This window comes from Gavia stellata, chromosome 8 (genome assembly GCF_030936135.1).
Source record: "Gavia stellata isolate bGavSte3 chromosome 8, bGavSte3.hap2, whole genome shotgun sequence".
NCBI classification, from domain to species: Eukaryota; Metazoa; Chordata; class Aves; order Gaviiformes; family Gaviidae; genus Gavia; species Gavia stellata.
The window spans coordinates 27,789,456-27,933,634 of NC_082601.1; the positions used below are offsets into that span (position 1 = coordinate 27,789,456).

Consider the following 144,179-nt stretch of genomic DNA (forward strand, 5'->3'; position numbering starts at 1 on the left):
TTGACAGCAACCATAATTGTATCTAACATCAACTCTGACACAACCTCTGAACACACCAGAAAAAATATTATATACCAGATATCCTGAACTTCTTACTCTACCCCATTCTCCCACCCATTTTTTATTGTGTCCTTCAGAAATCGGCCTGCTTTACCAGTTACATACCATAGTCTCTATGTTCTTCACTGACTTCATATAGAACTGTCATTTATAAGCATTTTCTCTGCTCAGTATTATCTGAAGGATTTTAAGCCTTCTTTTCTCCTAGTCAGCAGGGAATAAATTTGGTACTGATTAAGAAATATTCTCAGTATTTTTATGTTCTTATCCAAGACCAGTAAATAGCATATTGGTTACATTTTCTTTTCTTTCTCTGTGATAAGAGAAAAAACCTTCAGATATGCTTGGTAAAACTTTCAAAAACTGTATGTTTGCATGCTATAAAAAAGTTTTGCTAGCAAATACGTTACAATAGAGACATAGAAAAGAGTATATTAAGTTAACCACAAGATTTTCAAAAGCACTCAAGAGATATTAGGCTGTATCTCTAAAAAGCTCACAGGAGATAAAGATGTGGTCCAAAACAAGTTAGAAAATTTCACTTTAAATATTTAACTAGAAAGTAATTGTTCTTATGAGTTGGAATATAAGATAGTAGAATTTTTCCAGCCATATGAAATAAAATAAACATTAGTAATAAACCATAACTGTTTTTCTGAAATGCCCTAACCCTTTCCAAAAGCCTTCCTTTGCTGTCAGGATCCAACCATGCATGTAAATGGAGTCCTCACAAAGCTTTTTCCCGTTTGGGCTTTGTTTACATCAAGCTTCCAGTTACCAGAATCTCTACGGAAAGGTCTTGTGCAAAGCATTGCTGCTAGATTGTGAAAGAGAGCTCTGCAACTGCATTAAACTGATACTGAAAACAAATATGAGGGGAAACACGTAAAGAAGAAAGAAGTATATCTTGAGTTTATCTACTTACATGAACTAGATTTTATAATGAAAATATTCTTGTGATTTCAATAAAAGAAGTCAACTAAAATAAGATATGCAATTAGATTGTGTACATTTTTCAGCTCCTAGTCTCATTTGAGCTTATGTTGCTGACAGTATCAAATTAAAACTAAAATCTAGTGGAACTATTTATGCTCTAACAAACCATCCAGATTTATTGTTGTTTCATAGAATTAAAGCCTCTCAGTTATATCCACGCTCCTTCAGGAAATTTTATCCCACCCCCAAGGTGTATAGGAATGAAAATGCTAGCAATCTCAGCACTCCAAATCTCCCAGGCCTTGTGGAAAAGTGAAATGACATCTTTTCCCTGGATCTTTTCAAGAAGTACTCAGCTGTGCACACTATAGGGCGGCACAGTTTACATTCTCTCAGGGCATTGCTTAAGGTAAGTCAGAAGGCAGTAGGAACAAAGAATTGCTAATAAGAAAGGAGAAGCATTGGTAAAACTAATCTGACAAAGGACATTCCATCCCTTCTACTCCTTTCCCTTAGAAAATGTCACCAAAACTGGAAATAGAATTCTCTTAATTTTTTTTTTCAATTAAAACTTTCTAAAGCAGATGGACAATTATGTTGTACAGTTTGAAAACAGCAATTCCTGTTGCATAAATGTTGCTATACTCAAGTGAGAGTTTTAAGTTCAGGTGCTTCACAATTTCCCCTGCTTTGTACAGTCTGAACTGCTGATTTGCCTGCACCTTCCTTAGTGCCTTTTATATTTTTCAGTATCCTCTTACCTTGAAAGAAGGTGCTTGCAAGACAGGAGCCTTTGTTCTAGCACATCACGGGAAACATAAGCTCATTTGAGCATGAGGAGCTTGAGGAAGTCAAACCACAGCTTTTGAAGAGGCCAGAAAGATCTATCCAAATAGAAATAGTTCATTTCAGCTGCTGTGAATGCATTTGTCCTCTCATTCCCCCTGAGATGGCTTAAGTATTGGCAAATTCATTTTACAAAAAGTCTAGTTAAGAAGAAATTAGCTCCAGAATCTAAAACCCTAACAGTGAGCAAGCTTTATTTTTCCACAAGTCCCACAGGAAAATTACTCTTGCTTTAAACATTTTCAAGACCAAAAGAAGCATCACTATTTGGGCATTATATCCTCCAGATGGATCTGGTTTTGCTGAAGTTTACAAATCAAACTTAATTCACTAAGTGCCTAGCTTTGGTTCTGTTGCTTTAAATATACTCTGCATAATAACAGATGAGAAAAGTATTGTAACGTACCGAATGGAAGATACAAGTTCATCTTCCCTTCTTCTGAGCCATCAAACTGCTTCTGCAGTTTGATGGCTCAGAAGCTAAGATGCTGAGCTTAGACACAGAGATAAGATACAGAGCTAAGATACTAAGTCCTCTCATATTTCCCATATGCATAAATTATTTATTGTTGTAGTTGACAAAAAAATCCAAAATGCCGTACCTTCCTGGTGTTGCTGTATTATGCTATATAGTATGAGCATATAATATACTTCAGTTAGTAGGGAAAAACATACATTTGCAGTGAAGTGAAAAATATGCATCATAGCGTATAATAAAGATGAAACCTGATTTGTTTTCTATTTTATGCTATACTTTCAGATCAAGGACTTCCTAACCTGCATTAAAAGAAGATTGCAAAACTGAGCACTGTTTTAGTATAGATGAATGACTTGACAAAAACAACTTACTAGCAGAAGTGGTGCTTTTTCTTTCAGAGGGATTTTCCTAAATTAATTTGGCTTAAAATTTGTATCTGGGTAAAATTTGCACTAAGGTATAAAAATCAGTAAAAAACCCACCATATTCTATCCTGATAACTGAGATACCACAGTGTATAGCACCCCTCCTTCACTGGAAAGTAGGAGAAATCCCATTTCTATGGGGCTGCTGTTGACACTTCTAGAGCTGAAAACTGTGCCTATATGTGAAGAAAAACTGATTCTGCATGGGTCTCAGAGCATGCTTAACCTTGGCAGGTCATCCAGGAACAGGTTCCAAAAAAGATAAATACCCCTACCGTCTGCTCTTTCTCTAATACAAGATGATAAAAAGGATTAAGCAAAAGTTCGTCATGCAACCAACCTTCAAGTCAAGGATGGCTGAAGAAGAGCTGTGTGCTATTCAAAACATGAAAGGGCAGACTTGTGTAATATGGAACAAAAGACAGACAATGTTACTAGCTATTGGCTGAATGTTGTATTTAGTACCCATGATAATTAAACAATGTCAACAAATAGGACAAGAGAAAATGGCCTCAAGTTGCACCACGGGAGGTTTAGGCTGGATATTAGGAAAAATTTCTTTATTGAGAGAGTGGTCAAGCATTGGAACAGGCTGCCCAGGGAGGTGGTGGAGTCACCATCACTGGAGGTGTTCAAAAAACATGTAGACATGGCACTGTGGGACATGGTTTAGTGGGCATGGTGGTGTTGGATTGATGGTTGGACTTGATGATCTTACAGGTCTTTTCCCACCTTAATGATTCTGTGATTCTGTGAAATAATTTATGCTACTATACACCTCTCAGATTCTAGGATTTTCATACTAAATTTCTGAAATGTCAGAAAAACACTACTATGTCAGATAATTTGGAGTGCTCTCCACTATATCTTGCTCGTGCAAACAAAAACATTTAGGAGATGAAAACTGGAACCATGTGAAACTGACAAGAAAAACAAACATGAAAATATTATACATCTGGCTTTTTTGGATTAATGCTGTCACCGAAGAATGTTTTATTGCACACACAACTACAGTTGCTCATGTTGTAAGGGAGAACATTCCTGATTTGCTATCTATGAGTTATTTGCAATACATAAATGAATTGCTGAAAATGAGACTAGAAACCTTGTCATCTTTTCCCAAAGAAGCCTTTTAGTAGAATTGGATGAACCATTCAAAATTAACACTCTGTTTACTACATGTCATTTTCCCTGGTAGAACTGAACCAAAAACCAATAATGAACTTGCAGAATTTGCTTATTATTCATCATTGTTCTCCAACACTTGTCCAAACAAATTACTGCCTATGGATTATCTAAAATGTAAGACTATTATTTGCACATAATTATATGTGATAGATCACTCAAGTCACATGTTATGTAGATGTTAATTAGATGATCTCTGTTTCATAAAATTGAGCATACCTGACAATCATTTACCTTTAGAACATCGAAGTGATTACACAGAGATCTAATTCCGGAAATATTTTTTTTTGTTGCAGGGGAAATCTCAATAACTAGAGACATCTTTGCTGGTAATACGTGGAGACCTCATATTTCAAAGCTCGTTCTTGTTTGAGTGAGCTGCCTAACAAAATTCTAATTTCCTTTTTCCTTGACATACAAGTCTCAAGTAATCGGGGAGACATGTGTTTGATGCTGTTCATATACACTGTCCACAGAGCCTGGTCTCACTTTGATTCCTTATATATGTATGCAGGAATTACTATATCCTTTCTCAATAGCACACTATTTCAGACACCTTTTTCATGCTTGGCCTGAAGCCACTGGCCTTTGTATTAACTTAAAGAGTCATACCTAATGCTCTTAATTTTGCTAGTTTTCCATCTCACTACACATGCCCTGCATATAAAAACTACACGTAGTGGTTACTAGTCCCAATGGCTGTAGCCCAGAGTCCTGCTGGAGCCCTGGAAATCGCACAAAACAGCCATACTCCTCTCTTCCTGCCAGTCAAAACTTCAGGACAGAAGAAAGGGAAAACCTAGACAAATGTTAGCTTTAAGATTCTCTCTACAACAAAATAATATCCCAAAACATGGTTTTACTGATGAATGGCTGAAGTCTTTTCAGTGCCTCTTTATTTCTCCTTTTCAGCACCTAGTTACTTCTTATTTTCAGCAATCACCTTGAGGATGGGATTTAACTTTGGATCTGCTGCATGGATCTGAAAGGGTTACACATGATTTGTACTTCGAGTTCCTTACAGTTGTGGGGCATTATATTTATTCTAAAGTTACTGTAAGCAGTCTGTTTCATTAGGCATTTCATCCTGCTCTCTCTGACTTTCATCTATTCAGGAAAACCACTCCCTTCAGTCAATGACACTTTTGTGGAAGAACTAAAAGTATGAGATCAACATGTGGCTTGATGAAGTTAGACTTCCTTCCAGTATGTTACAATGGTGTATCTATACTGCAGACGTAAAAGAAACACAGTTTTCTTTCTTCTTAATACGAAGAAAATAGAAGCGATTTTGTACATTCCATAACATAAAATCATGCAGGCCAAATCCTAGGACTCGTTTAAGTTAATATGTCATTTACATCTTTTATATGGAGGGTTGATTTGATATTCAAAATCTTTCCAACATGATTTAAGTTAAAACTATTCTGACACAAAGATTTTAATACATTTCTTTAAGTATTCTCTACCTTTAATATTTCTTCTTTGTTAAATAAAAGATTCAGTGGCTACATGCTGTGGGCATTTCCTCTGATTTTTCAGAGTCATTTCCAATGCTATTTGATTATTATATTTGTATGGGACAGTGATTATAGCATAAGAGATTACTGAAATACAATTATTTTTAGACTTCAGGGAGTTGTACATTGTTCCTGACTGCATCTGTTAAGATCCTGTAAAAACTGAGCCAGATGCTGCGTGGTATGCAAACACTCTGAGTTGCAGAGATCATATGTGCAAAGACTACAAAAATACTCTCTAAAAAGTAACTGTGATTATGATCAACGTGACAGGCAGCTAAGATTGAATTCTGCACATTTAAATTGCATAATCCACACAAGTTTATGGGAAAACTTCATCTGTCACTGAAACTGGCCCTACTTGTGGCAAAATTGCTCTCAAATATTTAATGTCAGCAACCACTGCTGAACAGAGGCAAGTGGAGGGGAAAACATTTTAGAAAGATAAAAATGTGTATCTAGTGCTCAGGGAGTGATTGGAAATAATTCACCATACCAGATTCTCATCTAGCGTAGATCAGTCTAACTCCACTGGCGTCTCATCCCCCACCGTCCCTCAGGCATATACTATTTAGCTTTGAGACATGGAATAAAAGTCTGCAGTCTGCCTAACAAACTGTATTGCTGCATCTTAAAGTTTTTAATATATGATCTGCATGATTTACTATGGTGTATTTCTCTACAAGTCACAGCTCATTATAAGCTCTGCTGGCTGTTACAGCCTAAGATGGCAAACAGTTGCTTACTCCTACACATGCATCTATTGAAGTCAGACCCTGTGCTCAACTGATTAGATCCAGAGCTGCAATTTTGATCCAAATACCGGAACTATGCATGACACTTCCTTTGTGCTTATGAATCTGTCCTTCAGATATCATCCCAGACTTAAACAGGCCTTTCCCCACTCGTAAGTAGCACAGTGCTTGCTGCATTGTCTTTCAGGGACTATAGCTCTTGTTGAAACACAGAGTTTGCCATGGTGTAGATTTTAAAAGATGCATAGGCACCAGTTTAAACCCTTTTAAAGGACAGTATTTTCACTTTCGGGGTGGTGGTGAGGGGGGTGTATACATCCATATCTACAGCTACATCTATATCTACATTCTACATCCATCTTCCTGTACTTAAGGGACTCACTACAGTAACGGACCTCAAACAATTAATAATTTTAAGTGAAATGTTTTTGTTTCCAGGTGACTTTTTTTTTTGCTCTGATATTTTAATGACAATACTTCTTTTTGCTTTATCTTTTGTACAAATGAATATGAAAATGAACGAAAAGCAACATCCCTTGTGAATAATTACCTATTGCTTATACTTCACAGTTAGCAGGCATAAACAATGATTAATAGAAAAAAAATGAAAAGTTCATTTCAGAAAGCAGTTTCTAGAAGAGCAAAACAATAAAACAACCTTCAGGGAACACTAACATTTGCACTGAGGTTTCTATCAGCCAACTTGTTCCTTTAAACATGGAGACATTTGAAAAGCTGTAATTCTTTTCCCTTGTGGAAAGCAGCCCTCTACTACCATTAGCTTTTGGGATTGTTCTGTTCTTCTCTATTCAGCTACCATAAGCCTGAAGTCCAACAGTCATTGCAGTCACCTAATGATTTCAGGAGCACTGGATTGCCCTTTCTATGGAAAAGTTTCACAGAGATTTCTTTTAAAATATTTAGCATTTTATGGGCATATCAAACTGAGTGACCATGAACACTGGACCCAAGTATCTTGGAGCAGAATTGTACTACTGGACTGACACATGTGGCTTCCTTAATTTCAAAACACAAGGCCCTCTGTAAATAGATAAAACCAGAGCTGTTTGATTTCACAGTCTTCATAAACTGCATCTAATGTTATTTTCAAGATCTAAACCATGAAATATGAACAAGCAGCCAGCACAATGTGAATATTCAAAAAGCTTCTGAAAAAGGAGATGACACAAGTCTAAGTTTTGGATTTTTAATTTCAAAATGGGAGACATTACTGGTCTTGAAAACTAGAAGTAAATAAAAGACTGGATCTAGACAAGAAGAAAGATGGAAAAGCAGTGCAGGCATCTCTTCACATGATCCAGTTGGGTTCAGAAGGCTATAACGGTATTCATGCAGAGATATAACCAACTCATAAGCTTTCCAATATAAAAAAAATCGGTTGAGTGTCAGGTTTGCTTATGTAAGCCTTATTTACCGTTTCAGACAAGCTATAACTTTGAAAATGACTGTGGCAAAATGGTCAAAATGATGTGGAACAGATAAAATTACCACAAGTAAATTCATCCTTTAATTTATCTTTTTAAAACTGATGACTGCCTTTTAAACTCTATATTTTCATACATTTTATGTTTGTAAAGACCTTTACTCTTGACTTTGAAAGTTTTACTGTCAACTCATGAATCACTGGGACATGAGGGGGGATGTTTAGTGACTTGTTCCTCATAGTAATTGCTATACATTTATAGCAGAAGCAAAGTTTGTTCAGAAAGAGATGTACAATATTAGACTTCATTCCACTTAACAAGAAGAAAAAATGTAACTTCTTTTTACAAAACAGAATGTTGGTGATACTGATATGATATAGTAAAGACATTATAACACACTATCATTTCAAAATAGAAAGATCTTGGGAAAACTCATTTAAATAGATAACCTATTTTTCATACATTGTGCCAAGTATTTATTTAATCATATTTTAAGTAAATATGCCAGAATTTTGTGGGGGTTTTAATCAGAAGATCAATTTTCATTATCCAGCACCCCCCCCCCCCCAAAAAAAAAATATCACACTGCAAAGCACATTAATCTGACTCTATCTAATGATTATGCTTCAGTCTTCACACAGTCCCAGACAAATACACAGATGGGCAACATTGTGGCCTAGTTGAAAACAATGGGAAAACTCCATTAGCTATTAAAAGACCTAGAATTTCAAACCGAGTCTAACCTTAAATAATGAATAGTATGGGCAAATCTCTGCTTTATTAAGTGAAATGCCAAACAGCCTTTATGGCTACTGAGGGTTACAGAGACATGGTCCATTACTGAAGATGTTTGGCATTTGTTAGCTCTAGATCTGAATTTGTTTTTCTGAGAAACATAAAATTTTGTTTTAGCTACACAAAATACATATTCAACATCTTATTTTTACCCATCTGTGATGACACTTAAATTCTGTTTTACTTTTCTCTGAACTGTCTTCTGTGATCTCAGTAAGCAGAAGAAAGATTTTTTAGATAAGCAACACTCATTACTCAAAACAGATATTATGTCTTATTATCCCACAGGCATGTCTATGATGCAAAATGCATGCTCATTTATGGTCAGTTTGTGTACATGAAATAATCTTGATTGTGAGAATAAAGATAAAACTGTGGTTCAGATATGTCACAAGAAAGAAGATGGCTCAGTTATTTTTGTTCTTTTCTTATGTGGTAGGTTAACACCCATATCACCTTTTATATAAAATCTTAAGTGCTATCACATATGGCTTATAATGATGCTTGAATATAGGTGTGTTACTTTTATTAGTATATCTTTGCATTTGCTCTAAAATTATGACAGATCATAGAAAGATAAGTGTATTCTGCCTAAAATAAGAAAATAATTTGTTCTTGAAATTATGATGCATTTTCGTATCTCTAATCGTTATGTAATAAATACTATGCTGTAGATTCTTCACTCACCTTATCTAAAACTGATACAAATTCACATATTTAGAACAAGATCCTCAGCCCTTTTTGAACTCTTCAACCCTCTGTACAGCCCAGGGAGGATTCTTATGCAGAAGACATGGTAGGGAAACGTTATCGGAGGCGAGATCACAAGGTATATACTGAGCCTGTAATAGCCGTAGACCCCAGGGAGATATTTGTGTAACCAAGAGTTGGATCCTTTGCTTATCTATCATATGAAAAATTCCACATCACTTTAAAGTCTGGGAAAATCAAATAATGTGTGATTTCTTACCGCTTAGTTATGAAGAACTAGCTTGACTCTTCTGCAGGTACTAGACCTTGATTAAGCCTTCTTTTATCATGACTCTCATGGTAAGCTGCACCAAAAAAGTAAAAATAAAAAAAAAAAAAAGCCAAATCAAGTTTTAGGAAAGAGAGTTAAATAGAGAACATTTAGATGATACTATAGAAATCCATTCACTTATACTTTGAATATTGCCTTGAATATTGAATATACCTTGAATTTTACAGCCCTAGTTCCTTTACACTGAAAGTAGTATTGTGAATTGGAAAAGGTCTGGAACTTTATTGGGGGTTGACCTTGTCAAGCTGCCAGACACCCACCCAGCTGCTCTCTCACTCCCCCTCCTCAAACAGGACAAGGGGAGAAAGTATGATGAAAAAGGTCATGGGTCAAGATAAAGACAGGGAGATCACTTACAAGTTGCTGTCGTCAGGAAAAGAAGAATTGACTTGGGGAAAAATAATTTAATGCCAGTTAAAATAGATTTGCAGAGTGAGAAACACAGACAAATTAAAACACCACCTTCCCCACCATCACAACTTTTTTCCCCAGCTCAATTTCACTCCTTAATTCCCAGGTCCTCTACATCCCACACCCAAGAGGTGCAAGGGGGATGGGGAATGCAGGGTTACTGTGAGTACAAAGCAGTCCCTCTCTGACTCTCCTTCCTTCTTACACTTTTCCCTGGCTCCAGTGAGGGTCCTCTCCATCGGCTGCAGTTCCTCTCCCTGGGCCCCAGTTCTTGTCAGGAGAATCTGCTCCAGTGTGGTCTCTCCAGGGCCACAGTTCCTGTCAGGAGAACATGCTACAGCACGGGTGTAATTCCTGTCAGGACCACTTGCTACAGTGTGGGTTCTCCATGGGCCACAGTTTCTGTCAGAAAAATCTGCTCCAGTGTGGGCTCTCCAGGGCCAGAATTCCTGCCAAGATAAGGAACTCCACAGTGGGCTCTCCATTGGCCATAGTTCCTGTCAGGAAATATCAGCTCCAGTGTGGGCTCTCTAAGGCCACAGTTCCTGCCCGGAGAACCAGCTCCAGCATGGGCTCTCCAGGGCCAGAGTTCCTGTCAGGAAAATATGCTACAGTATGGGGTCTCCATGGGCCACAGTTCTTGTCAGAAGAACCTGCTCCAGTGTGGGCTCTCTAAGGCCAAAGCTCCTGTCAGGAGAACCTGTTCTAGCATGGGCTCTCCACAGGCCACCATTCCTGTCAGGAGAACCAGCTCCAGCATGGGTGCAGCTCCTGTAAGAACATGCTCCAGCATGGGATCTCCGTGGCCCACAGTTCCTGTCAGGAAAATATGCCCCAGTCTGAGCTGTCCACAGTCTGTGGTTACTTCAGGGCATATGCACCACGCCAGGGTGGGGTCCTCCATGAGCTGCAGTCTGGATATCTGTTACAGCATTTTCCTCTCCACGGGCTGCAGGGAGTCTCCGATCCATGTCCTGGGGCACCTCCTTCCCCTCCTCCTTCCCTAACCCTGGTGTTCGCAGGGCTTTTTCCCACTCTTTTCCCCCTCACTCCTCACTGCCTGTGCAGCATTTCGCCCGTTGTTAGCTATTCTCAGAGGCACCACCAGCTTCGCTGATTGGCCCAGCCCGCAGGGACTCCCTGGAGGAGCTGGCTGGAACCAGCTGGAACCAGCTGTGTCCAGCACAGGGCAGCCCCGGGCCTCCTCCCACGGAGGCCACCCTGCAGCCGCCCTGCTGCTAGCACCTTGCCAGGGACACCCAAAATGGCCTTTCAGCAAGCACTCGTTAAAGGCGTACAGCTTCCATGCAAGAAGTTACAAAAATCAGGCCAAGCCTCTTCCGCCTGGGATGGTCACGGGGAAGCAGAGCGTGGGGAACACGTGCAGGCCCTGGTTACCCCTTGAGTCTTCTGGTACAAGGGCTCAGGGAGAACAAATACAGTGGGGGGAACCAGCTTCAAAACAGACGTTAGGAGCTCGTTCTTCATGCATAATCAGGAAAACCCTCAGTGGAAAATTGTTTTGGTACTGAGATCAGGAAAGCGTCCATGGGGGAGTATCATACCAGTTTTTCCTGCCCTTGCCATGGTCTGCCCTGGCAGCCCCTGCAGACAGGAGCGCTGGCTTGGGCAGACCCTTTCTCTGAACCAGAACAACCATTCTGAAGCATTTAAATGACTAGCAGATTTCACCATCTATTAAACGTAACAGTGCTCCCAGGTGTACCAAAAGCCAGTGAAGCTAGGATTCTCCCTAAAATTGCACAACTCAGTTTACGTTTCAATCATTTATTAACTCAGCTGGTTTTCTGCACTTAACAGAAGGTAGGAAAACTATAGAAATCAGTCATCTAGTTTCCACACATGCAAAGCTGATTTGAAAGAACTAGCTAACATGTTTTATTGCAACTCTCTAGAATGTAAAAATCTCTGTAGGATTTTTTAGAAATTAAAAAGGAATACATTTCAGCTCATAAATTACGCAATATTCTCAGTATTTCCTGTGAAATTCTCTAAACTATACAAATTCAGTCAATGACTCTCTAATCAGGATATTCACATCTGAGCTGAACTTTAAGTTCACTAAAATTCAGGGCTGTGCTACAGCTGAACACATGCTTACATGGTCTTCCAGGACATGAGTGATTTTCTGAATAATTTGTGTTATTGGAGTTATTAAATAATCAGTTTCACTGTTCATTCTCTTCCTATATAAACATTTATGCATTTGGCATAAAATAACTGACACAAGTGTCTTTACAGTTTTCTCCCACAAAGAAAAATATTATCATGCTTAGTTGGAGGCAAACCACAACTATGTGGAAGACAGACATACGGCCTTTCCTTGACTTTTGGAAGTACTGTCTCATTAAAAGGAAAAAACATGATAGATCTTAATCCTTCCTTAGGAAATCACTGATGTCTCAGAATAATAATATAATATTGTTTTTATAAGAAGGCCCTTTTGCCAAAGCTTTTCTTTGTTAAAGCATCTTGCTTATTGTCTTGCTGTAACACACAATTATTTTGGGAGTGATGTATTTTAGCAACAAAGAGCTGAATATCGATATTCTTCGATAACAGGAGGAGCAATGCAGTCAGGGTATTCTCTTCTCAGTACAGGCTATACTGTGGGGCATCTGCTCAGGTATGATAAGCACTTGCTAAAAAAGGAGAATAACTTTTTTCAGACCTGATCCCTATGTATATAGGGTATATAAATTTTTAGAATAAGTTAATGAAAGAGTATAAGTGTACGCTGTGAATGCTCCAGATCCATATTGCAACAGAAGACATACCTATGGGAATATGAGATTAAAATACCTATGTACATAGCTCATACATGTATTTTGGGTGTTGAGTTGGTAGAGTTTGCAAGTGCACAAAAGGCTACATACATTTCAAATACATCCAGCTAAGATTACAATTCAGAAAGAAATTGAGAATTAGGATATGTCAAAATCAAAGCCTAAAAAAGAAAATATTAAAGCTACTACACGTACTACTCTAAAACAGAGCCAAGACAACTCAGAGAAACTTCTCTAAGCAGAACAGCAGCTGATTGTTTCATTTCATTACAGGTTTTATAGCAACAACTTGTAATTAATCGTTTATGGTGCCTATTATGTACATCACTATACAGAAAAAAACACCAGTAAACAGACACAGCCTACTTCAGCAAAAAGCAGGAATGGGGACAACTAAGTTTACCTGTAAGTGGATGAACTCTCAATAGAATATCCTTTATATACTTTGTTTTCCGCCTAGTCTCAATATTCCTGCATTTTTCTTGAACATGAGGCTGCAACTTTAAAAAAAACTCTCTTGCAGACTACACGACAATGATACTCAGATTGGTCTTGTTCCTGCAAGCCAACAAAAATTCTTTACATTTAAAATGTGAGGGTCTAAACTTTTATTGGACCTGATTACTATGAAATCATAGACACACAGCTAGCAAATAACTACTTATGAAGGCAATGCCAGTACCAAGGACATTTTAAGTCAACATTCTAACAACTAGAGCTCTGAGAACTTGCCAGAAAGTTTTTGTTTTCCCTAATTTTTAAAGAGGTTAATAAATCCATGAAGACGCATTATGGGGAATCGATGTTTTTGGTAGTCATACTAAAAGCATCCATGGAAGGAGTGCTAGAACAATATTAATATACATACATAACGCACATAACAGGCTAGAACAATCTCTTTTTTTTCATCTCCTCTGAAAAATTCCAGAAGTCTCACATCGCATATGGCTATACAAAATCACTGAATTTTCACTGCCTTCTACCATAATTCCTTCATATCAGAATTTTATCCTGGATTTAGCTGTGGCTTGTCTTAGGCTTTTCTCTGCAACTCTGTTAACATCTCAGGGCTTGCTCCTGGTTAGAGATGCCCGCTTCCATCCTCACATAGATTCGGAGTTTGTGAAGTAGCTATTTTTGTGCATATCTAGGATACCATGCTAGCATCAAAGAAATGACCAATGGATGAGAAATATTTCTAATATACTCTCTCAGGAAGCAGAATCAGACATAATGATTACCATGCTTCATAAAGGTGGCCTGGAGTCCATATTCAGAGGTATGATCTCATTGTGATGTTGTCTGATGAAGCACAGTATCACATCCTGGAAAATGTAAGTTATGGTATCCTGAAGACAAGATTGAAATTGCACTGGCATTTCCTCCAGATGTTTCCTTTCAACAGTTCTCTTCCAACAACTGTTTTGGTTTGTTTTTCGGGTTTTTTTTTCACGAAATAAGGGGGTCTTATGAGTTTGTTTCCTATCTGAAACATAGCCGTTGTCACTGCTGAAAGTACATGCTCTGCACACAACCAAAACCTTTATAATTTGGGGGCTGTTTTCATAGTGCTCACTTCTTTTATGGAGCCAAAGGCTTTCAGCCTCAGCACCATTTGACCCACAGATTCTAAACTATTAATCGTCCAAATTTCACCAATCATTTGCAATGCCTATTTTTTGTTAGAAATTATTAAAAATTAAAAAAAAATAAAAATAAAAGAGAGAGCAAAGAACACCCCCACTCCTCTCAAAATATTCAGTCATTCAAGTATCCCTGAATGGACATCTTTGGAAAACAACAACTATTAAGGCAGTCCTGTGTAACATAACGGTCTCATTGTATTGACATATGCATATACTCAAAGGCTGGTACAAATTGAAAATATCATATGTCCAAGCGATTTTTGTCTAGTGATGATAAGTGCTGCATGAATTCATACCTACTCACAGAACTGACACTTCTTGTCAGCAAAACTAATATCTGCTGTGGTCTACTTTGGTTAAATAATCAAAGCTTGTGCTTTTAGATTGTCCTCTGGTTTATCATGCCTAGAAGAGGCAACAGACCAATGTTTGACTTAAAGTTGCTTTGCAGCTAAGAAATAAATCTAGGCAAAGTTCTTGTGGATTCTGTTCCATTCCCATTGCACCCAATCTCTTCAGCAGACATGTGGAACCTATGGAAGAATAGAAATATGAAAAAACTAGAAACTCGTAGTATCAAGAGATGGTCAGGAATTTTTCTGTGGCAAGATTAATATGTTGAAATGGAAATTAATTGCAGGAAAGAGTCAATTTAAAGAAATTATTCGTTTTGAAAAAATGAAAACTAAATATTTTTTTATGTTGAAATTCTCTGAACATACATACTTGCTTTTCATGTCAAAATAACTGTATCAAACCTAAAATATTTCTTTTAAAAGGTGAAAATAATGAAAAATGCTACAACTGTGCTGATACAAACTTTTGCAATGGAAGACACAGACATGGCACATGAGAACACTCTGTTTGAATTTGAGATGGGAAAGTTTCAAAAGCTCAGCAATTCCTTTGGGATAGGAAAGGAGATTACTGCCCAGCTCCACTCCAAACTGTTTGTGGTTGGATCTGATCTTGCAACTCAAAAGTTTTAGACAAAATTCTGAGGAAGAAAAAGGATATGCAATGCATTTATCACACATACACATATAATGATTAATTTCCAGTCTTACCTATCTATAAATCAGAATGCAGTCATTAGTTAAGCTGTTGTTAACTATAATGATCTGTTGTTTGCTTCTCATAGTCAGGTTGCCATAGTCATTGTCCGTATGACACCATTACAAGCTTAAATAATAGAAAGCTTTTTTGAAAAGCCTGTCTTTACTTCACCAACACAAGTGTTCAAGGGAAGAAAAACTTCTTTAAACTATTTCCTAAAAAGACATCACATGAGCGTGAAGACATTATTTGTCGATTAAATGAAAAGCTTCTTCCTCTTTAACTGATTTTAAATGAAATTCAGATCTCTAAAGAGAACATAAGCAAAACAATAAAAATAAAGACCCTTGCTAATATTAGCTGCTTTTTGGTGCCTCAGACATCTGTGCTTAATTATACTTGTCAGTGGACAATATATCCTCTTCATACAAACTCACATATATCTTACAGCAGAGGGAAGATGTAGTTTCTTGAAGAGAATCTTAGGGGTAAGTGTAACAGTATATTTGCCTTTTATAATTTCTCAGATGACAACGTATAAATAATAGACTTTTTGGCCCACTGCCGTTGTTGGGGGGTGGGAGGGAAAGCTTACAGAAAAACAAGACATAGTTCTGGTCTAACCAAAACCCTAGATATTCCATGTTTCAGTGAATTACAAAGGTTTAGAAAATTTCAATTTGAAATACCAATCTTTAAGTACTGAGACAATTTCAAAATGAAACTTTCAACTCTTTCTAATTAGGAACAGGAAAACAACTGCTGATCATTTTTATTTCTAATTGAGAGTAGATTTGGAGACACTCTTCCATAAGCAGTGGTAAGCTTACATGACACAAAGGAGAACAAGGACAGACACAGCTGGAAGCAGGCATATGCATGAAGATTTTTAGGAACATGTGCTTTCCCTTGTATTAGCCACACTTGTGATCAGCACTCATGTGATCAGTCACCCAATGTCAGCCCATACACTGGGTTTTATCTAATACAAATGCCTTCCAAGTTAGGGAATCAAAAATGGAATAGTACCGGTTATGCAGAAGAAAGCTAATGACAGACATTCAGAATGAATATGTTCTTCCTACAGTGATTTTCTTTCCTTTCTTCTCACCATCAGTGGGATGTATTACAGGTAAGCAATGTTGACAGAGTGATTAAAGACCCAAACCAGTGTTTTTCCCAAACTGAACAGCTATGGGGAAAGCAAGATTGTTTTTTTCCCAGCAACTTCCTTTCATACCCCTTCCAAATGCGAAAACTAACACATGAAAATCTCAGCAGTGGTTACTACTTCATAATTGCATTTGAAATATTAAATCTTGAAGGACCATATTTGATTCTGTACAGAACTGTATGGTCACCTTCTTCACATGATGTTGTATGTTGACATTTATGGCACCATTAAATCAGGTTTACTCTAATATAGCTCTTTTTAAGCTGGACCCCTCAGGACATAGGCAGAAGAGTATTTGGACCAAGATCCCCAAAGTCTAGCAGGAGATCAATGCTGGGGAAATGGATTTCTGCTTCCCTTTTTAAGGTAGGCGTGTAGGCTTTAACTTTGCAGGCTCTTGCCACTTCTGAAGTTAAGGCTGTTGCCTGAGAAACCTCCTAAAGCTGCAGCACCAGCTTAAACCACCCTACTAATACAACCAACACAACTGGCCAGCCACACAACATATGCACCGCAAATCTGACCTAGGTTTGGGCGTTTTGCTGGGTTATTTTTAACCCAGAGCACTTCTCTGATCTGGTTCACTGCTCAGACGCAGAACAGTATCAGTGTAACAGAGGCAGCAGTATGATTCAAGAATGAGCAGCAAGAGATGAGGACAGTCAGATGAAGTGCACGCATCTGCTATTAAAAATGCTTGCCAAACTGTGGACTAATATACTTTCTCACTTAACAAACCATCCCAACAGCTTCTCTGAAATTGCCTTAGATGGTGAACCAATGATGTCAAGCAGAAGAGCAAGTCACTGTGATATTTTGCTTCTAGTGTTATTAACTCACAGAGGACTATGGGAGATGTGCTGTCCAGAATGGCAAGATGTTTTGGGAAGAATTTCTTTTTATTATTTCAGGATAACTTTATATATAAAAATATATATTTTCTTTGTAAATACAAGTACTTGGCTTCCAGTGTTGGTTCCACCTTTTCCGCAAGTTCTCGTAATCCCTAATAAAACTCAAGTTCTCTATTACATCGTTTTGTCAGTTTTGCATTGATTTTGCTCTCTGCCTGGTCCCACACCTGATCGGTACTAAAAACCTCAAATATTTCTCAAAATATGGATTTCTCACACTCCAGTAGATTTATGTTCTGCTAATTTCATTGAAGCCTGGTGGATCATGATCACATCTACTCTAGCATAGCCTAGGAGACAACAGACACGTTTCCTCCTGACAGGTGAGGTACAATACAGTTCTCATCTGCATCACATAAGCAGCTATTTATGTGCCAGTAACTGAATCCCACAGCTTTACGATCTACCTTTTCCTGTCAGCTAGGATCCCTGCCACCAGCTCAATACCCTCTTTACCAGCCCAGGGGCCACTAGACTGGAGGTTCTACAAAGTCCCTATAACTTTCAGCAGTGTCTCTCTTTCCCCAAACTCTCCTAGCAAGACTGGTCTCAAGAGAGTGTAATTTGTCTCTGAGCACCATAAACAGCTTGCACACATTTACCCCTTGCCTATATGACACTCATTGATAAGCTACAACGCCAAGTGTGAGGAACAAGTCATCTAATCAAGGGTTAGGGTGGGGTTCTCCCAAATGGTTAGAAATGCAGCTGCAAAGAGATTGCTCAGATGCAGTCACATGGTTCCTGCATCATATATTTGCAAAATGATAGACTTAAGGTTGGTCTTGAGAGAGAGCAGAAAGAACAGAGATGTTTAGGACATAAAGTTACAAGGGAAAAGGACTCTGGAAAACTGTTCCCTTCTCCATCATTCAAGGGGTAGAGCTTTGTGTCCATTTCTGTGAATAAGAAATGAACCCAGGAATTGTAATGATCTCTTGCAGAAACGCCTGAAAGTTCCCCAAAAGTGGCTAAGCAATCAGGGTGGTGGCGGAACAATGTTATGATTTCCCACCACCTAAAGCACCATTTAGCATTTCAGGTTTCAATCATGCTTGTTTTGCTGCTTTCGGAATGAGGGTGAAAATTTCTTGACTGGTAGAAATGCAGATTCACAGCTGCTGTTGATTGGTGCAACTCCTTTGATGTCAGTAGTTGGAAGGAGCATGAATAGCAGCTGAGGAGCTGTTTAACTCCTTTACACGAAACAGTTGCTGCTCCACATCAGTGTGATCCAGGGAAGCCCTCTGATGGTTCTAGAGATGAGGACTTAAAAAAAGATACACTGCTGACTGACTGAAAAACTGTCAGATCTTGCAACGTGCTGATCTCATTCCAAGAGCTACACATCTGCATGTGCTTCGGATGACAAGATGTATCACTCCCGCATTGCCTCAGTGTCCTGCTCTGGTAGTTGCTCAGCATTTTGCAGAAGTGTTGAACTTTCCACATTTCCACCAACTGAATGGAAATGAAATGGCTTTTTATTCCAAGAAGCTTAAAATGCTGTGTTGTGAATTTCCATTAGCAGATGGTACTCTACCATCTTGCAGTTATTTCTAATGTGTATAGTATTTGATAGTTGAAATGATACTGGGTTTGTCTTCCAGATACAATAAGTAATCTTTGTAACGAAACTTTTCATTTTGAAGACGTGCTTAAGTTCTTGTTTCTGTGGCTCAAAATACCACTTTACACAGGTTGTCTGTATACATGGATTATTACAGCAGCAGGGAAGTCCTTCAAGGGACTCCAGCAAGGCAAGGTTTGTAGGTAGAAAGAACAGCCTTGATTTCAGTATGCACACAACTGAGCTAAATCAAGAGTTAGTGACTGACTTCTGAAAACACACACAGTAAAGCTCCTCACTAAGATCAAGGGAGCCTTTTCAAGGCCTGCTAAATATCAGATCTCATGCACGATGCTCAGGTTTTTCTTTGTTCCCATGCTGTCTGGAGGAATGGCTGGTAACTGTCCGCAACTGAAGAACTGAACAGGAATGTGAAAAAGTTACTCTAAAATGTAAAAAAAGTGGTGAGGGGCTTGTTTTGATTTCATCCCACGCAGAAGAAAGTCATCAGCAGTGAGCAGTGTCTTGTGCAGCACAGGCCGGGCTCAGGACTGTCCTCTGCTGCTAAGGCACTAGTTTCGGGACTCAAATACCCACCCCACGCGGAGGGGGTGGCAGGGAAGACGCCCTCAGCGCAGTGGCGGTGTGGCAAGGCTACAGCACAGGGGTACCAGCGTTTTTTCTGTATCTGAAAGGAAAACGCGAGCCTTGCCACATAGCTTCCCTCCCAGAAGACGGGCCTGCGCTTGGCTGGAGCTCGCCGGCTGGTGGGCAGGGGAGGTGGGCTCCGGCAGCAGAAAACTGAACTGGGCCTGGGCGCTCCGAGGGCAGCTGGGGCGGGAAAGTCGGCGGGGCGTTTGTAGGAAAAGGCTGCCGGCTCTCCCTTCCCCCTCTGCCGCCAAAACGCTCGCCACCGCCTGCAGGCCGCCCGCCGGCCCCGCGCACAGGCAGCTCTCTCGCGCCGCCCTCCGGGCAGGTGTACCGGGTGAGGTGAGGTGAGGGGGCCCGAGCCCCTCGCTGTCCCGCTGCGGGCAGGGGCCGGGACGGCCGCGTCCCACGGGGCCGTGCCCTGCCCAGAGACACGAGGTCGCGGGTGCCGTGGCCCCTTCCGCAGCACCCCCGTGGGCGCGGACGGGGCGGGGAGAAACCCGACCCCGGTCGCCTGGGAAGGGAGAGGGGCTGCCGCTGCGCGGGAGGAGGTGGCGCGGCCGAGCTACTCCCCCATCCGGAGGGGACACCCCCACCCCGGGCTGCTGGGGGGGCCCCGGCCCGGCCCGGCCCGGCGGTAGCAGAGGCGGCGCAGGGCGCGGGCTGCTGCCGTCCCGGGGCAGGGGAGGGCAGGGGAGGGCAGGGGCGCGGCGCTGCCCTCTCGCCGAGCGGGGGAGAGCGGAGCGAGGCGGGAAGCCGGCGCCGGGCGCCCGTCTGCCTCCGGCCGGCCGGAGCCATGCGGAGCTGCGGGAGGGCGAGGGGGGCTGCGGGCTGGGCCGCCCCGCTGCTCCTGCTGTGGCAGTGCTTGCCGACGGCGCGGCTCTACAACCTGGACACCCAGCACCCGCTACTCTTCCGGGGGGGCAACGGGACCCTCTTTGGGTACTCGGTTCTCCTGCACCGCCACGGCGAGGAGAGGTGGTGAGTCCCCGGCCGGGCCGCCCCCGCGGGGGCCCCTTCCACCCGTCGCGCCTTCTTCCCGGCTCCGCCGGCCGCGGCCCCTCACGCTGCCGTCTCTGCCCCGCAGGCTCGTGGCAGGCGCCCCCCGGGCCAGCTGGCCCGCCAACAGCTCGGTGGCCAACCCCGGGGCCATCTTCCGGTGCCGGATCGGGAGGAACCCCCGCGGGCGGTGCGAGCAGCTCCAGCTGGGTGAGTCGGCGGCGGGGCGCGGGCGGGGAGACCCCGGCGCTGGGCCGCGCAGGGGCCGGGGTGGGAGGCGGCGGGGCGTCCCTGCCGGCCCCTCCGCGGTGGCAGCGGGACGGGACGGGACGGTCTGGTCCGGTCCGTGCCCGCCCGCACTGCACGCACCGCGGCTCCTCTGCCGCTGCCTTCAAGGCTACGGGCGGTTTCTCCTGGGTCCTTTCCAGGTTAAACTGGCGTTCACCTCTCGCTAAAGGACGAGGTCAACGCTGTTGCCCAAGAGCAGCAATTTAGAGATTTAGAGAAGCCGCATGTGGCAGCTCCCGTTCCCACAGTTTTCTTTCGCACCTTTCAGCACTCGGTTCAAAAGCCTCGTGAGTGTTTCGGTCTGCCTCTCGTGCTTCTCAGCAGAAAGGTAGTTCAGCTTTAGGAGCAGAGGGCAAATGTAGTTAGCTCAGAGTTGTGGGGGTGGAAGTATGTGCCTGAATCGTCTTTTCTTCTGCAAAGCCATCCTTTCGTAGAAGCCACCCTAAAGTAACTCTGAACCACAGTCGTCTTGCAGATGGGTTCTTCTTGCTTGCACATTTGTTGAAAAATTGACTTTCAGGGGAACAAAGCTATTTCTGACTGAATCGGTTTTTCCAGCTCCTGCATTTAACCTAACTCTGCTCTACCTCCCGAGTCCCCATGCTCGGGAGATGTAACTGGCTGGACTTACCAAACTTCCAAATGTTTGATACTTGTTAAAAAGAAGAACACTTTGCAATGGGTTACCGTGACTATGCGCGAACTGCTTTGGGCTCTGTTCTTGTCCCCCTTGCATACAGTGCCGTTCATTCTGTCCCTATGCTGCGCATAGAAAGCTTCCTGAACTTTCTGTCCTGCTGTGACGGAGACCATCCGATCCGTTAAAACTATGAACTTGCCGCCCAGTAGGATAAGAAGCGCGGGAAAGGGTTTTCAAAATATTTGAAACCAATGAAAGCGATAGCACACCATGAACTGATGGGCTTTCAGGGCAAAACGCAGCATTCCATGACAAAAACGTTCGAACAATTATTTCTCTACACATCTATGCATAGTGCTTAGAACTGATGGATTCTATCCATTTTTTTCCTACAGATAGAAATAAGAATTATTTTTTGTAACTAAGCTACAAAAACCTAAGGTACTTCAGTGGTGCTTTACTTGCAGCCGCATAAGGAAAAGACAAGCGGTTGCTCATAGAAGGAACTGCAATTAAACTTATTCCAGCCCAAGTAGTTCTTTATATTTTTCTTCTTTTTTAAGTAATTTCATTCCAATATTAGATTTATTGAAAAATTATATAGAACAAAGAGCTTTTTTCTCCAACGGCTTTTTTGCAAAAGTCAAAGGAGTCAACTAAAGTGGTGAAATAGCATATGCTAAGAGGCAATAAACCCCCGCTCCTGGATAGTCCTTCACTGCAAGGGGGAAGGAAAGGAGGGGAAGGGTGGAAAGTTTCAGGTTCTTTGAAAGCTGCATACATCTGCAGTACTTCTCGACTTGCTCATTTAGTCAGTGGAGAAACAAAAGCTCTAATGAAGTAACTTGACGGGCTTTTCCTCAGTAGCTTAGGGGATTCTAAATGAAATGATGCAACAGGTGAATGAAAATGTTTATGTGGTTCCAAAGGCTTAATTTAACACAGCTTCTATTCCTGGGTTTAGAGGCTGCAGTTTACACAATGGTGTTTACTGTCTTGTCCTGCATTTTTAAAAACAGTGATACCACAAGAGATTTTTGCAAAATGTTTGTTTCCCTTAGTGCCGGATGACATCTTTACATCACTAAGGTACATCAACAGTATTTCTGAAGTTAAATACATACTGAAAAGAAGTGCTCTATTGTAAAACAGGTCAGTGAGGTCAATGAAGAAGCCAAAGGCGGCTGTGGTGCATGGGATGTAAATGAAGTAGGATAGTATCTGAGGTTTGATAAGCCCCTGCCATCCTGCCAAGCGGTCACAGAAATACACAAGAGAACTTGCAATTGCAAAGCTGAACTTAATTATCTCTTGTCTAACTCATTCAGGCTGTCAGCAACTTTTGGACATAATGGTTTTATCGACGCTGTGTCTTTCAGTCAGTGACCTCCTTGTTCTTCTGCTTGGATTCTTGCCAGTGACAAGTTTGGTTTCTGATATCATAGAATAGGGTAATTTCCTTTGAAAAATGTGCAGGGATGTATTACATTGCTAGTACAGGCAAATTGAGAAATAGCTATTTCCATCTTTCTCTTAAATACTTGAATTCACATTTCTTTCAGTAAAAGAATTGTTGAGGTAATAAGTGTCTAATTATGAGTCATAGAAATGTAGAGGTGACAACAGGCACTAGAAGTGTATTTTTCCAAATGTTGGGCCTCTGTAATAAATAGATGTGAATTACTTAGAGACATAAATATGTTAAAACACTTTGTTGCTATTTTTCACTAAAGTACCCTTGAAACTGGCATAACTAATTAATGAAGGGTTCATGCACAATTAGGAAGCCTCTGATCACACAAAACTGCTGTTGTATTTTTTATGTCACACATTCCTATCTGCTTCCTCAGTAGAGAAAGAGTTGCTGGGAATTGTCCTGTGCTGCAGTCATCCCAACATCTGGAAAAAACTCATCCCAGGCATACTTCAGAGAATTTTAATGTTGTTCAAGGTGTTGCAGGGGCCTGGGCTGGTTTGAGTCGAGAGGAGCCACGAGATACACTGTCATGAGTTACACTAGCAAATCTTCGTCTTCCCAGCCTCTCACTGGTATTTCTAGATCTCTCTCCGATTGCTGAATAGAGGACTAATGTTATTTTAGAGTTTCTTTTCTAGTTCTAGTACTTCTGCCAATGATGTCAAGTATTCTAGACTGCTGATTTACTTGTATTTGGAGTATTTTTAAATGATGACTTATGTTACATGCAGAGGCTTGTAATCAAGCTCTAGGCACAAATACAAAATATTCCAATATTATTTGGAGCACTAAGTGTCTGTCTTCTACCAGTCTTCTAGTCTTTTGACTTGCAAGACCTTGCCCACATCAGTTTGGGGTAGTCATAGGTTATTGCAGAGGGAGTTGCACAAAGTTCCTTAGATGTTTTGACCTATTACATTTTGGACTTGCAAAACATTACAGAAATTCTTCAACAAAATTGCTCTCAGATTTGCAACAGAATGATTCATTGGCTAAAAATAAAGGAAACAATTCATAAAATTTGCCATCCGGTCTAAAAAAAAAGTTTTAACTATGAATGTACACAGTAAATTCAGTGCATGTTGTTTAACATAATGCCAGAAAGCTTTGCCTGCAGTTTCAGCTTTCTACCCTTCCTTTAAGTCCCTGCTACAATTAACCTATGAACAAATTGCCCTCTAGCTCCCCCAGCTGAATCATTACAATGGAAAAGTGAACAGTTAAATGGCTTTCCCCAAAAGGCTGACCTGTGTTTGTTCAACTTTGATTTCAGTAAGTTTTGCCTTTGGTAGTTTGGCTTTTTGATCTCACTTGCATTGCTCATACTTTGCCAGTGATCTCCTTTGAAATAGCCATACTATTCCAAGGAAGACAGGACCTTCTGGACCTTGGTCTTCTGTTACAGAGTTATGGGAACAGCTGGCACTTAACTAAAATGTTTTGGGTAGAAGTGGTTTGAGGGACGTAAGAGGGATAAGACCTATGAAATCTGTGAAAAGAGAAAAGATTGCCCTGGATGAATGAAAAAAAATAGTCTGATGAGGCCCTGACATCTAGAAGCAGGATATCAGAAGGCTTGTCATCTTTGCAGTAGGCTTCATAGTTTTAATCAATTAGCAATAGGACCAGCAGAGTTCTGGGAGGATAAGAAGGATCATGGGAGGCTGCTGGGCATGGAAAGCACTGGAGCAAGTTACATAAAACTCGTTTCTCAGATGACGTTGCAAACATCTGTATTAGAGTCCTTGAGGCCAAAACTAGAAGTGGCTTTATAAGTTGTGACCTTATTTATATGCGATTGTGCTGTTTCTGTGGATGTGTGCAGTGGGGATTATAGCAGAAGTGTATCTTCCAGCTGCGTAATGTACACAGGCTGGGCAATTACTTATCTCTTGGTGACTTTATGACAGCGCGTGCTCCTTTTCCCTGAGGCAACCAAGCTGCCACATCCTCTTGAGCTTATGCAGTGCTCTTCTGTTGCTTGTGCAGAATACAACATTTTCTCTTCTCATTTGATAAAATTTTATAATGTCATACCCTGAGCAGGGGCTCATCACGGTGTCTGGGATATCAAGCTCACGCTTCTTACACCCACAAAGACCTATCTTTTCCAAGATGGCTGAATACTTGCCAGTCGGAGAGGAGACATAAGATAGCAGGTCAGCAGAGGGCCAAAGTGAACCTGAATCAAGAATGTATGCTGGAATCGAGGAAAAGGGGAATACAATCCAACGAGCATGAAGGAATGGTGGTGCTTTTTCTTGTTACGGACCTCTGAAATAGGCACAGGAATGAAGCACTGAGACCAGCAAAACTTCCTTTTATCTCTTGCGTCATCATTATGTGGTTTTGTTTGACTTATAGAAAGTCTTAGAAAGCCTCTTGAGATCTAAATTGATGACACTGGTAGCCTCCACTTCTTCCATTTCCTGCAAATCCACATACACTATAAAGCAAGTCCCAGGTAAGTCATTGTCATAAGAGGACAGAAAGCATTGCCAGAATGGAGTTACCAGAAGTGCCTTTTCTGGTTTAAAGGAGGATTAGTTCTTATACGTGGGAGTGTAATGGAACTTTGTTTTCTGAGGAGATTTCAATCAGATTAACGTGCTCTATAATTCACGCAAACCATGGAAATGTCTCCTTGGGAAGTGAGGAGTTCTATGTGACATAACTCCAAAATTAAATTCCAAAACTAACTTCCAAACTTGTGTCTGAAAATGGTAAATATTCGCTGACTAATGTCACTGACATTAGCCAAGTAGGACAATTCAGAAGCTTATAATTTAAACTTCAGTAACTGACAACCTGCAGAAAAATCAGCTTCTTTTTAGTAGATTTTTAAAGTAAGGTATTTTACTTCGTGCTTGTCTTGGAGTAAGAGCCCACATGTTGTTAATTACCGTTCCTCAGGTGACCTACAGGAATTATTAAATTACAGTAACATAAAATCTCTTGGCCCAAAGACAATTGAATGTGATGTTATTGTGAGTGCTCAGGTCGGTTCCTGTTTACTTGGATTTTGCATACTATTTTCTTCATGTTCTTAGGGGAAGGCACATGCGGGAGGAAGTGGTAAGGAAGAGATGAAGGAGGGTCAGATGCCTTTTGACCCTGTGAAGGGTGTTGTTTGTGGAAGAAGATAGAGTACAGTTGCGATGCGCAGTGTACATCATCCTCTCTGCAGTATGGCGAGGGGCTCCTGACTGCACTACTCTGGTCTTTCTGTCGGAGCAGGGAGAAAGCATCATGTTTGGAAAAAGTGGAGAGGTAGTATGGAAGTAGAAGAAATCAAGGCTCCAGAAGTTTCTTCAGACAAATGTCAATTGCTAAGCCTCTCACAAAACAGTAGAGAACAAGCTCCGAAATAAGCATGGTGGTTGGGTTTTATTCCTACAAATGCTTCTCCTGACATTTTCTTACCATGAAATAAAAAATTATCTTGATTCCATTAGTCTGCTATTTTATCTCAAAAAGTCCATGACATCCTAGGTATAAAATCATTTAAGTCAGTGTTGGTTGTGAGAATGTATGTAGCAAAGCCCACAGTCATTCGTCTTTCTCCTGGCTACTAGACAAGGTGTATCGCTTTATTCTGTTTCCATACTTAATCAATATTGTGCAGTTTTATGTCCTATAAAAGGAATTCAGCAAGTCTGCTAAATTAGGAATGTATTTATTTAAACTCTCTAATGCACTGGGCAGTAATAAATCTCAGCTCTGGTGCGAGCATAGTTTTGGGGGGTGTTGATTTATGTGTTTTCCTCTCAGACCATGTCCCTGTCAGCGCTGATACTCTGCGGTCTGTACTGGCGCCCTCTTCTGGGTAACTGAACCCCTTAAACCTCAAAAGTTTTGGGTTCAGCCAGGTTCAATGCAGTAACTGCATTGAATCTGGGAAAGTCTTAAAAATTCTGCAAAAGAGCTTGTTCAAATGACATGTTTCCTTATTTTATAAGCATTTTTTTCACAAACTGTGTCATGCTGATGCATAGAAAATACTGGTTCAATAATTTGATTAATGCTTATTCAGACAACCATCTTACAGATGAAAAGCTTTCTTTATGTAACTTAGAATACTTTTAAATGTGTAGCTTCTTCTTACCATGGGTACCACTACTGCATTCTAGAAGGAAGCAAATATTTGCTGACTTGGCAATATTGTAGCCTTTTGCAGGAGTTAGAAGAAATTTCACTATGTTCTCTAAGGTTTTAAAAATTAACTGTCCTTAAGAACAAAAAACAAAGAGCTACTGCTAAATAATTGCAACAGTGCAAGGAGTGCACAGGACATGCATACATAATGATCTGACATCCCCAGTAGAGATTGCAGTTATACGCCCTTTATTTGATAGCCATTTGTGGTAGAGATCATTTTAAGGTCTGCTACCAGTAGATACGTAGTTGGAGAGATGCTTGCTTTAGGCTAGAGTTTAGGTAGCACTCACAGATATTACTTGTTTCTTATGAAGTTTTAGGCTGAAGAACACTTGCAAAGCCAGCCCTTCATCAGATTGAGCGTAACGTCACTTTCTATCTTAATTTCAATAATGATGCAGAAGCCAATCCTCACTGCCAACCTATTGTGTTCAGAACCAGTACGTTCCCTTTGGCTATGTGCAATTGTACCTTTGTTCAAGAAGAAAGTGAAAAGTCTACGTGGCCTACGTGAGACAGAGGTCAGGTCCACCAAACCTGAGTTACTGCAGTCTCCCCGTAGAGTTCTTGGGTGCTCCTGTTACTCACCACGTGGCCCTTCAGCCTGTCCCCCTGTTCAGAGCATCGCTGTTTGTGTCCTAGGCAACCCCAATGGAGAGCGCTGTGGGAAGACTTGTTTGGAAGAGCGTGATAATCAGTGGCTGGGTGTCAGCTTATCAAGGCAGCCAAAAGAAAATGGATCTATCGTTGTATGTATTAACAGCTGGAGCTGCGTGTCTGTTTGTCAGACTGCCTTCGCCTTTCTTACGCTTCTGTGCCAAACATCATGTTTGTTTTTTTCCATAGGCTTGTGGACATAGATGGAAAAATATCTTTTACATAAAAAATGAACACAAACTCCCATACGGTATTTGTTTTGCCATCTCTTCTGATTTTCGAACTGAACTGAGCAGAAGAATATGCCCATGCTATATAGGTAAGCGGAATGCTTGCGTCCTTTGTAGGGAAGGGTAAGATACATAACTGCATGGTGCGGAGTTTATGAAGAGCCTGTGTTGCTCTGAGCAGGCTTTCTGCAGCCAAACGTTTGAAGATTGAGTGCTGATGATACGAGCCCAACTTATGTTGTAAATTCATTAGCAAGATGTTTGTCACTTCAAAGAAAAGCTGCTTTCAAGAGGCAAAAAATTAGTTTAAATAGGGCATCAGAATACTTGCTCCTTGGACTGGATCACTGAAGGATGTGTGCTTCTCAAAAACAGGCCAGCAGAGGACATCCATCCTTCCTTTACTCTGTCATTTGCTTGCTTTGCTCAGGAGAGTGCCTCACATTACAGCAGCAGTAATACCTGCAAGTGATGGTTGCCATCTGCTCCTTAAGCCTTTGATACAAAGCTGCTGCGGTTCCTCGACACAGTGTGTATCCCTGTTCCTTACTTGCCTCCTGCCAAGGCTGCTGCTGTGGTGTAAGACCTTCAGTGGTCCTTCCTCAGAGGACTGCAGGAGCAGAATAAGAGTCAAGACTTGAAGCTGTCAAACAAGTCCATCCCTGCTTTCCCTTCCATACCTCCATCACGATCTCGTGACCCTGCCCCCTGCCAATGCAAGGAAGAGCTGACAATCTGGCCTTTCCATGCAGACCAATAGCGTAAGGCCATCAAACATCCTGCTGCTGGCTTCAGAGACTGTTACGAGCATTGGTGAAATCATGCTTTTATCTTCAGTGACTTTTTAAGTGAACAAATCGATGGATGAGATGAAGAGAACCCTGATGGGAGGCAGTTAGCAAGGAAAAGCAGGAAAACAGAGCTGGGAGAGTTGGATGTAAAGACAACTGCTAAGGGTGATAGATACCAGTATGTCTAAGATAGCCATAACACAAGCTCTTCAGACCACTAGTGGAGCATCAGGGCAACTCCTATCAAGATACATGAGCCTGTCAGTCAGATTATGCCTGAATTATACAGAGTGGAAGAGAAGAGTTAGCCTTATCTAGCTGTGCTGTTCAAACTGTGCTATTTAATTCATGGAACAATTTAAAAAGAAAAGAATAGCCTTTAAAGTCACAAGATTTCAAAGGCAGCTGTGATCAAGTGATACATAGTGCTTTGAGTTTGTTACAATAATATATTGAAGCTAATTTTTATATTTATATTATACTATATTATATTGCAGTGGAAACCAGTGCTTCTAGTTTTATTACAGACCTGAAAACCAATGTTGTTTTATTTTGGGGGGTTTTTTAACTTCTCTCAACTTCTGTTGAAGACCTGGTAACAAATTCTGAAACTACATGCATCTCATCCTCTTTAATATTTCTTGCCCATTCCCAGATCATGTGCGCAAGTTTGGAGAAAACCATGGGTCATGCCAGGCTGGAATGTCTAGTTTTTACGTTGAGGTGTGTATTAAAGATACCAAACTTCTCTCTATATGTATATACTTACATACATGTAGACATACATGAAAGTGTATATGTAAATGCAAACATTAACACTGTCTTTTTTTGTGGGAGTGAAAAAAGACTTTTGTCATGTCTTTTTAATTGAATCTTGGTAAGACTTGTGTGATAATTCCCAACTAATACTTTTACTTTTTATTCCCAAAAATACTTTTATGCCTTAATAAATCCAAAATTACTTTTCATCTGGAAAAAGAGCATGAGTATAACAGAGTATGAAGTTTTATTATTCTCTTTAATCTGTTTGATGTAACGTTAACAACAATAACACTTACCTTCTTACTTTAGAGAGTAATATTCTGTATTATTTAATCTCCATTTCACCCTAAGATTATGATTTCTAAAAAAATCTTTTGAGAAGAGAAAATCCTGTTTGTTTCTCTCTTTTAAGTTGCTCACAGCTCAAAGTTTTTAATAACCATATTTTTAGAAAGTCTGAAAAATGTTGTCTGTGATCTAGTGGTAATCCCCCAGTACTGACCCAGATGCATGTCCAGTAGCGTTTTACTGAGTTCACAAGAGGTCTAAAGAAAAGCATTTGACTTGTTTTGCCTATCTTCATGAATATTTAAATATTAATAACATGACTTTGTTTTATTTTTCTTTTAGGACTTAATTATAATGGGAGCCCCTGGATCATTTTATTGGACTGGTTCTGTTTTTGTATATAACACAACTGCAAATACAATCCATGCTTATACAGATTCAAATAATCAAGTGAAATTTGGCAGTTATCTAGGTACTTAAAAATATTTAATACTTTACAAAAATATAAATCAAAGAATTAGCTGATCTTGAAGTGAGGGCACACTGTTTATCAGTGCTTTCTTTATTAATCCCAGAAGCAACAGTTCTAAAGATGTGTTCTGATTTTGTTAAATATTATTTAATTATAAGGCTTCCTCTCTGTTCTTTTTACATGGAAACTTCTCAAACATTGGGTTTCTGGTTTTGTCATCTCTCCACTGAGTTTCTATCATCTCTTTATTTAGAAGGTAGAGGATATGCTTCTGATTAGCAATAGTTTGCACTTCACTGTTAAGTCTGAAATGCTGCCAAGGGCTTTCATAGCAAAAGACATAATGATTTCACATATAACAAATACAAAAAGTTTGTTACAGTGAACCTGCAAGGAAACAAGTCTTAATTGTATTGTCAATAAGGGGAAGTATGCTATGATCTTAAGAGGCAGACTTGTCTCCAATAGTGATGATTTTTTCTTTTTTTTTTTTCTTTTTTTTTTTTAAATTCCAACCATATCTTGGTCTGGATACGTGGAAAGGCAAACCTTATCTATGAATGTCTACAAAGCAAGCCATTAAGTTGCTATTCATGTACCTGTATCCAAGTAATTAGCTGAATTTAGTGCTAGAATTTGTAGGAGTTTATGCCAAGAACCATGAGCAGCTTCAGTTTTCTCACTACACCCTAAGAAAAGCTCGTCTGTCCTTCCTGAACTCCTGAGCAAGAATATTTTTGCCTGTGACCATTCGTTTTTGCATTTTCCCATTTATAGATCCGGTTCACGTGGATAAACATTTCCTGTTTCTGATTTCACTCTTTTGACAATAGGAAGTAGGCATACATTATGAAATAACTATTGTGAAATACAAAGTGGCTAACACTTCAGAATTGCAAAGGCTGCAGTTGGGCCCTGAGGAAAAGTCAAGCAAAAGAGATGTTGGATGGTGAAAGGTGATCAGATACCCAGATCACTATGGTTAACCAGTAGTGTTTCTAACCTTTCATAGGACACCTGAAAAACTTCAGAGAATGCTTGCTGCAGCTTTTCAGTAACAATCAGCAGAAAAAATATAGCACTGGTCTGAGAAAAAGCTCATTACAGGTTTCTGCTCCTACAAGTATAAGAGTGAGAATTTCTGTAATGAATGAGTCAAGTCATTGATAGCCAAAAGCCAGATATAGCAAGCAGGTAAAAGCTTGCATAAGGACTGTGCTGGGGAGGGTGCAGGGAAAGCGTTCCCACATGTGTGGCCTCTCCTAGTTCCCTTGGCCATCCAGGACCTGAGATCAGCTGGAGTTTGCTTCACAAATACTTCTCCAGTGACCTGGTGCAACCATAGCAGCCAGCATGCTAGGTTGGCAGAGCCATGTGCCTTCTAAACTTGCCATTTCTACAGGAAAGTGAAGAGAGGGAACATTGGCTCATCTGTGTGTCTCTACAGTAGCAGCTGTGATAAACCTTACATTTTGCACTGTTCCATGCTGCGTAAACCTCCACTTTGTTTCCTCATAATAACACATAATGTGGTTGAAAGAATGTAAAGGTACCTTCTTTCCGTTTCTTCAGCTTCTGTTCTGTCCCATCCTCAGCATTGTCTAAGGCCAAAATCTATTTAGGGTTAATTCTGCTACCAAAGATTTTTTTTTTTTTTTTTTTTTTTTTTTTTTTGAAGACTGAGTTTGCTTCTCCCTTGAATAATGAACAAAAACATCCTTGCCAAGTGGTGGAAGTATATTGTGACCGGAGTGTAATTCAAGCACATTACTAGACACAATTATCTATTTACACTACCCTTCTTCTGGCAGGGACTGAAAAGTTGGTGGCTTTATTTACATTTTTCATTAAACTGTCAAAGAGTAATAATAAATTAGAGTTTGCAGGAAGAGTGTGTAAAAGTATCATAACATTTTCCATAAGTTGGAAGAAACAGCTGTTCAAGTACCAGCCAATTAAAAGAAAGAAGTTAGAAAGAGAAGGTGGTAAAATGTAACTTTTGGTAGTATTTCCTTGGCTGCTTCAGAGTATCTTGGAGATTAATAACTGACTTTTTTAAAAGGAATTAGATAAGTAAGTCAGTCTTTCAAATCAGCTGGGCCTGATGAAAGAGTAACCTTAGGCACTTAACAAACTGCTTTAAAGAAATCACAAAGTAAGAGACAGTGTCTTTTATGAATCTGAGAATGGCAAATGACATTTCAGAAAACTGAAAAACTGTAGTAAGGGTAAAGAGAAGAGAATTCTGGGGTTGGAAATATAATTTCATGTGACTATGCCTTTAAATTTAAAGGGTCAATTTTGTGATCACCCCCCCCAACATTTTAATACCACAATAAGGTATTATTATGAGGACTGTCTGATTACTATACTTCCTTTTGGTGTGTTTGGCTTTTGGTGTTTTTGTTGTTTTAAAAGAAAAAAAAATTCATTAGAATTACCAATGTTTATACTTCAGCAAAACCAAAATAACTAGAAAATAAAGGTCAGAGGAGGTAAATTAAGGTTCAGCCACTTAAGCTTAATTTTTTTTTTGTTGAGTAAGTAAAAACTAGGTGTTGACATTTAAATGATAAATTGTCTTGTTCATCTCTTTTAGCTTAAAATATGAAAAGAAAAAGCTGGCTTAATGAGAACTTGAATTCTAGACAGTTGTCTTCACAGATAAAAGATTTAAGGCTTGTTCTCATCTGATCCAAGATGATTTTCCCATTTTCTCTGCCTACTATGAAAATCAACAGTCATTCAGTAAATGCAAGAGTAGCAGAATATGTTAACTGTCTTCCCTGTTTCAACTTAGCCATAATGTGTTTTGGAAAGAGTAAGGATGACTTGTGTAGCTACAGATTAAGGCATTAGCCTTCAGTTTGCAGTTCTGTAGCTGGACATCTGCACCAAAATATGGTCCTGTTTGTTAAGAGCTGTCTCCACATACAGAAATACTTTGTAATGTAGATTAATTTACAAAAGCTGATGCAATGTTTTCTTATTGCATCATCAAGCTTTTTTGCGCCAGTTTGTTCCTGACGTTTTCATATGTGTATATCCACAATGCTGTATGTGTGTGTGTATATGCGCATGCACATATAAGTAGCACTACATTTCATTTTTCTGCAGTCCAGTTACAATAGTCAAAGAGTAACAATTGAATCAAGTGTTTCCACATTGCACAGTATGGACATTTGATCGTTTTTATTTGTATTACAAAATGGGCTCACTGAACAACTGCAGAATATGCATTAATGGAAGGTGTTTGCATTTTATTTTATTGGCTTTTAAAGTATGGCAGATAATTGAGATCCTGGGAAGAAATGAGTGTTTCTGACACTTGTTTCTGCTTGCTGGAACTTACTGTTTGTATTGATTGACCTTTTGCTTATATTTCAAAAACTTTCTTTTCTGTTTTCATTGCTAACTTGCATGAGGTCTGAATATCAGACTCACAATAATTTGTGATGTTAATAGCTTTTATACATCATGCTCCCATATTTTTTTCTTTATATAGCATTTCCACTGTTGAATAGTGCATTTCTAATTTACAGGATACTCTGTTGGAGCTGGACATTTTCTGACATCAGCCAGTATAGAAGTAATTGGAGGGGCTCCCCAACAGGAGCAGACTGGTAAAGTAAGAGATTGTCTATACTATTGGTTTGAAGAATATACCCCCACATACCCACCCATGATCTTCCAATTTAGATTGGAATTTAGATTAGATATGTTAATCTAAATTAACATATTAAAGACAAGTATCAGATAGACCAGATTTCTCACAGGGAGAAAAGCCAAAGAAGGAATGAGGGAAGATACTCTAGATAACGTTGCTGTGGACTATGGTGTTAAAGAAAGGTACAGAGAGGAAATAGTAAATAGCTGTACTTTGTGATACTGTGTGTTGCTTTGCTGATTCTCTAACTTATGTTGTAGAGAAAGCACAGGAAAGTATTTCAGATTACTGTTTGCTGAACTCCACTTATATTTTCTTTTCATTTTAGGCATACATTTTTAGCATTGAGAAGCAACTAAATATTCTATTTGAACTAAGGGGTAAAAAGGTAAATCTTTCATACTACTTTTCTGCACCTTAGAACTTCTAGCATGTCTTGATCAAAATTTGAAGATAATGTGATTTCTTGTTTGCACACAGCTTGGTTCTTACTTTGGAGCTGCAGTTTGTGCTGTGGACCTGAATTCAGATGGCCTTTCAGACTTGCTAGTTGGTGCTCCAATGCAAAGTACCATCAGAGAAGAGGGAAGAGTTTATGTCTATATCAATTCAGGTTCTGTAAGTATTTTCTCTTAAAAACACATTGTAACACAGTCATTCTAGTATAACAAGCTAAGAAGAAGAGATTTCCTCTCTCTAATCATAAAATACTTCATGATATAGGAAAAACAACTCTAGAACCCTAGTGACAAACCCAGCGGGACTGTGTAGCACACCTGCAAAGGCTAACTGTATAAACTGTAACACATTGTTACTAACATTGTGTTAGAACTGAGGACAGGCTGGTTTTGTCTCCTAGAAATTTCAGGTGGTAACAGCCTGCCACTACAGCCTCTTTGGAAGCTCTCCTCCATTACCATGCTTAGCACTGAACTAGCAGGTGAAGAGCAACTTGCTTAGCAGTTCAGAAACAATCAAGGAATGAAAGATTTGCATGCAGTTAGTGGTACAAGTCAGGAAAGAGACTGGTAGTCCTCAGTTTGGCAAATAAAGTAACTGGACAGATCATGCATTAGAATTAGCTTCCTTTTATTCTTTTTAAGGATCAGAAGTGAAAGTACAATCACTATTTTTTGTGTGCTTTTGAATTTGTCTGGCTTTGTAAATTCTATCTTCATTTATCTTTATTCCCCTTCCTTCCTCTCCACACTAAGACATATTTATTCTCTTATGCTTGCAATTAACATTTCCTTAACATGTTTTCCTCCCAGAGAACTAAGTCACTCCAGGATACCTACAACTAAGGCACACACAATACCTCTGAAGCAGCTACTGTTTACTACCTTTTTAGCAGTCACAATTTTTACAGAGCAGTAAGCCCCTGTATTCTGATATAAGCTTGCTGCTGTTTATAGGTGTTTGCTGTGGGAACACATTGCTGTTCTCTTTCTTAAAGAACAACTTTCTCATTCTTTATTACTCTTAGACTAAATACTGTTAAATACCTTTGATAATGCTTGCTTCTGCACCAAGGGGTTCAATAGGATTATATACTGGCATCCAAGGCAGTTTTAACATTTTGAGTAATACTCCAGGTCTCCTCAAGACTCTGTTAATGTGCCATTGACTCTGTTTTCCTTCAGGAGGCAAAGATGGTAGAACTGAACACAGAGCTCAGCGGCAGTGACTCATATGCAGCCAGGTTTGGAGAGTCCATAGCCAATCTAGGAGACATTGATAATGATGGTTTTGAAGGTAAGTAGGTAAAGAAAACCCCTTGGGTTTAATTCTCTCTGAGCAGTGGACTGTCACGATAAACAGGAGGAATATGGAAGTCTGAGAAGACTTTCAGTTAGTGACTTGACCTTTCTTTTCTAGGCCACTGATTTGAGATATAGCTGTTTCATGGTCATTGGTGTATAATACCAAGAGATTAGGTTCTGCCTCTTTAATAAAGAGCATGAGCATAAGGTGATAACATAGTCTGTAACTTTGGGTGCTGGACCTCAAGTGGAATCCCTAATCCTGTTTTAGACATCTGAGACAATGGTTGGGGAACAATTTGGCAATTCTGTAACATCATAAATAAAAATTACACATTGAGTCAAGATCTGCTTCTGTGTCACCTATAGGAAGTACTAAACACATGGGGATATCGAAAACAACCTGCAAGTTGGGAGACTATTGTGGGACTACTTCCCAGTCAGGCCCTCGGGTGACTCGTGAATTGCCTAGCGTGGGCTCCCAGTGGATGCAGAACACAGGGAAGGACTTCGATGGCCATGCCCCAATAGTGAATTCAAAATGTTAGTGGGGCTCTGAGGGGACTTCTTCTTCTGTTGTCTATACAGGAGGATCTATTTCAGGCACATAAAGTTAGATGCCTAAACAGAAACTAAGAATATCCTCTCTTCCTTCCCCACCACCCAGGCTGAAACACCCTCTCTAAATATGATGAGATATGTGCTGAAATTTCCATTGATGTTGTTCAGGTGGAACCTGCTCAGAGGGCAGAGAGATTCAGTCTCCAGACTTGTGTCTAACTTCTTTAATAAGCAGAAAAGTAATAGACATTGAAAAGAGAATGTAATTTGAAAGTTATAGATGAAAGGGTTTTTAGTTATAGAAAACAGATGAAAGGATGTAAAATGAGTTATAATATCTAGAATGACTCTCATGGCCTTCTACTTCCCTTCCACTTCCAGTCAGGCTGCCTAAAATGTATTTGCTACAGAAAGCCCCATGGTCTACTGCTCTCAGGTTCTTTCCTTCCAAGACCATTCACTACCTGTTTAGGTAGCCTGGAAAAACACAGCTGACTAGCTAGACTGAAGACAAGCAGAGGGGACCTGGCCCAGTGGCTTCATTCATCTTGTCATGGTTTCAAACAAATAGGAATGGCCAGTATTCCTGTCTGAAAAACTGGCATGTGCTCCCCTCCAGCAGAAGGGCAGGCACAATAAGCTGTCTAGGGACAGGATAAAAATACAACAGGCATTTTCTATGGTTCAAAAATTCATAAACGGTTTCAGTTTTTCCATCATCAAAACTTGGACTGTATGCAGAGCTCATATCCTTTGTGCAAAAACTGTCAGCTTTTTCTGGCTGTATCTTTACCAAGTCCACGTCTTTCTTCGCACTTCTGAATTACTCTTTTTTTATTTGCAGTTACGATCCAGGCTTCTCCTTTCACTCTTCCCTTTGTCTTGTGTTCTTGGACCTGTTCTGTAACCTGCAAAGCTTGGAACAGTCATTCTCTTCTTAGCCAGTTTCCTTTTCCTTAAAGTAGTCTTTTTTTTTTTCCCCTCCTTTGGTACCTGTTCCTTGAACTCTTGTTAAATTTCGCTTCTCCTGTTTTGCATCACCTTCACAATTTTATACACAAGTTTCAGGTTTTGCCCCAAAACATTCGCAAACTGCAAAGGTGAACTGTATCCAGATGTAGAGCTGGGGAACAGAGGCATAAAATGAAATTAACATCAGCATCGCAAAGCAGATGTATGACACAGAATGTAATGCAAAACGGGCATCCTAAAAATGCAGGGGGAGGCGGAGCGAACAAGTGGATTAGCTTCTGAAGGGAGCAAAAACATTGAAAAGAAAAAGTGGAGGCAATATTGAGAGTGGCAGTAGGAAAAGAAATTTTTGTAAGAAAAACAGCTGGAAGCAAAATATAAAGAGAAATTGGGTGTTAGAAACCATTTGTCTGTAATAAGTAATAAAAAATCACAGCAGAGCCAACTTCTTCAATGATCTAAACCATCAGTATCAGCCCTGTGAAGATAATGGCGCGCGTGTTGGTGTAGAATCTGACCTCCTCGAGAACATATGTGTAATTTTAATTAGCACAGCTTGGCTGTCCTATTTTCATCTCGCCACTAGAGAGACATATTTTGTGTGTTTTAGTCACTTAAGTATGGATTCAATCAATATGGATTCAGTCAGAGAATTGTTCAGTAAAACCAAATCGTCAGAGCTTTGCTTTTCTTGTGATTTTTGGTTTGGTGCAGCATACAGTATTCTGATTTGCAGATAGTTCAATTTTGCTTATTTGTGAATGAAAGTTCACAATTATTAATTTATATTAGTGACTTTCAAGATGATGTAATTCATCTCCCCCTCCCTCTCTCCACTTTTTGGTTAACAACCTCTGGCTACTTGAACCATGGGGCTTTTTGGTAAAGGCTGTTGAGGATGGGTGAGTGGGTTGGTTGGTTGGTTTGTTATGTGTCGCCACACCCCTCTGGGATTAAATCATCTGGGCATAAAACATACCCCTTTGTACAAACCAGCTACCTTCATTTCCTTGTTAAATGCCTGTTCAAGCCTGTTATCAACTATTAAGGACATTTCATAGAAAAATAAATGGTTCATTTCAGGCAGTGTAATAAGAGTACTTCTTGTGTTTCAGTGATTTAAAACATGTGGGAATAACAGAGTGCAGGAAAATCATCGTAGTTCCATGAATACAAGGCTTTTTTATTTTGCTTTTTTTTTTCCTTTTTTTTAAGAACACGATAATTTTGGTTACTCTCCACGATAATCTCTTAACCTCTTAAGGGTCAAATTTAGTATTGGTAGGAACAGACTTTGTCTTGAACAAAATGGCTGTATTTGGCCCTTGTCTTCCAGAAACAATAGTACTTAAGGCAGAGTGAGATTACTGTCCTGGTCTGTATTGTTTCCGTTTGCTTTATGTCTGTCTTCAGCACTACTTTTGAATTCAGTCAAATAAATTTGGTCTGGTATTGCATGCATCGTGATTTGGATTTCTTTAACTCCTCTTTGTTCATGTTTCCTAGTCAACTGATTATTGTTAAATTGTTTTTCCACAGATGTAGCAATTGGGGCTCCACAAGAAGATAATCTAAAAGGGGTTATTTATATATACAATGGCAGGGAAGATGGAATAACACCATCATTTTCACAGGTACGCTTTTTCAATGAAAAATAATCAATCCAGAAAAACCTTAAGTTTAAATTTGAGAGGGTTTTCCCTTCATTTAACACTCAGACCATCTGAGGTACTTTAAAATACTTCAGAAATTTTTTACATAGTCTGTGATAACCTGTAACAGAAAAAAAAAAATAGTTTTGGTGGCCTCAGACAGGGTTTATGGGATAGAACATTTGCAATAATTGAGGAATATTACTTTCAGGGGTATACTTTCACAGGTAAGCATGTAACTTCAGCAGCAGGATGGTTGTGCTAATATTTTTAATTGGAAATTGTAACTCAAAGATTAGCTTTCCAAGAATAATTTTCTCTGTTTTTTTCCTCCTCAGAGAATACAAGGACATCAAGTCAGTAATTCTTTAAGCATGTTTGGACAATCCATAGCAAGTGGCATTGATGCAGATAACAATGGTTATCAAGGTGAATTAAACAATTGTGTTTATTTTTCATTTTTAAGAGAGTGGAGATTCATTGGAAACAACCCTACCGTGCTACTTACTCCTTTTAACAGAAGCAAAATCTGTTAAGATGACATGTCACATTTTGCATATTGCGAAGGAAGAAAAAAAAAAAGAGGTAAAGCTGAGGCCAAGCAGTCAGTTTTCACGGTCATCTAACTATTATTTAAGGACTGAGAACCATGTAATAGTAAGATCATAGTGCACAAGAGGAAGAAAAATTTAATTTTTATTTCTACAGAAGCCATCTCATCTGTTAATGTCACAATGAGCTAATCTGGGTACTGGAAGTACCTTTGTTGTCCAGACTAGTGTGCTAACCTAAAAATCTTACTGGTCTTCACATAGACTGGATTTTGCCAGGAGTTAATGAGCTCCTTGACACTCTCAGTCTGTGTGAACAATACATTAACCTGGCTTGGGACTCACAGCATTGGATTAAGACTGTTGTGGAGTTCTTGTGGGCATGACACAGAAGTGCTAATTTGGTGTAAAACAACTTAACTGGTTCCAAGTATATACTCATTGTTTTATACATGTTGTCAAAATATTTTGACATTTTGCAGATAAGCGTTATGTCAGGTCAGGCCTGTCCTGACCCTGTGGGTGTAAAAGCATAAAGTTATCATGAACTGCGTGCTGTATTCTCTGGCTATGTCAACAGAAAAGTTATCCAGGTTAATTTGTAATGCGGGGCTAAGAGGTAGTGCACAAGTAGTCTGCTGTTAGGTCACCTGTTGTTTACTGATTTGGGAGTCACATCTTCAGACCCTTATATCATTTAGACTCATCTAACAGATGCACTTTTGCTACCTCATTTGAGAGGTATATATACTATGTGTATTTATTTCATTCCTTATTGCATGAATACTTTTCAGTTAGTTTGGAATACATTAAATATTTTTTTCTATTGATCTCTATGTATAATTTCATACATATATATAGTTAGATATGTAACTGAATTGGTTTTATATATATGTGTGTGTGTATAGCAATATTGAATATTTGGATTAAAAAGAAGGCAAGTACCTCCTATTTAGCTGAATTGTCCTTCAGTATCAGCCACTTAAACATGGAATCGAAATCAAATCATCACATTACCAGTATCTGCAAGCCCAGCAAATTAGCATGCAGAGTTAATGGACAGGGGACAAGTATTTGAGGGATCATCTTCTAGACGGAGAACACCTTTGAATATTAGCATATGCCTTCTGATAACTAAAGGGCAAATGGTGTTTTAATGCTGATCAAAAGGTGAATGTGCTACAAAATGCTCGTACCTGAGAAGTAACTGCAGTTGACAAATTATGCTTATTGATCTATTCTTTTTTGGACAGATGTAGCAGTTGGTGCCTTTCTCTCTGATTCTGCTGTGGTGTTGAGGTGAGATTGCTACATTTCAGTGCTTTTAAAGACCATCTAATTTAACTGTATTTTTTAATGCAGTTTAATAAAACTCAGTAGTATATTTTAAGCTCGTGATATTCTTCTTGGTGTCTTGAACTTTAGTCATTAGGCTCTACAGTGCTCTACAACTGAAACATATAAGTAAACACCCTGAAGAAAAAGAAAATATTCTGAATCTTCTTGAGGCACCAAATAATGTGTATCACCTATTTGGATTCTGAAAAATGCAGATAGCTTAAAAAATTATAAAATATAAAAATAGATTCTGTCAGAGATTGTTAAATTCTGCAGAGATTCTGTAAGCTATTTCTGAAGTGTTTTGTGAACATTAACTCTTTTCTATTCTTAGAACAAAACCAGTTATAATTGTTGAAGCTTCTTTAAAACATCCTAATTCATTAAATCGAACTAATTTAAACTGCATGGAAAATGACCAGCCTGCCATCTGTATGAATTTGAAGATATGCTTTACCTATACAGGACGAGAGGTACCTGGTTATATTGGTAAGATACTTGGAAAAAATTCCGGTATATGTATTAATTTTCAATACACCTATTTACAGAATAATGTTATTGGTATTTAGTGGACCATTAATCTGAGGTCAGTATAAAATGAAAAATTAAAAACATAGATACCTTTTTTAGCTCATAATTACCCTATAACATTGAGACATTACACTTTTATTAAATTTAGAATAACAGTACATTCCTACTAGGACTACTGCAGTTACATGGTCTAGAAGAGATAGTGATGTTAAAAGGGTGAGAGATTGTGAGGATGAAGATAGAACTCCAAGTTGTCTATTGCATCAACGATGTAACCTAAAGTTTTGATGGCAACTTATTTAGACAAACAAAGGCTAATTTTTAGCTAGCTAGCTGGATTGTGACGCTAAAGAGCTCAGCTGGGGCTGTGCACAACCGTTTAGTAATATTTTCACATGGGTTTTGCAGTAGTACTAAAACAGTACCATCATAGATAGGCTAATTCCAGTCCTGAATTAACTTACCTCATAGTGGTGTGATTAAATTCACACTCATGCTTTTGCACTACATTGTAATGATGCCATTTCATGTGGTCCCTTTGATAGCATCATAATAACTAGATCCGTCATTTTGATAGGTTTTTAAATGAGATAGTATGCCGTTAAGATTCACAAAAAAATAGAGCACACTTACTCTGTGAATGCTTTCTTTTACATAGTTGCCCAGGGGCCATATTCTGTTTTGCACAGGGCCCAACAGGAGTGAGTGTCTGTCAAGGCTGTCTGAACTTTCCACATGCAAATGTCTGGGCTGTTGCTTTGTGATTAGGTAGGGAATTAATGGTGGGTGAATGTCTTGTCTTAATACAGAATCAAATGGATTATTCAGCGTGATATTCAGATGTCCTTTGAAAGCAGTCCTCCCAAACATGGACCAAACCATATAGGACTGCTGTAGGATGCAGTCTTCCACTTAGCAATAGAGAAAAGACATTCCCTTCATAAAGCAGCTCAAGCACCTGAGCGTACCATTATGGAGCATTATGTGAAAGAGAGGGAGTCCCATCAAAATTAATGAAAAATATGTCTTGTATTATATTTTATATAATATATATTTTGCTTTTGGCGAAAACTGATACTGCTTGAAGCAATATCTATTGGAGAGAATATTCATGGTGAACTTATTTAAAATCATTTACTGTCTAAATTTGACTGTATTGCCTGGTTGCTTTTAACCTACTTGTCACGTGCTATTTGTAAACTCCAACAGCCCTGCAAACACGTAATATGTAAAATTAAATTGCTTAAATCTTCTGTATGAGGATATACATCCTTTAGGAATACATTACAGAGAACACATCCAACGATGAACTGTAAAGTTTCAAGTTCAGATCTTTTGAAATTCGTATTTGTTGTGAAAGATGAGCAGTCAGACTGGATTACCCTTGCTGGATTTGGACATAAGACTTTTCAACTTAAATAGAAAAGACTAGAGGAAATTCTAGATATCCTAACTTCTGGCAGAGATTAAGAAGTAATAGATCAGTAATGCTCTGAAACTTATTTGCAATTTGTTATCACAGCAATTCATGCTAACTTAAATACAAAAAACTGTGAAGTTAAACACTATTTGTCAGTGTCTGTTGACTTATCTGTTTGTTGAAATTTAATGTCAGCCCTGTAAATAACTGAAGCAGGTTTTCTTTTAAATAGATTCTGGTAGAAAACTATAAATATAACTTGACAAAACTATCCCTGATGTAAAAGCATGTATCAGGGATCAGTCATGATGCAATCCATTTTCAGAGGGCTAGAAGCTTTCGTTAGGTATGGATTTATGTCAGAGAATTTTTACGCAGAGCATTTCAAAATGGATATTATGGAACATACTTAAGGAAGTGAGTCAGAAGATGTGATTTCTATCATAAATTAAAGAAAATTATAACACTTGGAAGTTTTTATTACTTTTATTTTCCCTGGGCTTTATTTTGCAGTACTGCTTTATAATCTGAGTGTTGATGTGAACAGAAAAGTGGATACACAAGCAAGATTTTATTTTTCCTCCAATGGAACATCTGATACAATCTCAGGAAATGTAAAGATTTACAGCAACAATATTGCCTGCAGAGATCATCCAGCATTTATGAAGGTAATCTATTTTTCAGTATGTAGTGCCCTGTAAATCCTTTGTTCTTCTTTGAAAAGCACACTTGCTGCGAAAGAACCTATTTTATTTACAATTGCATCACATAATTTTGGAAGTAAAATATTTGTGTTCCTAACTTCCACAATTAATATATTTTAATTCTGATGCTTTCTTAGCTTTCTGTGGGGAAGTCAGTGGGTCTGCCATCTCTTATGTTGGTGAGAATGTGCATAATTATCACAGTGATTAAGTAGGACATGAGCATTCTTGACATTTTTTCACCCTCTTTTATGGATGAAAGATCATAGATTGAGGCTGATTTGGAGCAACCAAGAAGATACGGTATAACGTACATTTTCTGCTGAACATTTCTGATGGAACTTTCCTATGTACTCCTTAATGCAAAAATCTTTAAACTTGTAATTACACAGAGAAAATGTTTATTATGTTTTGTCATTTGTAACTGTTTCAAAGAACACATGTATGGTCTTGCTCCCCTTTTTACTGTGAGTAGATGAGGTAGACTCACCTGATAAGAAAAGAACCCATTCCCAATCCATAGGAAGTTAGATGAAGTTGATTGCTAGAAGAGAGTCCGTAGTTCAAGGTTTATGGTGTGGTCTGTTTTGTGAATTGGTTGCAAGGAACCAAAGGCTAGCGGGGCACGAAGAAGAACACTTGCTTGGAATTGTTTGATTTTTTTCCTTGCAAGGGATGCAGCACTCACCAAGGGAAATGCTCAGAGAATCAAGAGGTGGAAATGGGGTAGGAATAGCACTCACAGGAGTTTCATGAATTAATTTAGAGCTGAACAATATGAAGGAAGTGCACTGTGCTGACAAAGTGGTCTCTCTACTCTGCTCACAAAAGTGAAGCCTGCACAGATGTGTCTTTCTCCTGGACATACCAGCCTGAATCCTGGACCAGATTAGTAGTGAACGTGGTTACAATTCCCTGTCTGTGAAGGTGTAGATACAACTTTGTTGTAGAAGGAATCTGCTGGTAGAAGCACTTCAGAGGAGAAGCCACAGAGGTAGAAGTGCTGCCAGGGCAAGTGGGTAAGAGGGGCAACAGCAGGAGGCTGTTGGAGACCTGCAAGGTGTCAGCTAGCCAGGGAGGCCTGGTACCAACACCAATAATAGAGATAGTACCAGCTACTCAGCAGGAAGAAGTTGGCTGTTGGTTCCTCCAGAAGTAGAGTTTGATCCAACAGCAGCCATCCTTTGAAATTGAGGATGGTACTGACTTGGAAATAAGTTAATAAGAATCTGGTTAGTAAGATCCTAACTCCAGTTGTAGTTTCAAAGTCATTGTTGCCCTGGAGGAAATGAAATTTTGTATTCCTGCTTGTATCCCTCTAAAGGATGAATGAGGGACCTGTCTTGAAAGTAAAAACAACTGCAATCAGGATAAGGATATAATATTTTTAAGGTCATTCAATGGACAAGAAAGAATAAAAGTGATTCAGTCTGTCAAACATCTCAGAAGCTTGCCTGTTCCAACAGAAATTTTGGATAATAAATGGGAAGCACTTGAAGTCCTAAAACACAATGAAACAACAAAAACTAGCAGACACAGAGGAACGACGTTTTATTAAACGCAGAAAAAATAGACTTATCTCCTGTAAGACTTTATCTAATGGGGAAAAGAATTCTTTAAAGAAATATTAAGGAGAGGGAATATTTAGATGTAAGGAGAAACAAGAGTAATAAAATCATGGACTAGTTTGCCTAGCCTTTTCTTTAAAATCCTCAAGGTAGCAATTCTGTGACCTTTTGAAACAAACATCTATTAGGATGACTGGTGCAGTTGATCCTGCACAGAGGCTGGGAAATAGATTTAATTTTCTACAGCTACAAAAAACCTGCAGGGAAAAAGTCTTCCATGTATTTTTCTTTTTCTTTCCTTTTACTTATGTTTTGTTTATGACACCAATTAGAAGCCAATTCTTCACGATAAAGCTTTGGAGTAGAAAGGAAAGCTTATATTACCCACTGGAAAATTGCCCAGATGCATCTCAACTGCTAGTTGCACCTAAGTGAATGTTACGTACAGGAGCAGTGGCAAATTGCCCACTTACTTGTGAGTTTTGTAAGCTAAAAGAGATGTTACTGACAGCCGACCTTGTACAGATTGCTGTACCAGCATCAGCAGGTATTTGTGTAGGAGGGAGGATATGATTTGGCTCATCACTTCCTATAGTCTATCATTAGTATTTTTTCCTCCATATAATTAAATTTTCTTTTTAAGTCTTAATTAATAGCATTATAAGCATCTCCTTCCACCCACTGAGGTTTCTGTACTCATATGAAGCTCCTAAAGTTAAGTAAGTGTGAATGTCTGTCAAGTACAGTCCTTGCACGAGACGATGTACGTTTTACGTATTTTGAGTAAAGACTAATTAATAGCTAATTAGTATAATGGCAGTAATATAAAGCAGATGCAGAGAAGACCTTGTGGAAAATTATTTGTAGTTAGATAATATGTGATTTGGCCAAAGTAAGCTTGCAGATAAGAATTAAAGTAGTGGCCATGTGGAGGGACAATCAGTGTCTGTCTATCTCCTACATTTAGGGAATAATTTAATCAGGTTTGCTATTATTAGTACTCGGTGCTTCAAGCTGTTCAGTTTTCACAAGTAGGTAGTCTGGGGTCAGATATGCAACATTCCTACACAGTCAAGGCTTCATGTACAAAATGGTCATTTATCGAAGAGTTTAGTAATTTTTTATATAGAATAGGAAATAAAGAGGCAGAAAAATAAAATGGAGTCATGACCTGATTTAGTGGTACTGTGGGAGAACTCCTTTTGATTTCATACAGAAATATCCATGGGTTTTGTCTGGCATTATCACACTTGTTAACTTTCTCCATTTTAGCCAACTTTTGCCTATTTTTCTATTTGGGCATACAGCATTTCGCAGGTGTGTAAGGCAGTATTATTGGCAGAAGTGGCTTCACGATTCAGTAAGACTTCTTTTAATAAAAGACACTTCTGTTCTGAAATGCCTGATGCTGTCATTGAATGTATTACGCTTTTCTGCGTTTCTGATTCCCTCTTTCAGCGACAAAGACATTTGAACAAGTGTATGAGCCATATGGCATATGAAATTATTTTACATGTGAAAAATAAGTGTTCCTCTTCAAGTTAGTTCTAGGAAACCTTATAATTTTTAAAACATAAGCATACATGTTTTGTCTTATATGATTAACTCATTAGGTTTCCAATTTTCATAGAAAGATGTAAGGGATATCTTGACTCCTGTACATGTTGAAGCAAGTTATCATCTGGGGCATCATATCCTACAGAAAAGAAATGCTCAAGAATTTTCACCACTTCAACCTGTTCTTCAAAGGAGGAAGGAAAAAGATGTTATAAAAAGCAAGGTTAGTGTATGAGTTCTCTTTTTCAAATGCAGTAAGTAATATTCACGTTTTAATCTTTAGTTTAAAAAAGCTTCACACATCCATAGCATGTGAAGAAATGCATTTTCCAGACCAGCACCTAGTGCCTTGATCTTAATTAATAAACCAGCATGCATAATAAACCAATGCTTAATTTTTTGTTAAAAAAATCTTTACAGAACTAGCATTTAATTTGTTTTTGTTTTTTTAAAGAAAAGAGGTATGTGCAGAGAACTCACAAGAATATATAATATTATATACCTCAGAACACACAGATATGAAATTCACTCTTTGAAATATTCATTCTTTTTCAACCACACAGGATGAGTCACTTTCCAGTATAAAATTGTTCTTTAAAGTTAATTCTGTGTTAAATACACGATATCATGTTGGTATTAATCTTGAAGTGTTTCAGCGATGTTGCTGAAATATTAGTTCTGTGAGGGTATTGCAGGTTTTCAAACACAAAGTCTGTGGGGAAAAAACAGTGTATTCTGTATCCTTAAATTACTATGAAATTAACTTTTTTCCCCAAATAAACATTAAGAGTTAATAGACTTTTACTCTGACTTAAGCAAAAGTCAGGATGCTCTGAATTTTTAACTACCAAATGGTCATAAACAAACTATGACTTTTCACAAACAGTAAGCTTCATGTAATTCAGATATAGTTGACTGTCAGAACTCTGAGATCTATAAAAGCTCCTTTTAAATGGCATGCTTTTCATCTTCATTCAAAATTTTGTTTTAGAAACCACAGAGTGAGAGAGAGAGAGGGTGTTGTTGAATATAGTGACAATAAATGTGCTCTGTAGCATACTGATAACCAAGGCACGGATGCGTGCAACTCATGGTGTCTCTAGCCTTATCAAACCTTACTAATAGTATGGTAAGTAAAGTTTGTGTAATGAAACTCTTTTGCAAAAGTTAATGTGCTGTATGATAGGAGAGACCACAGAGACCTCACTTCTGGGTCGTCTAAAACACTCTGTCCTTTTTCTGTGCTACTTTTAAAAAATCAGCTGAACATACACCTACTGGTTTAACTGTAAGAGACTGAGTCTGGAAAGCCTATCTGTTATTCTGGGTGGACAGATTGCTTTTGGAAAATGGCAAATCATAGCCTTTTTTTTCTTCCTTTTATAGTTTGTTTTTGCAAGATTTTGCTCCCAAGAAAATTGTTCTGCTGACTTGAGAGTTTCTGGAAAAGTTGCTTTTCCAAAGTAAGTATAATGTGGCTTTCATTTTTTTAAGAGGTTCAGTAAGATTTTATCTAAATTATTCCTTAATCTTTTGTATGTAAAGAACATTAATTTGCCAAAGTAGGCTCTGGAGTCCCTGAGAAAATATGAGGAGTAAGGCTGTGTTTAGTTGAAGAATATTTTTAAATCGTAAATCTTCCAGGAAATGTAACAGAAATTTATATAATTGAAGAACTGTTCTTGCATAATTGGAAGACTTTACAGCTCATAAAATAGATTTTCTTCACAAAAAGGTAAACTTGTATTCTACACTTCATATATAACTGGGCTAAGATACAGCACACAATGCATACTGAATATGTAGACATCATAACTATGGTTAAATTGACAAGCTATCAATTATTTCTGCTGCTCTTACAAAAATACTGTACTTGCGCTGTACGAAGAAGATACTTAGTTTTGTACTAAGACATTGTTATATTTATTATTTCAATTATAAAATAATTGTCTCTTTTTCCTTATTTACTTAAGAATATTACATCTTCAGTTTTATACTGCTGATTGAGACACCAGATGGTTGAGTATTGTGTGAGGTTTAGACTTTTTCCCTACATGAATTAGGTTGCATTTTCCAAAAGTAATTTTGTTTTATTATTTTTTCATTTACATCCCTGATTTTTTTGAGATACCCTTTAGTATGTTTCAGTTTTTCCCATTTCTTCCAATTAGGTATCATGTTTAAATCCTGTTACTATGCAAGATAATTAATGCACTTTCAAAGTATTTAAATACAATTATTATTGTCTTGCAGAATCTGGATTACACCAAGCAATACTTTGTGTAATATACTTCTATTTTGCATCATCTTTGGAAAGTTTTAAGCCATGTACCGTTGTTTCTGTTCAGAATGGATTTTAATGATTTGATTTTAAATTTTATTTTATCATCACAAGCTTTTTCTTTATTGACTATTATACTTCAAAGCAAGAAATATGGGTTGTTGGTGTGCAAAAAGAGAAATTGTACCTGTTGTGAATCTCAGCGAGTTGGGTATTTTGTGTGTGACCTGGATTTTCTTGTGTAATTTATCACCTTTAAAGTTGATTCTGCTTTAATTGAGATACTAGGTTTATCTCATTGAACAACCTACAATGACACCGAAAGACGATGACAGTCAGGTAATGCTGATTAATCACACTTGTGTGATCCTGAGCACAAACTTTTTCATCTTCCTAGATTTCAGAGTAAGATTAGTATCTTTCGGCCTACTTTAACGCGTGGCCTGTAGCATGAGTCCTGAGCCCTTTCATTTGCTTAGGCTTGAAGGTTATTTCATTTGAACAATCATAAAATTTTCAGAAAGAAATATTGTGCAACATTTCCATTCGTGACATTAGCAATGCAGTTTTGTAAGTACTTCAAAGCTCTAAGAAAGGAAAACAGATTACAACATACCTGCTTGGCATTAGATACTAGTAGCAGATTTTCAGTGTAAATAAATACGCCAAATATCTTGATAAAGTGTGAAGTATCACCTTAAATTACATTGTGCCCCGAGAATCTCGATTAAAAACTAGTTAGCTGTGAAGCATTGATTTATTTTGTCTAGACACAGAATGCATTCATTACCCTTGAACAGGAAAGCAAACACTTCTAGTCTTAAAAGAATGAAATCAAATAGGGGTGTCAATGTAATACTTCACTTACTGACTTAGGAGTCTTCATGTGTACACTATCATGTTTTATTTAAATTGCTTAGACTTTGGCCTGCTCTGTCAATTTCTAGTCCGCATCATGCATTTTTTTAATGAAGAATGAAATATGATTACCAGGGAAAAGCTCTAGTTCAGCTTTATTGTAGTCCCAGATGTGCACCTGGTGCTTTTGTGTGCTTGTGTGTTAAGCTGGGAGGCATCTTTGTGACAGCATCTTGTTAATGAGCTTGGCTTTAATGCATATAAGAGGACTGAACGGTAAGCATATAACTAGTAAAACAACTTTAAAATTTAACCTAATCAAGCTACTGAAATGTTAACATTGTGTTTTTCTTTAACTCACTTTTTGTCTTGGAACCTGCCTGCTTACGCAGTGCTTTTACCTTCTGTTGCTTTTCTAAGTGCCAGCTTCTTTCCCAAAGGTGTTCAGTGACTAATGCTTTGGTTTCAAGCCAGAATATCTGATAAATGTCTATTTCTAGGCAGCCTTTCTACAAGTCTTAATTAAACGCTAATGTCAAGCTGAAGTTTACTTTCAGCCCTGCATAGGGTGTCTGTACTTGTAACATGATTATAGAACATTACATAGATCATAAGATAGGCATGTTCACTTGCCCTTTTTGTGACCTGTTTCATATTAACTCAATCCTATACTTTGAGTACAAAGAGTGAATTTTGAAATAATGTCTGAAAACACAGTAGCAGTAGCACATTGCTGTTCTCGTCTGTAAAGGAGGGGACCTATCTTGTAAAAGCCAGAAGCCTGACTGGTCTGATAACAGTTTTCTTGCTCTCACATTAATAACCTCAGGCCTTAAAAAGTATAATGCTGGAGTTGACCATCATATAACTGGTGTAGTACCTTCAGTTACAGGACTGAGTGAAAACTTGCCTGATGATCTCCAGCTGAGCTTTGTCAGAACCAAATGCAATTAACTAAAAGAACACTGGCGGAAAATTTTTGCATACAAGCTGTATATAGAATTACTTTTCACTTATATTATAACAATTATTTTTACAGGCCTCATGATAAGAAAACATATCTTGCTGTTGGAAGTATGAAGACTTTATTGTTGAACATTTCTCTGCTTAATGTCGGAGATGATGCATATGAAACTGTCCTCCACATTCAAATCCCTAAAGGTCTTTATTTCATCCGAGTTTTAGAATTGGTAAGAACAAAAAAAAAAAATCTGTCAAACAGTAATCCTTTGATATTTTTCTTTTTCTTCCAGACATTTTTCAAATTATGTTAGTGGATTGTTGAGTTTCTTTAGATACTGACAACCTACACACCCCACTCCCCCCCAAAAAAAAGGTGACAAAATGCCAGTTTTTAAGTTCTCAGACTTCTAGCTACCTAAACCACATGCAATTTAATCAATACAGGTGACGTAAATAATTTCAATAACAGGATGTGATGGTAACACACAGAATTTAAAAAATTGGTTTCTAAATGTATTTCAGGATGTTACTGTTACTTTTTGTCTGATGATGATGTTTTCAGTGATCACAAAGATCTCACTGAATCTGCTCTTTTTCACAGATACATAGTCTTATGAAGAAGTCATACATCTAATTGTTCTCTCTTTCTGCCTTTTTAAAATAACTGCTCTCTGTGTAGAATCCCCTGACAGCTTTCAGAGGTTGGCTTTAAACTTGAGTGGGTCTGGGTCTGATGCATACGCCTTAGCTTCACTATTAGCAAACAGAAGATGAAGTAGCGGGCTACAGTAATCAATATAAGGATATGTTAAAGTAGTTGTGACTAATATGAATGTTTTGTATATTTGCGTCAGTGAAATAACAAACACCTAGTTCAGGGAAATAAAAACCACACAGTTTCAGTGTGTGCATGGAATTTGAAATGTCTGAAAAAAGCAGTTTTATTTTTATCATTAATAATTTGTCCTTTATTGTAGGAAGAAAAGCAGATACATTGTGACGTATTAGATAAAGAAATTAATGCAGTGAAACTTGAATGCAGCGTTGGTTATTTATATGTAGATCAAAAATCAAAGGTAAGCTATGTGTGAAGTTCCTAGCTTTAAAAACACCCTAAAGATGTTATGAGGATTTTCAGGGGGGAAAAACTCTTGTTTTTCAGAATCTCTCCTTCATTCCCAACTAATGTCTTTTATCATGTTGGTATCTGAATCTCTCTGCTACTTTTAAAACTAGTTGCTTAAACACTCTCTGGAATAATTCATTAAGGGTCAACATCGTTTGTATTATGCATCAACTGATCGTGCTTGGCTTCCTAGACAGGTGAGCTGACTAAGGCTATGAACAAATGTGTTAGATCAGTAGAAAGGGAGTAGAAGACACAAAAAGCAATTATTTTCTTAGTTCTGAATTTTTTTAGACCAGGAAATGCTAAATTAGTTTAGTAAAATATTTTTATTTAAACTGTGTTAAGACACTATCATTTGATATAAAGATAATTTTCTTTGTTCTACAGCTGGATTTTAGTTTCCTCTTGGATGCAAGCTCGTTTAGCAGAGCAGAAGATGACCTCAACATCATCGTTAATGCTACCTGGTAAAGTCTAATAAAAATTGCTCAATGAAAAATACTACTAGCTTTGGAAAACAGACTAGGAAACACTGGAAAGACTTAGCAAAGCACAACTGCAAGAAAGCACATGGGTTGCAAATCTGTAGAGAAAGGGAAATTACAAAAAAACCCCAGATAATAGATATTTAAATAATGAGCAGGTTTCTGCCTGTATAAAATGTTCTTTTTTTTACTGCCTGACCTGTTCTTACCAATAAAATATTTTTGTTTTAATAAGCCAAAAGGTCTGTTTAATATTTGTTTATAGAAATAATGCATAGTGTATGATGATGCATTTGATACTCATTTTTCTCTCATTGCATTTTTATAGTAAAAATGAAGATGGGAACATGTTGCTGGATAACACACTAACTTTAGCTCTACCTCTAAAATACGAGATTGAGTTAAATGCTCATGGGTAAGTCAGCTATTGCTGTACCTGCACATCCATAGAACTGTTGTCTTGTTGCTGTTCTAAATTCCCAAAGCTTTTAAGACGCTTGATGTAGCTGAAAAATCTTGGGAATGAGATGGCACAGCTATCCTGGGGTCTGACCCATAGACTTCTAAAATTATGTTTCCACTACTGTGAGGCGAGACCAATGATGTCTATGGTGCTTTGAACTTGTCTCTTAACAAACTAATATTTTTTAAGAACGGAAATATTTTTTATAGAAAGAGGCATTTAATAAGAGCACAGCAGATCCTCAGATTCCTTGCTTAACATGGATCATATTCTGCGTTTGTTGTGGGGCATTCATGGAGCATAGTTTTGAGTGACAATTTATGATGTTTTCTGATTCATCTGCCTTTTTAAGAGGAAAGAGTACAAAGGTAGAGGACTTCTACTCAGTGTTCCTAGATTTACTTAAACGCAAACTCGGGTGTTTTCTTAGAACCAGTCTTACCGGAGATAGCATGGAACAAAAAGTTATGCTAATGATATATAGCAATTCTATTAATTAACAACTTCTGAACCATTGTAGATTTGTATCACCAGCTTCATTTGTTTATGGAACAAATGAGAAAGATTCACCAGTTACGTGTATGAAGGAGACTATCAACTTCACTTTCCATGTAAGAGTTTTTCTTTGTAAACCCTATTATCCTTGTTTTGAAGGTTAATGCTTAGATTTCCAGTCTATCTAATGACAGTCTGCACAGTCAATAAGGGAACTTTAAGAGTACAAGGGCATGGTGAACAACTTTTGTTCATTAGTGATCGGAAGTGGCTGTTAATCCCTCTTTGAACACTTTTTTTGCCCTGCACAATCTTCCACTGAACGGTCAGAGAAAAAAAATACTTAGCACAAGCAGGATTGAAAGTGGTAGAGCATTTCTGACTTGCCACTTCTTCCATTAAGAAACACTTGAAAAGGAATTATCTTAGGGTAAGCAAAAGGAACTAGGAGCTCCTTATAAGAGGATCTATAGGTATCAGATTTGTCTCCAGTGGATTAAAAGCAGGAGTTAGACATTAATCTCTCCTAGTTCCTTTTGCATATTCTTCCAGAAGGCAGTCTGTGTGACCTCAGGGTAGTCATCATGTATTAGCACTACTTACTCGTAGGGTTCGGAGAAGTGAAGGGTTCAGTAAGCAAAATGTTACAACTCCTAGCAGAATCCACTTTCATGACAGCGTAACAATGCAGGTGCTACACCTTCTGTGAAGTTTTATGTATTTATACTTTATATATAGATATATATTTGTTACTTGAATAGCTATCGTGAATTAAAGCTTTATATGTCCAACATTCTTCCCCACAAGGTTATCAGTGCAGGACCGAGCATGGCTCCAAACACGAACTTAGAGATAATGATACCTAATGCTTTTCCACCCAATGACTTCAAATTATTCAACACATTGGATATCAAGGTAAGCACAGGTTACTTAATATAATTTTATTAGCTATGTGAATGATATGAAAAAGAGAAGCAGAGCATAGCAGAACCTAGGTACTAAGTATGTGTTCAATTTGTTAGCTATGGTGAAGCAGAGTGAACAATAGGATGATCTTCAGCCCCATGTGTTCTAGCTCCTTTTGAGCTTCTTGCCTTTCAGAAATCTGTATTCTGATGATTATCTGATGTTTAAATTCTAACAGTGATGATGTTACTTTTATTTCAGACAACAGTTGGACAGTGCTCCTATAATAAATATCCCAGAAACTGTAGTGCAGCAGAAAAAAATGAAAACATATTAAAGGATGTTGTCACTTTCTTTTCAAAGCCTGCTAAGAGACAAATGGTAAGGTCTGTCTTTTGGCATCAGTGGGAAATAAATGACTGTATGCATGACCCTCAAGGCAACGGTGTATCTTATATAATGAGGTCACCAGAGCAGTCTTCCAAGGGTTTGTGGTGGGACCTGTGATAAGTTCAGCATAGTCATAAGTGAGTTTAGTGAAAGAGGTGAGAACTGAGATGAGAAAGTTGATTAATGACACATCACTGAAGTCAGTATGGATGACAGTCACCTATGAAGAACTGCTGAAGGGTTATGTAACTGAATGAGTGGGCAAACAGAATGGCAGATGAAATTCAGTAACAAATCAAAAATTATGCATGTGGGAAAAACAGTCTTAATTAAAATTACATGAAGTATGCAGATCAAATATTCATTGACTTTTCCACATCAAATGTAACTAATAGGAGCCAGGTTCAAAAAAACCAAAAGCAGTACTGATGGTGGAACTTCTTACTGAAGGGTGTTATGAATGCTAAAAATAAGTGAATTCCAAGGGAGGCTATACAAGTTAATAGGACTGAAAGTCATTAAGAATTACAAAATATATGGAAATATTTTTTGGCTTGGGAAGTTCTTATTAAAAATACTTGGGAGGCTGGGAGAATATAGTACATCCCTGGCCTGTACCTGCTTATGGACCCTGCTGGAGATCTGATACTTGACTGTAGTTGTGCTGGTTTTGGCTGGGATAGAGTTAATTTTCTTCATAGTGGCTAGTATGGGGCTGTATTTTGGATTTGTGCTGGAAACAGTGTTGACTGATAATAAAGGGATGTTTTAGTTATAGCTGAGCAGTGCTCACACAGAGCAAGGCCTTTTCTGTTCCTCACACCACCCTGCCAGCGAGTAGGCTGGGGGTGCACAAAGGCTTGGGAGGGGACACAGCCAGAACAGCTGACCCCAACTGACCAAAGGGATATCCCGTACCATATGATATCATGCTGTAGCAATAAAACTAGGGGAAGGGTGGCAGGGGGCTCGCTGCTCAGGGACTGACTGGGCATCAGTCGGTTGGTGGCAAGCAATTGTTTTCATTTGCATCACTTTTCTTTCTTGGGTTTTATTTCTCTCTGTTATTTTCCTTTTCATTACAATTTTATTTTTATTATTATTATTATTACTACTACTACTACTATTACTATTATCATTATTACTATTATCATTATTTTATTTTATTTCAATTATTAAACTGTTCTTATCTCAACCCATAAGTTTTCTGACTTTTACCCTTCCAATTCCCTTGCCCCTTCCCATGGGGGGAGTGAGCGAGTGGCTGCATGGTGGTTAGTTGCCGGCTGGGGTTAAACCACAGCAGTAGTCCAAACCAGAATTGCTATTCTAGTGTTATGTTTTTGAGGGTTTGTTCTCATAGAAATCTCTGTGTCCTGCAACTTGTGTTTGATAAAGTACTATTTTGTTTAATACTTTAGTCTTCAAATAAGCTGGACTTGTTAAATATGTTAATTTGGGACTTTAAGCATGTTATAAGGAACAGCAACCAATAATTGAGAATATCAAATCACAACTTAAGCATTGCAGTCTTGGACAAAGAACATAATCATGTACAGGCTTGCTTTTCTGTCTTTTCCAAAGTTGAGGGAAATGGTGCTAGCTGCCGGTGTACAAGTGTAAGGATCAATCAATTATACTGTTTATACTGGATGTCATATTGTCATTGTCATTTATCATTCTTCATAAAAGCTAATTTGAAATAACAGTGTAAAAAAAACCCATATAACAAAATTATGACAATTGTTACTTTTCAGTCTAAAAAAATTTGAGTTTTTAAGAAAAATTACTTCTTGTCTTCTATAACAATTAGGTTGGTCCCTTGTACTGTTCCTTTAGCACCTATGGATTGACAGTGATGGATGACAACCTCGAGTTACAACCTGCCTTTTCAAGCACAAATATGGATCTTTCTGTTTTACTCGGTTCCTGAGTGTCTTTAATATTAAAGATGGTAAAGTTGATAAACTTAAGATTTAATCTTTCCCTCCCTTCTACAGTACTGCATGAAAAATGACAGCCTTTGCTTACAAATATATTGCAAGCTTGGAAACATGGAAAGTGGAAAAGAAGCAACCATTCAATTGCATCTGGAGGCTACTCCTTCACTTTTAGGAATGGTAACACATGAATTTTTCATACTTGAGGGGAATATTTCAAGGCATATTTGCAGTATTCTCTGCATATAAATTCTAGGTATTAGTATACTTTTGCAAACAGTAGGATTAAATCCAAATCTTTTAGATGTTGCCTATTTTTTGTTTTCAGTGCTAAGTCTCAAGGTGATATATGAAAACCACTGAAAAATATGTATTTTTGATTATCACTTTATAGTATGTATTACTTTGTCTATTCTGGCTGGGTTATGTAGGATTGGGATTTAATTTCAACTCATAATTCTACTTTTCTAAGAAAAGCAGCATGGATGGACTGAATTAAAATCCAACTGGGCTTCATTCCAGCTTTGGTACTAATTTGTTTTGTGATCAGAAAAAGGCACCATTGTGTGTTTGTGTGAGATTCTGTTTCTGTGAGCAGCTGTGTTACCATTTTTGCTGGGTAGGAATTAATGTCTTGAAGTTATTTTTTAAAAGATAGGATTTTTTTTTTTAATCAGGATGATGCATCAGCATTGAAGTTTGAAGTAAGAGCAACAGCCTCACCAGAAAAAAATGCAAAAGTTATTGAACTACACAAGGACAAGCAAGTTGCATATGTAAGAATTCTCTTAGTGAATTTGTGATAAAGTAGAAAAACTAGCAGCAATTAAAATTGTGGAATTCTATTCACAGGCAATGAATATAGTGTTAATTACTTAAGAATGTAATTAATTTTCCTAGTTTGTTTTAGTATCTTTTAGGGGGGAAAAAAATCAGTTAGCAGTAAACGTATTTTCTGCTTTCCAGGTCTATTTGGAAGGAGTGCACCACCAAAAGCCAAAATACCGTGTTACTGTGCTAATTATTGGAATAAGCTTAATAGTTGGTGTTACCTTGTTTTTGCTTCTTTCATTTATGCTATGGAAGGTAGGTTCTCAGTATTTCTCAGTTGTTCTCAAGTCAGGAATTCACACTGTTGGTGGATATTTAGATCTATTAATGCACGTTAAAGGATAAATAATATTTTATTATGGTCTGTCCTTTCTAAAGAAACAGAATTCCTCCTGTAACTTGTGTTTTTTCAAAGTACTTCTCCATTTTCCTTCATTTTATCTTCTGAGTATTCTATACCTTTTGTTATTCAACACCACAAACCCTTCCCATGTTTTATATGGCATCTCATGTTTGCAAATGGTTTATATAATGATATCAAATGGATCATTTTTGTGGGATGGTGCTCCACATTTAATGTCACTTGACACATGATGAATAATAGTCTACAACATCATTTCATGCCAGAATAAAATATTTAAGACTTTAAACTGCAACATAAGTGCTAAAAAAATCCTGTGCATAAGTAAAAAAGAAAACTATGAAAGATGCAGCTTCTCTGACAAGCGATTAAGAGATTGTTAACTTCTTAACCTACATGCAGACTTTCTCCATCCATTGTCTTTCCCAGGGAAGTATAGAAATGAAACAAATTTAACAGGAAAGTTTTATTACCAATTCACATTTAAAAAAACCCTAGATTCTGTGGACTGTTACAGTTCACAAGCTCACACGTCCTTACTCCTTGCAGGAGAGTATTAGCCTCCCAAAAAGTAAAAGAAAAAGCAAACCCACTTTTTTGATTGATGAGTAACACTTGATTACTTGGTATGACAAAGCAATGGCAAATACCATCGTTCATAAACACCATATATATGCATTTTATTTTAGTTCATCTTTTATGGTTTAGATTTCATAACAAAGATTTGCTGACAACAGATTCCAAAATTATGTATTTCAGATTGGCTTTTTCAAAAGGCAATACAAACCAGTGCCTCAAGACAAGGACAGAAGAAACAGCTGGAGTTTTACAAGTGGGAACAAAGATGACTAAGATGGCAAATAAATGTTTGATTTTTAAAATGAAGAATTTAAGATTCAGGTCAATTCACATGAGAAACATCAGTGACAAGAAAACTGGTCTTGACCTCATTTGGTCTTACAAAATACACTTTATTTCCTTGAACTGTATGGAGGACTACATGTTAGAGTACTGTTGTTTTTCTAATATGAAAATGGTAAAACAGTTTGTTTTGAAGTCTCACATAATATTTGAAATGCCATATACATACCTGGTTTCAAACAGACAAAAGAACACTACAGATAAAGAGAAGAATAATTACTTACTGAAAAGAAGAATTTCTAGAAAGTAGTAATGTTTGGCCAGTCCTGGAAAATAACATCTCAAACACCTTAGCATGAGTTATTCTATTCAAGTTTCGATAATCTTTTGATTAGACGTTCAAGAAGAAATCCTGCCTTGGCAGTTTTACAAGGGTAAATTAGCTTAAACCAATAGAAGGACTGTAAGTAGAGTGCACGGATGTAGAAAACAGCTCTCAGAAGGTCTCTTGGGCTTCCGAAGGTAACCTCGTAAGCTTTGGCTTGACAGGCACAGCCACAACACTGCCCAGACACCCAGGCAAGCCAGAACCAGGAAGGTCGAAGGTGGATTCAGAGCAGGGAATTCTGTGGTGTAGCCTGGAGATGCAGCACAGAATCTTCTCTCAGCTGTAGAAAGAGTAATGTATTGGAGGTCATAATTTGTTGCCATCTTTAACATGGTATTTGCAAGCATGATAGAATTAGTTGTTTCATCCTTTCTTCAGATATTGCTGCCATGATGTTTCAGACTTCTCCAGTGGAATATTCCTATGTGGGGTTTTTTAAAGCAAGTATTTATTTTTATTTATTTGAAGATTTTTCTATAGTATGTAGCATAGTAGTATTTAGTGCTGGTATTCTTCCAGGAAAAGAAAAAAAAGACTTCACATGATGAGAAAACAGAGAAACACATCGCCAAAAGACTCTAAATGCCAACCTTACTGGGCCAAATTTTATCTTTAGATGTCCCACCCCTTACCTGAAAGTACTTAGTAAGGAAGTCATTTGGAGAGCTAGCTTAGGGTCTTGTGAAGTTTTCAGACAAATACCATCCAAACAGGTATCCTCAGAAGCCACTCAGCAGAAAGGCAAATGACTGAATGGAAACATGGTTCAAACCACTGCTCTGCTACTACAGGAAGTTTCTTCAGCTAGGTAAGTTTGCACTGCCACCTAGCTTTGGTGAAATAGTACAATCCAGGGAAAAAAAACACATTACTTTCCTCCCCAGTACAACTGGAGAACGTACAGCTTCTTCAATAACTGAATTTATTGCAACAGCAGGATGCAACATGGCCTTTCTTGCCGTGCCTTTGATGTCCTTCTGAACTGCAAGGAGAAATGAATGTAATATGTACATACACTTTGAAGCTGCACCATCATATGGGAATTAGCCTGAGACTCAAAAGCAATAAATACAGAGTGCCTTTAACGAGCACTTTTACTAATAGCATGTTTGGTGCCATAAAAGCCACACTGTCCACAGATTCTAAAGGTATGGGGGACCATTTTGTAATTTCCTTTCACTTCATTTGATGCCAAAGATGTGGATCACTCTAAATTTTCTTCCCAAAATCTTCTGCAGTGTAAGGACAAATGAATGTGCATATATTTTTTAAAAAATCAAAATAAAGTATGTGAAGAATGAAATATTTTCTTGCAAGTCTATGAAAATATACACAAAATGCTTATCTTCCAAATGGCTTTAGTGAATTTTTGCACTTTAACCAAAATATCCTTGAACAGAAATTAGTTTGGTATTACAGCATATTGTGAAAAATATACCTCAAATACTGGAAGAAGCATTAACATTCTTTTTAGTACAAACAATGCAAAGAAGTGAAACTAAAGCATTTTATTTATCTTTGCCATAGTTTGCATAAGTCAGTACATGTGATAGTGGTGCCTTGGAAATCGTATACTTCCTATTCAGATTTTCCTATTAACATATAAATATTGTCTGCCTGTTCTTAGGATATGAAGCAAAATTCAATTAGCTTTTATAAACCAGGTTGACAAAAAATGAATGTACAATGTCCTGATGGTGGCAAAGTTATAAAGTATCACTCAATTTCATTTTATTAAAAAGAACCCCAACAAGTTAAGTACATGAATGCTGTTTCTTCTGCAAGTTCAATTATTTTGTTAATTTTCAGTTATGTAATAAAAACAGTTAAATCTACTAAATGTAGCTGGAATCTCCTTCTCAGACAACTTTAGGAAGTTTAGTTTGAATTGTCTTAACATGTTAAAAATATTTGATGTGATATAGTACCAATTATAGTAGTTTAACTGGAGACTACTCACTGTGACTCAGACAATGGGTATAAACTGAAATGAGAGGTTCCAATCGGACATGAGGACAAACATTTTCCTCATGAGGACAGCCAGGCATTGGAAGAGGGGTGCAGAGAGGTTGTGTCGTCTCCGTCCTTGGAGGTTTCAAGGCCGGACTGGATAAAGCCCTGAGCAACCAGATCCGATCTCATAGCTGGACCCGCTCTGAGCAGGAGGTTGGGCTAGAGCCCTGCTGGGGCCCCGTCCAGCCCAAAGGGTGCTGTGACTCTGAGCCTACTCTGCAGACACTAACCCCAGTGCAAAGAGCAGAACTAGCTCTAAGATTCCTATAATAATTAATTAACTATGAAGCAGGCATTTGATTGTCTATGAATTTGGCCTTTACTACTGGCCAGGTTTATCCGCAGAAACTGCATGAGATTTCCAACAAGTAACAGCTTGTTCTTGGGAGACAAATAATCATGCAGTACTTCTTTGTCTTGTTTAGTTATCACAGGTAAGAATTTTTCACAAGTAGTATTTAAAATCAAATAGAATATAGTAGCTATATATCCCACGCAAAGGGCTTAAGCCCTTAATTTAACAAAATATTACAGGACTGGGTTTCACATGATACTCAACTGCCTACTGAAGCAAGAACTTAAAGCAACTCATTCCAGCCACGAGACAATGCAGCTTTCATACCGTTATTTGTCAGCTGCCTTCTGAACAATTCATAGACAAGTGGCCAAGACAATATTCATTATCCCTGTGGTCCTGCAGACCAACAAACTTGTCAGTCTGCTACTTTTCATCATCTCAGAGAAAGCCAGTTCCCAGAAAGAATATAGTCTTAATTTGCTGTCATCTCAAATAATTGTATTAAATATTTAATAAGTTACAAAAAAACCACTCAAAAAATTATGTTTATGTCCTGTAAGTTATAAAAATTTAAGTCAACTCTAAGTTGTTTATCATAACTTTATTCTCAGCAACAACAAAAACTATGCTGAATATCATTTCAGTTCTATGATAGATAAAATATTTTTAAATATTTATTTTGTACAAAGAGTAGTCTTTAAAATACATTTCAACAAAGAAAAGCCATATGAGACATCAGCGTATTCTTTTGTATTACTGTTTGACTAGAAACGACGAAAGCAAATACATTAAGGCAACATTAAAAATGGTAACTAGAAATGGAAGTACTTGATTAAAAAAAATACATAAATGAATCTATATTTTGCCACCATTCTTCAGCATGAGATGGTACCATACCTCCACTCACCAGCCCTATTTGAACTGAGTTACCTGACAACATGGATAGCAGCAGCACACTTAAAAGTATTTCACACTATATTTATTGCAAAATTTTAAAGAAAAAAAAATATTTTCTTCTATTCGATGGTCACTTCTCGAACCCCAAATTTATAAGAGACCAATATAATCAGTTTTCATTTTTTTCTTGTTAAGCCTAACAGTTTCTTTACAGTTAAATACAACCTGATAAAAATGTATAACTTGATAAAAATTTAAAACCAGAAATATTACAAACATCTCAGTTAAGCTTCCACTACAACAACTGAATTCAGTGAGTGAAAGACTGGAACCTTGGAAAACTGTGCACAGAGGTGAGAAAAGGATTCTTTAACACAGAACTTGCAGTGTGTCCCTTCTATATGCAATTGCATGTTGCTTGGGAAATCTCCAGGTCATCAGTGTTCACTCCATAGAGATTAATAAGTTGAGGATGCACCCTGTGAAATGAAGAAGTCAAACTTTATCAATTTCATTAACTCTTGCAAGGGTGTGCCACTTTTTGGGGTTGCAGGGGGAGAACAAATATGTATGAACTGCTAGACAGAATAAAATCTGTTACAGGTATACAGTCCATAAACGTAACAGCCTTACCGAACATGAACTGCTGATGCTTCTTTCATTAAGTCTCCATCTATATTCCAAGGGTAATTTCCTTCTGCAGAAGCAGCATTCAAATATGTATTTTCTTTGGCATCAAGCCCACTTTTAAGCCTCGGTTGTACTTTTACTTCTTGAACTGTGTAGGTCTCAACAAAGGGAAAATTGAACTAAACCAAACACAGATATATATTAAATGAAGATGAAAGATATAGGTGGTAGCTTAGCAACAAGCTGGATTACTTGAAATTAAAAAGCTTGCTTCTTTTTTTTTCGTCTTAAGTAAATGGGAACACTTAACTCAAGCTTTGACCACATTATATATTCCAGCTAGCATTTACAGATTAACATGCTATTTTTATCCTAAATAGTGCCTCAGAAAAAATGCTAGTGTTCCATTTGCATTCCCATATCGAACTTGCTCAATCTACAGGTGAGGTGGTATATTCTGCACACACCAAAATGGCACATGCTTTCAGAATATGTGAAAGTCCAGCAGATTTTTTTTCCTGTGCTCAGTTCTTCATTACCAGTAATCCTGTCCTAAACGGGGCTAGTTAGAATTCTAGTAAATGGTCATCGTAAGTTTAAAGGAGGGTCCGCATCTCCTTGTCTGATTTTGAACTACAAAGGCAGAGAGAAGAGCAAAGCCTTCCTCCAAAAGCATAACTGGAAAGCGTACACTATTTCCTAAATGCAGATGTTAGTGCTGTCACATGGAATTGTCATCCACCTCTCCCCCAAACTCTGACTGTTGGCAAATTCAAACCTAAACCTTCTTGTAAAAGTGATTTCACATAATCCTGAAACATCTGAATGAGTACCAGTGTGCTTAGGCTATGCATCGGGTATTTAGGACAGCAATAAGGCACTGTGTTCGGATGCTTCATTTTTCTCTTCAAAGACAGAATAATGACCACAATTTTGAAATGCAGTTCTGCAAACATTCATAATTACATGGAAATGCATACCTGCTAAAAATCAACGGTCATAATCCACTGCTACCAGCACAGCATGCAGTGATCTGCTGGAATTACGGACTTTACCTATTTCTGACAAAGACCTGCAAGATGCTCCCCGAGTCTGCATTCTTGATCTCAGTACTACACAAAATTTAAACACAGCACGTGTTTCCTTTATTGTGGTGAAAGGGCTTTACACCCATAAAACTATGGTACAACACAAATACAATTTAAACCACAACAGATGGGCTGAAATAGGCTAATCGGTATTAGTCTAGTGGTTTTAAAAAAAAAATCAGATAAAAAGGGGGCTAATGTATTCTGACAGGAAGCTAAGTCTCCTTATGAGGATGCTAACATTAACTCTTACAGCACATCTACCTTCACGATTAACTGTCCTTTTTATAATCACCAGGAAGAAATTAACAGTACCTGATTTTTTACACTGGCATATCTTTTCAGGTGTTTTATAAACTCTGTCCGAGAAGTATTTTGGACAACAATAAGAGCCATGCTTCCATTATTCAACCTGAAAAATACATCAATTTAGTTCCCAAAAGAAAATTCATTCATTTGGAAGCTTAGCAGACTCTTCAATAATCTAAGTTAAAAAAAAAAAAAGCCAGCAAGAGTAAATTAATAGAACAGTCTCAAAGTTTTTTAAAATCTTTTTGCCACACCCCTCCCCCCATAGATCAATCTAAACTATGCAGTTGAGGTCATTTAGCAGATATATTTATAACATACACTGTAATAATAAAATTATACTCCCTTATCAATGTCCTTAATTTTTGGAACACAATACATATAATTTAAAGAAAACCTGCTTTTCTACTTAACAGATGGCTTTTAAATGTTGGGGATCACAAATTTATCTTTTCGCTTTTCTCTCCAGCAAAGTATAATGATTACCATAAATGCTGTGAGGCAGAGCTTTACCAAGAAACCATTCCCATGATGTGTGCAAGCACATCCCTACTTATAACCCAGTGCAGATGGGTTCCTTCACCTCCTCCATTAACACTCATGCTGCCCTAACATAGATCCTGTTCTTCAACTATGCCGCTGTTCAAACTCTCTTAGCAGTTCTCAGTACATTTCTACTTACACACTTCACAAAGCACATAAAAGTTAAAAACTAGGGGAATTTTGTACAAGATAAAACAGTCATATACTAGAGATTAGTCAAGAAAAGACCCTACAGTGCAGACACTCAATGGTCCTAGGTATCCAGTCGCCATTGATACTTTAGCACCTTTGAGAATTTGGGTCAGACAATGAGCTAGTATCAATTCAGAGAATCCTTAATGCAACTGTACCTTGTCACAGAAGCTAACAACCTGAATCTCAATGCTGTCATGCCTAAGTCCCGTTTAAGTTATAGAGACAAATCAATGTTCAACAAGAGTATCTGATGAACATGACAATCACTGCTGAGATTGTATTCTATATAGAGATGGTGTATTTTATATCTTCTAAATATATATGCATACATATATACATTTATTTATTCAGCATGTATGCTTGGAAACTATGTTAAGAATGTTTAAAAAAAATACTTCCAACCTACCACCAACAGATCCCTCCCCACTCATAGTTCTGTGGCTACTGAACAACTGCATCAGGAATGTTCTGACTACAATACAGCACAATCTAGGAAGATAATTTTTACATAAGCATTAAACAAGTCAGCTGGCATAGTATTACTTTGCTGATTTAGAAAACAGCGATGGTGAAACTGAAAAAGTTGCCTCCTTATCATATTTGCTGCAATAAAAGGGCACAGCAGGATATTGGGCAATGCATTCTGCACTATGGCCTTTTATCTTCAGAGATGACTAAGAATTCTCATTAATTCTCTTGAAAGTCCAATCTGCAGTGAAGCACAACACCTATGCTGTGAGAAACAAATGTCCCACATGGCTCACGTAGCACAGACAGTTAAATGTATCTTGACATGTTTCTGCAAATTTAGACTAGTATAACTAGAGTTACAGGCAGCAGTCAAAGCTTTCGTTCCATGTCTTCACATGGCAAGAACCTCTTAGGGAAAATAGAACAGAGTGAAGAAACCTATCTGAGTTTAGCTGATGGGTCTTGAGTCTCTAACCATTAGCGCAACATTTATGTTGAAAAGCCTTACAGTTAAGATGCTATTCACTATGAGAAATGAAGCACCTGTCTGAAGAGTTTACTCTTCCTACCTACCCTACTAGCTGACTGCACTCCTAAGATTATTTATAAAAAGAGAGGAAAAAAAAGGATGTCCTTATATGAAAGGATAGGGGGATCCACTGAGCAGCTGCACTGTGAGAGAAACCGGCTCATTCAAAACTGCAATAATTGCATGGAGCTATCACAAAATTCCCTGTCACTGAGAAACAGCTGCCAGAACAGAAGGAAAGAGAAAGCAAAGCTAATAAAGAATAATTTCTTCAATTCTGGTCAGAATTTTTCTACTGACTGGTATATAACACACTGAATGCTGAAGAAAGTTCCTAAGAGGAGACAGCATCAGGGCACTATCTTGAGGTATATGAGGCTTAGCAGGACCCCTGTAGCAAAGAAAACTTCTCAATAAGACTTTAATCAAAAACATTTGTTTCTACATTGTTTCCAAGAAATCAAATTCTACCAATCAGCTAGTAATTTTGAAGAAAAATACCTGATCAATTCTACGGCACATCTATTTTCACCTAACGATAATCAAATGAAACAAAACGGACTCATTCCATAAACTTCCCGGAGTGTTGGGGTTTTTTTAAATAGATATACACACACAGACACACACACACATATATATGAGTTTCTGCATTCTTTTTTGAGGGAGCATGTTGTATTTCATGTACAATTACAAAGTTTGTACTTGCTATTCTGCTTAATTGTCAACTAGATACATCAAGTACAAATATTTATCACCTGATAACTGTTTTGATCACCACAAAGCATCCTCTCGACAACCAGCTAAAGGCAAAATGAGTCAATGTCAACAACCAGATTCCATACTCATTTGTTTCCCAAAACCCTACATGTAGAAGCTGCATTTCCCAAGTTCAGGGGAGGAAAAAAAAAAAAAAGACATAAGACAAGTGTGAATTTCAGTTCTTCATAACAGGAGAAAGGTTCATACTTCATTTTGCTGGCTGTAATACCTTTATATTTGAAAAAGTAAAATAAAATCCAAGAATGAAGTTTCTACATATAGACAAATCCTATGACAGATGACTGTTCGATGAGTACTACTACTTAAGTCAGACTTGCCAACTAATTTAATCACAGCAATTATCCACTCATTATTCTAGTTAGACTGCTTGACCTTCTTTGCCTGATCCAAAAACTGATTACAATTCCTGGGATTATCGAGTCTGCTGCAGTCCATGCTCCCTCCCCCATTCCAGAGGGTCTAGACTACCTAAATACAGGCTCGTATTCTCGGAAAAGCCAAGGTCTTAAGGTAAGATGTCAGAATTTATAGACATGACTAATTCTCTAAACCCCTACTGACCTCGTATTAGGTGCCAAGCCTCTTGGTGCCATTGAACACAGACAAGGGATTGCCATAATGCTCACATTCAGGAAGTGACCCTGAATTTTGTGCCATTGATCCTTGCTACCTAAATATAACAGAGTAATTTTATATGACTCCAGTTCAACCAGCCACAGCTCACTTTTAAATAATCATAAAAGCAAAAACTCACCCTTTTTTTTAATTTTCTCTTTCTGCTTTCTAAAAGAGTGGAAACATATAGGTAAAACAATTTAAAGTCATTTTAGCACATTTAAACAACATCTACTTTAGAAAAAAAGTAAGATCTCAATGGAAGAAAGAAATAACGGAACTGAACAAACCAGTAATACTGCGGTGGAAGACTGCTTTGTAACAAATCCACTGTAGTCTATAGGGAATGATTTACTAAGTGTACAAGTTTGTAGTTGTCAAAATAAATGTTTTTTAAAGATTGTTTTACCGGATGATCAAATTTGAACAAAATTGAGAATTTGTATAATTTTATCTTCAAAGACACATTTTTGTAACTTTGGAATTGTTTGACACAGTTTTACTTACCTGTCATTCTCACGAGAGTCTTCCTGTGGAATTTGTAGAGGTAGAAATGATAATTCACATTCCTCTGGCCTAGAAAGGTATTGATATTTACTATCAATATTCTGTAAACCAATATTCTGACTGCTAGACAGATTCTTATCCAAGTTAAGATGATTTTAAGGAGATGCTGAATATACAGAATTTATCTCCTCTCTAACTTGTAAGAGGGATATTCATCACATCTGAGTTAAATCTGTCTGCAACTAAGAAATCAAGATAGCTGAACTACTGTTGTCTATATTTTTACCACATTAACTATTGCATTTTCCTCAAGAGAATAAGAAATACTAGAAAAATATAACAGCCCATGGCATACTTGAGGTCTGCCAGTGTTTTGATAAAAGCAAAATCCTTCCGCTGATTGGAGGGCATCCAACGGTGTTTTTCAGCCAAAGCTAGAGTCCTTGCACCAAAACCAAACATAGCTGAGAACCCAAACCGCAAAAGCTTGTTTGGAGTACTGAAAGTACAGACATCTACTGGTTGAATATGTCCTAAAATTTCAAAGACAAAGATCAGAAATTACAAATAACATCTGTATTTGAAACAGAATAGAACTTACCATTTCTTTTTCATCTAATTTAGCTGCAGGGAAAAACTCTAGACTCTTCTCTCTTTAGGAGGTCAAGTTTTACTAATGGAAACCAGAATCAATCTAGATAGAATTAAGACTCTATAAAAGTAGTCATTTCAGAGAACAATGTTCAAATGCTTCAAAATGTTAAAAAAGTTATGGCGAAAATTCAGCTACTTCATCAGGCTGCAAAGGGTCTGACTCTTAATTCTATTCAAATTTTCAACAATTAGTATCAGACAAAATATAATATTGCTACATAAATATTTGCAACCTGTTCACCAAATATTTGTAATGACTGAACATTGTACTGGAGGTTTTAAATGTATTTATATTTACAGTTATAGAATTTAGATATCTAATTCTGTTCAAGATAGGGTATATACATTTTTTCTGTAATAGAACCTGGGTGGTTTCCATTAGATTGAGTGTCTCTGATTAAAAAACGACAGTTTTAGATTTTGCCTCTAAATGCTTGTGTATTGCCATCTAAGAAACAGAGCAAATGCTCTTCCACTGCTGACTGCAAGGTCTAGAATATAGATACTCAGGATGGACCTTCCCCATTGTTCTCTTTTTTTTATTTGGAAAAAAAAAAGGTATACTAAAGAAAAATTGCTTTGACAGAAATATTGCCATTGCTCAACTAAGTATTTGCTATTTCCTAAGACCTGAAAATAAGGTTTGCACTAGCAACCTAGTTTTTCCTTTTAGCATAATTACATTTTCACATTCAAAAACCTATTTATTGTGCAGACCAAACGGCAAGTGATAAGAGTTTTTTCTACTAATAAAGCTTTCTTATGGAAACTGTCAGTATTTAAAAGACACGCACATGGAGCTAAAAAGATAAATGATACTTTCTCAGAAATATGACAATACATTCCTGAAAAGTCCAATACTAACCACTTCTCAAGGTGAAAGTATTATACATTTTCCTATAGTCTTTCAGCAGATACATTAAATTAAAATCATCAAGTGATTATGCAGCCAGCCATTACATAACAACACACATAGAGTAACATTATTCACACAATCAAGTCTGGAAAAGGTAACTTTTTGCATTAAAAGCACATCAGTAATAAGGCATGAATACCAAAATCAGATATTATTCCATGGCAGATTTTAGTTACCAGAAGATGAGGTCCACAACCTTTGCTACTAAACTATACTCAAAGAATCATAACCTTTCCAAGTACACTATAAATCAGGATAGAATCATTTGGGTTTAAAAGCCTTACAATATAGTTTACAGTGACACAGCATAATGGTATGCCTTTATTAAACCACTGGTTATGGCAAACTTCTAAATGCTGCTTCATTATTTAAAATCTGATAATGTATGTAAAAATATTTACCCATTACAATGTGCAACGTTGCAGTCACTGCATGCTTAATACCATAGAGAGTGTGGGCCAAAATATTAGTAGTACCTGTAAAAGCAAACACAAACTATTGTAAAAATGAGAGAAACAGAATAGCAAGAAAAAATATATACAACATTTTTTGAATTAAGAAACTGAGACATTTACTGCATTTTCAAAAAAAGAAAGCCCCCCCAAATTACTTAGTCTTGGTAACAGCAGAAATGCTGAATTGTACAAATTAAAACCACTAAAACTTCCAGAGGTCTATAAAATCCTCTCTGCAAATTCATTCATAAAAACCAATGGGGGGGAGGGGGAAGCTTTGCAAAATTGCCTATTTTTTTAAAACATCTCCCTAAAAATCACTTCTTCTATAACTAAAGTGCTGTACTGAGGAAGTGTACTAGAAGGCAGATTATCTAATAAGATATATTTGGGGAATATTTTTAAGTTGGAAAAATAATATAATACCCAGCCAGTGTAAAACTGTGTATTTCCCAGACAAAATTCTACAAGATCTAGTCTAAGACAGCTGCTGTGCCTCTTGCAGATTACATTTTAGATTCTTAGAAGCAATAGTGAATAAAATTAATTACTGCACATCAGCTTTCCATATAAGAACACATTAATGACTGAAAAACAGAGAGAATGTAGAATTTGACGTGTATCTGACAAATTGTTGACTTGCGTTCAGTGCATTAAAACTGACCCATCTAACCTGTCTTTGTCATTACCTGGACATTGGCAGACCAGTTGTACTACTAGCCACTGGACAGAAGAGATTAATTTATTTTGAAACAAGGGAATGAGTAGTAAATCAGCTGGTAAATAGAAAAAAAGTCAAAAACTAGCAATGTGAGCATTGAGTTGGAAAAGAGAGAAAACTAGCTATCAGTTTGTAAAAGAAAGAAGCATGGTTCTGGAGACCAATGTTTGGTGGCAATTGATATGACAAGTCACTTTACCTGTGTAAGAAACATGGATATACACATAAATTTTGCTCTTCTGCTTTAATGTATAGGACATTGTCTATCTGTATATCAGCTGACTTTTAAACAGCAATTTATTTTAAAAATCCTGAACAAGGAATGGTTGCATCTTTCCTGAATGGGTGTAGTTTTAACATAATTTCAAGTTGATTTTTCTCATTGATCACATCTCTGGCATTTCTTAGCCAAGCAGCAGGGTCATAGGATTAACTTCTGCAAAAATAAAGAACCAGGGCCTGCCACCAAGCAGGCAGAATATTGAGCTTCTTCACATCACTGATTAAGGGATGAATATTTCAATAACAGATTAATTAACAAAACAAAATGTAACAAAAACTACAAAAGAACAATTTAGAACCTAACATTCCATAAAGGAATGAATTCAATTAGATTTTCAAATCATTTACTTGTTGCTTGAATTAGTTAATATGTTACAGCAGCAATAGACAATTCTGGATGCTAAATTTGCCTTAAGTTTTACGGAAGTGTTTTAACCTGGTTTTCAAAAGTGAGGAAGAAAAGAGAGGAAATGGGAAGACTATCACATTCCAAACAAGAGGCACTCATTATTTAAATAAGCACTTTAAAAGCATCTTGTACCTGAGTGAAAAATTATGCACATCCCAGAACCCTGCAATCTTTGATGTCACATTAGTGGTAGAAAAAAAATACTAAATTTGCAAAGACTGATGTGCATAGTTACAAAGTTCCAAAGGCATCTTGTCATTCTTATTCAGGAGTATATGCTTTGATTTTTTTCAATAATTTCTCTGAACAGAATTTGTAAAATAACTAGGAATTTTATCTCAGTATCTCACAGAGCACCTGTTATGTCCTTAAGAACACCTTAGACTCTGAAAGTAATTCAGAATACTTAGAACCTCATGGAAAGCCTTCAGAACATCAGAGAGAGGAGCTCTGAGTAAGGCTTTCAGGGTTCCTACTATGTGAAGGAAATAAGTAAGGCACATGTATTAAGATAAAAGATACAAAACATTCTTTGAAGTTTACATCTCCAGTGGTACATGGAAGAAAGCAGGTTCGGTACAGTTTTGTTCCTTGAGCAATTAAAAAAAATTAATTTCATTCACATATTCCTCAGAATTTTATAGGTGACTATACTATTGATTTCTTTCTTCTTTTCCTAAAAAAAGGAATGTTAAAATAAACCCAGCACATTGGGATTATGAAGTACTTTGAAAGAAGAATAAACTGACAACTTCAAAAGCTAAATGCAAGTTTTCGCTTTTTTCTCCCAAAAGAGTCTCTCTAAATACACTAACAGGAAGTCCATTTTATTAAGAATATTACAATTTCAATCATTTATATCCAATAATTTATATCCAACAACTCGAAGTAATTGGAACTTTCCTTTCTGCACAATACACATAAAGAAAAGGCAAAAATGTGGCTCTAGATACCATTTACTATGCAAAATAGTGAGTTCTTCAATTCAGTGAACATAAAATACAGTTCTATAGGGAAAATTCAGGAATAAAAAAAATAGGTTTGACCTAAAAAGCAGTTCTTCACAGAATAATACAAGTATATGCCCAACACCATTTCATGTTTGAATGACTTATGCCATTTAACCTCTAGATTCAACTAATTCTGCTTAGACAGTGAAGCTTGCAAAAGAAGTAGCTAAAAAATACTCAAATATTTCCTTCAATCAGATTTTTCCAGCTCTTATCATATTTTATGGGAACCTCTCCAAAACAAAGGAAACCACACACACAAAGAGCAGATCATTACAAATCATGCAAATCATGTTTATTTCCTGTAAATTGACAACAGGGAAGTTGTTATTCTGAAAAAATACTTTTCTTTGTCACTGAATATCAAACTAATAAAAGAGCACAAGGCGGAATATACTTCTGAAGATCAGGCTTGGTATGCCTTAAAACTGGGATTCCTCATTTAAGTAAGAGTAATTTATCAATACAGATGGCAGTAAGATAACAAATGACCACAGCTGAAGTCAATACCAATCTTCATACTGACTTTAATGAGAGTTAAATCTCATTTTTACTAAACAGGATAGACACAAGTAATTGCATCCTTCTCTTAAATCTGTGGAGCTCATTAACATTTGCAGAAGTAAATAAGGCAAAACCCCACCCTTTCATGACTCCTGGGAAAACAAAACAAGTTCTGCCTATGTTCAGAAACATAAGTAATGCATCTACCTTTCCACAAGTTGAAGATCTAGAACATGCACAGTTTTGCAGCAGCAAGTACCATCACCTTCTCTAAGAAATTCTTAATACATGCCTAACAGCATTTTGATCTCAATAATGACTGAATAATGTGTCTCATGACCTAGGTCCTATACAAGCAGGATGCCACACACACACACAAAAAAGCTTATAAACAGAACCAAAACAATGAAAATTATCATACAAAAAACATTCTAATTATCAGCTTTGCTGATCAAAGGGGTGATTCAATAACAGTGGTTTTAATGCCATTATTCACCTTCCCAAGTCATCTAAACCTTTTTCTCCCCTATGTAAGCTCAGAATATTATTTACCAATAACAAGATGGTTCCCCTGAACACTATCATGTTACTTCAGAGACTAATAACCTTCTTTGATGCTCATGAATAGGCTTGCACCCCTCACAGATTACTAAGTCACGTTTTTAGATCTCACTCCAACTACTCAGTTTACTGTAAAAAGGTTTCATCCATACAATTCCAGCATCTCTGTCACGAACATTTTTTTAAACAGAAATAAAGAAGATGTTATTATTCAAAAAATATAATTCTGTTCAAAATATTAACCCATTTTCCTGACATTACGAACTTCCTACAACCTCCTTCCTATGAAACGTGCAAAAGCATCACAGTAAGGACAAAGTATCTGCAGGTCATGTAAAGCATGACTGATGAAGGTACCAAACAGAAATTGTAGAGAAAAAATTGTCCTTGGAAGTGCAAGCACTTCTGCAGTACAATTAACTTAATTAACCAGACAACATGAATATTCATAAGGCTGTTAATGTCTTCCCCATCCAAACAGATAAATGTGATGTAATGACTTCCTAGTCAAGCATAGCTAAAATTCTGATGAAAACTGCACCAACATTTTGGTTCTTTGCCTGAAATATCACAGAAATTAACAGTCCCTCAGTAATATTTTTTTTTCTGAATTAATTGGAAATCATGAATTTATTTAAATGAACCATTTAGAACCAAAAGGTTCCCAGTCATCAGATATAGATTGTCTCTTGTTCTGTAACAACTGGATAGCTTTAATGTCCTTCCAGTTCCCCCTCCCCTTTCTCCCATTCCCCCTCTGCACAGTTTCTTAGCAGTAGTTCCCATAGCAACAACCACTCTTGCTAATGGCCAGCAGTACAACTGCAGGCTTCCCCACATCTCATCCATTTGATCTGGACCAGAATAAGGCAGCTCAGTAGAGTATTTCAGTAAAAACACACACCCCTCTGGACCTTTCTCTTTAAGAGGTAAACTGTTTCAAGAGCAGCTCGTTCCCATCAAGTTGGCTGAAACTTCAAAATGCTGTCTTAACTACTTATAATAGAGGCTAAAACCAGATTTTAAGCCACTCAAATAATGCTATCCTGTAATACAGTTTCTATTTTTACTCAGCTGGAGACTCCTAATAATTTAGTACAATGGATTTCAGAGGGGGGGAGGGAAATAATTGACCACTGAGTTCCATCTTCTTCATGTACACAAGTATGAATCCATTTCCTAACTGACTACTTTTTGGAATATCAATAATATGGAAATAAAATAAGCAATAGATTATTTTTAAGAACCTATTAAGGAGTTACTCACACTATCATTCTATAAATTGTTCTCACCCTCTTTTAACAAACTCTACGTCATTCTGTGTAACAAGCTATACAGCATTCTTTTGGGTTTACAAATCCTTTTTGATCATGACATATTTGTCTTAAACTGAAGAGAGTAAGCACTAATGATGAGGCACAGTGACCTAAGTGTGCCCAAAGAAGCATGGAGTCAAGTGCTGGAGAGATTCCATCTCAACACTGTCAAGATATTTACAGCAACTGAACTGATGAGTGATGGTCCAAGTGCTGTGCTAAAATTCACTTGCTTCATGTCTTTGAAGTTATTGTATCTCTTAACAATACATTTCCAAGGGGTTTTTAAACTTGAAAAAAGCTAGTGTAATCTTGCATTTTTACAAGCAACTAGTCCGTGTCTTAATGCTGCTTTTAGAAGTGCAAAGCAAGTCAGACCACTTAAAACCTGCTTGCTCAGTTCAGAAGCAACTTGCTCCCTTTTGTTGCAGAAAACCAAAAACTACAATTTGCTGTTCACCTGGCTGCAGGAATTTTTTCCTTGCTAGTTAAAAACATCTGAGAAATTACATCAGGTAGTCACACCAACATCCACACCAGACGGTAGCATCCATGCAAAAATACCCCTCCTCTTTTCAAGAGAAGTGATTCAGATACCAGTCTAGAATCAACCCTGCCTGTACTAATTCTAGCTAAGCCTCCCTGACTGGCCTAAGTTATACTCCAAGAAGGGCAAATACAAAAATTGGGAGGAGAAGGGGGACATACACCTCAAAACAAACAAACAAAAACACACCACAAGATGCAAGTACAAGTCAACAAAGGAGCAAGAGGATTTTTCAAGAGAGATGCATACATTTTCAGGTCTGTAGAAGTAAAGGAGAGAGAAAGCAGTTTTGTGTGCACAGTATTTTTTTTAATATAACCCACAAAATGTATTCCTGGGACACCATTTAAAAATAGACCCTAAGCATGAATACAACTGAGAATCCTGCCAAGAAAACTGGAGAGAGAAGTCAAACAGCATGGCTTATATTAAGGAAATTCTAGAAAACAACATTTTCATTTGGTATCATTTCTGGCAGCAAATAAGGGCAAAACTTGATCTTTGCATAGATCAACTGAAAATTATTCTAGTTTTCTTCTTCCTGAGCGTCTTCCTTTAGGCAAAGAGCTCATCTGTGCCATTACTATAAATTATCATAATGATTTAAAATCTAGTCATTTGTAATCAATCTAAATCACTAATTTAGGACATTTATTCAATAGCTCCCATAAGTAACTGAAGCTTTAGCACCAACAACTGCCTTTAGTAGCCAAAACTGTAAAACATGCTAGAGGGACTTAAAACAGATGACTTACAAAATGTGACAGTACCTTTCAGTCTCACCTGCTGGTATTACTCCAAGAGGAACCGGTGCTCTGACAGGCGTTAGTATATAGTCTGTGTCTTTTCCAGCATCTATCTGGGCTTTAAGTAGTAGACCATGAGCAACTTCGCTGACAGAGCCATCTCCACCGACACAAACTACCCTATTAAAAAAACAAAAATGCTAAACAGTTCAAAATAAACTCTTCCATAACTGAGCAAACAAGTGGAAGGCAGCTATCACACACCATCTATGTAATGGTATTTCAAATAGCTAAAAAACATTCTTTCTTTAACAACAAGCTAGGGCTTCACTGTCAGATCAGGGAATGTTAACTAACAAGATATAAGCATCTTTATTTCTGCTTTCTTCTGAGTAGCAGTAAATATATTTAACACATTACAAAGTATTTCTTACCTTATCACACGTTATACACGTGAACTGATCAGAAGGAAAAGCTAAGCATATGCTCAAGTGCCTCAGTGGAAAAGTTCTCTCAATCTTTCAATATTGACCCACACAAGCATTCCAGTGCTTTTTAATTGCCCTTATCATTAACAACTCACTAAATATTACAATAAAATTTAAAATACTTGAAAACAGCTAATTCCACACACTATGCAGACGGTTGAGGGATTCAGGAAGGTATAAAACCCTAGTGCCAGCAATCCTTTGCATGAAGGTACTTAATCACTGCTTCTGGAGCATGTAATTAAACTCCCACCTGCTGTTGCTATAGAGAGGAATGCATTTGTCTGTAAAGGCTCTGTTACAGCAAACATTTTTTTTTCTTTCCTGATTTTGTTTATTTAAGTAACTATTAAAGTGATTCTCCAAATTAGTAATTTTTGAAAGTTAAATGTTTTTAAGGTAAACGCATTTTAATGATAAATATAGTAGTAGTACACTCCAAGCATTTACAATATACACGTCAGATTTACTTTAGGAGGCACTTAAATACCTTTTTTTCATATATCTATATGAATGCAGTTGTGAAACTATGTCCAATAATTCAACCAAATAAAACTGGTAAGCTCTTTATAAGAAAATACTCATTATGTTATTAAATGTTTAAATTAAATTATCTCAGCTCATTTAACATTTTTCTTCAGTTCCTATTATTATTTCCTAGCTATTTTTTAATTTCTAAATTTTTAGGAATGTTTCCTCTACCTAGCTAAACACTGCCCACATTAAAAAAAAAAAAAAAGGAAAGAAAAAAAAAGTATATAGCAAAAGTTTAGAGCACACTTTCTTCCTGCTCATAATCAGGAGTCACCTCCTGTCTTTTGTCTCATTTTTGGTTTAGATTGGTTTATTCCTAGGTGTAAAAGTTTCTGCCACAGCAGAAAAACCAGTTAATCTTTGTAGTCTGATAAATTCTACACGTGGAATGACTTATGGGGATTGTCTTCTGGCTATTGAAACTTTTGAAAACAGATATATTTTCTACTGATTTTGGGGGGCTTTGTTTGTTGTTATTGGAAATAGATGAAGAGTCCAAGGAATAACATAAAAATGCTGCTAACTTTAATTTTTATTAATTTAGCATTAATCATCAAGAGTTGCCTTTTTGGCTGGAAATAGAGATACCGTCAGGGACCAGGGATTCCAAAGCTAATCAGTGAGAACCTGCTACGCATAAGGAGTAGAAAGTCTTGAGCAAACAGATTTGACTAAGACCTTGAAGAAGGTTTCTAAGAGAAAGAAACATCTGTCTAACCATCAGACACAAGTTTCTTAATCAACAATTCACTAAAGTCTGACTAACCTGGGCTACTCTAAACAATATCCGTAATACCTTAGGCTCCTGATTAGGGAAGAAATACATGCATGTATATTGTGTACTTCTGTCACTGTACAAACAAGAAAATGCAGCTGAGATAGCAGCATCACAAATGCACTCTGTCACCAAGGCTTGGCCCCAAGGCGGGAAAAAAAAAAAGCACACTGCCAAGTTGGCAAAGTACTTCAATTTCCAGTGTTGGTAAGAAAAAAAATAAGTGGATGGGAAAAAAGGTGGAGTATATGAGATACATGACATATGCCTATGATCTTGCAGAACAGAGCGGGAACTGGAGAAATCAGAGAAAAGAAATTATATATAGAAACAAACAGCTTTGACAAAGAATTAAAACACAGCAGTATTGCTTACAGAAAGCACTGAGATACAAACTTCCAATTTACTACTGCAAATCATAAGCTTCAACTTACTTCATATGCTGTTTAACATGTAAGGAACCATAACTCTTAGAGAGAAATTCAAGATCAGAAATTGTATGTTGCTATACTGCTTACCTACTGTAATGAATAAAAAACTGTTGTGTCTTGCCCTTTATACATTTTTACTTGAATCAGCCTTCAGTCAATCTGAAATAGGCAACACTTGAAAAGCACGAGCTGAGTTACAGCAGCAGACTAAGGCATGCAGGCATGGCCTTCAGTCCACACCTGACTCACCTCCAGTCGCTTCCAAGCTTGGACAAGGGAGATCAGGTCTACATGAACTCTGCCATGTAGAAATAGCACAAAAACTACCTTACCTCTTGCCACCACATACAGTGCCTTCCAAATCTAAAAGGTGGTACAGAAGTGCTATTCTATTTTCTAAACAGGTAACTGACAGATACAGTACCTGACTTGAACAAAACTGGACAGGAAGCCAGGGCAAAATAGGAAAGAACTGAAGCCTGCCAAGTCACAAGCAATGCTGCTTAAGAGAGAAGTAAAACTTCTCAAGACTTAATGGAAATAGTGAAAAGACATTACATCAGGTGGCTGCTACAATTACCAAAAGCATAATTTTTCATCAGCAGGACAATTTCATTGTTCTGGAGTTAATTTTCAATTCAAACCAGATTCCATACATTTTCTGGCTTAATATTCAATAAATCAAAATTGTCATTAAAATTTTACTTGGGAAAGACTGAGGTGGTTTCAAGGGCCTATAAGGTTTTTTTATATCTACAGCAAAAATTCTTAGGCTAGACAGCAACAGGGAAGTCACAAAGGACTTCACAGGAACATAATCAAAAGTACGCCATAAGCCTTTGAACAATTTGAAAAAGAAAATCCCAATTTCTAATATTTTCTTCCTGTTCCTTTTTCATCCTGTTAGTGATGGTTTGTAGCTTTCTTTTTCAAAGTATCAGCATAATATGAATGCTGACCTCAGCCTATCAGTCTCTGTAGAAAACATCCCAAGTTAGCTATTTAATAGAATATTTTTCTGTATTGTGCTTTATTGAATGAGTACATAGATGGAGGCCAGGCTATTTGAGAAGTTACAAAACTTCAGAAATTTCTTTGTTGCTCATAAACTCCGATAATAAAAGCTACTTAATTTCCACATGAGAAAAAAACCCAAACACTTAAAACAGCTAACTTAGAAAGGACAGGGATCTTTTCACCTCAGAAATCCTACCATCATATGGACTTCAGGGTTATTTTCTTCCAGCCTCTGCTGCTCCTATTTCCCCTTAGTTCTCGCTACTGGAGAGAAGTTTTACAGGAGAAGTACTCCAGCGACTCTATCCAATGATCAAAAATGAAACAATCCAAATATGACTCAGAGTAGAAGGGGTTTGTGCACGAAGATACAACTCAGGCTTTTTCTTCTCTGTCTTCATATCTGCTTCCCAGGACAAACTGGTTCCCCAGCTAGCACCCCAAAAGGCATGTCTTAATAGGAAAGAAATTACCCTCAGAATCTGGAATACATATATACATTTTCAGATATATTTTCTTACCTAACTCTCTGAGTTTCTAGAACTAATAGAAATTGATTAGACTATAAAACGCTGTTTAAGCCTTCTTGTATGGCTCACTGCATATTCCAATAAAAGTTTTAAGAATGCTGTAAGATTTCCACAGTATGCAAAACTATTCTTATATATTATTGAATCTTATTATTGAAAGATTAATGTAAAAATACCAAAGATTGCAGGATTAATCCACATAGCAAGGTCTTTAAAAATAATTGAATAAGCATTTTCACTCTTGACCTCAAGTAAGTTTGAATTTATTTTTTTTTTAAAAGGAAAATACATTCAAGTTACTTTTAGATAAAATGTTCTCCTTAAGAACCATTTGAATGGCTAGAGTGAAATGCAAGGCACTTGTCTCTTTCTTGCAAATACAGAGACTGAAGCTTTCATGAAGCATATCTAAGAAAGCTTTATGTTTATTTGCTATTATTTATGAATCTAAAATATATACCTGTTGTAAGTAATAAAAAACAAAGCATCTAATGAGAAATTATTTTCTCAGGCTTAATACGTACATAAAACAGTGTAACTCATGAAATACCTACTACTAGCATAGTTTTGGATGGAATACAAATAGAAACTAATGTAATGAGGTTTACTAACATTCACTGTCACTAACCAACTTACCCATCAAATGCCTGGAGTTCACATTCTTTAAGTACTGAGAGAGCATGTCCTTCATATTCAGTTACTGTGGAAAATGACATTTAATTATCAGAAGATTAGATAATTTAAAAGGGTTTTATAAATTTTTACTCTTCTAACATAAGGAACACACAATAATTCAGTTTAGATTTTTTTTTAATCATTAAATGTATGAGAAGGTATGTTCTACAGTTACACTAGCTAAAAGGCAAGATACATTAAAACTCAGCTGCCATCAGACACACAGCTATTTAGTGCATTTAAATTCAGAGAATTAGAGGAGATGTTTGTTTAATCAAAATGCAAGTTTTAGCATTGACATAGTTGGTAAACTTCAGGAAAATGTAAGCATACCCTCAGTTAAGACTGAATTATTTCAGTATCAATCAAATTTAATTGCCTTTGTGTTAGGATATGCAAATTGCTATAGCAAAAATATGAGGAGTTAAACACAGAAGTATGAAATCAAGCCAAATACCAGTGACAACAGAATATAACACACAGAGGAAGGTGGCACAAGTATACACCAGAGTTCATAGCCTCTGGAGGAAATGAATCTGTCACTCTACATTGATGTCTCTGTGTTTGCTGATACCCCATATAGTACTGTAAATGCCAGTGAAGACAGGATAAACTGGCATACTACAGATGGCACAAAGCATCATAACTACCTTTAGCATTTTCTAGGCCAGCTTTGCCAGAAGAGACAGCCCAGCTGCAGCCACCCATCAAAGATTTTTGCTGACTGACATGACACTTGCAGATGGATTTTTTGTGTAAGAATGTGCATCATTATATGCAAAATTACATTAATCTTTCATGCTTGTCTGTCCCTGGTGCTAGCATAGTTCAAGGCTTTTCTCCAGTGTTTCTAAACACTGTTAAAATTATTAGTTTTGGTGTCTAAAACAATCATTCCGTATCTGTACCTGTTGTAACAGTATTTCTACAGACTATTCAAATGCTGCTTACAAGAACTGAAAACACCTCTCTCTCTCCCTATATATATATACACACGCACACAAGAATGTGTGTATATATAGTGAGTGTATATACAACTTTTTCTTTTTTTTAAAGAAAATTAAATAAAAATAAAAGTAATAAAATTTTTTACACTTCACACTAAACAATTGTATATCAGCATATAATTTCAAAATCTCCCAACCAGTATTAGCAAAGTTCTAGTGCTTGATGTTTTGGAAATTCTTAACTAAAAACTAGAGTTACTCCGATTATATCAAAGAAAGGGAATTATCATTTTGCTACAGAAATACCTATCACTATAATAGTTTTCAGGAATTATTTACAGAATTTACTTTCATGCAGGACCTCTTCTGGAAGATCAAAGCACAATATTTAAGCAATCATACTCAGTTTTGATTTTAGATAGGAACTATCCTTTTATCATTATCTGTAGATTGTGAAAAAAGTGACCAATGAAAGTGTGCATCATGCAAAAATGCAGAAAGGTTCAGATGTCTCACCATTGCTTAACTATGAAAGAAACTCTTCCCATGAAAACATACAGTTGGTTACCACGTTACATGCCTTTTTTCAGGAACATGATGACATTTAGAAAGTTATGAGTATAGTCTAATTAAAATGGTACAGTAAATAAGATTTAATTTTGTAAAAGAAACCATGCTCAGTGGTTTCCTAATGTAATGTATGTAAGTTACGTTTACTATTACAAAATTAATTCACTCAAAGAACAAGGACATGAAAACAAAGAGGACTCATGTCTACAGAGAAATTAATAAAGACAGTAAAAATTACTACTGTTAGCCAGATTGATGGGGAGTCCATCCTCTTTGCATCTAATAGCTTAAGTTTGGAAATTATGTAGGATGACTACTGCAAGGCTTAACACTGGGGATAATTCCAAGAAATTTAAAATTTGATGAGAGAATGACAGAGGTACATACAGCACCTATTTTGAAACATTGTGACAAAAAGGTAATGAAAAAACGAAGTTTCCAGGAAAAACTTCAGGAGAACATATAGAAAATTGATCAAGTAGGAAAAAATTCTAAAAATCCAACACAGACAGAAAAAGACCATGTCTAAAAAGTTTTCTGCAGGCTTGACAACCTCCAGAGGGACACATAAAAGTCATTCTGATAGCTGAAAAAAAGCTAAATGTTTGAATATTTGGTCCTATTCCAATTCGGGAAAAAAACAAAACAAAAACCAAACACAAAACAAAAAAACCCACACAATAAAGCTCGGTAAGAGGAAGAATGAGCTTCTTTCACTGTTTGAGAAGGATTCAGATTACATATTCAACAAAAATGTTATCACAGAAATATTATTTAATGCTTTTTTCAACCATTGCTAATGCACAATTGAAGAGGTTTTCCTTTTTCAAGGACATTTTGTTCCCAACTTGTAAATTTCAGTATGCATTAAGTTTCAAGGAATAGCATTCTGAAAGAAGAGCACTGACAGTGTACCTCATTTGAACAATCTCACACATACTCCAAAACATTGTAACACCCTATCTCACATAGCCAACAAGAAACGAAGGGTTCAGCCCCTACATTTAGAAAAAGCAACATATAATTAGTTCAACACTTCAAATCATGGGACACTTCCATATGACACATAGAAATAGTGGCACTCATGTCACAGATTAATGTAAATAGGATTAAAACTGCTAATGATAACAACAGATTAACTGGTGTTGATACGGGGTGAAAAAAAAATTAGTATTATTTACTGTATAGTAAGCTTAAACTGATGTTATTTGCCCAATTCTCAATCACTCTCTTTTCCTTTGTGATTCTGCCCTAAAAATGGGGGTGTGGGGAAGGCTGTTGTTTTTGCCTAAACATCCAGCTTGTGCATAAACAGAAGCAGAAAAGTCAAAACTAGGAATGGAATCGAGACAAGCTAGGAGTCTGTTGGGTTTACCTTTATTTATTTTTCTTTAGTATGTGTAAGATTTTGCAAGATACCAATATATTTCTAAAATACTATCTCCAATTATCACTATTTGCCAGTTCTTGTAGGTATCCCAAATGTGGAGCGAGCTTTTGTTGAACTAGATTTTTTAGAAGAGTCACCGTTCTTCTCCTAACAGTCATATCCCAGCTGCAGCCCTCAAGATTACCAAACTCATAAAAGACTGTATAAAGATCAGTTTTTAAGAACTGCTTAGCCTTAGCTACAGTTAAAGTACTGGTTCAGTTTAAATTTGCTAATTCCTACTTTCTACTGCAGTAAGCACTTCAGAGATTTGTTTATTTCATGTAACAAAAATAATCAAAAAAACCAAGAACACACAAACCTTCGGTTAATTTCACTAAAATTAATACATCTGTAGTGTTCAAGGTAATTTGGCAAAAAAGAGAAAACCCTACCAATTTTAAGGACAATTGGAGAAAACAAATGCTATCTCAGAACTCACTTATTTACATTGGTGCCTTTCGACTGCTGTATATCCTTGGGTAGGAGAGAATACCTCCACTCCAAATTTCTAAATAAAAAAAAAGTTTATTCCAACAGAAGTTACAATGAAGAGTAAGATCTGGCAAGCTTGATCATGTAGGAAGCAGCAGCCAGCTACCAAAATACAAGATTGGATGAGGAGAGCTCTGTCTTTCAGCACTCCACTGTCAAAGTTTGTTGGGCTTTTTTTTTTTTTTGTAAACTGCAAGTCTTGTATTGTGTATGTGCTGGAAGTCACTTCAGAGGTTCAAGTTTGCTTTACAATTTTTGTGTACAATGAATTTTAAGCGTTAAATATGTGCATGTGAAAAGACTAAAAGTAACCTATCTTCAGTGTAAAAATTGTACAAAAGCTTTCAACTTTTACTACCTAATACACCTTTGTACACCACTATGTATGTAAATACGGGCCATGCTTCAAAAAAAGCAGTAACAGCGAGATGCATACTCTAACTTCACAAAATCCAAAACAATGACGGGAGGAAAAAAGCCTGCTCAATTTACTTGAAATTAAGCACTTAGTTTTATTAGAAGATGGTACCAGTAGACAGAACTTTCACTCAGCACCCACCACCACCACTCCTTTTTTTTTTTAAATGCATAGTTCTTAATTATTTAGTTCTGTATTAGCATTTAAAACTGTAATGTAGTTTTCTCATTTTGCCTGTAGGAGGAGTGTTAGGCAGCTAATAAGCAAAATAGTATTTGGACATTGCCAAAACAACCTTATTTTAAGGATAAGCCATTAAACATTTATCTGGCTAAAAACAGAACTTTCTTTTCAAAATGTAAAAAGAAAAATAATTAAAAAAATAAACTTTAAACTGTTCTTATTCCATTAGGAAAAATATTTTTAAAGCCACTACAAATTATATGCATAGCTGATATTAAATTGAGCTCATATTAAATTAAATATTAATTAGTCTAAAAACCTATTGAAACAGATTTGGCTTATTAGTTCAGCTTTAGGATTCCAGGTGACATTACATTGCTAAAAATGTAATCACATACACAGGTTAATGATAATGCTGCCTTTAACAGAGTCTAACAAACAAGGTTATGTTCACAAGTAACGATAAAAGAAACACTAACCAGTAGTAAGGAATAAAAATTTTAAAAGGTAATGGTCTTTAAATAGTTGCTTTAAAAAGTAAAGTAATAACTAATTTAACAATATGACATAGTCATCTTTAATTAAGGTTTGCATGACAAAACTTTTTTTAAAAAAATTGTGATCATACAAGGCTAAGTTCAACTTCTAAGATGACAGTATTATTATTAATCTGTTTACACTATCATCTATGCCTTACATGTGAAAAATACATCTGTGAGAATCAAAACTTACATAAAGCTGCTGGCATTCCCTTATCAATTAATGGAAGTTAAATTATCAGTACAGAATTCTAACACAGAATCTTTTTTATACATTCTCATGTGTCTTTAATCTTCAATTGATTTTACTTTAAATTGTGGGCTAAGTAATTTAAAAATACATAGATACAGGTAATAAAATTAGCAAGATAAATCTCATATACAAACACTTATTGCATTATTATATCCTCATGCCTAAATCATATTTGCTCAGAATGATTTTTGGCCTGCAACCTGAACAAGTCATGATTTCACAACAAGTTTAAGGGACACCCATAGGATGAGCCCTCTGTCTTAGAATTTATTTAAGCTGGATCTGATTATTTTGCAAGCCAATTACAACAGACATAGGAAAAACATTTTCTGGTGTTAAAATGTCTTGCACCAGAGTTTACACTTCACGTGGACGTGAAATGCATTATCAAAAATTAGCAGTGTATTAAAGGGAATTGTAATACCATGGAAAAAAAATATTTGGAATGGGAAATACTAATATCATTTCTCTGTAAACTTAGGTGTTTTTTGGGACCAAGTTTGCAGCGTAAGTTTCGGTCTCTTCACAGAAGGGGGAAGAAGTAATGATCAGATCATTAATATTCTACTGCTTTAAGAAAATTCATTGTTTCCCTGTTCAATTTCTTGTTCTTCTTTCAAAGTCAATCAAATGAAACAGCCGAAGGGCAAATTCAGGACATAAAGCAGAACTCTGGCAGAAATGGGAGCCTTAAACCCAAACCTGCTATCGGGAACCCATTGTTGAGCAGAAGGCAGCATCACTACAACATTAAAGTTGTACCTTTGCATTCTCCAGACACCATGTCATGCCCATGTGCCTCGTCACAACTGCCCTTGTCATCACAGAACTTAATCACTTAGGCTTCCAGGTCATCCCTGAAACTGAGTCAGAATCCTGAAATAATGTGTCCTTCAGATAAGCCCCTCTTATGATGTCAGGCCAATAGATGTTCTCAGAAGAGAAGTAATATTTAAGGACATGTGTTTGCCAGAATGCAGGAACAACTCTTAGCAAGCATATATACAAGACTGTCAGACATTAAATGCTTTGTTTCTTTTTATAGAATGTTTACTTTAAAAATTACCAAAAAAATATATTACTAGTATTGATAGCTATAGGGGAAAAATATTCAATGAATAACAGAATTACTAAAACGTTTTTTAACAAAATAAAAATATATTGTATTGTATTAGTTACAGTTCCAAATGCAGTACTTGCAGGCAAAGCCAATAAGGATTAGCACTAAATTCAAATTGTCTTGCATGATTAAGTACTAGTTTCACAAAGGATTAAACTATGCTTTCGAAGCAACTTACCTGTGACATCAGTTTTAATGTCAGCAAGCTTAAAAAGAGGTGCAACTTGTTCGTAATACACATTAGTGGCTTCTCTTTTGTGGCTGTTTGGATTAACAAACACTTTTAAGGATTTTGGTCTATTTTGAAAGCCTAAAAAGAAAACACAAACTATTTAAGATTACACACAGCCCAGCTATTTTTACAGCTTAAATGAATTGTTAATATTAGAACCATTACAGTACTTTAACAGGATAAGTAAATTGAAGTCTAAAAAAAGTCTCAATTTCTTCTTGGATGTGCGCTATTTATCTTAAAATTACAGTACTGATTACTTTTGTGTGTACAGCTAATAAACAGTAGAAATTAATCACACACTAACCAAAACATTGTAGGAACCAGAAAAAAAAAGCATATGTCATAACCTAGTTAAACCCTGACACAGAAGCAGGGTAAATGTGGAGAAGTTATAAGATTGAGCAACAACAAAAAAAACCCAACCATCGAAACATATCCTTTTTTGGAATTTAATATGAAACACTCCCAGCAGGCATATAACAATAACACCCAACAAAACTGATACTACAATCTAAGACTTTTGTTTTCTGAATTGCATCAACCAGTGCAAAGGAAATTCCCTCATCTTGAAAGATGTCCAAAGAAATACAAAGCAATAGAAAACTTGGTAATATCATTCAGAAATCTGAGAATTATTGCTCATTTTATTTTTTTTAAAAGTTAGATTTAAGTCTTTGAAGTAACAAAATCTGAGCAAACGACACTGAGAAATACTGCTACACAAAAGTACCTTGTCTTGAACATTGATCCCATGAAGCAATTTTATTATTTGGAATATGCCATTTTGTTGGATAGTAAATAATTCATACTAAAACAGTAACATTACCTTTCACGTTATCTTTTCTAGAATTCCTACAATTGCCATGATTCAGTGAGGTTGGTTTGCTACAAAAAGCAAGTGGTGGCATGCGATACTGCTGTTTCTTTGGTAGTTATTTAAAATATAGGATTTTAAAAATTTTGTATTCAATTAATGCATTTATAAATTCTAAATTTTCTTTTAGTATCAGGTTAGACTATCACTTTCTTAGCCAAATGAAAGCTAGAATATCTAGTAAGTATACTGCTTCCAACATTCAAGAACAAAACTAGTAGTAGCCCACAACTCCAAAAGGAACCAAGAGTGAAAGCACATTTTCCTGCCCCATGTAAAGTATTACTACAATTTTTACAGCTGCATGTACCTTCAGAGTGTCAGCTGGGACTTCCTGAAGCTCCTCCTACTTACCCTACCTCAACAACTGAACAGGAACAATTCCTCAGAGAAATTATAGCTAAATACTATTTCAGCAACAAAGGGGAAACTATTCCTTAAGATCAAGACATAACAATTACAAAAGTCCCATAGATTATTTTTTCACTTATTTACACACATCAAAGAATCTGGAAATGAAAACTAGCACTTTATCCAGTTTGTGTTAGTAAATCTTAGACGATTTCTTAAAGATACTGAAGAAAATTACTGGATCAGTTTGCTGCTGTAACCTGAAAGCATACATAAAAAACAAGATTTCTAATCACGTTTATGGCAAAATGTTACACACAATGCCATGTCATTGCACAGAAAATTAATCCTGATGAACCCTTAATGCCTGATGAATCCTGAATGTCTTCTGTACTAAGCCTTAGTACCTATATTTAAAAGTATCTCCTTTAAAAGGAGATAAAAAGAAAATAGGGAACTTGGTGAGGACAGCAGATGTGCTGGAGGGCAGGGCTGCCATTCACAAGGACCTTGATTAGCTACAAGAAAGCTTTGATAAAAGCCTCAAGATGTTCAATAAAGACAAACACCAAGTCCAGCACCTGGCTCGGCAAAATCCTAACAGTGCAGGCTGGGGACTGACCAACTATGCAGCACCTCTTTAGAGAGCATCTGAAGTTCCTGATGGACAGGGAGTTGAATATGAATAAAGAGTGTGCCATTGATGCCATGAAGGCCAAGTGCTTATGGGTTGCACTAACAAGAGGACAACGAGCAGTTTAAAGGGTATCACTATGCCCTTGTATTCAACATCTTTTGAGCCTGAATCTCAGAAACGGCATCCACTTTTAGGACTCCAGCACAAGACTGATAAAGTGTAGTGAGTCCAACAGAGAACTGTGACTGCAACGAGGGGCTGGAACAGGCCACATGAGAGGCAGAGGTAGCTCGCATTGTATAGCTTTGAGAAGAGAATCTACCTAAATGCTGTCCTTAAGTACCTACTGTGGGAGTAACAAGGACCACCAAGCCAGACCTCTTGCAGGTGCAAGGACAAAAAGGCAACAGACATAAGTTGCAGGAAGGAATATTCCAATCTGAAATAAAGGAAAACACTCTTCACAATGACGGCGGTTAAGCCATGGACCACATTGCCCCGAGAGGCTGTGTAATGTCTATGCTTAGAGATTTTCAAAACTTATCTGGACATGGCTCTTAGCAACCTGATCTTGTTCAGAAGCTCACATGCTCTGACCAGGAAGCGGGAACAGATGATCTCTAGAGGTCCATTCCAACCTAAATTATTCTTGATTCTCTGGAAACAGAAACAAGCACTGCAGGTATGTACTGTAGTGTAATTTCTCATCACAATGCAAATAAGGAAGACTACAAAAAGTTCCCAAAGACTATTAAAACACATAAATCATCTTCATAAAGACATTATAATAATAGTTATTCAAGACACTTAATGGAAATCTGCTATCTGGTATTGTTGCAGTCTTTCAGAAGTCATAAAAATATAAAGACCAAAAAAATAATTTCTGTGACTTGATATTTTGCCTGAAGTGTCAACAGAAACTAAATTGAAAACTACAAGAATAAGGACTCCTGATTTAAAAGAGAAAAGATTTAGCCACATTCATAAATGTGCTGTCATGTTTCTTATCTTCTCTACAGGAACTTCTACCTGTGATCAGCTGGCCATAAATGCTCAACCCCCACCAACACCCAGAGCCACAAAACTGTAAAAACTGACTACAGAGTCTTTGATTTGTAAGTAAAGCACACCTTTAAACTTAAAAAAAAAATATATATATATATGTATATAGATACTTATAAAACACAAAGCAGAGGGAAAGAATAGGAAAGTACAGAGTTTGTAGAAGTAGAGAAAGGCGATGAAGTGTCATAAATTCTGTTACCCAGACGGCGTGAGTTACGATACTGCTAAACCACAGTTAGGAGAAAACTGAAGAAAAAAAAGCAAACATCGGCATCTCACTTAAATTTTTACACCTAAACCTCGAAAACATTTAAGCCCCAGGTGGCAATATAAACTTTTAAAAGAAAGCATAAGTGGGCAAAAGAATACAGACTTTTAAATTCGTGGGAAAATAATTCCTGGATTTTTAAGGAAGCAGTTGAATTTTTATTTATTTTTTTAAAACCAAAAATTAATTCATTAAATTATTCCAAACCAGGAACTGTATTTATGATTAAATACATTAGGCTATTGCTGAAAAGTAGAGCAGAGTTAATACATAAATCCTAGTGAGATTTTCAAGAACCAAATGAATTCACAGGATAAAAGTGTTAGAGTATTCTCTTCATAACTACTTGAATATCAATTTACTTTTTTAGAGAAGTAAACTATTTTATTTATAGAAATAGGTATCACAAACAAGGCGTTTGAGCCAAGATATGGTACCCTACTGATGTGGTTTTGCTTGTGCCAAATGATTGCCAACTGACATGAAAGGATGATCACAACAAAAATTATTATTTATTATTCCCTGCATGCGCTGGACATGTTACAACACACCAATAAACTGAGTTTAATGAAAGAATATCCAATAGCCATCAAAAATTAAACTTTCACAAAATTATATAGTGAAACGTCTTTAAAAATATTTTTAAATAATAATCGTCTTTTCATTTTCTTTAAACAACATCTATATGAATGAATCAATCTCATTTACTACAGTCTGCAACTGATTTCAGTCTGTCAGCCTTTTGGTGTTCTCCTAACTGGTATTCTGTTTTGTTTTCTGTGGCTGCTCCATTTGAAATGAACCAGCAGCCTAAAGCAGGAAGGCCAACTGTTCCTCTAGTACTAACAAATGTGCTAATATGCACTAGTTTAAACTTGATCTATCAAGTGAATCAGTGAACCATGAAGGGTGGTGGGTCAATCAGGGTGTTCTGAAAACAAAGGCTCATAGGGCAGCAGAGACGCTATGCTCAGGCATACATCTGTGCTGCTTTCAGTTCTTAGCTTTATGAAAATGGGTTTATGTTACAGAAGTTAAGAGCCTGGAATCATGTCATTATTGCATACATTTATAAATACTTTATACAACAGTAAGAATATTATACATGAGGAAAACTAATAATATAAGACAGATGTGTTAATGTAACTATGGAGACACCACTGTTAATATTAACTAACCAAAGTTAATGTTTAACATTAATGGTTTAATTAAAACTTCATGCATGAAGTTTCAGACACTCATATCAAATCCCACTGTGAGAGATACCACAGAATAGCAGATAAAAATAAAATGCACTTCATGCATTTTTTTGCTACTTTATCTTTCATTCTTAACCACATTTACTGTCTTCTGATAGTGTTCTGAGAGTTTTTAAGTAAAACTTTTTCAAATCAACTGTTAATAAAAATAAGTCTTGCTAAAAAAAATTTTTGAAAAAATTGATAAGCATTTGTAATTATGCATTTTCTTACATTTCTGGACTTGTCTTAACCCTTTAAGAAACACTGGGCATTTGCATGCACAGAGGATTTCCAATTAAACAGTGAATTCCACTGACAGAGTATGTCCACTGTACATGCCCGTAAGTCCAGTACAAAAAGATGTGATGTATAAATGGAAATCGCTGAGGGTCAGGTAGGTGTACAACAGGTCTGATGTGAGATCAACAGCATACTAGAATCTGCCTAAGCTGCCGTTTGAGGCTTTCCAAGAGCCAGTCCAGAACCAAGGATCCATAGGTGCACGCCTTAAAGTGGCAGTGGTTATTTTACATCAATTTAACAAATATGCGATATACAGAAGATCAGTTTTCCTGGTATCATTGAGAAAGCTCTTTGCATCTAGCTGGCATGCATCTGAACAGCAGCAATGTTATATGGAGAGTAAGAACTTATTTAGAAGTGGGAAGATGGTAATAGATGTGTTCTGTTACCCTGTCACACACACACAAAAAGCCATAATAGCAGCCACTGGAACTAAATTCTAAACAACTATATTACATCTTTGTGCTCACTTATATGATGACAGGCTTCATAAAAAATTATAGCCTAGTTAGACTTTAAATTGAAGTACTCTGAACACAAACTGAAAGCAACAGAGGATACTCACTATGAAGACAGCAAGAATGAACAGGAAAAACCATGCAAGAAACATTCATGTCAGACACAAAGCGCACAGCAAAAGGGAAACTGTGTAGACAGTATTTCAGAAAAAAATGAAATATTCACTAGAACAAATCTCCAGATAAAACTCTAGCACATATCATCACTGATAAAATTGCTATTGTTGTTCCTTAATGTATATGCATAAAAATCTAAAAACTTGTCAAAGAGTAAGGTAAACAAATAGAAATTGCATTTATTTTCAAAGGAGACAAAGCTTTTAGTAATATTTAGCCATTCTGACAAATGAAAGTACATGTTTTACTGACAGCCATACCCAAACATACATATACTTTACTTTGGTAAATCACCTGCTTTTAATTTGCTCCAGCCTAGAAGCAATAAAAAAAACCCTTCAAGTAAATAATGCAGCAGTTAATGAAAATCTACCTTGTGATCAGATAGATTTTAGAAGGATGAAATTTTAACTTTATCCTGCAGGTCATAAGGAAACCAAAAAGGCACCAACCTGAGTTCATTAACAAAGATGTCACCAGCACTATTATGAAAACAAGCTGCAGCAAAAACTATGAAAAGCCATTACTGTTTCAAGCAGAGATATACCAATGAGCCTTTTGAGATTTCAGTTACTGAGGAATCAACAGAACTTATCTGTATTTTCAACTTTTAGTCCAGACTTGAATTCCACTGGGAAACTCCTACCAATGTTTGGTACATTTTAAATCAGAAGACTTTTTTCTGAATTATACCATTACTATACCATCACTGTTTGAATTACTGATAATGTGTCTCTGCCACACTGAATGCAGAAATGCTGCTGCTTTTTTGGTGATTTTCTGGATAGAAAGGCAGTTTGAGTATCTACTCAGACTTCAAAATGTAAGCGTGAAAACTACTTTTACTGTAGTTACAGAACTTAAAACAATATACACATTAGTAAATGATATTTTGGAGGATGTGTTTGGTTATTTTTTCCCCTCTGAGTCCTGATTATTCCTGAAGTAAAAGGAGAGGAGAGAAATCTATTTATCAGAGAGCAAGAAAAATCTGCACAAGGTTTGAGCTTATGGAGAAAGACTGAAGCTGAAGGAAGAACTAGAAACAGCAGCATTGCACAGAATGCTTTTTTCAGGTTCAGGTGGCTTCCAATTACAAAGCTATAAAAGAGACTGCACCTCGAAGTCAAGGCAACCTGAGCAAGAGATACTACAGCTTTTTTTCTGTGAACATATGGTATCACTGCTCCTGATGGATGGAGGGTAATCTGGGAACAAAACAGACATTTGCTCCTTATGCAAATGTCCTTGCCTTTATGGGTAGCTGGAGATCTGCAAGAATCTTGGCACTTACGCAGATTTAGATATTTCATGATAAAGTCTTTCAAAAAGGGACAAGGGAAGGCACTTCTTAATAGACATTTTTATTTGGAAAATTCAAAGCATATTGTAAGCAAACAATGTAAGAATGCTATTTTACTGTCTCTAATATCTGCTTATGAAGAAGTCACTTTATTAGAAGTACACTATAAATCGCTATTGAAAGTGTTGTTACAAACACTACAGATGTGTAAGATTTGAATTCTGTAATCCAGCTCAGTATTAACAATTCAGCTGGAGTTTTAATTGTCTATTACATGATGGATTGTTTTTCTTCTGTAATAAACTCATTTGCTACAGACTGTAAACACAGACATATTTTGGAGCTAAATCAGCGAGTTTGGTTTGTGGAGTTTTTTTTCTTGTTTTGTTTTTTTAAAATCACAAGTATGCTATATTTTATATCTTTCCAATATTGATGGTATTAAATTACAGTGAAAGGCTTTGGTTTGTTGTGGGGTTTTTTTTCCCCTAAATGGTGAATACTTTTTTCTTAAATTTGATACAGCTTCCATGAAAAAAATGCAACTATCATGGGTTAAACAAAGCATCCTGAAACTGGCATTAGGCCAGGCAAACACAGAAAGATATCTTTAAAATAAAGAATTGCCTCTCATCACTAGCTAGTGTCAATACATTTCATATCAAATTATACAATAAGAGTCCTACAGACTCTTAAGAGCACTTCCACCTGTGAATTTACAAAGAACAGCAAAGCCTCTCCCATTAGCCTCTAAGAATCTGCGGGTCCCAAGTGGGAGCTCCTGAACAGTTACCAGGAAGTCCCTGAAGAGTTCCCAGGACTGCAACAACTGTAGTACCATCAGATGTGCTCCAATTCCAAGTGAAAACATCAACAATATATTTTATTTCTTTAAGAAACAGATTTCCCAGAAGATTCTTCAGTCAGAATACAGTATGCTACTCATTTTCAGTAGCTTCCAAAACACTTCCCAAAAATAGCATCAATTTGTTTAATTTTTACAGTTGCATTGGTCAGTTATTGTCACTTCACCAAATTTTACACTTCACCATGTAAAACTTCAGTAGTAAACATTTTCCAGCAATAATATTCATATCTCTGTGTCTTAATTTCCACAGGCAAAATATTTTTCTGAGCTTCACACAACCTCATGTATTGCCAAGAGAAACAAGTCTGAAATAATAATGACATCAACCCCAATTAAATGCTTACCATTCAAAATTTCCTTTAGATGTCTAAACCATGAATGACAATGATCTTCACTTAAGTTATTTAAATGGATAGCACAGTCTGTTAGTTTATTCTCTTCTTTAGTCAAGCATTTAAAAATTGTGATACCCAACAAAGTACCACCTTTTTTCTGCCCTACAAAACGACGACGTTTCAGTTTTACTGAAAATACATCTTTCATTTCAATAATCTCCTCTTGAGCCTGTAAAACCATACTGGAATCACCTGTGGGGGGAAAAAAAAAAAAGAGTGTTATCGATACGATTAGGTGCAATACGTAAGAAATATATTGTTATGGCTTCATCTCTAGCTTCACTTGTAGCATCTGCTTATGCCTATATTGAAACTTACTGTATATCATTTGCCTCAGTCACAGGTCCTATATTTTACCAGCTTTCTGTTATTTAGGTTAGGTATCCCGCTATACAAATAACATGATTGCAAAGAGGTTATTTAATCCCTTTTTTGATATTCAAAAAAATGAATAAAATCGCAGACTCTAAGAACAGTGAACTACTTTCGGGTTTTTGATATTTGCATTCAAAAAGTAAATTCTTCATTGTATTCTCCTAAATCACAGCAATCATAGCAGTTGTATTCTCCTAAATAATAGATCAGAAAGTGTGCTATGACCCAAGCGGACTATATGCTCGATGTATTTTTTCATTTGATACAACTGCTGCCTTTTGGGTTTAGACTAGAAAACATACCTGAAAATAGTTAAACAAAAATAGAAAAATAAACCAAAAGGGTGTCACCATCTTATCTTTCATTTTCGAGTTATGAATTTACTTTAGAAGACAAGTAAAAGGGCAAGTTTCAAAATGTGTTCTGACAGTTCAAGACCCTCACCCCAGGGGAGATGTGTGTTAGGCTGGAACACTAAGTGAAGGGTTTCTTATCTCAGGGCTGTTACACACATGGACCCTGTGGCTGCAGACACTATCTCTTCAGTGACACTAGTTCCAAATGCCTTTTGAAGTTGTATCAACTGAACCACTGTGGTACAGGCTTCTCCTTTTTCTGCTCTCTTGAGCTGTAAAACACCTGATTCCTCAAAAACAAAGTCAAATACACAGACTGAAGGAAAAATGTCACCCTTCCTGTAGGTGTCAGATGCTCTGGACATGAAAAGAAAAGTTTCCCTGCTTTCTTTGTAATTATAGCAGATCCGATATGCTAGATCAATTAAAGGTCCCTTCGCAGCCTAAGAAAAGAAAAGCTAGAAACCAGAAACCTTTTCCAAACCTAGTAACAGCTCAGTCAAGTGGTTTCTCAATATCAAAAGCCGTAACAGATTCTGTTTGATGAGTATTTGCTGCATGCTCTACTGAAATGCCAGGGAGAAGCTGCCAAAGTTTCTTTGAACTGTCTTCCTGGGAAAGATGGACAACACTGCAGGTGAGACTGCAAAATCAAGTATCACCTGTTTCATTATACCACATGAAGCTGAGGGCCTCAGTAAGTCATACTTTTTCTGAGCAGGAAAAAGAAGCCTGCATCAATTCTTGTAACAGTTTGATGCTGGCATTTCTCAACATCATTTCTTGCACCAGACTACGCAGTCGTCATCCTTCTACCCAGAAATCCTGGAGGACTGCACGTCAGCAATGCTAACACAGCTAAACCTCAAGCCAGTATTACCTCTCCTGACAATTCTCAACCAACCCATTTTTTCCTGTTCCATACCAAATAACCTACTGCAGATAGAAGCATGACCTTATTGTAGTTCCCACATGTTTTTCCAACTTGTTATCTTTTACTATCTTAATTTCTCCATATGTCAGCTACTAAGGTGTAAAATCTGACTAAAATCATTCCATTCTTACCAGGAACACTGTGACAAGTAAATGCTTGTGTGCACTGAGATAGTACATGGGAAATTGTCTGTAGTGCACATTTTCAGAAGTATGCAGCAAATGAACAGGAGGAGACTCAACAAACAATAGAAAATAAAACAAAGCTTAAAGTACTGTAACAATTGCTATAAAAGTATTTTCTATAAGATACATTGAATGAAACCAGGGGACTGGGGGGAGGGGCGGTAAATTGTATGATTCCATTTGAACTATGATTCTGCATAGACTCAAAGGGTGAGTGGACATTGTACAAGCAACCTTAATACTAACACTCCCAAATCTGAGATCTTGATTTTTTTCAAACTTTGTATTGCTCTTTTAAAACATTTAAGGGTAAACAGTCTTTGCAGGTGTTAAATGAAACACACACTTGTGATTTCCTGAATCACTTACCTAGAACTACATAGTTTAATACCTTTATTTAAGGCTTGTTTTAATTTTAAAAACAGCATTTTTGAGGGGGTCTGCTTATCTTTTTCCAGAAAGTCTCGCTGTCAGACATACAGAACACTGGAAATTCCAGCATGTAAACTCAACGTTTTAGGAAAATGGGTAAACATAAAGACACGTGAAATATAACAACTGTTCTGCAGCAATAACTGAGCTGCAGCATTTATTCCCCCAGACCAATACAAATCTGCTAAATGGGTTTGCTTTTTAAATATTTTTAAACAAATAACATTCTGGATTAAGTTATTAGTTTTGCTGAGAATACCACAAATTTGGTTATGCTAATGTTATGCATATGCATCACAAATAAATTACAAACATTAGCCTATTTGTCCTGCACAAATCAAGTAAAATAAAAGCCTGTGAAAATACTGTTTATTCCCCCACTAGCTTTCATAGAATGACATTTAGTCGTAAGACACGAAAGGGTTGTCTTGTCTTTTCTTTTCATGCTACTACCTCAGCCAGATTTTTATTTGCTTTTACATCTTTCTCTCTACTCTGTATTTGTCAAATTCTTGTGTTGCTCAGATGCATATCAAAACTTTTGAAAACTAAAATAATACATTCTTACTAGGCAGCACTACATTTTCAAAAATAGTATTTGAGTCTAGTTGTTCTACTGGAATACATTTCCAAATATAGCTTGGAGAAGCATATAAACTGTAGGAATACTGAATTGTACAAAAGCATCATCCTTGAGTTTTAAATTGTAGAGGAAATACTGAACTAGCTAGTAGGATTAGGACAGCCAATTTTTACTAAAGTTGAAAAGAAATCTGCATAAAAGTTCCTAGGCATATTCTATAATTTTGATCTTGTATTTTTATTGCAAATAATATCATCGCAAATGCAGTAAAATTTTATAAAACAATTCAGACAAAAAAAATTGAAGTCATGAGCTACATTTATAAAATATTTCTAGTATGTGATAACAACCGAGTTTACTTTAAAAATAAGGTATATATTGGATTAGACACTTTTTTAAACTTCAGAAAACCTATTGGTTCATTAGTATCATGTTGGTTATTGCTAGCTGTTTCAGGACATTAACTGTCCTCTCACATTACTTAGAAAGATATTGGGTACCATCTGTTCTTGCAAGAGATTTAAGTATACATCTATTAGATATCATGCTATTTATTTAATTCAGTACCCACTTCCCATTGTTGTATCTTCTGAAAAAAAGTCAATTTAATTACAAGGAATAAAGATAATCTCTTCTACCAGGCTGCCCTGTCATCATGAGAGCAGAGAGGTAACCTGTATAAAGTAGGTTACAGGCGTTAGGGAAGAGTAAAACTAACAGCACTTAACATTTAACAAAGATCTAACAAAAACAGAATTTATGGCACTTAAAAAAAATTACTATAAGCCAAGGGCTTGTCTAAATCAATCGCAGCACATCTGTCTGATGTGGAGCGTAAACAGGATTAGAGTTGGATTTATCTGCTTGACGCTAATTGTACTCACAGTTTCGGCACATGTTCACTTTTTTTTTTCCCCCCAAATACAGCATGAAAAAAAGCCTGCCTGGATATATAAATTTCTAGGAAGTTTTATGTCCCTATTTATCCTCTCACTGATTTCAAGCAATGAGACTATCCTACGTTTTTCCTATTTATGGTAGTCTAACCTCTTATTTAATAAAAAATTATGTCTAAATACACCACACTGAGCTAAATCAAAGGCTGAGGGACTAATACACTCAAATACAGTTTAATTGTAAATAGCAAACCAAATTTTAATTAGTTAAGAGTGTTAAACGAGGCTTTAAACAAATAGATTACCTGATGTTTACAGCAAAAATCGATGAAAACATACACAAAGAAAAAAGCAGTACTACTGAAAAATAGAACAGTTTGTAAAGAGAAATGTGTTATTAAAATATAAACACCAACACTTCAACAACAAAACACTTACTGGACTGTTTTCCTACCATAGAGGCCCAACATCTAGAAGTGGTATTTGAGGACTTAATTTCCGTAATAAATATCTGGAGTACATGGAAAACAGTAGAAAATACACATGAAATCTGACTGTATAATTCAAGTATGAGAATTGGACGCAAGGAAAAATGTGTTATACTCCCTTGGTCATAAATTCTTCCTATGACCTTTGGCAAGAGAGCTAGCCCCACTTAACTACATTTAATAGATCAGTCTCTTACAGGTTATAGGCTCTCTGTCCCATTACACTCTTAAAGTTTACTTTATTAATAGTTGATTGCTATAGCTGAGTGCAGTGTAACATAATAGAAATAATTAGAAATAAAAATCACCAAGACTACACCAAAGAAAATACAGTGATCAACAGTAGTTATTATAGAACTGATTACAGATCATCCTACACTGTATGAACACTATTTTCAAAATAACCATTCAGGATATACAATAAAATATAACTCTATTAATATAAAGCCAAAAAGGTAATAAAAAGAATCAAAAAGGAAATTAGTTTTGACAATAATGTCGACAAATTTAGGCTTAGGAATATTTAAAACTAATATGATAATGTCTGATGCATATAAAACAGCAACTATTAACTCATTAACTATTAAGCCCATTTTTCCTTTACTACAGTCTGCAAAGCACAATAAGTAGCATGCAACTGAGTCATAAAACCTCTACAGTTTTCAGCTACAACTTTGATTAAGAACGACAGGCAATAAGAAATATAAAGGAGCAAGTACTATCATTCTTACCAGAAGAGCTGAGAACCACTGTATAGCTCGTCAGGCTATTTAACATTAATTTAAAGACTCTAAACATGAGACAGAAAAGCTGTTTTCAGAACATCTGAATTTTCAAGGTTTTTTTATTCCAAAAAGACAGGTCATGCAACACCTTTGGCAAAATTTGATTCTATGCCTCTTACTCTCTTCTGCAAGAAGAGAAAGCAAAACTGCACTTTCTGCTTGCCAAGAGCATCAAACTAAGCTGAGGAGAAGGTACAGCAAGGCCCAGGTTGGGGAGGGGCTGGTTTTTCTTTGAAGATTACCTTTATGCCTCTAATCCTTTTACATGGTCTTGTAAGAGAAGCATAACACAACCAAGGCCCTAGTCTAGAAAAACATTTCTCAGACTGTGTGTAATGACCTCTTCGGGAACAGCAAGGAGTTCAGAAAGTACTACAAAGTACCGAAGAGATGCATCTCAGTTCCTCCAGAGCTGGAGAGTACGAGCCGGGTGTAACTACTAACTTCATCTTTTAATGGCAGCTATTCACTTGCAGCAACAGCTGTATTCCTTCAGGGCAGAAAACTGAGCTTAAAAATATCCGACAGGAATACAACCAATTTTCATTCTCCTTTTCTAGAGAATCTGAGGGTGAAGTGATGTATTTTGCCAAGCTAATGCAATACCTTGCTGCTAATCCCTCTTCCAATACAGGCACCTACCCTCACTCACCTGTCACAACTGTGTAGTCCAGTCCTTTTCCTTATATCTGGCACTTGGCAAAACCAAGCTGAGTCAATTCAACTCCCTAAAGTAACATAGCTTCTCCACTTTATTTTTTTTTTTCCTGGCATAGTCTTCTGACAAGTTGTTTATTATAATCAGTTCAACACAAGTCCTATAAAACTAAAGATGGTTCGAAGTGATAAGAAAATACACAGCAGGGAAGAAGGAAGGACTGGAACTGTCTCCTTTCATCAGCAGAAATTCAACATGGTTTGAGCCAATCCGCTGTGCATTTTCACTTCCAATTGCTAACTCCCCAAAGATCACACAAACAGATCAACAAGAATCAGCAAGAACTGGGAAGGATGGACAATGGTTTCTCTTAATTTTTTAGATCTCTATTTAAATCTTATCAATTCAAGAAAATTATAAGTCTCAGAACAAAACTCCACTTTACAAACCTATAATGACACATTAAATTAGTTTCACTGGATAGGAAGTTACACACTATTTTAATACAACAGTATTAAGTGTTGTAGGGAAGTGATCGTGCCCCTGTACTCAGCACTGGTGAGGCCGCACCTCAACTACTGTGTTCAGCTTTGGGCCCCTCACTACAAGAAGGGCATTGAGGTGCTGGAGCGTGTCCAGAGAAGGGCGACGAAGCTGGTGAGGGGTCTGGAGCACAAGTCTTATGAGGAGCAGCTGAGGGAACTGGGGTTGTTCAGTCTGGAGAAGAGGAGGCTGAGGGGAGACCTTACTGCTTTCTGTAACTACCTGAAAGGGGGTTGCAGAGAGGTGGGTGTTGGTCTCTTCTCCCAAGTGACAAGTGATAGGACAAGAGGAAATGGCCTCAAGTTGCATCACAGGAGGTTTAGATTGAATATTAGGAAAAACTTCTTCACTGAAAGGGTTGTCAGACACTTGAACAGGATGCCCAGGGAGGTGGTTGAGTCACCATCCCTGGGGGTATTTAAAAGAAGTGTGGATGAAGTGCTTAGGGACATGGTTTAGTGGTGGACTTAGCAGTGTTAGGTTTACAGTGGGACTTGATGATCTTAAAGGTCTTTTCCAACCCAAACAATTCTATGATTCTAAAAGGCATTATTCACTATTCCAGCTTAGAGAAGTCATCTTATTTTAAACTATCATAGATAGCTATCTCTAAAAATAAGATTATTATGAAGAATAATTAATATACTAAAAAAAAAAATATTCTTGAACAAATCTGTACTTTGGGCTCCAATTTTTCAACTCAATCCCAGGTAAAACAAACAAACAAACCAACCCCAGTAATTTTCCAATGCAAGTAAAGGCTTCTATTAGATAACAGAGATTACGTTATTTTATTTCTCTCTTTAGTAATTCTTACAAATAATAAAGAAAGAGAAAATGTGATAAAGACAACAATATAAAACTGGCTTTAATGGTGTTGTGCAAGTTTCAATACATTCTACAAAAAGTGAAAAGTTTTTTCATTCTTTACTCAGGTTATTTCTTGACAATTTTACTATATCCATAGCATGGGTAAACACATCTAAAACTGCAACCTCCTACCTTTCATCCTCCTCTCTTGTCTCTCTCCATATTTCAGACTGCTCTTTCCCCCAAGAACCCTTGCCCAGCTGATTCCAATCCCTGTTCTCCACCGTATCTTTTAAAAACTAATCCTCATTCTTCTGAACATCCTTATCAAAACAAGAGGGCTGTGGCAGATGCATGCCCCTGTGCCCAGCATCATATCATCACAGCAAGTGCAGGAAGAGCAGCTTCAAGGGACATTTGGTGCAGTCCTTGAAGTCCTGAGTTGGACCATACTCAAGGACTTAAAATTTGGTTAAGTTTCACTACACCTTTAAAAGATGGCAATAGGCAAATTTCTGACAACCAACCAACCACTGCCAAATTGCCTGGCTCCGGCTGAACCAAAGTGAAAGATGATGCTGGCAACTGGCAGAGCAAACATGGGAACTTTTCAATTAATCCCATACCATAAGGGCAGAGTTTAGTACAGTTCAGAGGTCGTCTTTGCTGGAGCTGACTCTCCCTGGAGAGGAGCCAGATCTGGGGACTTCTCCTCTGAATGCGACCAGATCTCAGGAGTGACACTTGCACCCAGCATCCTGGGTCTCCATGGTGCCCAGCAGGCCATGGACAAGGCCCTTCTTGTAATGAGGCTCACTGGACATCTATCCATCAAGCTTTCATTAGTGTCTTGTTCCACCTCTGTTTTAGAACAGTGAAGTACCTTGCTTATTAATTACAGGCTAACAGCAGAACTTGCTGTTATCAGAAAAACATACAAAAACTGGCAGTTTGAAAAGAAGTCCAATAGCTTCTTGAATAAATACCTCCATGGAAAAGTGTGATTAAAACTTAGCACAAGGCCTAACGCTGTTCCAGACAAGAAGCTTCACCTTAAGGAAGAGTTTCCCCTTCATCCTCCAACAAAGAATTTGAGGGAGACGATGAAATGAAAAATACCCCCCCAACGAGAAGATCTACTGAGACTAATGCTATACAGCACAACAATGCTAGCTGAAAGGAAGCAAGGCAGACAGTGAGTGATTCTGAACCTGAAGCGGATGCAAGCAGCAAAGACTTTGCTTGTTAATAGCTACATTTTCTCATTAACACCACACCAAGAAAGAGGTCACTGAAAATAAATTTACTATAGAAAGCTCTACATAAGAGTATGGTCCACATATTGCCTAATTTCATAATACAATTGGAAAAGTAGCAGCAAACCTTTTATTAAGTGCCTGAAACTTTGGGGCTTGTCATGTAATAAGTGAAAACAATTAGGTAACAAACTTCGAAGTAACAACACAGTAACAAACATCAATGATTTCCATCATTTTGTAAAACCTCTGTAAACACAAACACCAGATTAAATGACTAGTCTTACACAGACCAACAATACAACCGTCATATAATGGAATTAATTTAGAGAGATTTCTGAAATAAAACAGAAGACTGGGATCTAATGGCTTACATGATTTAATACAATGGGTTAGCAGAGCTGAAAGATAATAAAGAATCCCCAAAGAGGAAACATGAGCTTAGTTTTACATTCCTTTGGAAAAAATCTCACACAGACAGTTTTGTACCTACTAATTTATGTCATAATCACAGCAATTACTTCTGTCATTTCAGAAAATAAGGGGACATGGGGAGTCAAAATATCCTCTTATGGCCACATGACATCACTGAGTTTGATTAACTATGAGTTAATAATTAGCTCTGCTTGGACTCTTACTGGCACGAGATTTGCTTCAACCTCAAATACAGATTTACAAGTTATCCATAATGCTAAATATCAGTGTCCCACTTTCAGGGAACTCAACAGGCCTCAAGTATCTGAATTTTTATCTTTTCCGGAAAAGATTTTCAACCAAACATTTTCTTCAGGAAAAAAGAACAGGCACATTCCATTCTAAACACAGGACAATTTCCTTTGGTAAGCTATTGGTAATTCATGTATATTAGCAATTCATGCTTTTAGGTATTGAAGTATAGCTAGCAGCTATCAGCTGCTAGACAAGTTCATCCATTAACTCCTCATTGATCAACAACTACATGTTTGGCTTTATCCTCATTGATCTTTGGTCTATTTTTTTAGGAGCTTTCTTCATAAACTCAGCCATCCTTTGTATCTGCACCCTCTACACTAGCCCAAGGGTAAGAGACGGCAACAGCACCACCAAAGTCCTCTGACAAGCATAAAACCCTTCCCTCACCCCAATGCTCCTCAGCTCAGTTGCCACATAGGAATAGGAAGAATGTAAGCGACACCATTTTGCCTGCAGGGATGAATGAATCCTATTTTGTTCATGTGCACCACACTTGTTACAGACTTAAAAGAAAGGCAATAAAAAAAACACACAGAATTTTGTTAGATGATCTTTACAATATACATGGGTTTTTTCCCCTTTGTCTTAGGTGAACTGTTCATATTTCTCTAACCTTGTAAAATATTTCAGCATATTAAAAATATACTTTATACTACATGACATATGTATGGTACAAAAATTACTTGGAACACAATGCAAAATTTAAGGTATGCTTAGTCAATTGTGCAGTATACACAATAGCCCTTCATATAAAGAGAAAGCTTACAAAATGCAATACTCTAGAAGCTTTCTGGTATTACAATTATTATTATATGGAATTGACTACATTTGCAGGGATGCATAATCCTGTGACTGAGGAAATGACATTCTCAGACTTTCATCAGTTTTAAAATTTTATTTGTAGCTTAACACTATGACAAAGCTCTCACAGATTTGATACCAATATGATGTGACACAACTGAACCAAACCTTAATTTCACTCACAGTAAGAAATCACAGGATTAAGTAACACTGTGCAGTCTTTTAGAAAAGTTTATTGCTTCCAGATGGATGCAAGTTTTCTTTCAGCACTGATTGTATCTTCTGTACACAGGGTGCCAATGTTACTATAAATATAGACAAAAGCAGTTATAAAGATAAATTATTAACATATTGACATGAACAGGCTCATACAATACTGCCTGTCTCCACAAAGTAAGGACAACTACATCAGAGTGATGTGTATATCTCAAATGTTCAATATAAAAACATGTACACCCTTTTTAGAAATTACAGCCCTTATATGAATAAGCACAAATTTACAAGGTATCCATAAAATTACTTCTAATTCAAACTGCGTGCTCTTTGCCCCATGTTGTGTAGTGCCATGTGTTTCACTGCATGGTGCATACTACCAAGATGTCCACCTGTGCCCATGTATCTGCGCAGCAAGCTAAGTATATGGTTACTTCATTTAGCAGCAGAACTGTTGAATACACACTGCAATACGTTTACATTGAAATAAAACTAAAATTGTAACTATTAAATGTCTTTAAGCTAATTTAAATTTCAAACCATGTATGTAAGACACTGATAAAGTGTATCAACAGCTCTACAAAATGTTTTCCAGAAAAAAATAATTCTGGGGAATATCTGATTAGACTATAAGAAAACTATATATAATGATATTTTGGAAATCAAGATACACTCCAAAATTATCAGGTAAAGCCAGTACTTTGAGTTGGTTTAATATTTTATGTTGTTACACAGTTCAGGAATTATAAGAATAAATGGTAATGAGTAATTTAAAATACATTATTTGATTTTTTCATGAGATTCTCAAAAATCAAAAGATCTCTAACTTGGTTCCAATTTGTGTAATAACCAGTGCATCAAGTAGAATAAGTCAATGCATTTTAAAGAACATGCAGAATCCATAAAACGCTTCGTGAATAAAATTTTAGCATTAAGTACCATGAAATTCAAAATATCAGCATGGAAATAATTTCCACTTTTGCAAACTACATTAGTAAACTAAGTTACATACGGAAACAGACTTATTTTCTGACAGGCATATCAACTGCTTCAAAACAGAGCCACTAGTCAAAAAACCACCAACAAAAAACCCACCCCAAAAATTTCCATGATGTATGATTTTCATCCTTGCATGCACCAATAGCCTCAAACAAGCAGTCTCCTATCTATTTTAAGCAGATTCCTTGACATCTCCTGTCTACTCCTCTTAACTCCAGTATGGTAACTGTAGCTACATACCACATTTACACATCTATTCCTAATCGCAGACTATTTCTAATCCTAGTACTAAAAAGTAGTAAAATCAAACAGAAAGACTACCGATCAACACATCAAAAATCCCGATTTCAGATGAGTTTTCACTGTTGAAGAAACACATGTCAGATCACAAAGATACAATTCAAACCTCTCATAATACATATGAATTTTTACCCCCCCCCCCCCCCCCCCAATCTTTTAAATGCTAGTACTACACAAAATGGACCCATGTACAGGGATTGCCACTATGAGGTTGAAGTAAATATCTTACTTGCAGATCCTAAGAATTTTACTCACAGCACAAAGATCCTGCATATGGTTGCAGAATCAGAGAGAGATTCATATTCAAAGCACCCATACAGCAACTAAGAGAGATGCATCTTCAGGCTGTCTCCAACAGGCACTTGCACAGTGTGTGCATTACTGTTACTATTCTACCTAATTTTCCTCTATCACAATATTAAACTTACCTTGCTCATTTAAAAGTATATTGAACAAATCTGAATTTCTACGCATATCCAGCCACATCTTACAAATCAGACAATCTTTGACTTAGCCTTAAAGTGAACCAGTGCAAGAAAATTATCATCACCTGTGTTCAAGAATTAATTACTATAGATACCTTGGCACACATCTTTAAGCTGTTGACATAACGAATGCATGTTTTACATTAAGGGTCATCTTCTACCCTGTGAACATCAGAAATCTTCTGAAAGAGATCTATGGAAAAATACCGGCTAAGCATATTGAAGCTGCACTTTTTCCTAATCTTGAGGTTGATGAAATTAATTACTCTTATGGAGTGGTTTGTAATGGTTTCAGACTCATATCCTACACAAGTTTAGCTATTGTATTTGGAATTTAACTTCCCTTCTTCAGAATAAAAATTAAAAAAACCCAAGAGCATAGTAATTATAAACATACGTATAAGCAATATTTTCAAGGCACTTTTGGCTAAGAAATACAGGTTTCCTATACAGTCTGCTACTGTACTGTAATTCTTAACAACATCTAATAAAATTAACCTCTTGATATTTTGTCAGATAAAGAACACACATTTTTTTAAACTACTTCAATCCACCAATAAAAATAAGCACCTTGCAAATGGAAGGCTATGCAAACTGAAGTTCAAATTCTACCAAGAAAGCTTGCTTAGTAGTGCAAATACAGACAGAGTTACAGACTAATGACGTGTGTGCTTTTACATAAAATATAATTTTAAATATAATTTAACCAGTTTCTGGTAAGACAGACAAGCAAGTCAGAGCAAGGTCAGAGCAAAGTCCATCGTCCCAGTATCTTATGTCAAACCATAGCCATAAGCAGATGCTAAGAGAAGAGAAGGAATAAACCAAGCATTTATTCTATTTCCACTAATACTTTTCCACTCCCCACCTGTTTTCATTTGGGACACCCTGAACTGACTGCAGTTTCTACACATTTAACAGCACTCAAATGAGGCCTTCCATCTCCAGCCGAATCCATAAAATCTTTTAGCCTTAACAATATCCTTTAGCAGTAAAGTTTTGCAGTTCTCTTACTTGCTGCGTGATTATTCCTTTTGTTTTGAGCCTGGTTCTTCTTAGCCTTATTAGACGCACCATATTTCTTATGCTGGAAGATTAAAAGCCATTGCCATCTACTGTCTCAAGGCCCTATCTCAACTACCTCCCTTTCAGACCAGAAAGTGCCAGCTTAGTCCATCACTCTCACCTAGGAGCCATTCCTTACCTTTAATCATTGCCCCCCCCCCCCCCCCGAACCTTCTCCAGTCCCACATCATCTTTGTTGAGAACACCAGAACTGCACACATTTATTCAAGATGTTGTTAAATAACCATTGGTTTATAGAGCATACAAACATCCGTGTTAGTCTCTGTTTATGTCCTAATGATCCTTAACGTAACTGTTTAACTGACAGATGACATTTTCCACATAAGAAACCTATGATCAGATACATGAGGAATGGTCTAGGCTACAGCTCCTGATAGTGATTCCAAGCTCATGGCATTCAAATAAGAGATCAATACATTACACTATGCTTAATTATATCAACTCTTGGACTCACTGTCCAATTGCCTAGTCAAATCGGTAAAACAGCCACGTCTCTGAAGCTGTGGCTGTAGGACATAACTGACAATCTCTAAACGCTTTGCCACTCCTATTTTAACTGTCCCCACACAAATTCAGCATTTCTGCTTTTCTGTGTTTATCCCATGCCATTTTTTCTCTTCCATACTCCTTCCAGACCACATTGTTAATATACTAAAGGCACTATGAACTTTTCAGGCAGCCTCCACTCCATGAATTAGACAAAGAAAACAAGCATCAGAAACATAAAACAAAGAGAAACCTATTTAAGAACAGCTTTCTTTTTACTGTAAGTTCATTTATGAGTCTGCTCCTGCATACAAACTAATATTGCTAAACTGTTAAACTTGCAAATGTAAAAAGCAGTAGCTGCTTTAAGCAAGACAAACAAGCATATATGTATAAATTACATTGTAAGTTCAGTACTGAACTTCTGTGCGTACATTCCACAAATGATTTCCATAAAACAAGTGAGACCTAGGATGAAATGTCAAAACCACCACCTGCTTGTTTCCATCATATTTTAAATAATTAACTCCTCAACAAATGTAAGTGCAAAGAAAAAGCCTTTTTATTTCATTTTTGTTTGTACTACAGTAAAAAAAAAAACTACAAACATTTATCAGGTACTCTTTTCTTCTGCTAAGCATTGTTTTCTAAAGGAAACCATAGTTATTACTACTTCTCCATCACAAAAGATCTATGGAACAGAAAAGGATCTGGAGGATATTCTTAGTTTAATCACAGCCACTTGTTTAATGACTGTGTTGCAGTCAAGTGACCAAAAAAACATTACATTTCACATTAAATATTCTGAAGCATTCTTTTTGCTTTAATAAAAATAATACCAAGTTAAAAATGGACATCTGTATACAACCTTCTCCCGATTATTGTAAACGTAACAATATATTTAGGTTTTACCCTGGAACATGCCAACTGCAGAATTTACTAAAGGAAACAACCAAATCTGTTCAAAAGTTTGACGTCAACATGAGTTACCACCATCTATAGCGATCTAACTTAGTGTATTATTCACTGGTGCTATGATAATTTTGATCCCTAACTAATCACTTCACCCCCAGTTATACTACATAGATGTGACAGATCAGGCCTTTGGGAAGTCCAAAACCATTCAAGTATGAAATCTTTCAGTACCTTTCTCGACAGAGCTGTTTGACAAGTCTCCAAAAGGCCCCTGCGACAAACAGCGTACCAGGGAGAGGACTTGGACAGGAGCAATCTCATTTTGAACGATCTTCAGAACAGTCAACAGATCACCCAGGCAAAGATGTGCTCTTTTCACACAGAAAGCCAGCAAGTTATCTTGAAAATTTTTCCTATTTACTTTTAGCAATTATTACACTTTCAGACTTAACTTAGAGTAACATAGGCAAGGCTTTTTTTTAAAAGCCATTTTTCTACAACATTATTTTGAATTGAGATACTTATTCTATTCTACTATACTGTACTACAAACAATACAAAAAAAATAAAAATACAAAGATTATTTTTAAACACCTGTCAAACAGGAGTGAGGTTTTAATAGAATGATGAGCATTTAATTACACAAACTCAGAAGAGTATCTGCAAAACAGCATTATATTTAGTCATAAGTATTTATTGCTGTTACCCTTAACTTGCATGTCAAATTTTGTTTTTCCAAGACTGTCTGCACTGTGTAAAGATCTGTTTCCAGGATACGTATAATTGTGCAGTACATAACATCTGTTGCTTTGCATTTTCTGAGCTTCGCAAAGCATACTTTCCCCTATATTCACTTGAGTATATGGACTGACAAAAGAGATATATTGCCACAGTTCAAACAAACCGACAACTACGGCAACTACTCCATACTGAAAAGAATCTAAAGTGACTACCATCTTATATAGCCCAAATAGACAAAAGTCAGGAAATTCAGAGGTTTGGCGTTGAATTCTGTTCATGAACTGACCATTTATTTAAAATTGCAACACACAGACAAGAAACAGCTACATGCTAGATTAGAGAACTGCGAGGTAAACCAAGTTACCGTACATTTTTTTGTCAGAGATTTAATATATTCCTACATCTACAATTAAATGAGAAGCCAGGGGAGGGAAGAAGTTGCACCAGATCTTAAACATAAGTAGAATTTTTTTTCATCAAATCCCTTACAGAAAGGCTACCATACATCAAAGCTCACATGAAAATTCAGACCTACAATTTTTATTTTTTTTAAAACACCTTTTATCTTTTTTTTTTTTTTTAAACAAACATATTTACGTATGTCTGTTACCACTGACAGACCATGACAGAAAACAGCAGCGTCCATACTACTAGTAAGGCAAACTAATCGTTCCGTGCAACATAAAGCCAATGGTGGGCCTGGAAAATATTTTTTGGTTCTTATACAAGTTATCCTTGGATCATTTGAATAATTTGTGATCCTGGTTTCTGGGCTCCAATTTTACAAAAATCAAGTGTTTGTGGCTTACAACCATTCTACATGCTCTGGCTTACAATCATATTACAAAACCTCCAAATCAAGTGTGGCTTGAAGCATTTTCTTGGTTTTGCAACGTTAGGGCTTACGTATTTATTGCATCAACCTCAAAGCTGCTAAGAGCTATGTTGTCATTGGTAGATATACATAAAGAGCTAGACATGAGTTCTGTGCTTTGTTTTTTGTTTTCTTTAATCTCTAACAATCACAAAATAACATTCAATATTTGGCATTTACAATGGGACACTATGCTGAAATATTTTACAATATTCAGCTAGGTTGACAAACATAAATCACACCAAAAAAAATTATTTTAATCAAATACCCACCCATCAAAGAATAAACGATATTCTTCAATCTTAAAAAAAAAACAAACTAGGAAAAGGGATAGGAAGGAATAAAAATCAGAAGCACCCTCTCAATGTCTACATAAGCATTTTAAACACTCACATATATGAGCATGATAAAGATATAAATACAGCTCAAGGCTTCATCTCTGAGCACCAAACTCCTTCCCAAAAGATAAGCTCTGCTAATACTATTCTACAGCATAAACAAGCCACTCCTGATAACCATACCCAAATAACAGGGATTGGATGTTGAGTGAAACACAGCTTATTGATTCTTCTCCAAAGAAGAGCTGGTATTATTGGTAATTCTAGTATCACAAGACGTCCAGGTTTGTGGGACATTTCTTGTTGCTCCACTGAACTTCTGTGGGGGGGGGGGGGGGGGGGGGGGGGGGGGGGGGAGATTGGGTTATGACTCCATGAGGAAACGCAATAGGAAAACAGTTACTTTGAGACCTTACAGGAAGCAAAATGTTCTTATTCAATAGTGCATTTTTAATGTGCATACTTTGCTAATAACAAAATACACATTCATAAAGAAATTTAGGTTCACCCAAGAAAGCTAAAAACGCATTTTAAATGAGTTAACTGTTTTTTTTTCCTTTAGCAGCATTGTTACTGAAAAATATGAAGTCCATTACTTTTAACTTCAAAATCACCTTTCGAATGAATACAGTTTGGAGTAAAAAAAGGTGTAACTAGATGACAACGCATATCAATAAATGAAGCTAAAGAAATCTCAGAGGCCTATTTATTTCTCAAAATATTAAGTCCCATGCATGCTTAAATACACATTTAACTTTAAAAACCACAGTGTTATGTGAAAGTAACTACTATCACTATATAAGCATACATCATATGTTGGAAACAGAATAATTAGCCACTTTTCAAAATTACAAAAAGTCAACACACCATTTTTTCCTGTGGAGGGCCACAGCAAAATAGTTTGATAGTAAAATCTGAAGTCCTACAAACAGGATTTCTGTGCTCAGCCAGAGTGCAGAGATAGGAAACACCAATGTCTTCAACTCTTCATCATAACTACATAAAATCCAGTTACCTAGATAACTTCTACATGTGAAAGAGAGATTATAATACATCTCAATTATTCATCCAAGATGAGGAGTTTCCAACATACTAAGAACACATTTTTGGTTGCATTTACAGGGTCATGACTTCCCTGCCAGTTGCAGTGCCACATGCACAACTGAATTTCAGTTGTGCTTGCATTTTAACTTATTCAGCTACCCTTGAAGTTGTGATCCTAAACCAGTATCACTGTCCAAAGGATATTATCTGCACTTCAACTAAAGGCGGAAGGGTTCCTAACCTGCAAGAAGGGAGTTCCAAAACTTCTTGCCTAGTGAAACAGTTTGAGAAGTACCATCCTTACACTTAGCCTGCAGACACAAGTACTTTTGAGACCACCTAAACAGCTGGAAGGAGGAAGTTCTAGTCACTCATTTCAAGTTAGCAGTTTAAAAAAAAAAAAAAAATCATTACATGGTATTTTAAAAGATTAATTTATTAATTTTACAGTTGCACTTAACTCTGTAGTATGTCAGAGAATGGTGAAACACAATTAACTCAAAAAATTGACAGTTAATGTCTATGAGACAGGAATCAATTTAGAAAAGGATCTTAGTACAATGCAATTCTATAGCAGCCCCGGTAGTAAATGACAAAAAGGTCAAATTTTGAAAGGAAACAGCAGATACCACCACAAAACTAGCAGATGTTCCTAAAGGATCATCTGTACAAAAACATAAGCATATGTGAGAGAAATCTAACACTATCACAAAATCAGTTGGTATCTAACATAATAGCAGTTCCTTATGGCAATATGGTAATACATGTATCAAATACTCAACACATTATGGTTTTTTGTCTGCACATACTGTTACAACATAAGCCATAAAAACCAGGACTGCCGATTTCCTTGAAAGGAAAACATTAGTTCCACAACCCACTAATGTTAAGGTACACAAAGACTATTCAATTCTTCAGGTTTATGTTCTCAGATTTTCAGCCATTTAGGCTTTTTCATAAATTGCCTAAGAAAGATAAACATATTTTAAAGTACTATGTGTATTTAAGTAAAAACTTCCTTCTAAAGGCAGTGCATAATATAGTTGAATATACCTAAGTGAAACAGCAAACAAAAAGGGATTCCTTCTATCCAATACCTACTTGCTTGTTTTTTGCATAATTGCAACAACAGCTATTATTTACCTGCTGCTCTTGTAATATACATAGTTAAGAAATAAGATATCTACAATGAAAGGAAAATTGTTTATCTAAGTTTTGTTTATTTTGACTCCAACAAGAGCAGATGACAGACTTTCCTGCTTTATTTTTATTTCTATTTTGTAACTGTAAAATAAAAATAGAAATGACAAACGACATGCTCAGATTAAGACAAGATACAAAATAAGAAAATGCAAAAGAACATCACATTCTTAATTCTTACCATTTATTACCATGAACAGTTACAAATGTGGAGGCAAGCTTATATGGATTTGACACAGCAGAAGAGCCCATTAGGCACCATGATCGCCACAACTATCCTACACAAGGTGCTACAGAAGCACATCCTACACACAGTCCAAGAAGAGAAACAGCCGCAGACAAAGAAAGTAGGCAGCAGTCTCAGACTCTGAGCGGCCAAGCTATTAATCAGATTTTGTATTTGTTTCCTGCAGACATTATTAAAAAAATAAAAAATAGGACAGGATTTCAGGAATTATGTAGCTTCTTAGACATTTACAGAGCACTTCTTCTAGATGTGAGGGACTGCCTGAAAGAAACCATGTATCTTCTAGTAAACTACACTCAAAAGTCAAGATAAGTTGGTAACATCTGATGCGACAGAAAAGACATAAAGGTGCATACTAGAGAGATACAAATTCAGGATGATACAGTAAAATGACAACCAAGAAAAGATTACAACAGCACCTAGAATATGAAAGAGGAGTAAAAAAAAAAAAATGCTTCTCACAGGCTGAAGAACAGCACAATTGAGAAACTGAGATACAAAAATAAATGCTTAGATATGGAATTTAACTGCGTACTGGTTTTAATGATTTAAAAAGAACATTAATTTACACTGAGGAAGGGTCTCTTAGCCCTATAGCACTATCACAGACATGAAAATCACACTAGCGTGGACATCAAAGACTGGTTAGTAATCCACTTTTTTTTAATATACACTTTTGGATTCTTTCCATGATGCTATATAAGCAAGACCACCAATTTACTCTTGCACACCTTTGCACATAAAGTATAGTCAAAAGAGCTGGCAATTTTTCTGTGAACAAGAAAATTATGGAAGTTTGATAATATAATTTCTTTTTTAAACAAACTTGCATCCTACCTCTCTTTACCTCACCACCTTATTATGTCTCCTCTGACTTTGCAGTGATTTCCCTACCCTGTATCACACATAGCTCAGGCACTATAGCACCACCCTGCATGTCTTCCTATCTGCCCAGCAACAGCTTCAGTTTCCCCTCCGTTCACTAATATTTCTCTCCACAGTACCCACAAATCCCTCCCACAGCCATATGGCACTTCACCAAAACCCTTACACTCCCCTTAATATATCAGCTCACCCCCACCACAGTATTCTTGATTGCTCCTTGATTCCAACCTATCTTTCTTCAATTGGCCTGCACAGCAGCCAAAAACCAGCACCATCTACGTCTGGCTTGTTACTGGTGTGCCAACTGCCGGATGACGCATAATATGCCACGCACCCAGCCAGCCACTGTCCCTTGCTTGCCAGGCAGGCAGAGGAGACGAATAAAGCAGAGCATGGCCTTATCTATAAGAGTATATGGCAGGGCATACTTCTTATTTAGCGCAATAGGAGAAATGAAGAAAACAAAAAACATCCACACAAACAAAATTAATCAACTTTAGGCAAGTCTAAAACTTGCCAGTTTATAGCCTACAAGAGCTTTAAGATAACACAAACCACGATACCACCGATAGAAATAGTTTTGCATTAAAAAGGAAAGGCCATGAAGAAGAGTTATTTGTGTGAAAACTAAATAAATCCTGTTATTTCAAAGTTGGAGCATCAAAATCCAACTCACTAACACATGTGCAGCTTAACATGTTTGTGAATCCAAACACACACAAATACAATTTGCAAGACCTAGCATAGAAACTTTTTTTCTGGAACAAAGATTTAAATATCTGATCTCTCGCTTTGGAGACAGAGAATTAAAGTACATACAAAAGCCACTATTAGACACCCAGGGTATGTTAATCCCTTTCAACATAAGCAGAGAGGTGCATAAACATGTCAAATATAAGGAAAACACCAGAAAGCATGAAACAACGTAAACTGTTCCACAAACACGTAGCCATGATCTGATCTGCTAATAAAGGATAAAAGACACACAGAGAATCAAGACACTGTCTAGAAATTTTCCTGAAATAAAGAACAAATTTTAAGAGACCTTTAATTCCTATACTCCATTTCATTAAATATTTTTAATTTTTCACAGAAAGTTATAAATTAATAAATTCTTTCACCGTTTCATGCAGCATTTATCTAAACGACATTAGTTTTATGGACTTCCTTGAAAAAGATTTAAGAGTGTCTTAGAAGTTCAGACACCATGGGATTGTTTAAAACTGCATGCTTTCTTCCTCCAGTTTACATCTTAAAGCCATTTATTAATGTACATTTAATATCCATGTACATCTCACTCTCAGTTATAGTTCATATTATTTATTTTTACGTCTGTTCCTTAAAAATAGTTTTCCTGTTTGGACAATAGATAAGCCACTTAGAGAAATTATGCTCTCTACATGTCAGAAGTAGAATCAAAAGCTTTGAATTTCACCAACATGGAACTTCAGTAATTCACATTTTGTAACAGCCAGTTCCCATTTCCATTATTCCTGACTGACCGATAGACTGACAGATGTCTTACTTTAGAGATCCCAAACAGACTATTGGTATCTATTTCAGCCACATCTGTTCCTAAATAGCCTTGGCAACAGGCCACTATGCACTCGGAATTAATTTTAAGTCCTTTATTGCTAACTCTTTCACAATTGCAATACATCAGTGATTTTTTTTTTCCTTATTGCTGCACTTATATAGAATATTTATAAATCTACATTTTAGAAGAATATCAACAAGAACGATAGTACACTACATACAAGAACAGTATACTTTAACAACATACTGATCTTTTTTACTTCCTTATAAAAATATACATTCAATAATACATTAACCTCTGGATTGCTCCAGAGATCTTACTTTTTTATTGGTCAATTAATTTAGAATATTATGTTCAATTACTTGTATTAAAAAACACAAGTTTTATGCAAATTATTATTATCCAAATACTCAGTCCAGCCTACATGCTGTCAGCCTGAAAGAACAACTTCGTATACCCTTCAGTCAAGTACACTACACACACAAGAAACTACACTTACAAAGTTTTTCATAATGATCAAAAGCCTCCAGACTTCACATACCAGTAAAACACTGAGCGAGTGCAGTCTTGTTCCATTTCCTATCTGATGGAAATCTGCTGAAAAACTTCAATTATTGTAAATTGGGAAACTCTGTGGCAATCTTTAAAAAGATGCTGAAGGCTTTAAAGAAATATCAGGATCAAAGTTCTCATTCAACAGCAAAAAAAAAAGCCATATCGGAAGAACAGCATAAAGAAGACTGAAGTGACACTATTTGTACTGAAACTGTTCTAAAATACAAATGATTCCCACATACATTGCTGCTAATCCCCCACATTTAATTAGTTTTTAAACTTTAGCCACACCAAAAAAAAAAAATTCCACTCTGAGCATTTGTTCTCAAACGTAAATATTTTTTTTTCCATCAGTCATTCTTATTATCTTCTGGGAACTTCTAAAAATCACATATAATATTCAAATCTGTACTTAAGATAGCTTTCTCTGCTATGATTTTGAAGCAGCATTCAAAATGAGAAGCTCTGTAGTTTGGGGCTGGATTATTAATCAGAGAGAGAAGTCTTGTTTTTTCTTAATTTCAGTAATGGTGTTTGTAGCATAGGAAAGCCACATAGAAAGAAGCTAGCAAAAAAACTAGTAACTGCTGACTGTGAGCTCTACTTCTTATTGCAACACCCACTGCATTGTTAAAAGCAAGCAACCAGCTATGGGTCAGAGGGTATCTGGCTCCGGTGAGAAGAAAAGGCTCAGCTGAGCTACACACCCGGGCTGTAATTGCAGCGTTTCAGAGGGGGCAGCCAAGCCGTGCCTCGCACTGCCCATGGTCCCACTTGACACATTCGCTCGCTCGCTCAGACTCCCCATTCAGTTGCCTGCCCAGGCCTTACTTCTGCACAAAGCCTTGTTATATTAGAGAACACAAAAAATTGATAATGGGTCATGCTTATTTGAGAGGGGAGAAGAGGCTGCTGGGGAGGTTACTATGAGAGGTCTGGAGAGTCAACAACAAAGGAAGCCATCAAAAATCCTCAGCAAGCACTGGTAGCCAAAAACCTCTAAGAGACAGAAGCTGCAGAAATCAAAGGGAGAGTAAAGAAGGAAGCCTGCCTGATAACCACGCTGCCAAAAGCTCCACAGAAACAGTGCAATGGGACGGAACTACACATACGTGAGCATGACATGATCAAGCCCAGACACAGCACTGCTTGGGAACTTTAAGCTGGAGCCCTGAGTTCTATTTAGGAGAAGCTGAAGGAGCCAAGGCTGCATAAGCTACCACATGTAAGAAGGTACAATGGGAACCATAGAACTGTGGACCACAAACAACAACTTCAGCAAGACAGGAATACTTTTGATGAACTGGAGGGGGTGGGGGGCGTATGCTAGGGAAAAGGGGAGAAAGCAACTACCTGGCAGTTCTCTGACTTGACAGACTAGAGTGACTGCCACAGAAGAAAGGTCTTTTACAAAAATGTGAAGAATTACTACATACAAGTTCAAGCAAGAGATATTTCATTTAGCATCACTGGCAAAGTGCGAAGACCTTACCTGACCCTTTAGAGCCTAAACTAAACTACGTTATGAAGCCAAATCCCAGTGGGACAGACCTACCCATACGGCCATCAACCATCTCCTGCACCTACTGACCACTCAGGCCAAGCACTGCACTGCTGAATTTCTGTTACACCAAATGAGGCAGTAACACAGGTGGCTGCTCCCAGCACGAGTACAGGTCCCACACTTGCAACACCCCAGGGTAATTGCTACTGGGATACAAGATAGCATAAGAGAAAAAAAACATTCAGGTTCCAAAACCCGTATTTGACCTCTGCAACTGCCTCAGCAGGAACAGACACAGATGACATAGTGGTGGCATCCATACCAACTGAGGAACTGAAAATCCTTTTATCCTCAATGTAAGTACTTGACATTTAAGAATTTGGAAATCCTATGGTAAAAGTTCATAGCCTACCACAGATTTCAGGAAAAACCTAGCATTTGGAAGACACCAGTGCCTTTTCCACTGAAGCTAGTAAAGAAGTAGGATATTAAGAACTTTTCAGAAACCAAAATATTCAGCAGCTCAATACAACATAGTTCAAAACGGAATTGTCAGAGACAATGAAGTATTGGCATATATTTAATACATGTCCAGAAAAAGCCCAAATCCTGATATAATTGACACCAACTTGTCAGTGCTGCTTTCCGTAAGATCCCTGAAGTTTTGCCATCTGCAATATGCCTGACTTTAAGCGCTGTGTTCCTCACAGGAACTAAGACAGATAAGCTTAAAATGTCTGTATGAGTAAGCTCAGGATAAAAAGATCTTACACAAAGTAGCAATTTACGGGGTGGATTTTTCCTAGAAAAACAAAAAAAACCCAAAATATATTCCCATCCCTGGAAGCATGAAGCAATACATATCAAAATTGATTCTTCCTGTCTGTACCTTAAAGTCTTTCACTGGTGATAATTAAAGACAATCATGGACCCTACTTCCTGATATATGACAATTCAAGCTACATTAAAGTAGCCACAACATAAAGTGGCAATCAAATTAGAGCATTGCACACAGAACTAAATAATAAATAAATCTCACTTCAGATCACATACACAGAGACTGTAGTTAATCCCAAAAGGGAGGGAAGAGAGGCTACAGTGTTGTGTAACAGCATTACTAAGGCACCCTCTGCAAGAGGAGGGACCGCATGCACATCAGTGCAGCCATCATCAGAACTCAATGGTCCTGCTGAAAAGCAGGTATCTAAGTTGGAGCACAACAGTGCATTAACACGGTTACACTATTTGGAAGATAACAGTCAGTAGCTGTGCATGGCACCATATTAGTTTGATTTCAGTAGCTCTGGTATCCTAACATTTCATTACACGAAATGAAGCATAATTACTTCAGCTGTGAGCGTCTGAGTATTCCTCTGCAGCAGCAGCACTGAAATCGCAGGCTTCCACAGCACACAGACTACCTTGAAGAGGAACAGATTATCATAACATAGAAAAACTGGTATGTGGAAGAAACTTTGTTTCTCTGTATGCCGAGTTTATGGCTGTTGGATCTTACCTATATGAAGTTTTAAGTTTTGTCCAAAACAATACTAAAATAAACCTGGTATTTTAGGCCTGGACAAGCTAACTGTGCCATACCGGAAGCCAACTGTGCTGTCTGGAAACTCTGCATTCCTGAACGCAACTTTGATTTCTCCTTCACATTAGCACTGGGAGATCACTGCAGTAAACAGGCACTTTTAAGAGTTCATATGTAGTTTTGAAAGTAAGTTTATGTTTTCACAGTTTATAGGAGAAAAAAGACTATTTGATTAAGTTTAAGGAGCATTCATTTTCTTCTCCAACTTTTGCGTATAATTTGTTTCACTTGATCAAATCCTCTGTAACAGCACTTTCTCACAGCACGTTGCTTTATCGGAAAAGCACGGAGCAAGGACAACCTGCCACCGAAGCCTCATCACAAAACTCAGGCACATCTCACAGAACCATACCCACCTATACGTGCTCTAGTTTATGTATCTGTCAAAGAGAGTAAGCCGAGAAAAGCTAATGCAGCAGAAACGAAATCAAATCCTCTTACTGTTCTGCCTGGGGCTAAGAAGCCATAAGAAACCATCTTCTACATTTTAGCCTTTCAATATCACCCGCCAAGAAGTAAAGGCTCTTGCCAGGAAGAGTTGGTTCAGATACAAGACGCTCATCGCGTTATGAACGGGGGTTTTTTTGGGTTTTTTTTTTAATCCCCAGCATACCCTTGAGGGGAAGAGACAGGCCTGACACCACTGACTTTAACTACTTTACTGTAATCCCGTTTAAAGGCGACTCTCCCCCGCCCCGCCCCGCCCGGAGAGGCCCCAGCTGCAGCTCCCCTCTCCCGCGCCGCGCCGCGGGAAGGCCCGCTCCCCCCGGGCGGCCCGGCGGTGCCGCCGCTCGCTCCCGGAGGCGGCCTGGGCCCGGCCCCCGCGCGGACACCCCCCGCCCCGCTCCGCTCCGCTCCGGCCCGTCCCACCTGTGGGGCTCTCGGGCAGGATGGGGCTCCAGCGGAGCCGCCGGGCGCTCAGCACCACGTCGCAGCTCCTCTTGCTGATCTCGAAGATGCCCCTGAGGAGCGGCTCCTCTCCCGCCTCGGCCAGCGGGGCCGCCGCCAGCGGGACCACCCTCCGCCGCCGCTCCTCGGGCGCCGCCGCTGAGGAGCGAGCGCGAGCGGCGCTGACGGCCGCCGCCTGCGCGCGCTGCTCCCGCGGGGGGCGGCCGCCGGCCGGGCCCTCGGGCCAGGCCCGTCTCTGCGGGCGGAGGAAGGGGGCCGCGGCGCCCAGCATGGCGGCGGCACCGCCGCCCCGCGCGACCGGCCGCTCGCGGCGTCCCGGCTGCTGCCAAGGCAGCGCCCGCCCCGCCCCGCGGGCGGAGCCCGCGGCCGCCCAGGGGCCGGCGGGAGGGCGCCCGTCCCGGGCCGGCAGCCGCGTCCTCGCCCGGCGCCGCGCGCAGGGCCCGCCAGTCCCCTCACGGGCAGCGGCGGGAGCGGAGCGAGCCGGGCTCTCCGGGGCCGCGCTGAGCCCCTCCTGGGGGAGACGTCTCCCTCCCTCCCGCCGCGGAGGGGGAGCCCTTCGCTGCCGTCAGCCGGGCAGGACTCCGGCGGGTCACCCGAAACTGGGCCGAGCGCAGGCTGGCACCACGGCGCTGTGCCGCCCGCTGAGGCTTCCCCTGCTGCCCGGCCTGCGTTGGGTACCGGAGCAAACCCGGGACCCTAAATTAGGTACGGTGCTTCATAGAGTAACAGCGGGAACGGTCAAAAGGCACTCTGGCTTCTTACAGTTTTGTTCTCCTCAGTTACGCTTACTTGCCCAAGGAAAGCAATGAAGGAGTTCTCCAGCTACAGAAATTAATTTTCTTTGTCAGTCCCATATTAATGATAACAGAAGAGCAGAAGACATAATGCTACGATTATTTAGCTTTAGAAAACGATGGCACGAAGTTATAATAGCCCTTTCATACTATAATGGTCAAGTCTTTCACAGGTTGTGTCTATGGCCTAGCCCTAAGATAAATACCACGTTGACATTCATGCTGCAAAATGGAGTATTATCATAAACCTAGGTGGAGGTACCACAATTACACATACCCTTCATAACACAGCTGAGGGACACAGTGGCTCAGAATCTCATAGAGACTCATACAATATTAGATTCTGTCTCAGGTGGGCCAATGCAGACAATGTGCCCAGAAGGTTGCAGAGTCATCCCTCACCCTCAATGCTTAAACGCAGAGGAGGGAGACACACTTCTTTCCTCCCACCCTGTAAACGATAGATTTTACTGTTTGGAGGTACAACAGCTTTGCTCACAGGTGCTATAAGATTCACTGATGACAATCACATTAGAGCTCCAGTAGCAACTCCAATTTATAAGGTGCTCCTGAGCCTGTAAGGGCTTGTCTTGAAGGAAAACAGCAAGGGTCTTTTTAGTTCTGAGTTGTGTAGTGCCATAGTGGCTTATTACTGCATGAAAAGGACATTTTTAAACGAGCAGTTTAGTAACTTCAGTATTTGTAATAAGACAAATATACAACATCCCTTTAAGAAATAAAGCAAGAAATTAAAAATATTGCCTTTTTCACATTGATACAAATTACAGTTGAAACCACATTGAATATGGTCAAAATATTCAAGGCTCTTCTGTGATGTTTGTTTCTCTAGAAGAGAAATGCTGCTACAGATAAGGAAATCTGATTGTCTGCAATCAAACCAGCCGAGAGTCCATGAGATGATACATGATTTCACAACTATTAAGCTGCCTTCCTTAACAATTCCATAAAAACCGGCACCAAACTGCTAATTATGTAAGTGAGAAGACAGTTAAGACACATTTAAAAAGTCACTATGGTACAGCTTTTTGATTCTTCTTTCCATCTATTACTTTGCCAGGTTTAAAGTATGGTCTGGATAGTTGTTAAATATGCAAGCTGTAAGTGCTTTTCAATTTGCGTTGAGCCATTGATACAGCTTTCACTGAAATGTAGCCCTTGCTGAATCATAACATGACCGCATAAAGTTTCTGCTTGCTTAAAGCTGTTAGTGTCAATAGTCTTATTCTGACTTTAATTGTGTCAATATTTTTTGTCCCTTAGATCTTCTTTGTTGGGATATGAATATCTTGACTGCAGAGTAATCAGATAAAATGAAGTGTAAACAATTGAAATTATGTGTAAACTATGGAAGTTTTGTGCAAAATACATTTTTTTGCCTGAAGATAACTGAGTGGCAAGGCAGAAAAAACCACGAGCCAGACAAACAAGCTTGCCTTACCAATTTATCATTCTAATACAACAGTAGATGAACCAATTAAACTTGTGTCTGTTATTTGGCATCGGTGATCTTTAATGTGTTTGCACTGATGTCATTCAAAAGGAAAGCTAAATCATTAACTAGAAGATAAAGCACAGCGTAAAACTGGATATAGTTGAATCAATTTTGAGGCTGTATGCCCTTTATAATCCCCTGCAGTCATTTGTATTTGTTTCTGGGACCATTTATTAGCCTATCCCATCTATGTATATTATATATTGTCACCAGATAATTTCTTATAAGGTATAGGAAAGGGTAAGCTGATAACTGTCTTAGAACCATAATATAATACTATTTTCAGTACCATCAGTGGAAGACTATTACAGTTCCTAAGAGACTTGTAATATCCTTCAACTGATGTCATTAAAACTTCTAACACCCTTTTACTGACATTACTTGAAAGGAGTATTAAATCAGTAATTCTTAAGATTCTAAAATGTAGTAGATAAAAGCATAAAATAGTACGAGAACTGTATATAGTAACAAAAAACAGGAGGAACATACAAGTCTGTTCACTCTTGGTTTGCTACTATTCACAAATCCTCAATCCCCCCCAATCTTTTGTAAGTCTGACAGACACTTTTTCCTGGGGAAAAAAAATATTCTAAGCAAGTCTACTCTAATAGACTTGTTTTTAAATATCACAACTTTCAGATTTGTACATTGAATTTAGAAAAAATATGGAATAGTCCAGCAACATAATTTTATCTATTTTCCAGACTGTATCTGGAACTTTCACACATAGAACTTCCTTGTAAGAAGGACTCTGTGTATGATGATCCCATGTAGTGGTGTGTGGTGTTCCCATATTAGAGGAAAAAAAGTGAGACACAACACAAACAGTAAATGTGTAGCAGGAATTGTATAGTAGGCAGCCAAATAGTATAGAGCACTGAACCTACATGTAATGGCCTTGATTTCTTCTACATCTTTGATCATAGCCAGAATTTGGAAGTGGAGTATATAGGTACTTGTGATGGCAGAAAGATCAAGGGACACCTAGAAATACAGTATGCTGCATGAGGAATAGGCATGATGTAGAACGCACTGCAAGTCACCCACAGCAGCTAAAATGTGTTTTACTTTCCTGTTCTCTCATGTGCATTTTGATTCAATGGCTATAGATACATGAACATAGAGAAGCTCTATTTACCTCTTAATAAGGAGTAAGTTGAAGGACATGTGTTATAAAAATCCTTTAAACCAAATTTTGCAGCTCTTCAGATAGCCTCCCATAGTATTCCTTGAATATTTATAAATATTTGGCATTTTCCATGCAGAAATTAACTCTTTGAATTTAATGTACCTCTTTCAATTTAAGGGGGACTAAATAAGCAGTGCACAAGGACATCTAGTTCATCAGCAGTTCTCTATAAGACATAGCTATTCTCTTTTTCTAGTGAGAAGTATGGAAAGTGTACATTCTTACAGTATACTAGGAACAAAAAAAATCAGAGAACTGAGTCCACAGAACAGTTTTGTGCTGTGCTTTATAGTCTGAATCCCAGGTTATTCTGTTACTCCATTTTACTTACTTAGAGAGCCAGGGGATCTCTATTTTTTTTGTTTGTTTAAAAAAACCAAGTAGCTTAAGTAAATTAGAAGGGGCAAAAAGGGGGCGGGGGGCATATCAGGAAGGGAAGCAAAGCCATTGTCAGGGCATAGCAAGGGCCAGCTGCTCCCTAAGGGCTAAGGAGCTAAGAGGGGGACCCCAGAGCTAGCAAGGCAGGGGCTTTTCTGGACAGGACCTACCTGGTGGTACCTGAGCAAGGAAGCCCAAGGGAGGGTGCTAGGATTCCCCCAAGAATCCAAATTATCAGGCAAGTTCACAGTGATGAGGCAGGGCTGAGGCTAGGCCATCAGTTTGCAGATCTGGATCAGCCAGGCTCACAGCCAGATCAGGGCTATAGCTGAACTGAAGACCAGCATTCTACAGTATCTCTAAAGGAAGGACTGATAGTCCCAGGTTGAGCTTAAATAGAGCTCCGGGTCCTTGGGCAGGGTTGGTGGGGGAATTGCAGGTGAGGCTGCTCAGGGTTTTAAGGCTCAGTAATGGCCTCAGGGCCCTACCAGCCAGAAGCACAAGAGGAGGAGTTTCAAGGAGTAGTAAGGGCAGGCTGCTTTATAAAGGGAATGGAGCAGAGCTGAGAGTAGCCACAAGACAGGTAGGGCCCCAACATACCTGACCAAGGAAAGCAGAGTTGTGTGTAGCCAAGGTCAGCCAAGAGTCTAGATAGCTAGACAAACCCATTGCAATGAGGTAGGTCCAGCATCTAGTTGAAAAGCAGAGTCATCAGGTCAGGCTCAGGTTTGGTGACAGTAACCTGTGTCAGTACTAGCCCAGCAGCCACCAGGGAAGCCTATACTGTCAGGGCAGGTCCAAGGTCAAGCAAGGATATCAAGTCTGTGGGTCAGGGTCTGGATATGGCCAGACACAGATATGGCTGTAATATCACGAAGGCAGATACCAGGGATGAGACCCTCTTCTTAAACACAGTTCTTGAGTGAGGGAGGGGAGATCCCACTTGGGGTTTCTTAGAGCTTGTTCTCAGCAGTCTGGACTTGGAGGAGATGTTGCTTCATGCCAGGATGCTGGCCTTGAGCACAGGCAGCTGAACTAGGAGAGGGGAGCAGCCTCTGTGTCTGGATAAGAGGTAGTAGGAAATGAGGAGATGAGCTAATCTCTCCTTAACAGTCCTTCTCTCTGGATGAAACAAATCATCTCTTGCTCTCTAGATGCTAAGAAGTAGTGTAAGTCTCAGAAGTCCTTTCCAGAAGAACCCTGTGAAATGAAGAAAGAGAAGAGGCAGGACAATCTCTGGCAGAAACAGCAAGTGAGGGAAGTACAGCTAGCATTTACTGAAGGAGAGCAAGCAGGTAAAGCATGCTACTGGAAAATAAATCCTCTCCCCTGAAGAAAAATGGGTGGAAAAATGCAAAGAGGTGAATAGGCAAGGAATGGAAAGGCCAGTTTTTGATTCATGAATAATATGGTGCTGAGGTTAAGGAACAGAAATTAAGACAAGAAGAGACGAGGGGATGCTGTGGGGAAAATACCTTATGTCCAATCTGGAGGATTCAACTGGACACTTCTGGTAGCTGGCTTGTTTCAGTGGCTAACAGATATTTGCTTCTGGAGAAATCTGGATTTTTGAAACTGGCAGCATACGCTTGGCTTGTATGTTTTTCTGGCTACAGCGTCTGTTTATACAATGAAGGTTTAGTGTGTAGTCAGTTACACTTCAGCTGTTCATTCCCAAATACTAGTTCTCCTAAGTATGTTCCCTTCTTACATTGTTACTCTAGAAAAGGATCTTTTATAGCTCTCAACATTAATTCAGCTCTGTTGTGTTGATTTTCCTTGACTTCGAAGAAGAGACATTAAGCAGAATACCAAACTCTTTACAGAATAAGCGAAGTAATAAATTTTTCTGAAGAAAAATGGCACCAATAGTCTATAGAAGTGAGCATTACTATTACTATACATCTTTCTATATGTCTGAAAAGGAGCAGGGAAACATCTAAGAAAAGGAGAGAAAGAAGAGTAGTTAAGGAAAAAAAGTCTGAAGTTGTGGAGATGGACAAATCTCTGCAAGGAGGAGAACAAGAATGAGTGAAATCATTATGCAGGAATAAGAAGAAGCAAGAATGGAGTCTGAAATTGAAGTCACTCCTATGAGCACTAGGATCTGAAACTGATCTTACTGAAAATAGAGGAAAATGTGATAATGGGAAGGAATATAAAACGAGAATGTGTTGACCAGAAGACATTTTATTTTTTCTTTGCATTAAGGTTGAAATGCTATCTTTTTAAGGTAATGAAGTTTTTCTCTGAATCTTGTTTTCTATTGTTGTTTCATCAAAATTTGGCAAATAGTGTAAATCTTAGTTGCTTCTATTTTATTTCATACAAAATGCAGTTAACTCTATGCTGCAAACAACTACAAGCTAGGAAACTTAAAGCCAGGGCTGATATTCTATGTTTTACATACCCTGTAGGCAACCTAAATACTTAAGAGAATGCTTTGAGAGCATTGTCAGTTTTAATTTTGTGTTGCATAGCTTCTGACAGTTTGTTAAATACATATATGAATTATTTAAAAACCACTTATGTACATATTTAAAGAACAGTCTATTTGTATATCTTGAGCTTACCGTTTCGACACATATTCATGTACTATGTTTTTCAAGGCTTTTTGTGATCTGGGATTTTCAGCTAAAGAAAGAGTGTAGACCATTTATAATTTCTGAAATAATTACTATACAACCTGTCTTGGTCAATAAAAACAAAGACCAATTTCTGCATATTTGCCTTAATAGAGCACCAGACAGAACTCCAAGTTTTCATTTCTGTGAGTTCCTCCTCAGTAAGAATGTGTGAGAACTGAGTGGTTTTTGTTTGGTCTTTTATCTTTAGATACTATATATATATAAAAACAAGAGAAGTGGAATTTAACTCTGTAATTTCTAAAACTATTTGACAAGATGGTTCTTTGTACAGTAGTACTGTGTTGTTTTAAAAAAAAAAAAGAGGGAGACTCATATTTTTAGTGTGCCAAAAGCAATTGTTAAGGTCATGGTGGATCCAGTTTTGATCAGTCACAATATTGAAATAATTGCAAGAATTTTTAGTGTTACAGATAATAGAAAAGGTTTGTTTTACTCGCTCTCAAGACTTCAGCCTCTCAGACATCTTGTGGATGTAACCTGGAATTCCACCATTTTGGACTTCTCTGTCATAGCTGGGGCCTCATCTGTATCGCAGACAACGATGAGTCTGCAACTTCCAGACCCCTTTCTGTTGCTTCAGAAAACCAAGAAGGGGAAAAAACTGCAAGTCGTGACTGTTACTCATGCACTGTACCTGCAGAGATTTCACCGGGGTCTTCTCAGGCACGCACTGGTGGCAAAACAATTCTGCTGTCAGAATGATGGCATAAAGAAGGGGGGAAAGGCCACTAGTCCCAACAAGCCATAAAAATAGAGTCCTAGGCCTCTGCTAGATGACCCAGCATGTGTGTGGGTATGACTCAACCCCAGAGTTTCCTCCACATGTGGAAGTTAGATAATCCCACTATAGCCTTAGTTAATTAGTGATATGTTCATAGGAGAGGAACAGCATGAGTAATTCTTTCCTTTGAAAGAGACCTTGATAGACCTTCCTGTGGGAGTCATGAGCAGAGATTTCAAGATTTGGCTTGATATTAACAGTAAGAAAAAATAAATATCATGGAGGCATCAGAAGCAGTAACAAACGGGGAGGGGGGGGAATCTCCAATATTTTATAAGGTTGGGGGAAAAAAAGCCCTAAACTAATTGAAATAACAAAACTCGCAAGTGATTTGTAAAATGGAGCCTCTAGTTATCAAAATGCCTAATTAATTTTCCTTATTAGGTTGCTCATAACATTAAAATATTATTTTCTCTAAAGTATCGCAGTAGCAAACATTCAGATAGCCTAGGTAGATCTTTTAAGAAAATTGCATTGGCTAGAGGAGTTGAATTTTGTTATTAACCGTGGAAAAAGAAAAGGTAATTGAAAAGGTTTCTTGTGGTTTGGAAATGCCTTCCAAATATTCATTAAACATTTAAGCGACTAAATTTGCAGAATATGTTCCTGACATTGGCACTGGTTCTGTGGTATTTCTCTCATCAGATGGAAGTACTGTGTGTTATGCAGAGTGCATTCATGCATAAACAATATCATTTTCATAAATTAAAACCTCCCCTGCAGAAGGAACATCTGTGCCTGCCTTTGAATAAAAGATGGTGGCATGTGAGTTGCCCCTTGACTGACTAGAAGAATCCTTATGTTTAAGAAGAAGGCGCATAACCAAAAGGCGAGCAAGCCTGGGTCAGCTTTTTTCAATTTTACCTGAAAAATTGTCATTGATTTCCCCCCCTGGGGTTACCTGGGGAATATTTAGCTGTGTTGCCACTGACTGGCAAAGGTTAATCGGGTGCTTGAAAAGTTGCCTTTTGCTTTCTTCCTTTTCAGATGCAGCAACAGTTTTGGAGCGTGGAGCTGCGGGCTCGGGCAAAACGCAGGGAGATGCTGCAAAGTGCATCAGCCGGCGTCGCACTTAATTTTCAGTGTGTTTTTAGCACGGAAGACTGGCCGTGAGGGTGCTGCAGTACCAATACAGGTTTGCAACGCTTACGTGTTCCGTAGCTACAAACACCTTTAAAATAGACGTCATCAGCTTGATTTCTCGTGAAAAAATGCCCTCATCCACAGGAGAGCCTGTTCATTTTCTGCCGGGTTTAAGTGAAATATTTCTGAAATACCTCTGCTTTGTGACCGGCTTCATACAAAGTGTTTCGGGGAGCGTCTTAAATCTGGTTCTGAGGGTCGGAGGCAAAGACCTGTTGATAATTGTTCCTGGTCATTAGGGGAATCGCTCTCCCGCAGGTTGTGTCTCCGGGTTTCTTAAGCCCCAGCATCATCAGTGAAGATTAAAGAAACACGTTTCGCGTCTGGGAAGAGGGGGAGGCGGCGAACCGATAGCGCTGGATCCGGGGCTGGCTGGCGGGGGGAAGGAGCACCTGCTGCCGGCGAGGCCGAAACAACATTCTCCTGGTGCACCGGCCCGGTGCGGGGAGCCCCGCCGCTACCGCGGGACGAGGCGGACTGGGGGATCCCCCCCAGCGCTCCCTCCGTGGCCTGAGAGGGGAGACCCGCGGGTGGGTGGGCGGCAGCCCCTGCGCTGGGCTGAGCCTCCCCGCCCGCGGGCTGCCGGAGCCGGAGCGGGTGCGGGGCGCTCGGCGCAGCCCAAAGCGGCAGCCGCGGCTCCCAGGCGAACGGCGTTTCTGCCCCGCTTTCCCTAATTCAACAAATCAGCATTGCAAATGGCCAGTTTCGCTGCAAACAAACGAACAAAACGCGCCCCCCACCCCACCCCCCTACCCCGGAACCCCTCAAGGTAAGTAAAGAATCCGTGTCCTTTCTTTAGTCCAATTTTATTCTACAAATAGTAAGTGTTGCACCTTTCATGAGCTATCCGAATAAAACAATAATCCCATAGGAATTACTTACACTAAGAAAAAAAAAAAAAATCACATTTAAGGAGAAATGCAACATTCGACCAAATGTTCAATACTATGTTGTTGCCAAAGGATGGATGTTTTTCTAAAATCCCAGTGTGCATTACACCATAATATACAGGATTACAAACAAAATTACAGTACAGATTGATTCCAGTTGAACCAGCGTTACATTTCAAACAGCACTTATTCTGGACTGCATTGTACATGCAATAGCTATTGTTCTAATTACGGATTAAATGGGTTGAATTTGTTTCAAGCTACCGTACTAATCGACTACAATAGGTATATAGCCCGACTTTAACAACCTGATTAGTTTTAGATTCCGATTTATAAGATGAGCATATGACAACCACGGATTGTGTGAATATGTATAAAATCATGCATTTATATCGCCTGGAAACATTAACATCTTCAAGTTCTCTTAAAAAAAACCACGGAATGCCAAGGGGTTCAAAGACTAAAAAGAAACAGTGCAAATTGTATGTGATAGTCAAGCAGCTTTCGATTTAAAAAGGGTGTTGGCATTTGCTTATAATCTTTATATACAAGTTTGTGCAAGTAATGTGTTGAATTGATATGTTTTAATAGAAAATAAGTCTCTCGTTCTTATATCTTCTCAAGACCTAGGGGATCTGGTTCTTGTTGTAGGGGGAAAAAGAAAAAAAGAAAAAAAAAAAAGAAAAAAGAGACTTTCATGGGAAAGAAATTGCCCGGATTGTGCATTTTTTTTTTTTCTTCTTCAACTATTTGAAAGGAAAGAAGTGCTAAGGCAACATAACTTCTCTAAGCACTTTTCTGCTGGTTTAAATTAGTTAAATTATTTTGTATAAATTAGATATAATTCTACCTTTCCAATATGTATAAAAATTGATGAAGCTGCATGGTTTAAAATAGGAAATTCACGTTATAAAAAGTCATTAAAAATTCTGTACAAAATCACAACAAAATAATTCAGCATGGGAAAGGTAACAAGTAGTAAAACGTTGGTTGAAAAATATAGATTTCATATATATTTTGTAATTGGCCCATCGCTAGTTTAAAAATTGCATAGATCCTAATTATTGCTTGTGATTTTGTTATCCCGATCAGGTGATTGACGCGATCCCCGTGCCCCTACCCCAGATTTACAGCGTCGCCCCGAGGAGCGGAAGCAAGACAGCAGGTGAGCGGGGAGGCGGCGGCGGGACCCGCCGGGCTGCCCCCTGTAAACAAGGCGGTGGCCGCGGGCGGGCGGGCGGCTGGGCTCGGCGCGGCGCGGCCCCTCCCGTCCCGTCCCCTCGCCTCGCCTCCCGCGGGGGGGGGCTCAGTCGTGGAAGATGGCGTTGAGCTGGGCGCTGAGCACCCGCTCGTGGTGGGGGTGGCCCTCGTAGGGCGCCAGGCCGTCGACCGGGATCTCGCAGCGGGAGGCGGGGGCCGGGAAGATGGCGGCGTGGGCGGGCGCGGCGGCCAGCGCGGCGGCGGCGGGGTAGTGCATGGTGAAGGCGTAGCTCTTGTCGAAGTCGGCGGCCGGCTCGTGCTTGAAGGAGAAGTTGCCGTTGACGCTGAGGGGCGGGCTGAGCGGCCCGTCGAAGGCGGGGCTGGCGCCCTCCGCCAGGCCGCTCTCGAAGAAGGGCTCGAGCGCGGCGCCGTAGGCGTGCGGCGGCTTGAGGTGGAAGAGGTGGGAGCTGTCCATGGTGCCGTAGGGCGGGCTGGGCAGACCGGGCGACTGGTAGGGGTAGGGGTGGGCCGGGAAGGGCGCGCCCGCCGCCGCCGCCACGTGGGGCGGCACCTCCTGGCTCTGCTCGGGGAGGAAAGTCCGCGGGTTGAGCTGCAGGCAGCCGGCCACCAGGTTGGTGGTGGGCTGCGACAGGCCCTTGCAGAGGGTCTGCACGAAGGAGACCAGGTCGGGGCTCTTGCCCGAGCGCAGGATCTCGGAGAGGGCCCAGATGTAGTTCTTGGCCAGGCGCAGGGTCTCGATCTTGGAGAGCTTCTGCGTCTTGGAGTAGCAGGGCACCACCTTCCGCAGGTTGTCCAGGGCCGCGTTCAGGCCGTGCATGCGGTTGCGCTCCCGGGCGTTCGCCTTCATGCGCCGCAGCTTGAACCGCTCCATGCGCGCCTTGGTCATCTTCTTCTTCTTGGGGCCCCGCCTCTTGGGCTTCTGGTCGTCGTCCTCCTCCTCCTCCTCTTCTTCCTCCTCTTCGTCCAAGTCGTCCTCCTCGTCCTCCTCCTCGCCGTTCCGCAGCGAGTCCTCCTCGGCCTCGGCGTGCAGACGCTCCAGGTCCTCCTCCTTCTTGTCCACCTCGTGCTCCTCGTCCTGGGAGCTGAGGCACTCGTCCGTCCAGCTCGGGGGCCCCTGGGGCTGGGGCTCGCCCATCAGCCCGCTCTCGCTGTACGACTTGGTCATGGTCAGCCTCTGCGTCGCGGAGGAGACAGAAAAGAGCCGTATCAGCACCCAGACCGGCGGCCGCGGCCCCGCGCAGCGACCCGCCGGGAGAAGCCGCCCGCGCCCTCGCCCCCCCCGTCCCCTCCCGAGGGAAGCCCCGGCTTCCCCACGGTGCCAGCGCAAACTTTTAATTGTCTCCGCGGTCCTGCCTTGTAATTACGTTGACATATGTTCAAATGCCGTTATGTAACTGGCTGATAATAGCGGGGAATATAAGCAGATTACGTGTGCGGGAGGCAGCCCGGGCGCCAGGACGCGGGCAGACCAAGCGGTTTTTGTTTTTTTTTTTTTTTTAAAAAAACACAACACGCTTGCCGAATCGGAGAGGGGGACACACAGGACACCACAGGGAGGGAGGGCCGCCCGTGACGCCTGTCCCCGCCGCTCACCGCAGCTCCCCCTCGCCGCCGCCTTGCGCGGGGCTCCCGCACCGCCCCGACGGGCGCCGGGCACCTGCTCCCCCGGACCGACGCCGCTCAAGCTCTCCCGGCGAGACTCCCCCGGTCCCGCCTCCGCCCCCCAGAACTGCCGCCGGGTGCCCGCGGCAGTGTGGCGAGCGGCGGCGCTGGGCGGCCCCCGCCCGCGGTAACAGGTGCGGGACCGGCCCCGGCTTTCCGTCTCCGTCACCCCCTCCGCCGCAGACGGGCATCGTCCCCCCGCCACCCGCGGGGGCCTTTTGTGGGGGGGCTGCGACCGCCCCCCGGTCGCTCCGGGCACACCGGGGAGGAACAATGCCGCCCGCCCGCCGGGGAGCAGCCTGCGGGGGGACCGCGGGGGCCGGCCGCCGCGCAGGAGAGGGAGCTGGAAGTTAGGAGGTGCACAGATGGAAGCACATATACATATATAATAAATATGTGTGTGTGGAGATGGACGCACATATACATATTTATACTTGTGTATGAATGCACATATACAGTTACATATATATGTGCGTGTAAGCACATACACATTTTCACATACGCATATGTACACACATATACATACGCATATGTATGTATATATGTGTGTGTGCGTGTATGGATGGGTACAGGTGTGCGCACACACCGCTGCCCGCACACACCGCCAGGAATGACCGCCGGTTCCCACGCCCGCAAGAGACAACGTACACCGAAGCTGCTCCGGCAGAGGCAGGTCCCGCCCGCCCCGCCCCGACCCCGCAGGCTCCTCTCCCACCCCGGTCGCCACCGCCAGCAACCCCTTTCCCGCGGGGGCGGAAACCCGGTTTCCCGTTACCTCCGTTGCTCAGCCTCTCCTGCGCGGTGACGGTCTCATAACCCCGGCGCAGCTCTCCGTGCGAGGGCGCCGCGTGTTTTTTTTTTTTTCCCGAGGTTGCGCAGCGCCGGGCTCCCCCGTTATATAGCGGGACCGAGGATGCGCGGCGGGGGGCCGGCACCGGGACCTGGCTACCGCGGCGATCGCCACCGCCCAACGCGCCTGCGCCCCGCCCCGCGCCCCGCCCCGCCCGGCGGCACGCGCCATATGGCCGCCCACGTCAGGCGCGGCGGCGGTCGTCTTCCTCCCCCCCCACGTGACACCCCTTATTTGTATGCGGCCGCGCGCCCGCCCGTTGAGTCGCCACGCCCTTTGTGGCCCGCCGGGTGCCGCCATCTGTCACCAGGGGGCCCGCCTGCCCCGGCCCGCGGAGCCGCATTGTTCCCATTGTTGCGGGGTGCGGCCTCCGCGGGTCCCCGCCGCCCCCCCTTAGCAGCTCCTAACGGGCGCCTCTGACCCCCGGAGCCTCCCTGCCCCGTCCTTGCCGCTCCCCCGCCGCCGCAGACACCCCTCCCTCGTGGCTTTCTCCGGTGCCGGGGGAGACGGCGTCCCGGGGCTGCTGTGCCGCTCGGTCTGTCCTGCCGTCTGTTTCGCTTTCCCCGGGTTTTTGATGGAAATACCGCCGGTTAACGGGGAGCGTGAATGAAAGATGCTGAGCGATGGCTTTAAAGTCCTGAAGCGCCTCGGCGGAGTTCGCAAACACCGCCAAATTTTAGCGGTGCGCCTTAATGAGGGAGACGTCCCCCTTGCACGATGAGACGGGGGGCTTTGCTACCGGCAGGCGCTATCCGGAGGTTTAATCAATAAAAAGAAATAATTTATTTTCGCCTCATGCGGCTTTAAACGCGGAACGGGTAATCCCGCCTGCGGAGACAGGTTCGAAAGATACTTTTCCAGGTCGGGTTATTTTTAAAACGTTTCTCTCCTGTTCGTGACCTACATAGCCCTGGGGCTGGCGGGGCGGCGGGAGGGGACTCCGGGGGATGTTTGCCTTCTCGGTAATCGAATACGGAGGACGACCGGCTGCGTTTTGTTACTTCCAAGCCGGCCGGTTCTCTGCGTGAATCGAGGGGCGGCAGCGCGGCGCGTGCCGCCGGGTCGGACGAGCGGGGCTGGAGCGGGGCACGCTCGGGTCCCCGGCGGCTGCGGCCCTTCCCGGGGGCACGGCCGGGAGGGAAGCGCCGGTGCCGGCCCACCTAACGGCAGGCCCTGCCGGTGGCGAGCCCCTGCTCTGCCCGCAGAGGTGCCCCCGAGGCAGCGGCCGGGAGGATGCCCGTGCCCCGGACGGCTGGGCACGGCGTCCCGCCGGCCCGGCCGCCCCCTCGGGAGCGCGACCCCGTTAACGGGGCGCTGCTGGGGCTGGCGCGCTGCTGAAGCGGACGCGTTTTGGAAGCGGTGAGGTTTGAACTGGTTTTGAGGGCGCGGGAGAGGGATGGGGCTGGGCCAGCCCTATCTCGACTGCTGGAAAATGTCACCCGCGTTGGGATGGGACTGACTGGGAATACACCCGGCGTGTGGGGCGCTGGGGAAACACCGGGCAAAAACGCCAGGAGGTGGGCTCTGGCGGAAAGCTGAACCCCGGGGAGCGGTGAGAGCTCTGGGATGCTCGTGTGCCTCTGAGAGCGTGCGGTACAGTCGGCTTCCCCGAGAACAAAATAAAGTCAACAGATTGTCGATAGACAGAGGAGTATAGGCAAATAACGAGGCAGGCAGTCGGGCAGAGGGGCTTAAAGCCCGCCGAGCCCGGCGCCAGGGACTAGTTCCGCCCCAGGTGGCGCTGGGCGAGGGGACACGCGTGGCCGTGGAGGAGCCGGGCCGGCAGGTACGAGGCATTGTCCGGTACAGCCCGTCGGGGCGGAGGACGGGCGCTGCGCTCCGGCGGGTCTCTGCTGCGCGGGCTTCACCCTTCCCGCTCCTCCGGCACCGCTTCTCCTCCTGGATCTCTCAGGCAGCCGGCTCTGCCTTCCCCGCTCAGGCTGTCTCCTGCCTCCGTGGGTCCGGTTTCCCACTTCCCTGCCTCTCCTCTTCTCCCAGCCCCGTGATTTTATCGCTCCAAGCGTCTCTTTCACCCCCCCGCCGCCCCGACCTACAGACTCCTCCTTCTCCATCTGTCTTCTAATTCGGCTTCTGCTTATTTTTCCTCCCGAATCCCTTCTTCTTCTTCTTTTCCTTTTTTCCTTTTCCTTTTTTTTCCTTTTTTCCTTTTCCTTTTTTCCTTTTCCTTTTTTCCTTTTCCTTTTTTCCTTTTCCTTTTTTCCTTTTCCTTTTTTCCTTTTCCTTTTTTCCTTTTCCTTTTTTTCCTTTTCCTTTTTTCCTTTTCCTTTTTTCCTTTTCCTTTTTTCCTTTTTTCTTTTCCTTTTTTCTTTTCCTTTTTTCTTTTCCTTTTTTCTTTTCCTTTTTTCTTTTCCTTTTTTCTTTTCCTTTTTTCTTTTCCTTTTTTTATTTTTCCTTTTTTTATTTTTCCTTTTTTTATTTTTCCTTTTTTTATTTTTCCTTTTTTTATTTTTCCTTTTTTTCATTTTCCTTTTTTTATTTTCCTTTTTTTCATTTTCCTTTTTTGTTTTCCTTTTTTTCCTTTTTTTTCCCCTGTTTTTTCTTTCCTTTTTTTTTTTCTTTTTTTTTTCTTTTTTTTTTCCGTTTTCTTTTTCCTTTTTCTTTCTTTTTCCTTTTTCTTCTCCTCCTCTCCCGCCCTGCCTCCCTCTCTCTCTCCCCCCCCCCTCCCCCCGCGGCGCGGCACGCGAACCGCACGCGTCCCGACAAAGCTGCGGCGCGGCCCAGCCGCCCCCCCGCCCCGCCGGCTCCCGCCTCATCTGCTGCCTCCCGGCCCTGGCAGGAGGCGAAGACCCGGGCCCGGCTGGGTCCCGGTGCGGCGGGCGGCAGCGGGGAGCGCATCCCCTCCGCGGGTCGCGGCCGGGGCTGAGCCCTGGCCCGGCCGGGCGGGAGGGGGGTTTGTTGCGGGGGAAGCAGCGCTGTGGAAACGCCTTACAGTTGTCCGGAGCGCGAAATCCGCTCCCGAGGAAATCTCATGGGTTTGCGGCATTATCTTAATTAAGATAATTGATTCATATTGCACCTGCGAGAGTGCGGGAAAAGGATGCCTCCCCAAATAGCTTAAAGCTATTGGAGAGAGGAAGCCGCGCTTATAATTTAGCGAGTGATTTACTGCCTGGGCAGCCCGGGCTGTTCGGGCTCTCTCCTTTCGCTGTCACGTTTCCCGCTCCCTCCCTCTCCAGCGAGGCACCCACGCAAAGCCCGAGGGTTATCCTAAACAAAAAAGAAAAAAAGAAGGGGAAGTGTCCCTACCCGTTCCCCCGGCCCCGCTCGGCACGGCCCCTCCATCCCACCGCACCGCACCGCACCGCACCGCGGGCCGGGGCCGCCGGCGAGGGAGCGGGGCTCGGGAAGAGCCGGCTTGGGTTTGCCCGCCCGGGCCCATCGCGGGGCTCCCCCGCTCGCCCCGCTCCCCGCGCTGCGGTGGGAGGAGAGGGCAGCCGCACCGCCCGCTGCCCGGAACACTCCGAACAACGATCAGCTCGCTCAAGCTGCCTTGGCTCCGGAATGACCGGGGGAGAGCAACGCTCCGGTACCGGTTTGGTGCTGGGCTGCGCCCGTGTCGCACAAGCTACTCTCTAGGATACATGTACAGCTGGGCTTGAAATTGGTACGAATGATTAAGGTGCCTTTTCTGCTCTTTTTCCCCTTAAGACTCAGTGTATTAATTTTATTGAGCCTTTCCCCGTTAGATAAATGCTGTTGTTGTTTTAATTCTGTAAATGTAAACTTCTATTTAGTTAATGGAAAATACATCACCGCCAAGGTTTAATTATCAGCTTTTAAAATGATTCTTTTAGTCAAGTGCACACAATTACGAAATCACAATAGATTTAAAATATAATTCAAAATGATTAAAAAAAAACCAAATCAGAGAAGTACGTACCATTAAAGCAAATGTCTAAATTGTATTGGTAGGCCAGCTACTGTCTGAGCTAGAGTTTAAATAACATCAGCAGTCTTTGCTATTGGTGTCAAACCACCTCTGTTATTAGGAAAAAGGATTCTTATCAGACGGGATTTAGATGCTGTTATAACTGCAAAATCTAATTATTTTTGATCCAGGCATTTACCCCCAGAGTCCCACCTTGTTTAAATAAAGTGTTTTCTTTCCTCTTGAACAAATGCATTTCCATTTGAATTAAATATTGATAATTTGACCTTTTAGTTCCTTTAACTAATCAAAAGGAAAAAAAAAATCCAAATGTAGATCCTAGCGCCTTGCCCTAGTGGGTCTTTCCGCTTGAATAGACACTGAGATTAAATGAGTCAAACTTCCTCTTTCATTGCACTCTCTTTGCACTAATTGCTTATGCAAAAATGCAGATTTGTATTAATTAGTAACTCCACTGATTAGTTCGGTGGTATTTTCACGTAATAAATCATGCTGCAGACACAGTTTTTGGCATGTCCCCAGTAGCGGCTCAGGATGCAATAAGTTTTCCATATTAAATAAAATCTTAGCCTAAATCTACCTTTTCGTTGCAGGTACACTGCGTACCACCTGCTGTACGCACCTGCTACGGGAAATTACCTTCTGTCCCTGGCAAGCCTCTTTCCTTTCCTTGATAATGCACTCCTCTTCACAGGGTGTAGACTTTAAAATGGGAAGCATGAATCACAGTATCAAAGAAGGAGAGAAATCTGATGTTATTTTTAACCCTTTCAAATGAATAATGCTCATTTTTAAGGGGATGAAAGCTATGTAAGATACATCGGATGAGATTTTTTTTTCTTTTCTTTCCTGTGCCCAGCCACGTGATCTCCTTTTACAGCACCATTCACTGCATGGCCAATTATCGTGCATAAACCCGTTTTTTTTACATTTCCTTCTCTTTCCTTGAGCTGCAGAGACTGAACTCTGACAAACATGGGACTTGTTAGCTGCAGTTTGTATCTTAGTCAGGTACAGAGGCCTCAGCAGCAACAAGACTCCACAGTATCCGTAACGGTATCTACATAGCACTGAAAACCTCCCTGCTTGCTCATATTGTGAAACAACTATAAAAATCTCTCCAGAGCACACACAGGCTGACGTGTCCAGTAGCTTAGATCCACATCTGAAGAACGTTTCCCAATTCTTTAAAAAATCACCCTAGATAATACCTTTCTACCTGTTTCCCTCAGACAGAGTTGTCTGTACTTCACACCTTTTCCTCAAGCAAGTCAGCATAATGTATCCGTACAATACGTACCACAACAAGTAGTGTCAACTGCTGCGGTACTTGGAAAAAAAGAGTAAGAGGCTCCGAAGGAATATAAAAGACGATGACACGGGTGTCATTTGCTCATAGATGACACTTTCGGGGCAGATCCTGAAAAACCTTTGTCTTGCTCCTGCCAAGACTCTTACTCCCATAAGCAGGACCGCTGCCACAAGCAAACTTGCAGGATCCGGCCTTTGGCCCTCAGTCTAAGTAGTGCAATGGGGTGGAAGAGCAGCAAACACAGGTGCCAGCAGATTATCCAAAGCTTTGCTGAGATTAAAATCTTGTCTCAATATGAGTTATTGCGTATTCTCTAAATAGAAATCTTCTTAGTGGTGGCTTTAAAAGGTCTGCTTTTGTTTTCCTCTGAGAGAAAATCATGGTTGAACCTCAGGCTATGCACATAATAGCTTACATGTTTGTTCCCTGTGGCAATCTGATCTGAACACTTTGCAAGTGTTTTGCAGTTCCTAGAAAATATATTGGTTCTGTTATTACTCCTTTCTTGAAGAGAGAAAGCAAAAGTCAAAAGGCCCCTATAGGGTTATACAAAAAATGATCCTGATTAATTTCAGAACATGGTTACTTGTTTTAGCAATATGCTGAGAACAAAACAAGGAAGGTTAAATCAATGATCCACAGGGATGGAAAAAGAGATTCAAATAATCATTAAATCTTATTACATAATGCGGCTTTGTTTTTACCTCTCAGAGTGAGTTCACACCTGGGTCTGTGCTTTAAGTGCTCCACAGTGAGCTGGGCATGATGGAGAATCGTTTTCCCATCACAATACGGTGTAACCTCTACAGCTGTAGAACAAAACTAGTCAACTGAAACTCTTGCTAAGCATTTTAAGTGTGTATGGGGATATTCTTCATTATTTATTCTTCACCACATTTCTAGTGGTTGCCTTTCTCTGCCATTCCTGTCATCACTCCCATTTTACCCCCACAATTGCCACTGGTGTTTCACAGTAGTGTAGGAAATGCCCAAGAATGTGTGTCATCACACGGGACTGCTTTTCAGAGATGCTCCTGGGATGTTAGCCACCTCAGCTGTGAGTGTTCTTTCCCCAGCATGCCACTGACACATGATGTGCTCTTTCTCCATGTGTCAAGCTGATGTCTCAACTTCTTATCCACAAAGGACAGGACAAGCATCAGATAACATTTCTTTCAATTCAGAGATACAATGAAGAGATGGCATCTAGCTGTCCAAGGAGCATCTTTGTTCTGCTCTCAGTTCCTGCAGAGAGTGTGGTTCGATTGCCCTCCATTGGCTGGGGGCAATCTGAACATTCTCTTAAATGAGTTATGGACATATTAAGGCCCCAGGACTGAGACCAAGCACAACATAGACAGAAATAGCCTGCAGTGACATTCCAAGGACTCTCAAAGGCAAGTGGCCATTAGGATAAAAATGACGACTGAAATACAAAATACTTTATTATAAGTTCTTTTGCAAAATTAACTTTCTGTGGTGTTTCAGTAGGGAAGATGCAAGGGTCCAAGCACTGAGACTTGCAAGCCTTATTCAGGTGCTCAGTGTAGAAGAACTGATGGCCATTGACTTTAAGTAATTGTGGGAGGAGGGTGGACAAGCTGGAAAAAAACAGTAGACAAGGAGTGATCTACAGACCAGGTCAGGCTTGTCAGGTGCCCTTTGGAGGAAGGCTGGCCTTGGTGGAGTTATGGCACAAGCAGTGACAAAATAGCTAAGGATGTTCTGGCTGGAGTCACCTTGCAGGGAAAGGTCTTGAACACAGAGCTTTAACCCAAGGCTCTAAGAGAGAAGATTTCTGAGGTGCTGGGGCTGAAGCTATGTGCCATGATGCACGTACACTTCTCTCATGTGCCCAGGTAGACCTTTCATATTCATCTGTGATGACTCTTGCCCAGGAAAACATTGCTATTTGCAAGTCATGTTCCAAGCCCAGAGAAAAGTACATCCTGAAAACCTGTAGCTCTCTCATCTGGCTTAGTCCTTCTGTCAGAATTTTCTTCTCACTGCTGAACCTTTGCTGGGTTTATGTGGATTCCCAAGAGAGGAGGAACATGCTGGTAAATCACTGTTTCCTCCACAACTGAGCTCTGGTTACATGCCACTATGATAATATAAATATTTACTCATTTTGTCCCTCTTCACCCTTGTAAGAGGATAAGAGCATCTGGCCCTTTGTTAGTAGTCTGTTGTCAGTTTGCTGGAGCATCCACTTGTTTATGTTCACTTGTACAAGAACACATAAATAACCCTCCTCTCCACTGTTTTGCAGAGCACAGTCGCTGTTGAAAGTAGGTGTTAAACCTACCCTCCCGATGGGAGTGGAGAATTCTCACCTAATCACTCTTCAGGTGGCTTGCAGAGCTGCATTTGACAATATGAAATGTAAAGCAGTGGAGAACAAAGTTGTGATTTTTGCATTTCTGTACATTTATCCTGGCACTTCATGCTGTGGTATTTGGCAGAATCTTTCTGGCAACACAGAAGACCTCAAAACCAAAAGCAAGGCAATGGAGGATGAGACCTAGCGTCTTTTAAAATTGTCTGGAAGTGTTGGTGGAAGCAGAAATATAGAGCATACTGTTAAGATGTATTTTTTAAAGATCTACTTCAAACTATCATCTGTAGTTCTTCTGTATCCATGTCATCTCTAGGTAGACCAATGCTCTGCAAAGCAATCAGTAAATAGAAGGACTACATATTCCTCCCAAAATGAATTTAAAGATTAAAGTTGTCCATGTTGATTTTGATTTAGAGGGAGAAATCTCATTTTAAATACCGCCCCCCCCCCCGAATTCAAAAGCAACTGTCAGCTGTTTGTTTGTTTTTTTTAAAAAAAAACCCTGCAGGTTCAAGGTTCACAATAGCAAGAATCTCTACCTCTGAGAAATTTGCATTCTATAATAAATTATTCTTGAAAAGGATAAAATATAGATATAATTATAGACCCTTGGCAATTTCAGTTGGTGTCAGGCATATAATCAAGTTCAAAGATAATTTATAGTCCATTTCTTCTACTATATATCCACAAGTTTCTTGGATCACCTTGATTTCAAATTATCTGTTGAAATTTTGTGGCAGCTCATTCAATAGTTGATGTGAACAACAGCATGTAAGAGCTGTGAACCGGAAGCAGGAGTACTGCAGAGCAGGTCTGGCTGCCTGTCAGCAGCACTGTTGTATTCCCACCCTTTGATTAAGGGCTTCGTTCTGAGCAAATGAGCCCGAATGTGACGATGTAGGTGCACACTTAATGTCGGGCACAGGGGGAATCTCAGTAAAACTGGTGTGATTACTTGCACATCTTCTAGCTCACAAGTCTACAGAGCTAGAAGCAGGGCATCATCTCACCAAGCTTTTGAAACAGATAAACACTTCAGTATTGCTGCCTTTTCATTTGCAGTCAGACAAATGTAACAGTTTGCTGCTGCTCAAGGCAGGAGGGCTCATTCCCTCTGCCTCCTTTTCTATTTCTCTCTTCCCTTTGCTCTGGTTGATGTCATCTGCTCCATCTCCTGAACCAGATCTGCTGCCTGTGAGACGCGGTTTAGAAAACTCCTCATCACTGAACAGGTTGCATTGGCTCACAGAAGACCTGACAAACACCTTCACAAGTGCAGAAGATGGAGCAGGAATATGCAGCCAGGAGCAGAATAAAGACAGGGGAAGAGGGGAAAAGGGAGTTGGCGGAGACCCTCACTTCTTCTGCTGCAATGAGGTGCTGCATTGAGCCATCGTGTCTGGTGGAACCACACCATTTTCTCTTCCTTGCTAAACCATCCAGGATGGACCTGCTGAAAACACTATTAGCAGGCTAGATGAACCTTTAATCTGGTCCAGTATGGGAACAGTGTGTTATTATGTTTACATTATTCTGTCCTTCTCCTTGTTTCTAGCTTTGTAGGGATCAGCCAGCAGCCAAAGGGAATTCCTGCCTGTCCTAGTTTGGATCTCTGAACAACTGATCCCTGAGATGTCTTCAGCGAAGCTGAAGTCTCCCTGGATGGCTTATGCCCATGTCACCCTGTCCATCTGTAATGTGTTTCCTTCTCACTCCAAGTTCACCCTCATGTGTTACCTGGGCTAGTTCAGTCTGAACAACAGGCAGCACAAGGCTGCTTAGCTCTACATTTTTAGTTTGAAGAGATGGTAACTTTCATTCATCTGGGCAACAGCTTTGTTTTAGTCAGAAACCAAACTAGCAAGTTCCATGGGGAAGAAAATATCCAGCGAGATACTGATGGTCTTTCACACCAAGTTGGAGTGGGTTCTGTAAAAGGATTCACTAAGTGGTATTTGGGAAGAAACATGCAAGAGTCAATATCAGACTCAGAGAAGGTGGCGTCCAGGATCCATCACTAGTGACACAGGACTTCTTGCATGTCTGCAGCTAACTCCTCCTTCCAAGGTGCAGCCAACAGGATCAATATACAATCACTTTCAACCACCAGAGGCTTGTTTCTAACAACCTTAATGCTAATATTTATTTGATTACAAAATTTAGTACTTTCTATGAATCCTTTCTATAAACAGAAGAAAACCTCTTTTCTTTAAATGCCTAGAATTGTTAAATAAACCTTATGTTAAACACAATGAATTTAAGCAAGGCTTTTTTTTTGTTTTGTTTCTTGTTAATTGCAAGAGAACACATCTTCATTTCTTTGCATTAAGATGCAAATTGGAGATAATATTCTTGACCATGATGTGAGATTGTTTACAAGGGACTGAAAAGAAGCCTTCAATGAAATATAAGTATTAGAAGATGAAATTAAGTGAAAAAATAGATTTGATCAAATATTTTGCTTCATACAGGCAATAGAAAAGAAATGGAGCACCTGTACAGAAGTTCACTTAGGCGTATTACTGTGGTGGTGGAGAGATGAATGGCGATGAGGGCAGTGCTGTGCAGATGAGTGGGAGGAGTGAGGGAGGCAATGAAATAAGGTAACTTAAAGCCATTTCTGTGCTCATTTACCTACTGCATTCCCAATCACCTTTCCAAATAAATTAGAGAAGATGAAGAATGTCTCCAATTTATAACAGCTGCCAGTTGCCTTGCACAATGAAAATGTGCAGAGAGGTACCACTGCGCTCTATGGTTTGCATCTCCTGAATGGTCTCCTGTGTTTGTCATCCGGGACCGTGCTATCCATACACGGGAGCAGGATTCTGTCTATGGACGCTCAGTTCTGCTCTGGAACTGCACTAATACCTGAGCACAAGTTTCACTTTCTCTCCACCTCTGTCCTCAGTTCATCTCAGCACATATATCCTTGAAGGCGGCACAGAGAAGTTGCTGTAAAGTCAGCAGATAAAGTGATGATAAAGGCCCTCTTCTCCTTTGCAAAAATTGTCTGTTTTCTCTGGCAGACAAGATGGGGGGGTGTCCTTTTATTGTCTACTAAATAGAGTTAATGTTTATTAGATGGTGAAAATAAGCAAGCTAACTCCC

The 144,179-nt window shown here is 38.8% G+C and overlaps 3 protein-coding genes across 3 annotated transcripts; 1 reads left to right on the forward strand and 2 right to left on the reverse strand.

The window, feature by feature from the left end:
- Positions 1-20,509: 20,509 nt before the first annotated feature.
- Positions 20,510-58,845, forward strand: ITGA4 (integrin subunit alpha 4). The gene is made up of 28 exons (XM_059820185.1): positions 20,510-20,694; positions 20,801-20,922; positions 27,918-28,024; positions 28,122-28,251; positions 29,609-29,676; positions 30,346-30,475; positions 34,018-34,103; positions 34,471-34,530; positions 34,623-34,760; positions 35,786-35,897; positions 38,978-39,072; positions 39,429-39,519; positions 40,895-40,940; positions 41,314-41,468; positions 43,444-43,598; positions 46,833-46,982; positions 48,146-48,222; positions 50,938-51,088; positions 51,839-51,937; positions 52,378-52,457; positions 52,804-52,890; positions 53,459-53,549; positions 54,241-54,348; positions 54,601-54,720; positions 56,730-56,849; positions 57,347-57,445; positions 57,636-57,755; positions 58,621-58,845. The coding sequence occupies exons 1-28, from the start codon at positions 20,510-20,512 to the stop codon at positions 58,711-58,713; spliced, it is 3,075 nt and encodes a 1,024-aa protein (XP_059676168.1). The 3' UTR covers positions 58,714-58,845.
- A 3,870-nt stretch (positions 58,846-62,715) lies between these two features.
- On the reverse strand, positions 62,716-94,833 carry CERKL (ceramide kinase like). Its single transcript, XM_059820624.1, has 12 exons — positions 94,776-94,833; positions 86,689-86,820; positions 80,518-80,581; positions 76,144-76,286; positions 69,957-70,031; positions 68,341-68,518; positions 67,986-68,054; positions 67,618-67,646; positions 67,425-67,533; positions 64,352-64,448; positions 62,952-63,127; positions 62,716-62,797 (listed from the first exon to the last, which is right to left on the reverse strand). The coding sequence occupies exons 1-12, from the start codon at positions 94,831-94,833 to the stop codon at positions 62,716-62,718; spliced, it is 1,212 nt and encodes a 403-aa protein (XP_059676607.1).
- A 36,245-nt stretch (positions 94,834-131,078) lies between these two features.
- NEUROD1 (neuronal differentiation 1) lies at positions 131,079-132,164 on the reverse strand. Its single transcript, XM_059820607.1, has one exon. It carries the CDS (start codon positions 132,156-132,158, stop codon positions 131,079-131,081), a length of 1,080 nt encoding a protein of 359 aa, XP_059676590.1. The 5' UTR covers positions 132,159-132,164.
- Positions 132,165-144,179: the final 12,015 nt, after the last annotated feature.

Coding starts and splice junctions, on each gene's coding strand:
- ITGA4 (XM_059820185.1), top strand. CDS start 20,510: ATGCGGAGCTGCGGGAGGGCGAGGGGGGCTGCGGGCTGGGCCGCCCCG. Junction 48,223..50,937: donor GGAAAAGTTGCTTTTCCAAA/GTAAGTATAATG, acceptor TTATTTTTACAG/GCCTCATGATAAGAAAACAT. Junction 52,458..52,803: donor ATCATCGTTAATGCTACCTG/GTAAAGTCTAAT, acceptor GCATTTTTATAG/TAAAAATGAAGATGGGAACA.
- CERKL (XM_059820624.1), bottom strand. CDS start 94,833: ATGAAAGATGTATTTTCAGTAAAACTGAAACGTCGTCGTTTTGTAGGG. Junction 86,821..94,775: donor TTTTGTAGGGCAGAAAAAAG/GTGGTACTTTGT, acceptor TTTTCTTTTTAG/GCTTTCAAAATAGACCAAAA. Junction 68,519..69,956: donor AACGTTGCACATTGTAATGG/GTAAATATTTTT, acceptor TTGAAATTTTAG/GACATATTCAACCAGTAGAT.
- NEUROD1 (XM_059820607.1), bottom strand. CDS start 132,158: ATGACCAAGTCGTACAGCGAGAGCGGGCTGATGGGCGAGCCCCAGCCC.